Source organism: Chelonia mydas, chromosome 7 (assembly GCF_015237465.2).
Source record: "Chelonia mydas isolate rCheMyd1 chromosome 7, rCheMyd1.pri.v2, whole genome shotgun sequence".
Taxonomy (NCBI): Eukaryota; Metazoa; Chordata; order Testudines; family Cheloniidae; genus Chelonia; species Chelonia mydas.
The window spans coordinates 67,865,022-68,009,200 of NC_057853.1; the positions used below are offsets into that span (position 1 = coordinate 67,865,022).

Below are 144,179 nucleotides of genomic sequence, written 5' to 3' on the forward strand. Positions count from 1 at the left end.
TTCAAGCCCATTCTGGAATTTGCTGCTGTTTTGTTGTTGTTGTTGTTGTTGTTGTGGGGTTTTTTGTTTGTTTTTGTTTTTATCTCCTTGCAGTAAAGTTCATGCAAGTGGTCGCTCATTGTTCACCTTGCCTTTTCATTCCTCCCCTCCCCTTCTTCACTTGACACCTGTTGCTGTCTTCAGTGGGTGAGATGCCCAGGGAATTCTGTCATCGGTTAGAGAAGGGGAGCGGAGCATGTATGTGAAAGAGGGACAGAAGAAGACGACTACAAATCTCCCCCAGGCAGGCAGCCGTTGGGAGAGTTCTCTTGTTTTGGGTTGCTTTGTGGAGTGTTGCAGGTGTGATTTTGGGGGGCTGTTGTGAGTGCTGTGGGGGGTTTTGTGAGTCGCCATGCTGCAACAAATTTTGCGTGATATGTACATTGACCCTGAGCTCCTGGCAGAACTGAATGAAGAGCAGAAGCACATCCTGTTCTACAAAATGAGGGAAGAGCAGCTGAGGCGTTGGAGGGAAAGGGAGGACAAAGAACAAAGAGAGGAAGCTGCACTGAAAAGGACCATGAGACTCAAGCAAGGTAAGCTTTTGCGGACGTGGGCTGAGACGCTCCTATGTGATATAGAGGAACAAGATAGGCTGTAAGGCACTCTATAAATGGAAGAGACCGCTTGGGGTAGCGTTGCCAAGTGGCTAGAGCAGGGGAATGGCTGGAAACTTGGCTCCACCGCTCTGCCCTCCATTCACTGGCCAGAGAACCAGCACTACGCCAGGGTGGGTAGTCCTATTGCTGCGACAGACCAGCAGTAATTTATTAATTGAAAAAGGCGGAACCAAGGGAGGAAATTTCCATTCATTTATTGCCCTGAAGCACAATGCCTCCCAGCGCTATTGCTGTGGCAGAACAGTTTAAGCACTACCTGCTGCCCAGGGGAGTGCCTATGGTCATAACCTAGCCTTTAATCTGTCTGCCCAAAATTTTCAAAAGTGCATAATGATGATTGGGTGTCTGGTTTCCAGAAACGGATGGATGTTGAGAGAATTCATGTTTGTAACCTTAGATGGAAAATGCTGTAGGATTGCAGAATCCTGGACTTATCCCCAAAAGTTCTTGTGTGTCAAGACAAAGGATACAGTATTGTCATTTCTGTGCAAAGGTGTGATCGTGGGTTACATGTAACTTTTTCAATGTGCATGAACAGTGATCTTTGGCTGAACTCAATCTTTTTCTCCACAACCCATCACCCCTTGCCAGTATGGAAGGTTTATCCATCATTGCAGGGATTCAGAAAATATGTTAAGGCTCACAATTAACTGGACAAAGCCAAAGCTCAGAATAAGTCTTTTCTTCAGTCACTAATTAGCCAGCTCTGTGCTTAGCTATTGCAGAATTCCAAGATGAGCATATATGAGCTGCTTACATTAAGACACAACTGAGGTACAAGTCTTGGTTCTGGGTACTAGACATAAGTGTAGGTTTCAGGGCTTAACCGAGTGCTTACTTTGTGCTTTAAGTAGCTTATGGCTTGTTCTTGCATGGTGCTGAGTATATCCCTATGGATGCTTTATACCTTTCAGGCTGGGTCTTTACCCTGATTGTATCCTTTACTCGTAACTGATCCTGTAGACTCACTGGAACAATTGCAGGATCAGTCCCTCTAAAAAATGACAGGATGTTAACGTACAAAGGTATTATTAAAGCAAAATCCAGTGGGGAGTGCAGATACACTAATATCCTATGGATTAGCAGCAAATGGGCTAAAATTGTCCCTACACTGTTATTAACATGAGGGCTTGGAGGATCCTATTTTACTTAATTTGCTATTTGCCTCCTGAACAAGTTCTTAAAGACACTGTAAAGGGGCTTCTCCTACAAAAGATCACCTCCATACTGCTTCTTTCGTATAGCACACAAAGCTTGTTTACTTTGATTTGTAGCTGAGGAAAATATTATAAATGCGATTCAGACCCACAGACCAAAACAATATTATAGTGTCAAGATAATCTGCATTACACTCATTCTCTGAGGAAGACTGATGCAGGAAAATCTAACGGCAAAACTATTTATATGACAATTTGTCATGCTGACATCTAAATTTCCATATATAAATTATATATTAAACCTATTCAGCATTGTAGTGCAGGAGACTATTTTCTAGGTAACTAATTTTCTGATTTACAAAGAATAAGAAAAAAAGAGGGAGAAAAGCAAAAAAGGAACCTACAGATCATGTCTGTGCATGGATGTGCACATGCATATGCAGAGTAAAGCTACACAGTGACCCAGCTCCAGTTTACACTCCTTGTCCCAAATCACCAGCATAAGATATCTTGATGGTTTTCCAGAAAATGTTCTTTCACCTTTCATTCAAGACTTATTCCACTGGCCAACCAGTTTTGCTGGTTCCTTGAGTATTGTAATAAATGTTAGGCATGCAAGAGTGCTGGACTTTCAAAAGGAAGGAAGGGGAATGGGACTGAATGGGAGGTAGGAGCCTAACTCCCTTAAATTCCTCTGAAAATGTGGGGGGTGTTTCATTTTTGTATTTTTGCCTCAGTCAGCTGACATAGGTAAGGGTGTAGTCCTTTAATATGCTAGTCCCTTTGTTAACTGTTCAAACTCACATGAATTGGGTTTATTTGATTTAGTTGGGGATTGGTCCTGCTTTGAGCAGGGGGTTGGACTAGATGACCTCCTGAGGTCCCTTCCAGCCCTGATATTCTGTGATTCTATTAGGAGGCAGTGCAAACTAGAGTCTAGGGCTCTGGAGACCTGGGTTCTATTCCTGGCTCTGCTGCTGGTTGACCTTGGGCAGGTCATTTTCTCTGAGCCTCACTTTCCCCATCTGTAAAATGGGGATAATGATACAGACATGCTTGGCGATTTTTGGATTAAAAAGTGCTAAGTAGTATTATTATGCAGATCTGTAATATAATGTCAATGGTCTCCCCTAGAAGCTGGCTTCTTGCAGTTCAACCAGAAATGATGGGCCTGATGCAGGAATTACTGGGTGGAATTCTATAGTCTGTGTTTATGCAGGAGCTCAGACTAGATGATCTAGTGGTCCTTTCTGGCCTTAAAATCTATGAGTGTATGATTCTTTCCCAACACACATTCTGGAACATATTGAACTCTTTGGATCACATTGTGTAGCAATTTGAAGTCCTCTTCATGCTCCCAATGGAATGTAAAGGAGGATTCCTATGCTTGGGACCTGCTCCATATAGTAGTATGCGGGATTTCTCCCTCTTTGATCAGCTTCTAGGAAACTTGGAAGCGCCACAACCACCTCCTTCAGTTCCCTGTCAGACTGAACAATTTGGGTTGCTTCATCTGCTTCCTTTGCCAAAAGTCTGATTCTCTATCCCATGACACTGGTTTTATGCTAGTGTTAATCTCTTGAAGTCAGTGGAACTATACTGGTATAAAGCCAGTGTAACAGAGTTGAGAATCAGGCCCTAGCTTTTCTCGGATGCCATGTAGTTAGTTTGACACCTAGAAGAGCCATGAGAAATGGGTCTTGAATTCCCTGGCCTTTTGGCCTGACATGAGTCAGGATTACAAAGGTTTACACTGTACACACATTAAAAGCACGCAGGGAGAAAATTAGAAAGGCCAAGGCACAAAACAAGATTAAACTAGCTAGGGACCTAAAGGGTAACAAGAAAACATTTTAGATACAGTAGAAGCAAGAGGAAGACCAGTGACAAGGTTGGTCCATAGCTCAATAAGGAGGGAAAGACAATAACAGAAAATATAGAAATGGATGAAGTATTTTTGTTTCAGTTTTTAATTTGTTTTCACCAAAAAGTTTAGCAGTGATTGGAGGACTAACCCAGTGAACATCAGTGTAAATGGGTAGGATCTGAGGCAAAAATAGGGAAAGAACAAGTTAATAATTACTTAGGCAAGTTAGATATTTTCAAGTTGGCAGGGCCTGACCTAAATACAGCTTAGAATTCTTAAGGAGCTGGCTGAAGAGATCTGTGAGCCATTAGCGATTATCTTTGAGATCTCATACAGCACAGGAGAGATCACAGAGGACTGGAAAAAGGCAAATATAGTACCTGCCTATAAAAAGGGGAATAAAGACAACCCAGGGAATTATTGACTAGTCAGTTTAATTTTGGTACCCAAAAAGATAATGGAGCATATAATCAAACAATCAATTTGTAAGCAACTTTGAATTAGAATTCAAAATGATCTTGACCAACTGGAGAAATGGTCTGAAATAAATACCCTGGGAGGTTGAGGAATCTCCATTATTCAAAGTTTTTAAGAACAGTTAGTTAGACAAACTCCTGTCAGGGATGGTCTAGATAATACTTAGGTCTGCCTCAGTGTGGAGAACTGGACTAGATGATTTATCAAGATCCCTTCCAAGCCTACGTTTCTATGCTTTCTGTTAGAATTTTTAGCTGTATTACCAATACAGAAGCTAATCCGGGCAGTTTTCTACAGTTTGGATTGTAATTTAGGAACTCTGTTTCTTGATAACTGTCTAATGGTGGGGGAAGGGAGGGGAAGATGAAATATATAAATACAAGCTAGCCTTAGCTAGCAGCCTTACCTTTTTGGGATGGAATGTTGTAAGAGATTGTAGAACAAACAAGTTTGGGCCTATTAGTCGGTGCCTGTACAGAAAGCAGTGCTCCAGGAGGTGCTCTTAGTGACTGTGAGCTTGTACCTTCTAAACTAAGCCAACCAGACACTTGGGAAATAATTCACTGTAATAATTCAGAGCCCTCCCCATCTAGTGTCCCTTCTCTGGCCATTGGAGATATTTGCTAATAGCAGTTGCAGATGGGCCATATGCTATTGTAGGCAACCTCTTCATACCATCCCCTCCATAAACTTATCAAGCGCAGTCTTAAAATAAGATAAGGTGGTGTTTTGTTTTTTGTTTTTTTGCCCCTACTACTCCTCTGGAAACCTGTTCCAGAGCTTCGCTCCCCTGTGGCTAGAAATCTTTATGTAATTTCAAGTCTAAACTTATTGCAGACCAGTTTATAGCCATTTGTTCTTTTGCCAACATTGGCCCTTAACTTAAATAACTCCCTCCCTCTCTGATGTTTATCCCTCTGATCCTGTAGTGGGGTGGCTGCCCCACTCCTACAGGCAGGGATTAAAAGCGGCCAAGGTAGGCTGATTGGGGAAGCAGCCACAACTGGGGCAGGCGAGACACCGGCCAGGAGGAGGCGCTCTGTATGCTGGAGAGCTAATTCCCAAGACGACCAGCAGGAGGCACCACACCGGTGAGTCATCGCTTCGCTACACATGGGGGAGAATGTGGGCATAGACAGTCACCCCTGATACAAGGGGCAGGGCAAGGAGTGTGGACTATTGCCCAGATCTGAGAGTTGAGAAGGAGAAGGTGGAGAAAACGGAGGAGTACTACTGGAGGGCCTGTATGGCCCGGCTCCCCGAGCAGCAAAGGGGACTGCTTCAGCTGCTGCGGGGGAGGGCACATGGACCTCATCGGGGGCCAGGCACCTGGGTCTGGAGGCTGGTGCCAGGGCCTAAAAACTGTTTTGCCTGTGGGTGACCGGGACACTATAAGCAGGAGTGCCCCTACCAGAATGGAGAAAAGAGACTCCACTTGGGGAAATGGGGAGTGGCCAGAGTTCCCCCTGTGAAGTCAACATGGGGGCTCCAAACTTGTTGGTCCTGTGGGGAGCCTGGGAACAGGAAGAGGGAGTGCTCCTACAGGACTCACCAGGGCCCAGGCTAGTCCTGAGGTGGCCAAAGGAAGGCACTGGATGTGCTTCCTATGCCACATGGGAGGCCAGGTAAGATTGTCTTGCCCCCAGAGAAAGAGAGGGAGGCCGAAGGATCGGACTGGGTCTGAAACTGACCCAAAGGAGGGGGTCGTAAAGACCAAGGCCCCAGAAGGGAGAGGGTCTGGGACAGAGGGGCCCCAGATCAAGAAGGGAATCCACACGGGGGCGAGACAGGCCACAGTGGAGATCTAAACATCAAGGGAAACCCACATAGGAGCTGAGCAGGCTACAGTGGACACCTAAACCCTTCAGGAGGGAAGCAGGCTGCTCCAGAGAATAGAGAGCATGCAGCAAGAGAGAGACCTCCTGCAGGCCCAGCTAAGAGGGAAGCTGGGGAGATAGAGACACCCCCTGGTGAGCAGTCTTAAGGGGGAGGGTGTGTAATGGAGCAGCTGCCCCACTCTTGCAGGCAGGGGTTAAAAGCGGCCAAGCTAGGCTGATTGGGGAAGCAACCACAGCTGGGGCCATGCCCAGTCAGGCCACAGCTGGCCCTATAAAAGGGCTGTGAGCCAGAAGCTGGGGGAAAATCTCACTCTAGCCCTAGAGGGAGAAGGGCTAGCTACCTGAGAGAAGGTACCTGAAGTGGAACAGTGCTGGGGAAGGGCAAAGGGAGCTGGGGAGCTCCAGCCTGGTAAACCCCTAGGCTGCAGGCCTTGTTAAGAGCCCAGAAGGTACTGGGGCTGCAGAGGGACAGCCTGAGGATAGGCAAAGGCAGCAGGTCCTAATCCCTTGCCAGTGATGAGTGGCCATTGCAGTCTGCCCCAGTGAGTGGGGGCTAGATGATGACTGGCAGTAGCCACTGGGGCAAGGTGGGGGTTGAGGGTTCCCCTGGGAGGGGAGACCCAGATTGTGGGTTATTGCTGGGGGCAGAACCCTGAGGTAAAGGGGCACTGGGGTCTGGGAGGAACACGGGGACCAGTGGCAGGTGAGACAGCAGCCAGGAGGAGGTGCTCCATATGCTGGAGAGCTAATTCCTGAGATGACCAGCAGGAGGTGCCACACTGGTGAGTCATTGCTTTGCTACAAACCTATTTTTATAGAGAGCAATTGTATCTCCCTGCAGCCTTAGTTTGATTGGTTGAAACAAGCCAAGCTCTTTAAGTCTCTTCTTGTAAGGTAGGTTCTCTATTCCTCTGATCATCCTAGTAGCCCTTCTCTGCACCTGTTCCAGTCTGAATTCATCTTTCTTAACCATGGGAGATCAGAATTGCATGAAGTATTCCAAATAAGGTCTTACCAATGCCTTGAATAATGGTAATAATGCTTCACTACCTGTACTGGAAATACCTCACCTGATGCCTCCTAGGATTGCATTAGACTTTTTCATGGTTGCATCTCTTTGGCAACTCATCATCCTCCTGTGATTGACCAATACACTCAGGTCTTTCTCCTCTTCTGTTTCCAACTGATATGTCCCCAGCTTATAGTAAACATTCTTGTGGTTAGTCCTGAAGTTCATGACTTTTCACTGTTAGATTTCATCCCATTGCTGTTGCTGTACTTCTCAAGGTTGTCCAAATTTTCTTGTATGATATCAAATCACCAACTAAGAAACCCAGGTTTTGTGCAGTTCACTCAAAGCCTGAAAGAAACTGTATCCACTTCTAGGAACCATAATTACAAAAGAGAAATACATTCATATATCAAGGAATAAGAAATGATTTATCTCTAAAAACATCCACAGGTGTAAGGAAAATGGCTGAGTTACAGCTTTTAAACAACAAACTATGTTGAATTTGTTAGAGAATCAGTGTGGCTTTTTCTTAAAGTTTTTAGCATGGTGTTGAATGCAGTTTAGGCCATCTGATCTCCACTTTGTACAATGGACAAAGTCAACTGGATGTTCTGTTAAATTATGTTTTTAAAGGGGGTTACAATGCTCAGGCCGTCAAGCAAACTGACTGAGTGGTTTAATAGTCTTATGTGCTTTCTAATTAATGTTCTAGGATTTTCTGTAGGGCTGGAGGAGATTATATTCTATTAGTTATCTTTAGTAGCTGTAACAGGACTACTCTAATACTCTGGCTTCCCTATTAGCAGTCTTTGCTCAAGGAAGTCGCAAGACTGCAGTATCAGGGCACATATTACAGTGCAGGATTGCAATGTTCTAACTGTGTGACTGAAGCTTGCACTATGCTAGTCACAACTGTGCATGACACAGCTCAGCAGTATTAGTCCTTTCCTTTCATGGGCACTACATGAATGAACTAGTTCACATTTATTTTTATGTATAATTCTATATAATATGTATTTTATTAGGTGAGTGGATGGCATAGACTTCTAGTAAGATGTCTTCTAATAAGAATGTAGCCAATTTCTGAGAGGTTAATGTTCTGGATCCAGTTTATTTACAAACTCTTCCTAGGGTGGTTCTTGCAGGAGCATATTTCCTTCCATTGCAATACACAAAGCGTACAGTGCCAGGTTTCCTTTTTGTTGAGTGCTAATAGCACTAAAGGAAGTCACCTTGAAACTTCAAGATCCCTTTGGGCTTTGCTCAGGTTGACTGACAGCTGTGCCATTTGCACAGAAACATATTTATTTGATTAGGCAGCAGTCCTTTAACCATCTTGTCTGAATTGGGACTAAGTGAAGGACCCTGCCACTTTCGATGTAGACTTCTCTGCAGTATCCAGAGCCAAGGTGTCTTGGAGCTGTCTGAATACCAGCAATGAGATTTCAAAAACTCTTGAATTCAGCAGCTGAAGCTTTTGGGAGAGGAGAGAATATTGGTTTGCTGCTACTTTATTCTGACATTTATTTGTTGTGAGCTACAATTCATGAGGTTCAGTCAAGAATGGTTTGTACAGCTGCATTACTATTCTCCTATCCTTAACTAGCATAGCTGGGAATAGATTAGCTGGGCTTATTACAGTATGACTGGAAATAACTCCTTTATCTAAAGGCTATTAATGTTAGAAAGTCACTGGATGAAAGCACTTCATGGTAAACAAAAATCCCTAGTATTGCAAGCTGGTAGTTGGAGGATACAACATCATAACTGTGTGCGAGAAAGTGTCAGCTGTACTCCCTTCTACTTCCCCATGGTTGCTATAGAACAGGGGCGGGCAAACATTTTGGCCTGAGGGCCACATCGGGTTTTGGAAATTGTATGGAGGGCTGGTTAGGGGAGGGGGTTGTTGCCCAGTCCCCACCTCTTATCTGAACCCTCCCTCCCCACCAGGTCCCTGTCCCCCACTGCCCCATCCAACCCCTCCTCTCATTCCTGACTACCCCCCTGGGACCCCTACCTCCATTCAACCCCCTGTTCTTGCCCTGACCCTTATCCACACTCCTGCCCTCTAACCACCACCCTGAACTCCCCTGCCCTCTATCCAACCCCCCCCACCCCCTTACTGTACTGCCTGACGCACCGTTGGCGGCAGCCGCCGCCGCACAACACAGAGCGCCAGGCCAGGCTCTGCAGCGGCACTGCCCCAGGAGCTCGCAGCCTAGAGCGTTGCGCCAGTGGCGGAGCGAGCTGAGGCTGCGGGGGAGGGGAACAGCAGGGGAGGGGCTGGGGGCTAGCCTCCAGGGCCAGGAGCTGAGGGGCTGGGCAGGAGAGTCCCGTGGGCCAGATGTGGCCCACGGGCCATAGTTTGCCCACCTCTGCTATAGAAAATACCTTGGACACTATATTATGCACTGAACTCTCATTTGTCTGTATGCACCTAACTCCCATTGACTTCCCTGGGGGCCAGGCACCTAAACATCTTTGAGGATCCTAGCTGAAGAGCCTGTTTTGGGTTTTTTTGTGTGTTTTTTCAGCTTACTAAGGCTGCTTTATACACTTTGGCTGCCTTGGAAGTGTAAAGGGGCTTGAAAGTGTCATAAATGTAATGATCTAAGATCTGATCTACCCGTAAGGCAACTGCTTTGAATTCAAGATCAGACCAGAGCCCCTTTAAAATTTTTTAGCAGCATTCAGAACCAAAATCAGCCGAGAACTATTTCAATTTCCAGTTGAGATTTCTCAATAGGAACTTGATCCAACACGCATTGAAGTCAATGGCAAGATTTCCTTTGGCTTCAATGGAAGTTGGATCAGCCCTTAGATTTCCATAATAAGGGGTTGAAATCTCATGAGACTAGTTTGAGATTTTGATGCAGTCAGATTTTAACCTGCACACTTATTCATCCTTAGGTTCAGACCCTTGTCTGAACCTAACTCCTATCTTGAACTAAACCATAATGTCTTAGCATGTATTTAATACATGCATGCCATAGATACTAACTTCTTGCAAAATACACAAGAAATAAAATTCAGCTATCTTCAGCAATGCCAAAAACAAAACTTGTTGAGGTCATGCTTGCATTAGTAAGAAATAATCCCATTGGATTTCACAGTACTACTGAATTATTGGGTTGCTAATTGATGTTCAGTGATTGCTGGGTATTTGTCATGCATTTAACATAAGGCATTTCTAGAGCTGGAAGTTTAAATTTAGCCTTTAACCCCAAAAGGTTGGCTGCCATTCATGGGATAAATGTATCCTTGGATATTTACCAGCATGTGATATTATGGATTTTTGTACTTTGGAGACATTATCTCAGTGCAGCTGTGGGTCGGAGGAATTAAACAGAGGCTTTTAAACTATCTTTTTGCTTCTCGAATCCTGGGGTCACCAGGATCCATAACAGCCTCCACTAGAACCTAGATATGTGTCAGCTGGATCAGCCAAAATGCTGCGCTCCTTGGTCTCAACCCTTCCTTCCCAACATGTCTACAGCACAGAGTGGGATTGACCTAGTGCCAACTACATTACACTAATAAAAATGATACCAACAGGATCTTGTAAGAGGGACAAGGCAAATTGCCACATTTATTGTAAATACAACACAATATTCCAATATGCAATTTCTGTATAGATCCATTCTCTCACACACAGACATTCATGCACAGGTTCTACATAAAGGTTGTTATAGTTACCAGCCTAGATGTTGCTCGTGCCAAGTCACTGGCCAGGTTGCCAGGACACGAGAGTGGAGCCGAGTCGTCAGACGCGCATCCAATGCTCCTGGAGGGTGGTCGTAGAACCAGACTCAAAGAACAGTCCCTGGATCCAATTTTTATATATTTCTGGTTCAATACAAGTCTATGGAAGTTGCTTCATCATGCTGAATTTACAACTGAGATGACCATCAATCAGCAGGTGGTACATCCATGACGGCTCCATGATGGCTAGGTGTTATCATCTTGTTCTTCCTTGATCCATTTTTGGGTGGATTCCAGTTGCCCTCCGGGGGTCATCTGGTTATCTCCACTTTGCATATTCTTCGGCCCATCAATATCAAGGTTGAAATTCTTAGGATTAGGCTGGCATCATTTACTAACCAATTATTTCCCTGCTTCAGGCTCTCAATTCCATGCACTCATCATTCATTCTTTCACTTAACAACACAATCTCTGACTCTTGATTTATTTAACAAGTTTTATCCCACTATCTATTTTTCCCTCTTTGGATACCAAGATTTACATAGGCATGACAAGGGGCCGCCGTGGGGGAAGAGCATCAGGGCATTTTAAATAACAGCATTGTTTCCTCAAAGTTCTTATCACTTTCCAGCACAGACTTTGTCCTGTACCGGCCTGAAATAATTAGCACTTTGGCCTTGCATTTGTTAGAGTGAAATTCAACAGCATGGAACTGATGTTTATACCTTTTTACAATACCTATACACTCTTTTGTCTATCTTTATTTCTACTACATAATTATAATTCTATCATACTTTGAGGGTGACCCAACAACTATGCTGCTTTTATTCCACCAGAGGATTCTCCTACATCTGGGGAATCCTCAGTCGTCCCCTTCTCTGAAGCATCTGACACTGGCTGCTGTCAGAAACAGGATTTTGCACTAGATGAACCATGGTTATGTTTATGGAAATTGCTATGTACCTGTGTCTCTGTTTGCTGCAGTCTGTTGCTAGAACTAACTGGACATTGCAATGTGCAGGCAGGCTTTCTTATAAATGTGAACAGTCTGGCTATTAACCTTCTGGAAACAAGATGAGGCTGTAACTGTCTGTAAGCTCATGAATACTTGATGTGGAAAGAGAACAATACTGCAGCGAAGCACAGAATGGTATTTACCAAAGCAAATTCAATATTTCTCCCCAATCTTTCCTTTTCTTACATAAATGACAGACTATTTATGGCCTGAAAGGGACTGCATTTAGTTACACAGGGATTCTAGGGGTTGGGAGGTACAGAGAAGTTCTGTTTGTTAGTGTACATTATCCAGCATCAAATCGGATAGGTAAGATCTTTGATACCTTCTGATGGCTCCAAGTCACAAACTGCCTCCTTCTGTCATTCATTTTTCCATAGGGTAACATCTGCTCACCTTCAAAGAAGGGTGGAACTGGCACCAGAAACTGCATTGGTTTGTTTGTTTTCTGTTTTCTGTTTTAAGAAGATGAAAGTGAAGGATCAACTGGATAAGACTTGATATGGATGAATTCAAAACATTCCACTTCGTACTTTCAAATATTCTTAAACGATTTGTACAGACAGTTCCAAGTATAGTGGATGGGCTTTCTAAAGCACAGGTGTTACAGGTGGACAATATGCTGTGTAAATCCTGGATATAATCTCCCAGTAGAAAGTATGTGTATCTAATATGAAAGTGATATTACAATGAACCATAGCTAGAGGGTGAGTAAGATGTCTGAGTCATATTGGAGACCAAATTAAAAATACTATGCACTTTTTTGTTTCCTTAAGGGAGTATATTTGTAGTGTGGAAAACATGAAAATGTATCATGTGAACAACCTTCCCCACCCCTTTTTTTGCCTTTGAGTGCATTCTATACCTATTTGACAGTAAAGGAGCAAACACTCCACCTCATCTTATTTCATTCTGCAGGGATATACAACAGCATAATTATTTCCATGGTAACAGGCAGTAATTCCATAAATAAAGGATTGAGTTCACTGCATGATCAGGACACAGCAGAAAAATCTGAGCTATAAAGATCTGATGTTCAGAGGTGCTGAGACAAAATAATTCCCATTGATGTATTAATACAATGCATTTAAATTCCCTCCTTTTTCAAAAAGGAGGCAAAACTGCAAACACTGAATGGGAGTTAGAATTTTTTTCTCTCTCAAATTGGTTTTTAAAAAAGCATGTGTTTGAAGCTGCTCCAAGCTTTGGAATGTAATCTTGGCAGAGATGGATTAATGGTGAGTGCAGGTGTGGAAGACAAATGGAATTTATCCCAGTGGCTCCATAACTTGTTGCATGGCTGTTTTTTCACAAGAATATTGCAATCAGATAATTGAGCTGTATATTTTAACAGAAGCAACCACTGGAATTCATGTTGCAAAAGTGTTTCCATATCGCCCGCAGTCACTCAGAACTGTCTGTCTAAAAGTGAATGTTGCTGACAATATTTTCTAGGTGTATTCCCCTTTTAGAGTTTGCCTGCTCCTGAGATGCCAGACTGAGCCTACAAGAGCTGCAACAGTAATGGCTCGAGAGCCTCTGGAGAGCATTTCCCAGCCTGCCTAACGCCTGGGTCAGGTAGCTCCAGCTCTGCAGGCACCAGTAGTCAGAAAACCAACCTGGTGCCAGCTACCTAAAGCCAGCCAATACCTCCACAGGACTCTGGACCAGGGGGCCAGGAAAGGACTCTGTCCCACCCATTGGTGAAAACTCTCTAAGGGAGTCCCTTATGGGTTTTTTCAAGCCAGTGAATGTTTGCAGTGTTGCTATACCCATCTCCAGACTCCTCCTCAGCAATCCATCTTCCTGGGAAAGTACCAGGGAGCAAGCTGGGGAAAGGGGTTTACTTATGAATATTGGGAGGTGGGGAATTTGTTAGCTTTTTAGTTATGCTTCACCCTTTCCTTCTCTACTGGGGACAGGAAAAAGAAAAGGCTCTAAAGTCCCCCTTTGTATACTATTGTTTTTGGGTATGGCATTTCATTTGCTGGGGTTTGTATTATTGTATTCCATTTCTTGAATGCTGGGTTATACTCCTTGGGGGGGGGGGGGAAATAGCTAATACCACTAATTAAGAAGGGACAGCATCCCTTGTATCCCAGACACAAGGAAGAGTCACCTTAGGTGGAGGCACCAGGCATCACAACCCAGGACCCAACACATGTGAGGAGTGGGGAGAAGCCACTCTGATTAGTAGGAGGAGGCTTGAGCCATGCTTTGGGAGAGGGAGCTACATAGGCTTGGTACAAAGAAAGATGATTGTGTATTGGGAGTGTGGGTGGATGTATGTGTCTTCTCATTTTCTTTAGTAGTTTGGCCAATTTTAAAAACAAGAACAGTAGAAAAAATATAAACTCTTCCTATTATAACAAAACGGTAGGGCCAACAAGTTCAGAGTTGGTAGAGAGAAAATCTCCCTACCATATAAGAATGTGCTGGTGAATTATTTTTTAATTTGGCCAAATGATGACTTGTAAATTCCATTTATGCTGTATTTTGACCTAGCTTTTTTCACTAAGTTAGGAAAGTGTACAGCTAAGGATGTCTCTAAGCTTTTGACTGCTTAATGCTGGGAGTTGGACAACAGGGGATGGATCACTTGCTAGTTGCCCTGTTCTTTTCATTCCCTTTGGCGTGGTCTGGCATTGGCCACTGGGCTAGACTAACTGTTGGTCTGATGCCGTATGGCCGTTATTATGTTAAGACCATGTTGCATGTGTCTGAGGGGAAAACTTAGTTGTGTCCTTCAAAAAGTACTGAGATTTATTGGCTATAAAAATAAAACCCAGCTCTGGAGTCACTAAGGTACATGGAGCCTTCCAGTGGTAAATGGCCAAATTGGTTCACATTTAATTTAATTCAGTAGCATGTACAACTTCAATTCTGTCCCCTTGTGCACAAGTATTGTAATAAAGCCTTCAATTATAGATCACATTTTGTTGTCTGTCTTGAGATGCATGAGCTATTCCCCCCCCCACCCCATGTTAGAAACACACTTATAGATAGAGGTGGGTGAATAATATTCACTAAATTCCTTTTTTCATAACCAAAAAAACCAAAGTCTAATAACGTAGATCTGCTCAGGACTAGTTATAAGCCCTAGTATGGCACAGGACTAAGAGAATGAAAAACAACCTGGCTAGCAAAAATACTTTCACTCTTGGACAGATTTGTAAAAATATAGGAACCCCATATCTACTTGATTAAAATAAGCAAGGAAACGAAAAGTGAGAATTCTTTACTCCTTCTCTGTGTTCCACTTGCATCTTCCCAACCTTTGTGGACAAACCATGCCTATTCGGTTGTGTTTATAATGTTGTTGGAAGTTGTCAGATGATGCTATGGCAGATGGTGTTGCTAGCTCTGTTAATCTGAATGGATAAGCAGTTAAGAAAAATGCTTATCAGCTGTGTTGCAGTTCTTTGTGGAAGCTGAGTATCTCTTTTTCTGTCCATCTTTCTGTCTTTCTTTCTCCGACTGGAATAATTACTTTGAGTTGTGGTCTATAGATTAAACCCACGCTATTAAACAAAACATTACACGGTGCCAATAAATTAGGGCACTTTAGGCTACATCTATGCTACACACCACCAATGGAGGCAGGTAGAGTATGTGTAGCTACATGCCTAAGCAAAGAGCAGGCTGCAGCCATGTTGTGGCATGTAGCTATATGTGTCAGTGACAGGCTCTGGCAGTGGGGAAAGGATTCAGCAGCAGGGAGCTGGCAGAGGCTTTTCCTGTAGCAGGAGCCTTTCCATGCTGTGGGGGAAGGACTCCAGCAGCAGGACACTACACTGTTACTTTTAGCAGTGTAGGTGGGGAGGCATGCCTTGGGTAAGTAGAGAGCCATGTAGGTGTAACCCTCCCCCCCTTTCCTTCCTGGGTTACTTGGGAGCAGGCAACACTCACCTGTGTGCCTGGGCACCTGATGTTGTTGACATTAAAGGGGATCCTGGGGATCCCAGTGGTGGTGATGGATAGGTGGGAATCCTCTGTCTACCCCTCTGATGCAGTCCCTTTACTCCTAAAGGAATTTAAAATTGGTGGTGCCTCCACCTAGCTGGCCCCTGTACCCACTCAGTGGCATGTCCGGGGAACCTCCAGGAATAGACCTATTCTAATTATAATCTGTGGCATGGGGTCTAACTCAAAAATACCAGTTATAAATAATATACATCCAATATGCTTAAATTAAATTAGTAAACACCTTTTACTTAACAATTTAAAGAAACAGGGTAGAACAGACTAAGATTAAATGTCACTACTAATTTAATTCCACAGGGGCAGCTGAATAAAATCAATTAACAAATACAGTACACAGGAATAAATGAAACTTATCTAACTGGCATTTACACTGCCACCATTTACTCCAGCCCAGAGTGTATGCTTCTCTAGATTTCAGAGTCCTAGATACTTGCTTGTGTGGGCATGCTTGAAGATGTGACACTGGAGAGAGCAATCTGTTGGTTTTGTGTATCAGTCCAGCCAAGGCAATAAGTTGCACAACCCCTGACAATTGGAGTTGGCCCCACCAAATGTCAGCAGCTCTGGGCCCTGGTTCAATGGGAAGATCACCCTGCCTTGCCTCAGACAAGGCCTGGTCTAAACTATAGAGTTAGGTCGATGGAAGCTGCCTTAAGTTGACCTGTTAATGTATCTGTCTACACTACCAGGTCCTTTACATTGACTTAAGTCGCCTCTGATGTCAACTTCTGTAATCCACCTCTGCGAGAGGCATAGTCCTTAGTTTGATTTTCATGAGCCGACTGCGAGTTAGTGCAGACGCAGCATTGTGTAATTCAACTTAATTGGCCTCCAGGTGATGTCCCACAATGCTCATCTGTGACCGCTCCAGAGACCATTCTCAACTCTGCTGCACTGTACACAGGAAATAGCCCCTCCCTTGCTAAGCCCTGGGAAGTTTTGAATTCCCATTTCCTGTTTGATCAGCACTGGGAGCATGCCAGCTTGAGCACAGCTGATCATGGAGGCTACACACCCCTAACACATTCCAGCCTGGCCTGCGCAGGAAGTGGTGGATCTCATTCTTGTGTGGGGAGAAGAGTCTGTGCGGGCAGAGTTCCGATCCAGCAGAAGAAACACTGACCTCTATGCAAAGATTGCTCGTGCAATGGGGGAGAAGGGCTACGCAAGGGGGACACAGCAGTGCCATGTGAAAATAAAAACTTCGCCAAACATACCAGAAGGCAACAGCGGCAAACAGTCATTCTGGTGCTGAACCCCACACATGCTGGTTCTACAAGGAGCTACATGCAATTCTCAAGGGGTGACCCTACCAGCACCCCCACAAGCAACATGGACAGCTCACAGGGGTGTGTGTGTCTAGAGACAACAAGGAGGATTATATGGAGGAGGATAATGGGGAAACTGGCAAGCAGTGGATCCATTCTCCCCAAGAGCCAGGAAATATTTTTAACCCTGGAGCCCTGTGGGTCGCAGAACATCATGGTGGCCGCCTGTGATGCCAGGGAAGGCACCTCTGGTGAGAATACAATTAAAATGAAAGTCCAGTTAAACTTTAGCGGGCACACACATTTGGTAATATTGCATGTTTACTGGGAAGAAAAAGCGAGGTGCTGTGGCTCTCTGCTTACAAGAGGCCACTCCAGCTATGCAGAGGTGGCCCCCAGAAAAGTCTGTTTATGTGGACTGGGATAGCCTGGGAATCCTCCATGGATATCACTAGGAAACTTTCATGGAGGTACTCTGCAATCCTTTGCAGAAGGTTCTGGGCAGGGCAGTCTTATTTCTTCCACCATGGTAGGACACTTTCCCACACAACTCCTGAATTAATTCTGCTGGCATCATTGCAGTACACAGCATAGCAGCATAAGGACCAGGTCTATTCCCAGATGTTTGCAGCATCTCCTTTCTTTCCGCCTCTGTTACGCTCAGGAGACTGATATCACATAGGGCCGCCTAGGGGATATGGGGGAATTTCTCATTTAAAAGTGTTCTTACATTGGGGGGGAGGGCATGTAGACCCTCCCAGCTCCCCACATTCCGGATTGCCAAACCACGCGGCCACTAATGTGCCTTTACTATGCTTGGCATGGGTCAGCAACTAGTTTAAAGTGGCTGATAAGTAACTGGGGCCCCACATGAGAGATTCTGCAATTTGGGAGTGAAAACATTCCCTCCTCCGCCCCGTTCATAAACAGCTTCCCATGGTGCTATGGGGAAGGGCCATTATTCGACTAGTTACCTGTGCTCCCGACATGAGCCTGCCATAAACTTCATTAAAAGTGCAGTCACCCGTGACCTGGAGGGGCCTACTCACCATGGAGCAGCAAAACGGCACAGTGAACGGTTATGGATTCTGATTGTTGTTGCACCTTGCTTGCACCTAATGTAATAAGGGTATTTTATGAAAATGGCCTTGCTATGGAAGTGTTTTATTCACGTACAATGGCCCCTTTATTTTTTCCCCAACTGACAGCTGGAAATGTGTCCTTTGGCGGGTCATCAATACCTGAAAGCATCCTTTTGGTGATTAGGAGGAGAAGAGAGGACATGTTCACCGAGATAATGAACGCCTTCGGGACAACTGATGTAGAGCTGAGAGTGTGGAGGTTTTCACTGTCCGAGAAGTTTGATGTGGACATGGAGAGCAGGAAAGCTTCCAATGAGCAAGAACGTATGGTGCAGGATGAGATGCTTCAGATTACGAGGGACCAAGCAGACATGTTGGGGCAGCTGGTTGAACTGCAGGAACAGAAGCAGGAAGACAGACTCCCTCTGCAGACCTTGGTGGACAGATATCCGCGCAGAATCCTCCTCCCACAAATGTTCTATTAGGCATGGGCGAAAAGTCCCTTATCCCTTTCACTTAACGGCGGGGGGTGGGGGGAGGAGGGTACAAGCAACAGAAGGTGCCCATTCACAGACCTTTGATGGTCTGGAATGCAGTGTTATGTTACACAGTTGAAAATGTTTCTCCCGTTCCAACTTTACAACCCCTTTTCCCTAAGGTTACCTTTTCTTTCCATTCTCCCTCCCTTAGATTTTGTTTTTTTAAAAAAAGTAAATGGATTTGAGAAATAAATCTTCTTTACTGAGTAGAAGCAGTGGTCTTGGGGGTGGGGGTTGGCTCTACAGGGATAGCGTTACAAGCCAGGTGAAGGTTTGGGAAAGCACAATGCAGACAAGCAGTTCACATTACTGTGACTCATTACTGAAACAGATTTTCAGAGCCTTGGGGATATGCAGTGCCCCTTGCTGTGCACTTCTTATTGCCCTGGTGTCTGGCTGCTCGAAAATGGCTGCCACACTATCTGTTTCAACTGCCCACCCCTGCGGAAAATATTCTCCCTTTTTTCCCGCACAGATATTATGGAACAGGCAGTTATAACCATAGGGATGTTCTCCTCACTAAAGCCCAACCTTGTTATTCAACTTCTCCAGCACTCTTTCAAATGCCCAAAGGCACATTCAACCACCATTCTGCTCTTGCTGAGCCTTTAGTTGAACCGTTCCTTATTGCTGTCCAGTTGGCCGGTGTATGGCTTCATGAACCATAGGAGCAAGGGGTAGGCTGGGTCCCCCAGGATAACTATAGGCATCTCAACATTGTCAATATTAATTTTGTGGTCTTGAAAGAAAGTCCTGGATTGCACCTTTTTGAACAGACCCAAGTTCCTAAAGATGTGCGTGTCATGAACTTTTCCCAACCATCCTACGTTTACGTTGGTGAAATGACCCCTGTGATCCACCAGTGCTTGCAACACCATTGAAAAGTATCCCTTTTGGTTTATGTATGCTTTAGCAAGGTGGCCCGGTGCCAACATGGAGATATGCTTGCCATCTATCGCCCCACTACAATTAGGAAATCCCATCGCAGCAAAACCATCCACTATGTCCTGCACATTTCTCAGACTCACTACCCTTCATAGCAGAAGTCAATTAATGGCCCTGCACACTTGGAGCACAACCACTCCCACAGTTAATTTACCTACTCAAAATTGATTCCCCACTGACCGGTAATTGTCTGGTGTTGCATGCTTCCAAATACTGATCGCCACTCACTTCTCCATTGTCAGAGCAGCTCTCCTTTTTGTGTTGCTGAAGTGCCGGGGAGGGGAAAGCTCTGCACAAAATTCGTGGAAGGTGGCCTTCCACATTCTAAAGCCACTGCTCGTCATCCCATACCTGGAAAACGACGTGGTCCCACCAGTTCAGTGCTTATTTCACAGGACCAGAAGCAGTGCTCAACAGAGTGCAGCTGCTCTGTGACTGCCATCAGTAACTGTGAATTGTCTTTTTTTCAATGGCTTGCAGCAGGGCTGCTTGCAGGACATTGCTATGTTCTGTGTGGCAGACCCTACTTTGGCTCTGGAAATATTGCAGGAGAAGGCACGAGGTGTTTGAGATGCTCACAGCAAGAGTACACAGCTGAGCAGGCTCCATGCTTCTGGGGTTATGGCGTATGCACGGTGGTTTTAAGGCGTGAAAACCACGGGGGTTTGCCGTTGATGGGAGGGAGCACAGGGCATCATGGGATGCCAACAGAATGTTCCTATTCTCCCCTGTGACAATGTTTTGTTCCCACAAGGCACTGCACAAACTTCCCAAAATGCACTGCAGCAAGTTGCACTTTGGGATAGCTACCCACGATGCACTGCTTTTGCATCAATGCAGGCGCTGCTAGTAAGGATGCACTCAATCGAGACAATGAGCAGGGTGTGGCCACACACAATTGACTTCATTAATTTGGGGGCTCGAGGTCAAATTAAAGTCAACTTAATTTTGTAGTGTACATAAATCCTCAGACTCTCTGCTGTGCCCCTTTCCTTGCAAGTACTTTCCCTAACAACAGTATGTGTGTGTGTGTGTGTGTGTGTGTGTGGGGGCGGGGGTTACTCACAGTTCCTTCACTGCAGGCCCAGTCAGCTCTAGGCACAGCAATAATCTCTGCCCTGGTTCCAGTGAATCCCTCAACAGCCTCTGAGGCTCCCTGCATGATCAAAGCCCCTGGCTTCCTAGCAGCAGCTCCTGGTATGGGCAGAGCTCCACACCAGCCATCTCACTCCTTTTCCCAAAATGGAGCCCACTGCCTGGAAGAGCAGGTCTCTCACTCTTCCCCAAGGCCTCATGGGAGTTGTAGTCTCTAAGGCTAGATTGCAGCACACAGGATCTTCCCAACTGGAACACTCCCAATAAAGTTCGGAGGCCCCTTTAGTAAAGGGTGCCTACACAGGGTATGTATTCTGGTGTACATACCCACACCCTTCAGGGGTGACTTTACTCGCCTAAGCCATGGGCCACCATCTTCATTGATATCCATACTCATGCAAAGAGGGGCTATGCATGTATGTATGTAACCCTTCTGCCCGTCAGAGTTGGCAGCAACAAGGGCTGGGTTCAGTATCTAGGGGTTCCATTCCAATAACACAATGCAAAACTGGCTCAAGCCCCCACCCAGTGACCTGGGACAAATATATACCACCCCCGCTGGGCGCCTCTAAGAGGCAATACTTGCCCACTCACAAGCACAGAGTCTGAGTGTAGCAAAAGCCTTTTAATAACAGAGAGAAACAATGTGGCATTATGTTGGGGAACCACCACCAACAGGATTCATAACACAACCCATGAGCAAAAAACCCACCCCAAGCAAATTGGAGCATGTCCTTTCTCTTTGGTTCTTGAGTCCAGCAACACAAAAGTCACCCAAAGTCCCAAAAGTCCAACAACCCAAAAGTCTCTGTCCCTGGTCAGTGCAGCGCCAGAGTTCAAAAGTTTATCTGCAGAGTTTTACCTCCCAACCTGGGTGGAGATGGGGGGTTAAGGGGCACCTTACATGGTCCGAAGTCAATTACCCCACCTCTCCGTGGGTCTCTGCTCCACTCCACCAGCTGCTCTGCCCTGCCAGCCATCCCATGAGCCACTCCAGCCATCCCGCAAACTACTCTGCAATATATCTTCATGCCCCCCCCCTTAACACAACACTCAGTGATTTCAGCTCTTAATAATTTTAGCTCTTTTGTGATTTCAGCTTGTAGTAGAGGAGCCTCAGTGCTAGTACATCATAGACCCAAAGTGAATTCAGCTCAGAGGCCTGTAACTAGACTTCTAATAGAATCAAAATTAGCTCTGATATTTCACAGTGGAGAGAGAAGGAAGTGCAATTACTATGTAAGGCCCTCATCAGGGGGCCCTTACCACCAGGTATTAATACCTGTCCCCAGCCTCTCTTAATTCACTGAGTTTTGGAACCCATATCCCTTGTCTAGCGAGTGTTACTTTGTTGATGGCGAGTCCCTTCATCATAACAAAAGGCCAAATACAGTTCCACTGCCCTTGAGTCACATAATCAGGATAATAGTTTATTTTTCCTGCCCCAATAACAGAGAAACTGGGGATCCCACAGCAGCCAAAGTGACCATTTGGGCGGCTGTGGGCTCATGCTAGGTGGGGAGGGTGTGCCTATGCAAATGAGATCAGCCCCTGAAGTTCTTTTCCACAACTTGCTACAACTCACCCCCAGATGTCAGGGTGGAGCTCATCCTGACTCTGCTTACATCTACATACTGCTAAAAGAAGCATGTAGCCTGGGGTGTGAGTGGCAGCTCATGTAAATGTAACAGTGCTAGCAGTACTCCAGCTAGCTTGCTAAAAATAGAAGTAAGAATGGGTGTGACAGGGTGCTCAGCAGGAATGGCTGAGCCAGCCCTCTGTCACTCCAGCTTCAATTAAAGGAGGTAAATTGCGGCTGGTTGGGGGAACCCTGTGCCTGATTGGCAAAGGAGAAACAGCTGCCAGCTTGATTAGCCTGGAGCTATATACAGACCCAGAGGGACGACAGAAGGGATGGGAGTGTGGTAGTGTTGCTCTTCTGGGTCCTGAGGCTAAGGCATTCTCAAGGCTAGAACCCCCCAAGATGTACGTGGTGAGAAGGGGGTGGGATGGCACTATGCAAATAAACTGCACTGGTCACTGCTGAGCCAGAAGGTCTTGGAGTGGTTTTTGGAGCAGAGGCAGGACTAAAGAGGGGCTGCTATGCCCTATTACAATGGGCTTCAGTGCTGGCTGTTTAAGCCCACCTGACCTCCCTGGGTACATACATACTCATGCAGCCTATGCCACAGTGTACCTGTCATGGTTCTCAGGGCAACCTGGATTGTGAGTCAACTTGTTTTTCCCCTCCCCCTACCTCCTTGCTTGCAGCAAGAGGGATTCTTTTTTGTGGTAGCTGGGTATCAGCTCCCTGATACCACCAACCCTTCAGCTACTCAAGCACTCTTCTCACTTTACCTTGCTATTTAACCATAGGCACACCCTAGTCTCCAAGTCCCTGACACTGGTGCAGCGTACTCCAGTTTACCAGTTTTACCTTAAACCATTGGGCCTGTAAACTACACAGCCTGTGTGAGCGCTCAGTGTAACATAAGTAGGCTTATCTAAGGAAGAATAAAAATTTCACTAGAAATGAAAGTGGCAGAAATAAATGGCTATAATACTAAAATAAATGTGAACTTGGGACTACGCTTACCAATAGTTCTCTTCCCTAGCTAATAAAGTGGGTTTCCCTCCCCAAAGTTCAGTCTCTTGCAGAGCTGGTTGGTTTCACAAGAACCATTGGGGGCAGAGGGGCTTTCATGAACGTTTGTGTCCTGGGTTTCCACTAGTGAACGGATCCAGACTGCTTCTCCCTTCTCTGTGTTATGCTGAAAACAGCCTTTTGTTTCTATCTGTGGCCGGGGTGAAGCTCTGTCTGTTGTAATGTTCTTCTTTCAAATCCAAGAAGTATTGATTGTTTCATGGAGCATCTGATGGTTTTCCTTGGATAGTTTTGGGAGGGAGCAAGGACTAGTCAACTGAGCCTTGCATTACCTCACTGGCTGATTAGGAAGAGTGATCATGCTCTCTTTCTTGAATGGGTCATCAACAAGGGCAGACCCCTTCCTGGTGATTAAATTCTACTCCAAGTCCATAAGGCTTCCTTTCAATATATTTGATATTATTTCTTAAATAATACATGTACATACATCTAGCAATGATTGAGTCTTGACAGGTTATGAGCTTTCTGGAGATCCCTCATGTAATATCCATTATGGATAAATACCCTGCAAGATATGGGTTTGGTGTAGTGAGTTTATCAGATCTGAGGTGAGAGCTGTTTACAAAGAACAGGGAACCTTTTGCCAATGGGTCTCTGTGCCACATCCTCACTTTCATTTTTAGCAAGCTACAGTGCAGCTAGAGTGCGTACATCTACAGGAACTGTCTTTCACACCCCAGGCTTTGTTGCAGAGGTATCCTTGGAGAATCTTTATTGTCCTACCCCAGTACACTTCAGTTCATAGCTTGTGCAATGAATTTGGAGGGGTGGGTATATAAGGGATTGCGTCCAACCCACAACTCCCTGCATCTTTATTTCTATCCTAACACCCTATTCCATGTGTGTGCTGGGCAGGACTGCAACCAGTGAAACTCAGAATGGAATAGCATTTACCCTGCAGATTTTTGAAATCCAAGCAGAAACCTTTGAAGAAGATGTAAAAGTCATTAGTTTTGAACAGAGTGTGAAAGCTGGTGATTAAATCTTATGCAAAAAGCAGATTGTGCTTTAAAGTATATCAGGTATCTAAATTCAGAAGGAACAAAAACAATCCCCCAGAAGCTACAGTATGTCTTGAAACTACAAAGGGAAATCAGGCTGATCAGCCCTATGCCAGAGAGCTGAATGCTGATACATTTCAAATGCCGAATAGGTTTCAGGAGAATTTAGCTTCCTCACAGTAACTGTAGCCGAGAGAGGGGGAAAAAGAAAACAAATACTTTATGCAGAGATGAGGGCCAAAGAGTGGTTTTATGAACACAAGACTTCCCAATGGCAAAAGAGGGCGAGTTATTTTGCTGTTGTGGGACATCTGCAGCCATCCAGGGTAGGACTGGTGGGTGGAAGCCAAACCACAAAGAAATTAGACTTTATCAGTGGAAACAGAGGGCTTTGTTTTAAAAGGTTATTAGGCAGAGTTTAAATTTCATTTCATGTGTCTGGGATTCTAAATCAGTGGTGCCCTAAGAGTTTAAAACTATAATTTTAATTAGTCTGTTGTACTCCATGTAATATAATGGCAGCAGGATTACCCGCACACTCCTGCTTTCTTTGCTGGGCACAGCATGTGGCCTGTGGCTCCTGAGTAACAGCATAGCTGGGAGACTTGACACCAAAGCGGGCTGTAAATGGACTTTGGCTTAGGTCCCTCACAAAAACTGGAGATAGATAACAAATGGGAATTGTCAGGGATGCCCATAATTGTTAAAACAATGATAAAGGAGCCTGTATAAAGGAAGCTGATTCCAGCAATATTCCATCAACTCTGTTTTAAACTGCTTTTAATTAGCAGCACATATGTAAATGAATCCAGATTATAAACCAGAACTCCTATAAAAAGAAAACTATGCTTCTGCCCACCTGCCCTACTTACTAGAGACAGTGTAAGACTATTATTTTTCATATATTTCAGTGCATCCTAAATCTTATTTGCTGTGTGAATATTATAGCTGGCTTAAAATTTAAACCAGATATCTCTTTCATTGCAAATCAGGTTGCCCCCTCCCCAACCCTTTTCAAATGGTGCTTATGCTTTTCTTTTAAGGAGGCTGATAGGAAATATGGAAACTTCTATTACTACTCAGCCATAATATTATCCCTCATCTACCATAGGGATACCCAAAGAACAGTTTGAAGGCCAAGTGCAGCCTACAGTAATCTAAAAAGCACACAATGGCTGTCTGCTAGCTCTCACTGTGTGTGTGTGTGAAAAATAATTTTATTAGATTGGCAGCATTGTCATTAGAGATTGTTTTATGTTTCCCTTGCTGTGAACTCAAGCCAGAAACAAGTTCTGTTAATGTATCACACAAGCTACTGTATAAGCACAAGCAAATACTATCATCCAAAATGACATGATTCTGTATGTCTGTGATGATCAGCGTGTGTGTGGGTGTGTATATTTCCATGCATATTAAGTGTAGCCTTGTATCTCCTGGAAAGTTACCCTTTGGGGTTGTAAATTTTGAATGCTGGTGTGCTATGCCAAGAGCTGCTAAGAAAAAAATTCACCACCCTGTAAGCAGTTTAGATCTTGCAGTAGAGGGAGGGCTAAACTCCATGAATGATACTCCTTCACAGATCTGCTGCAAGTAGAGAACTGTACATCAGTGGACATAATTTTGCTTTACAGCTGTTTTTTGGGGTGCTATGATAAGAGCGGTTGCCTGGTAGAGGACTAATTTTGTTTAAATCATAGAGTTTAAATACCAGAGATGGAATATAGACCAATAAGTTATCCAGTCCTCTTCCCTTCTCATGTAGGTTTGTTTCTAATAGTACATTTGTTTCAAGTGTTCTGTCAAGTCTAATTTATATGCATTAAGCAATAGAGTTCCCCCACCTCCTCTTGTGGCAGATGAAGGGTGGGTTTACTTTGTGGTTAAGGTACTAGACTGGGACTCAGACTTTGAGTTGAATTCCTGATTCTGCCCCAGAATTCCTATATGAACAGTCATTCAATCTCTCTGTGCCTTAGATCCACAACTGTACTCCCCATTTCAATAATTCTCTATTGTGTCAATTTAGATTTTATCTCTTTTAGTTAGGGACTCTCTTTTTCTGGTTGAAAAATTTCAACTGAAAAATTCTCATTTGACAAAAAGGGGTTTTGTTGAAAACAATCCCCCCCAGGAAAAGTGTCCTAATTGATGGGAAATCTCAAAACAAAATTAAAAAAAAATAATTTAATTTTTTGAACTATAACCATACCTTACAGGCAACTATTTCTTGATTGCCAAAGCAGGCAAACTCAGCCTGTGCAGGTAAAGTAGTGAAGGAAATTTCACTTCTAGAATCCCTGTTCAGCTCTTAAGTAGTTACATGGCTCCTCTGTAGTATCTGACCACCTCCTCACTGTCTCTAATGTAGTTTACCTCACAAGAGTGTTGTGAAGTTAGAAAGAACTTAATCTCTGACTCTGTTCCCCATCTGTTAAATAGGGGTAAAGTGACTTGGCCAGGGTCACACAGGAGAGGCTGTCGTAGAACAAGGAATTGAACCCAGTCCTAAGTCAGTGCCTCACCATTGACTGAGCTTTCCTCTATTGGTCTTAGAATTGATCTTATTTTTGGGTCTAAACGACTAGAGCCTTCTCTTAACTTGACTTGCAGGCTGCAAATACTTTGAGGCAAGAATTCCATCTTCACAGTGTCAGACTTTCTGAGTTACTTATTTCTTTTGCTGCCCACTCATCACATTGTCTTTTTGGATGCTGCTCTGTGAGAAACTACAAAGCTTTCTGATCAGATTGCACATCGAAACCCATCTCCAGCTTTATGAGGAGTATTACTGATGTTGGTTTGGGGGCAGATTTGCAGGGGAGGCATTTCTGCCTATAGTCTAAATTTTACCTCTAGAAGTGAAAAAGCTGTTTTGCTTGTTCTAAAGAAAAAAATAAACTAAAGGCATATGGTGTTCAAGCTGAATTGGCTTAAAATTGGACATGCTGTGGAGGGGCTGTCCAGCTATTGCTGATGTATAAAATTGTCAAATTGGTAGATTATGCTATAGTCTTTCAGCCTGATAGATGGATGTGTGTATCATTATTAGTGCTGCACCAACTGATAAATTATACTGATCTGTTTGAGAGAGTTTAATATGTGGTGCCTATGGGGCTCGAAGAGACCTGCAGCTTTGAAAAAAGAGCGCAATTTCTGAAGACATCCTCTAGAGATGAAGATTTTGATTCATATGGCTGTGTATTAATGGGGAAAAGTTGTGCCTATGAGAAATATATCAATAGGCCAGAGACGAAGGAAACCTAAAGTAACAAAAAAAGAGTATGCACACTCCAAAGGGGTCTATTTTGTGCTCTGAACCTGCTAAATTCACAAACAAGCAGCAGGAGTCTCAGAACAGCAGTGAGATTTGACTTCTCCCAGCTACCATGCTAATTAGGTGCTAGGATACTAATCAGGATGATGCCTGTTTAACCCCATTAAAAATATTGTTGTACCTTTTATTTGCTCTCACAGATGTATGGGATTGATAGCACTGTTGAAAGCCAGGTATAATGCACGCAGCCCACTGCTATTTATCATCGCAGCTCTGTCAGGAAAGCTGCCATCATGCTCTGCAACATGCTACAACAAATCTCACAGTGATTTTTGTGATTATTTCTATTACATTAGCATCTAGAGGCACAAACTGAGCACTGTACAAAATGCTATCCCTGCCGCATAATAGTCTAAGTAGAGCATGCAAAATATGAGGGCTCAGTCTTACCTTTTAGCTCTCCTTTACTTTTTGGATTTAACTTTCTAGCACAGTTTCACCTATATTTGTTTCTGAACCTGAGCAAGTTGCTTAATAAGTGCTTTCCATGTTTGTTTTGGTGGCTGTTACAGGTAATGACAAACATGTGCAGTGGCTTCATGGGAGTGATGGTGAGATCTGGGTCTGGATTATGGGAGACTCCCCAGGTGACAAGCCATATGAACAGATTTCTGAGGAACTAATAGCAGAACGAGCCAGGCAGCAAGCACAGAAGGAAGCAGAAGAACTATGGTGAGGTTTTATGACTCTGAATTGATGGCCCATTTGACACACTGACACAACTATTGGAAAAACTGGAATAAAAAAATCCATATTTTAAAATTTATTTAGAATTCTTTAGTGAAAAATGCCCCTTTCAAACCAGTAGGAGTGATATTGAGATTAGGCTGGGTCTGATCATGATCTAAACTATTTACCTGCTCAGTTGGGTTGTTTTTTAGTTTGCAATCTGCTTTTGGATGACAAATCAGAAATAGCTGCTGTAGTCAGGGATAAAAATTTCTGACTGAAGTTTGGCACATAAAGCCTATTGCTGAGTGGCTTATTTGCATGTTAGTATAATTGACTCAGGAAAGTGTCATTAACTGTATTTCTAATGGAGCCTATGACAGCTTTGGAATTGGTCAGAGGGTGTGTTGATGCCCAATGGCATTGAGAGATGAGGCCCCATGTAGATCTCGCTCTGTGGTAATGCTCTGAACAGGGATTGGACAATGTGGTGTCATTTCATATTATTCTTTTTATTAGATGTTCTTAGTTAAAGTCAAAATATGCTGCTTCTGAATGTGGATGCTGTATATTTCACTTGGGATTCAGACATCAATCTGTGCTTGGCCTTTTACATTGTCACCAGTAATAAAGATTTTGCCACTGGAATTTAGCAGATAGCTTTGTTGATGTGTGAGGCAGAATGGATTTCAGATCACTGTCCCATTGCTGCTTTGGCTTTGCATTGCTGACAAGAAATATCTGGTTTTCATCAGAAAAGGAAATAGCTATGGTCTGAACCAAAGATATCCAATGAACAAATTTCTGATTTTTAGAAGGTGCTATTTTTAGTCACTTTCCAAGACTGAAAATGTCTGTCCCCTGGGTGTGTGCTTGGAATTAGGCTTATTGTACTTCACTTGTTAAATACATTTTAAATTCTTTTTTCCATGTATATTTTCCTAGACTCTTACATGAACCAGTTAGTATCACTGATAGTAATAAGAATCTAGGCTTGTTTACTCAATAATCATTTCTTCTCTCTTCCTAAAGAGCAGTCTCTAACTTTGTTTTGTTTTTTTCAAATTCTTTTCTGAAGGAAGCAAAAAGAGGCTGAAATTACAAAGAAATTCCGGGATGCTATGGCTAAGGAGAAAGCCAAAATAGTGGCAGAAAAATGGAAAACAGAAACAGAAGATCGAAAAGCCAAACTGATGGAGGAAAAAATTCAGGAGGAATTAAAGGTTTGCACGCAATCATCTTTCGCCTTTATATTCATTTTTCCCATTGTAAATTCACAACTCCTATCACCTGTAAGCATTACAATCTTTTCCCACTGGAATGTATAAATAGCACCATTGTATTCATTAGAACAGCTGGGTGAGTAACTTTAAACATGTTCCATTATCACATTCACAAATGTCACAACAGTGATTGCATAGGTTATTCAGCTAACAAATTTACGGAATGGTTACAGATGCTGGATGAATTTTAATAATAATAATAATAATAGGAGGGGGAAAACATACTTGCATAACTTTTTTGAAGATGTTAAAATTTGTTAAACATTCTGTTAATATTTGATAAGTAGTTGATGTATGTATGTAATCTCAAAATGCTTTCACTATTTTTTTTCTTTAATATATGAGGAGCTGATCCTGCTCCAATTAAATTAATGGGAAAATTGCAATTGATTCTGATGGGTGAAGGCCGTTTGACTATTTTGCAATTTTAGGTGTAATTTTCTATAACATCTTCCATGTGGTCAGTTCTTAATGGTTGTTTAATTCTTAGGGCACATCTGCATTGCAGCTATGCTACTACAATGCGATAGTGTAGACTCAGCAATGCAAGGGGGTTTTCTGTTCAAGTTAATACATCTCTCTGAGAGACTGTAGTTAGGTCAAGAGAAGAATTCTTCCATTGATGCAGCTGTGACTACACTGAGAATTAGCTTATCCTAACTACAGTGCTTTGGGCATGAAATTTTTCACAGCCCTGAGCAACAAAGCTAGGTTGATCTAATTTTTAAGCATACATGAGGTTTTAGTCTTTATCTCCTATTTTGTATTTATTTAATGTAGTTTTTTTTCTTTGATCCCATTTCTCATGAAAAAGAGTTACATCCTCACTCATTCATAAGTAAACATGGTAGAGAAGGACTTGGTTGAAAATATACCTGGCTTTTGCCTGCAGATAAATTCACCCCATTCATTCATTTTGGAGATAGGCAAAAGTGTGTATTGTGGTGGTACAGGACTGGCAGGTAATATGGTCTGCTTGAGGATCCACAAGGTAACCCTTTGGATTTCAGGAGATCTGCATACAGCAGCTGCCTGACACATGGCTCTCATCTCCCCTTAGCATTGACACCTTGCTTATGCTATTCCCCCTCCCTGGGACTGTCCACAAGTTCCATCTCCATTAGTGTGTAGAAACTATTGAGAGAGTTAATGCTCCTCACCATGCTACTCAATGCGGGTCCTAGGGCCGAAACATTCAGCTTTAACTCATGCAGCGATTTTTCTCATCAGTTATGGTCCTTTACATCACATGTTCCTCTATGGAAATTGGCGGTACCAAGACTCCTCTATCAGATCACTAATTTTAGCTGGTCAGCTTGTGTAGTGTTGGGTGAGGGAGCTGCTAGTGGGTATGTGGAGCATGGCAGGAACATATCCTGTATCCTGTCTTTTGCACAGGTCACTGATAATTTTGGTGTAATTAACTTGAATTTACACCTGCACTTACCTTGAAAGAGGAGAGAATTGGGCCCTTGGATCTTATGTCAATGTTTGATAATGAAACTATAACTTTCAGGTGGCTTTATTAAAGCATGTACTGTAAGCGGAATAACTCTTTGCAGCTCCACCTCTGCAACTCAGAAAGCAAAGCCCTATTGAACTAAGACCCATATGGCCTTGCCCACATCACAAGTTGCCACTCAAACTACACTGGCAGCTTCTAGAATAGCATTGCCCTTTGTTCAGATATAATGGAATGAAGCTCTTCAAACTTAGTGCTGCTCTTATATATCAGAGGGCCATTGCAAAGCAGGGTAACAAGTAGCCTCGTGACAGCTTCACTAGTCAGCCAACATAACTACATGTGTTTAGGGAAAATTAATTATTCTATCAGAAGCTTTTGGTACAATTTTAAAGTAATAGTGCCAGATTCTGCCCTCACTTAAATTGATGTAAATCTGAAGTCAGTGAAGCAATTGGCTCTTGCTCCCACAATTCTTCTGGGAGCTGGAGGGTATCCCACAGTCCGTAACACAAATTGTGCAGCATGCTGTGAGGCTGGAAGCACTGCAGGACTTACACTGGAGTAACTAGGGTCAGAACTTGCCCCTGATGCCTTTGACATACAGTGGGAAAAGCGTTCTTGGTTGTTTTGGTTTTTTTTTTTTTTTTACTGTCCCATAACTCAAAAACATCTGAAGGGATTTTGCTGAAAATTAAACAAAGCAAAATTACTTGAAACCAGAAGCCTACTTCAAAAGAAAATGTTCAGCCCCAAAGGTGAATACTTCAGTTTGTGAAGACATGAGGTTATGGATGAAAATGCTTTTGTAGTAGTTGCTTATTGTAGGTGCTACTAGCTACTTTCAGCATGTTGCTCTATTAACTTGAGGCCCCAATCTTGCAGTCAGGTGTGCACCTTGCTAACAGTGGCAGGTCAGTTAACTTCAGTGGGCTCTGCATTGGCACAGTGTACGGTCTGCATGGATCTGATTGCAGGATCGGCACCTTGTAATATAAAAAATCTTTGCTCCCTAGACGTTTATAAAGCATCTCATCAATCCCTAATCTGATTTTCTTTTAAGAGTAACATTTATGTCTAGTTTTGTAGGTTTGCTTAAAAACAATAAAGACACTTAAAAGACTCTACAGCCTCACCAGATGGCAATCCTGGTCAGTTGTTAAGCTTTATGTTCTCTGGCATGTCCAGATCTTAACTTCCACTCCATTTATTCCTTTTGCAACCACCAAATTCAATATTTACAATAATTCCATTCAACAATAATAAAACTGAAAAATAGGAAAGAGGCATTTAGCATTAAAAAAATATTGCTTTACTTACCTCTAACTACAAGAAACAAATTAGAAAAAACCCAGGCTGCAGTGAAAAAGGTGAATTGGTTAATAATCTATTCATGTTTGACTGTAATCAGTGAAATCCTGAAGAAATGTGCCTTTCATGAATGATTCAGGGGATGGAATGAGATGCAGATCGGTTAACAAGCCCACTTTAACAAGTTTAAAATATTTAACACCTCATTAATCATCCTTCTGTGATGATGACCAGACCATATTTAAAACAGTCTCTGAAAAGGGGAATAAAAACCCGAATGCCATTAAAGTTCCATCATTGTGAAGCATTTTGATTTGGGAAATTAAAGCTTGCGGTCCGTTTTGCTGATGTGTTTAATTTCAAACATCTTGCATCACAATTCCCCCTTTTCAGTTAGCTTTTATTCCTCTTGGCATATCATGGGACTCTAAAGTTGGCTGGACTAGATAAATCAGATTTTCACTTATCACAGTGAGTGATGATCCCTGTTTTCCTTTTGCCAATACTAATCTGGCCTTTCTTGGTGCTGCTTAAGCAGAGATGCATTTAATTTATGATGCCAGAGTCTAAGTGTTGACTTCTTTATTTTTGCAACTTAAGGACAGCTACTCTTTTATGCACCTTTTTGCAATGGACAAATAGGCAAGCCTATTACTGGCATTAATCTTATGCTAATTCACACAGCTATGAGAGCATGGGCACTTTTTTTTTTTTTAAACTGTGATCAGTTGCTGCTGCTGTTTTTGTTCTTGAAGAAAGTTGAATAACAAGCACAGTGGCCCAAATGAAAGATGTGATTTTCGGCCATCCAGGTGAGAGCAGAATTCTTCAGCTACCCTTTAGAAATAACAGTGGTATGATTCTTTTAATGGTGTCATCTGCTCCCCATTCCACAAGGAAATCTTAAATTGTCATGCAGATAGTTCATTACCATTGAGGTGCCTGCCAGGAAGAATATTCACACAGCTGACTGCAAAGCTAGACTGGTTTTTTTGTTATGAAATGTTTGCAAAATGAAGTGCATATTAACAAAAAATTTCAACGTTTTTTAAAAAGCATTTAAAAACAGGTGGGTGGTGGGACTTTAAAATTTATCGGATCAGTTTGATGCTGAAGAGCTAGGTATTCTGTGAGATCGTCATACTTGGATCGCTGCTGAACAACTCAGGGCTTGTCTGTATATAAGTCCATACAAGTCTGGGGCTGGGTGCTAAAAGTTCCCTAATGAGCTTTGATTTACTCCGCTTTGAAACAGGAGTAGATCAGAGCACACGAGGGACTTTCTAGTGTGTAGCAGCAGAGTCCGCATGGCCAGTTAGTCTGTGGCATGCGAGTACAAGGTAGACTTATACCTCAGGTCACTGCTCACTAGCTGTTTGTAAAGACAAGCCATAACTCGTGATTTGAACCAAAATTATTCAGGGAAGAAGAGAAAGTTAATTAAGGCTCCCATTCTGAGTAGAGATGCTTTCCTGGACAGCATTTAGGGCAAGGCATGTGCTTAAATCCCATTGAAGTCAATGGGATGTAAGCATGTGCCTAAGTTCTTTCCTGAATCAGGATCTGACACACTAAGGGCATGATTTTGCAGATACTGACTACCAGCTGCAGAGTTTAGCAATGAGTAGTCTCATTGAACTGTATGTCACTATTCATGGTAGTCACTATGGGTGCAATACTGTAAGGCGTTAAACGCTCTCTGACCTGATCCAGTGAAGCACTTAAACTCACACTTACCTTGAAGCATGTGAGGGGGTCCCACTGATGTAATGTGGACTACTCACTTTTTTAAAGTTAAGCACATACTTAGGGGCTTTGCTGGATCAGGCCAGAGTGCTCAGTGCCTGCAGCATTAAGCTCTATACCCACTCATTATCATATGTAGGTGTGATGCTGGCATACCAGGTGCTAGCTCATGCCAAGGCTCCAGGCCTCACTGAACACTTATAAAGGCACAGCTGGAAACCAGTCTTGTTTACCTGTGTGTTATCATCATCAAAATAGACATTAGATGTTAAGTTGATCAATGTGTGTTTAGACTTTATAAAATGTTTGTAGGATGCTGCATGTATTGATCTTGCTTATAACCTCTGTAGCCAATGGTATAAAGTTATAGTGAGTGTTTGCATATGACAAGTAACTTGTAGCTGGGGCATGCAATCAAGCTTATCCATGTTGTAACTCTGTTGAACTCAGTGGGTTCACCAGGGATGAGTTTGGTGTGCTATCTCTTAATCTCAGTAATTTAGTAATACCTACCTAATAGTTCTGATCAAAAACTCTGAGCACAAAGAGAGGAAAATCTTAGTGGCTTTTTTGTTCTTTAAGGAAGACCTTTTTCATCCAACTGCCTTTTTAGCTGTGACAAAAGTTAGCGAGCTGTCTAATCTCTACTGGGCAATTGCACTGAAGTTATCCCTATCCTATATCTGTGAAAGTTTTTGATATTTCATTGTTAGAAAAGTAATATTTTCCTCATTTAGCCCAATAGTGGTTGTGCTAACTGGTTATCTTTATTTAGGATATTTGCCAAGAAGTAGCATCTAGGTCTGATATTTTCCACAAGCAAGTAGATTTACAGGACACATCTGAGCCACTAATGAAAAGAATAACTTACGTTTCATATAGCTTCTTACATGCTGAAGGCATCCCAGTACAAGGATAACTATCACCAGTGATATGTAGCCACTTCTTGGGTGAAACACAGCAGGCTAGATTTTCAGCTGCTGTAAATCTGAGGATTTAAAGCTCATGATCTGGCCTTATAATATGGAACAGACTTCCTCAGAAGGTTGTGGAAGCCCCTTCACTGGAGTTTTTCAAAAGGAAGTTGGACAGCCGTCTATCCTGGATAGTTTATACACAACAAATCCTGCATTTTGGCCCTTGTGGTCCCTGCTAACCCTGTGATTCTAGCAACTGTAAACAGTTCATATGAACACTATCCCACCATTTAGAACATGAAGCAAACTACTGTCTCCAGTGAAACTCGCGGGGAATATAGGTAGGCAAAATATAATAACCCTGCTCTCTTAGCTAAATCCCAATGCAAGTAAATTCCTAAAAAAGGTGCCATAGGATCTTTCATAACCAAACATGGTCATGAGCTATAAAACTGAGATCATCTTTAGGGTAGGGCAGAACCTCAGTGCACCAGAACACCATGCTAGAGCACCAACTTTGTTGACACAGAGACTGTCTGTCTGCACTAGAGAATTTATACCACGTGTAATTAAAACAGTAGGCCATGTGTAACTGGCACATCTGCATAAGCAATCCTGCTTCATTTGCTTTTATCCCCACACACTGAAGAAGATGACATTTTGATTATGAGGCACGAGATAATCCCATAAGAGACCCCAAACAACAATTCAAAGTTGAATTCTTTAACCAGGTGCTAGATTGTGCAGTACAGTCAGTTGAAGAACGTTTCATGCAGCTCAAGGAACACAGCAGTATATTTGGGATGTTGTATGATATTCCAGAACTCCTCACTATACTTGAAGAAGACTTACACCAGCATTGCAGAGCACTAGAGACAGTGTTGATCCATGATGACATACGCGATATTGATGCGAGTGATTTAGGTGATGACCTGAAAGCCCTTTCAAGATACATTTCAGCAGGATCAACTCCGAAGACTGTTCTGGAATATATATATGCACAAATAAGATGACAACCCTCTTTCCAAATGCTTTTGTTGCTCTGCACATACTTCTAACACTTCCTGTAACAGTTGCCAGTGGAGAACGCAGCTTCTCCAAGCTGAAGTTAATAAAAACACATCTATGCTCCACAATGACACAGAAGAGGCTAGTCGGCCTTGCAACCATCTCAGTAGAGCATGGGCTGGCCCAGACTGTGGACTTTCAGCAGGAAGCAGTTCAAATCTTTTCAACCAAGAAGGCAGGAAAAGCTTCAAACAGCTTATTATTCAAACAGCTAAAAATGCCAGTGTTTACTATGCAGACAAGAAAAGTTACATTTGCTGTTCAGGCATTTGGAAGTTAAGTGTTACTTAAAATTTTTGAATGAGGTATTCAAGTTACTCCCTGTCCCAAAGGACCAGTCACTTACCCCAGGTCAGTTGCACCTCATATCCCACACGGAAGACAAGGTTTGTAGGCAATCCTGTAATAAACTAACTAAAGATTTATTAACTAAGAAAAAGAAACGAGTTCTTTACAAGGTTAAAACTGGTAAACATACCCACAAAAATGAGTTACAGTCTTAGGTTCCAAAATGTAATAAAAGCTGCTGTGCCTTTTAGAGCTAACCCAAACTAAGCAGATTGGGGATACCTTGCTTATGCTTAGAAATATTACCCTCTCCAAATTCCAAGCAGCATAGTGATAAGTGTCTTCTCAATGGGAATTGTTGTGGCTTTCATCCAGCATTCAAGCTGTGATGTGATGAGTTCTTGTGCATGTCCCCTCTTCGTGGGCATGAGGGAAGCAATCAACACTTAGGCTATGTCCAATCTGTATTATTAACGGAAAGATCCACGCTCCTGAGCGACGTAAATTATGTTTACCTAAGCGCTAGTGTCGGCACCAGCACAGCTACTGCCTCTCATAGAGTCAGAAGATATTAAGCAGATGGGAGAGCTCTCTCGTAGTCCCAGCCAGTTACATAACACTTTTTTTTTCCTTGGTGATTTTTAAAAAGCTAATTTTCCAAAGCTGGAAATAATTATGAGCATAATTCAGTGGGAGGAGACATAAGTTATACCAATGTAATTTGTAGTGTAGACAGAGCCTTAAATACTATCTTATAATATGGGATACAGATATTATAAGTAAGATTAATACCTATGTGGGCTGGTCCACAACATTTTGGCACCTGCGGCGGGAAGCTCAAATGACGCCCCCTTGCTTGGGCCAAAACTTTGAAAGGTCTCAATTCTGCCTTCTTCCTGTTCTACTCCTCTCATGGTACTGCTCTGCCACCTACCTCAATAAAGGAGAACTAACAATGTATCTCAGGAGAGCTCCTTCCTGCTTAGATAGAAAAGCTTCCTTTGTTTGCTTTCTTTTTCTGAATGCTTCCCCAGAGGGGTGTTTTCTTCTTTCACTCATGACTGCTGTTCTGGGCCAGCTAGAGTGGCTCTCAACACTCAATTGAAGGGGACAAATAAGTGGGCTGGTAGCAGGGCCTGAGTGAGGGAAGATATCAGCATCTTAAGGGCCTAACTGGCTCCTACTACTTCAGTTGACTGCCTGTTCTCCTCAAGTGGGTTCAGGGAAGCAGCAGGAAACAGGAAGCTCCCTGAGAAGGTGGTGTTATTCAGTCCAGGCTCCTGGGGGTGCTAGAAAGGTACATAAGAGGCTTCTCCTCCTCTCTCTCCCCACAGCTCCTGCTGCTTTCTGTTATTCCCTCTCACCTTTTCTTCTGCCTGCCTGTTATTTCTCTTGTGCCATCCTTCCTCCAGCACAGCACTCCACCATCTCTGTGCATCTAGAGCAGAGAGAATACATATGCAGCAGCAGCAGACACAAATTTCTATACTCTGGGTCCTAGTGGCACCCCTCCCCCCAGTCTGGCACCTGAGGCGGCCGCCTCAGTTCGCCTCATGGTAAGGCCAGCTGTGCCTATGGTAAGCTTAATAGTGTCACCTGTAGTATAGAACTTTCCTTTTTTAAGGGGTTCTAGGAGCAGTCTATTTCTTGTTCCTATATGTGGTGTGTTTGGTGCTGTTATGTGCTTCATAGGCACATCATTATTAACATCCATTATTTCAGGGGGGAGGACTTCAGTTTTGGTTCATTATGAACAACAAGCCTTTAAAAATAAAGGGATAGATCCTCAGTTGGTATGGCCCCATTGACAGTGTTGTCAGATGTTGCTAGATGTTTGTCTGTGTTCTTCCTGTGTGCTGCCCCAGCTCTGTGCAGATAGTTGTCACAGCAGACCTCGAGCAAACTGCCCGATGACCACAAGATCTGTTAAGGTATGAAGGCACCCAGCCAGGTTTATTGTCAATGAGGCATGGTCCTAGTATCCCAAAGACTCTACAGGACCACTAATACCTGTATGCCCATTACAATGGACACAGCTCAGTGAATGGGGGGACTTTCTATTCCCCTCTAGGTTAGCCAAGGACACTCCCTCTGAGACTCCTTTTTATACATCAATGGAAATAAGTTACGTACTGCTCCTCGACATAGTTATTTGACACCCTCTGACATAGCCAGTACCACCATCACCTTGTACATCTCTATCCATCACAATGTCATTCTGACCTTATTTTTAGGATGGGTCAGAGTGTTCCTGTTATCTTTAGGGAATGTGTTGGTATCAAGGTGTTCTGATGCCACCCTTCTGGAATGTGTTTGCGAGAGTGCTCTGTGCCTAGCACCTCATAGGAAGGTGTGTTTCTGCAATATCAACCCTGCTCTTGCCAGACTGTGTGAGCTTGCAAACAGGCAGAGCCTGACTTCTGCTCACTTTGCTTCTTCGCGTTATATCAGCAAAGCTTTATCACTACTTTAGTTCAGGCCTTACACCTCACAACAGGCTTCTGATACAAGGTCTTATATTTCAGGCTCTCTTTCTACTGCAGACAGCAATGGGGATGCCTTCACTTACACCACCTGAGAATCTGGCCCATTAAAAGTTTTCAGACCATCTGGAAAAGTACCTGAGTTGTTGCAGAAGGTAGAGACTTGTATCTGCTCCACTTTTCCGTCCCCTGAAGATAATTGCTTTCAATTAGTAAATTGCTTACTTTTTTTAAATCACTTTGAAATGTCAATGGACATAAACACTTAGTCAGCCAGCTGACAGAGCTCTACCACTACACAAACCATGCCTGAGAAACCCAAGACACCTGGCCATGTTTATTCACGCTTGACAAACTAATACTGTTGTTTCTCCATCCTTTCTAATAAAAGTCATTTTTCCTTAAGTATACCTTTTTAGTGTGCTCCATAGCTCAGAACAACCAAGCAGCCCTGCTCTCTACGACTTCTTCTGACCCTCACTGAGATCTTAAAGGTCACAAATGATACACTAATACTGCTTGCTTTGAAGAGTCTCCTTTAAAAAAAAAAATAAAAATCAGTTCCTCAGATCTTAGTGGCAAAAATACTCCCCTACTCACAAACAATTTATAAGGTGGCAAAGGAAGTGAGTAAGAAAAGTTGCTCTGGGGTAGGAAAACAATGTAAACCCTGGAAACAAGGTTGTTTTACATGTCCCAATGGAAGCCCCCTCCAGTCAGCTGCTACTCTTCTTATGGGTGGCAAGCCGTGCAATAGCCTGTCGCTGTGAGACCAACACTTATGCAATGGCTGCAACAGCTGTTTTCCTGACTCTCTCCTGCCTGAAAGGAGAAAATATAGGACAGGCAGGCTTCTTAGGAACCAGATTAGATGTGTGAATAGCTCTTCTTTTTTTCAGGATATTACCGTAACAAAAATTGTATTTGTGGAATGGTGGATGAATGAATAAATAACACCTGGTACTTGTATAGCACCTTTCAACCAAGGATCAGATGGTTAAATTATGACAGAGGTGACAAAACTATGACTAAGACAACTTCAGCCCAGATCTTGCAGACATTTCTCTTACCTTTTATCCATGTGAATAGTACCACTGAGCATTGACTAGGCCTGCTCTCAGGTATAAAATTAAGCATGTTCATGTTTGTAGGATTGGGCTCTTATCAAAACCCACACAGCAAATCAGTGCTAAACTCAGGAGCTGAAGCAGGAAGTCCAGTATCCCAATCCCACATTCCAACCAGGAATCACAGTTAAATTGATACACATTCAGAGTAAATCTATTTACTTAAATGGAGTTGCTATCAAATTTCACCAGTGTGACTAAGATCTGAATCTGGCTTTTCTGCCTTTCTACATATTCCCTACTCTCAACACAATAAACTTTTCATGGCAGGGACCACCTCTACCTGTATGGTAGTACAGTGTGTAGCCCAATGGAGCTCTAAACCTGACTGAGGCCTCCAGCTGATACCATAATAGGATAATCCGAAGGACATTTCACATGTCGTATTGTGAAGTTTCTATAGCTTTTAGTTTCTATAGCTAAGTCCATTTAAATAAATTATCTGATTTTTTTCTCCTTGTGGCAGTATAATATCATGCAATGCACTATATTTTACTGTTGGGTTGAAGTGGGGCCAAACATGCAGCACATAGTCACTAGGATTCCAGCACTATGTGGCTGAGCTGGGCTGGAGGGTGGCTTTGGTTTCTGACACTCCTGTGCAAAACAAATAACTTCACCTTTTTCCTTCATCTAATATAGTGTACTAAAAGTAGCAAAGGCTTAACATGTAATGAGCCCTGTGATCTAAAGCAATTTATTACTACACCATTTGTGACTCAGTGGACAGTATCTGAATTTCCATTGAAAAGAAACGTGGTTATTTTCAATAAAATGCTTTGAAGAAATTAATGGAGCAAATTAATACTAAAGCTCCATGGCACTAACAAAATACAAATAAATAATGAAAATGGTCCCCTTTTAGTGGTGCAAGCGGGCCTACTCAAGGTAGGTCTGAGACACAGAAGCGTAGCAGCTCTGTCTTCTCAAGATTGCTCAGCATGTGTTCTGACAATATGTATGGCTCATTCTCTTAGGCAACCTCTCCCTTCCACTCACCTGATGAAACAATTTGCATGTAGCCCCATGAAGGGAACCTTGCAGTATTTTCTGCCTTAGACATCTCCTTCAGGTTTTAGCACATGAAGGGACAATAGCAAACTGCAAACACTGAAATTTGCTGGCAGGAAAGGTATTTAAAAATAACTACTGAGAATAAGCCACAGGCATCAGAAGATGATCATGATGAGTAACAAATACCTAGCATGAGGGCAGTTAGTCCGACTTGATCTGGGATCCTGTTGGATTTCTCCCACAAGCTATGGTAAGCCAAGTTGGGTTGGATGAGAGACTTCCAAGTTGCTAAACTAGTATCTCAGCATGGGAACTCTGCATCTGCAGTGGGGATGGGCAGAGTATGGACATGGAAGCTCTGAGTTTTAGAGAACACCATCGCTCCGTTTATTATCCCAACTCTAACATCTTTCCATTCACTTGTATATATGTATAGTTTTTAATTAATAGGCTGTGGATTGTTCTGGTTATGTCATGTGTCCTGCTGTGATGAAAATTGTCTAGATATGCAATTAATTGTTTTTATTTTCAGATTTATAAGCGATATCTTTCTACAAAGTTCAGAGTGTACAAACATATCCTAAAAACACACAATCTCATCCAAAAATCACTTCCCTTCTCCACTCCAAACAGAACAAAAACAGATCAGTGGAAAAGTTAAAGACTATCCCCCAAGTATTTCTCCTCATGTGCCATGTCAGAACATGTTGATCAGATGTAACAGATTATGTTCCATCTATTTAAATGGCTTCAGTGAGTTTTAGTGAGTTTAGCACTTGGGACAGGTGGTCGTACATTCATTTTAGGCTGTGATTTTTCAAAAGGACTCCATGTTGGCCTAGTTCTGCTCCCGTTGAAATTAATTGTAAAAATCCCATCTAGAAGGAGCAGAGTTAGATCAACACAGAGCCCTTTTGAAAATTCCATCCGTAAGCCTTGGACAAGCACAGTCCATTCAAGGAAATTATGAAAAGCCTAATTTAAATGAAAAAATCCAATGTAAACACTTAGAAAGAAATCACTGGATTTTACTCACCCTGATATCCTATTACCCATGCACATTTGCTAGTATTAAAATTCTAGAATAACCCATATTTGGTATGGGTCCATTTTAGTGATGTAGGATGAACTGCTGAATGAATTGTGACAAAGTGCTTGTTGAAATGTTTGTATTGCCCCCAAAGGAAATATCACTTGTTTCATTACAACACAAATTGCTGGGATGTCCCTTGTCCGCTTTTCCTATTGGAATGGACTCCTGTTGTATGAATGAGCAATTGTATTGAAGTCTGTGGGATCAATTCTCTTCTGCATCAAAGCTTGCTCTGCACAATGGAGAGGGGAGTGCCATCAGGAAACCGGAGACTAGAAAATATGGTCTCTTTGACAGTCATGCCATACTGGTAATGTATTTTGTTCAGGATATGAAACCAAGAAAATAAGTGAAGGGATTATAGCAGGTTTAATGAATTCTGCTGATCCTACAATAGAACAAATAACTTATCTTTGGGATTAAAGCTGTGTCACCAGTGGGGATGCACATGGTATGGAAACAATAGCACAGCTTGCAGATATACAACTAGCGTGTCATTGGTAGAGGTGTCACATGACACAGCAAGTGTTCACTATAAACATCAGAAGATATAGCTATCGTAGCTGCTTCTGTGTTCCCCATTACTGTAGTATGAGGGCACTCACAATTTTTCATGTATTTATCCTCTCAATAACCCCTGGTAGGTAAGAAATATTGTTATCCCCATTATATAGATGGGGAAGTGAGTTACAAAGAGACTAAATGATTTGCCAAAGGTCACACAGGAAGTGTATGAAGGAAGAGGAAATTGAACTAATGACAGGACTATACTTACTCTCTAATGATTTTTTTTTCCTTTTCCTTTTTTTTTTAAGAAAAGAGAGGAAGAAGAGAGGCAAAGAGGTGAAGAACAGATACGACAGCAGGAGGAACTTAGAGCAAAAGAGTTGTACTTGAGCCTCAAGCAAGCTCAACAGCACAACCAACATAATGAACATGAGGAACAGGAGTGGAAAGAACAGTGTGAGTAAACTTAATCGATGAATGAATATGAAATATGCACAAATCTTAGCTAAGCATGTGCAAAGTACCACTTGGAACCATAGAACCCACAAGAAACAGTAATGTGAGAGGGGAAGCTGCTCTTTAAACAACCATGGAAAGAAGCATTTCTTTCTAGACAGACTTGTCTTTTAAGAGGTAGATTGTACATCTAGCTTTCCAAAATGCCTCAAGTAAAAAAATGCATTACTGATTTTTCTACCTTGCGCAGTACAAAATTGCACACAATTTTGCTGCAAGCAGCCAATTTGTCCTTACGTTGCAAATTTCAGTCACTTTGCCAATTTCATATTTCTTTCTGCAAAAGGTTGCATCATCATTCATTTTCTGCAGTGGAAGCTACCTCGTGCAGATAGCACCATAGAAAACAATTTGAATTTTTTTGTAAAGTCTGATTAAAAAAAAATTGTGGCCATCTGTATTTGAACATCTTATACTAGAGGATTCAGCTTTGAATAGACAAAAGTTGTTGTTGTCTGAGTATTTATTCTAATATGGCTATTTTAAGAATTCTGTACAAGCTGGTAGGGCAAAACCCTGATGTCCTTACTCTGGCAAATTTCCGTTGACTTCAAAGGATTGTTTTAAATACCAGTTCTGAGTATGATCTAGAATAGATCTTTATGACGTTGCTATCATATCAACATTTTTCAGCTTGGTTCCTAGCCACACTGAAATCTTTTATAAATATCATCAGTGTGACTGACAAAAATTTAGAAACACAAGAGTAGCTTGTGTTCAGCTATAGCCATGTAGAGGACACAACCTATATGTGACTGTACGTACTGTATATAAGGTTCCCAGTAGTTTTGTATAAGGGCGGTCTTAACAGGTTATAGAGAATAAAATATGGTTAGCTGTCTCTGTTATACAGTAATAACTCTGAGATATACTGTTCCCCTTTAAATGTGTGACCTTCCCGTTAATGAGAAGAATTACACATTTGTGTTGAGGGAAGAATGTACTTTATACCCGCTCACCTACATTGATTTGATTACTCAACACAAAAAGAGGAAGAAATATTTAGAAGGTTTTAACTCGAACAGCGACATTGAGCTAATTGTGTATAATAAAGATTAATAAAGTAAGCACTTAAAGTGACCTTTATCTGGGTCAAAGCTAAGTGTTGTCTGAGATAATTAAGTAACTCATGAAGTAGGGAAAGCAAAGCTACAGAGGTAGTATGCTGTAGTATTGCTAATTTATATATGTTAAGAGTAAAGGAAAACCAATAACAGTAAAAGAAATTCCTCAAAATATGTGGTGCATTTTTTTGTTTTTTTGTTTGTAGTTTTATTCATTCACGGCAGGAGTTCTTGAAGACTGATTATCAAAGTCCTGTTTCCTGCCATTGATGAGAGACTAAGTCGTTAGATAGAAAATTAATTTTATATTTAAGATACACTGCTGGCATTATCCAATATGGTAGTTGGCTGCCATCTATTTTGACAGAATAAATACTCTATAGATTACATTTTCAATGAAAAAAAATTCCCTGTTAAATTATTTAAATCCAGGATTCTGTTCATTTGAAAAGGTAAAAGATATCCTTTTGTACTCCAGGTCTCTAAGGGATTTGGTGAGGAGCAGGGGAGAGAGCATTTCACTTTTGAATGAACAGGACTATTTCAGTTTACACCAGCTGACAGTCTAGGGTTGCCAACTTTCTAACTGCAGAAAAGCAAACACCCTTGCCCCGCCCCTTCTCCAAGGCCCCGCCCCCACTCCATCTCCCCTCCCTTCCTTGCTTGCTGTCCCCCACCCTCGCTCACTTGCTCATTTTCACTGGGCTGGGGCAGGGGTTGGGGGTACAGGAGGGGGTGAGGGTTTCAGCTGGGGATGCAGGCTCTGGGGTGGGGCCAGGGATTAGGGGGTTTGGGTGCAGGAGGGGGCTCCAGGCTGGGACCCAGAGGTTCAGAGTGTGGGAGGGAGCTCAGGGCTGGGGCAGAGTGTTGGGTTGCGGGCTCCGGGAGGGAGTTTGGGTGCAGGAGGGGGTTCTGAGCTGGGGAAGGGGGTTGGGACACTGAAGGGGTCTTGGGGTGTGGGCTCCAGGCGACACTGACCTCAGGCAGCTCCCAGGAAGCGGCAAAATATCCCTCTGGCCCTATGTGGAAGGGCAGCCTGGGGACTCTGCATGCCCCACCCCCGTCTGCAGGCATCACCACCCCTGCAGCTCTGATTGACTGTGGTTTCTGGCCAATGGGAGCTGTGGAGCCAGGGCTTGGGGTGGTGCCTGGGGCAGCATGCAGAGCCACCCTGGCCACCCCTCCAGCCATCTCTCCCCCTAGTAGTCAGCTGGATATGCCCGCAACTTCCCGGGAGCTGCACGGAATCTGCCTGCCCTGCTGGTGCTGTGGCCAACCATACTTTTAGTGGCCTGGTCAGTGGGGCTGAGTGGAGTCACCAGGGTCCTTTTTCAGCTGGGGGTTCTGTTCGAAAACCAGATGCCTGGCAACCCTATGACAGTCTGGCCTAGAGGTTGGTATTTCAGCAGCCCACTCAGATGGTGGATACAGAAACAGGGGAAATTTCTCAGACTGGTGTCAAAAGAAAAATATTGCATATGGAAATTGGCAACAAAACAAAATACTACAAATTTTACTGTGTTGAATTTGTTCTGTTTTTGAAATAATAAAATGAATGAATGCTGCAGTATAGGGACTATGGTAGGAGAAGAGGGAAAATGAGGAACAGGGTAAAAAAGGAAGCAGGTTCCAGCCAGGGTTTCCAAAATGGTTCTGAACACAGGTTTTCCTAGTCTGCACTTAAATTGTGGCCAATCAACACTGCTTTGATTGCATCATTTTCTGATGCACATTGTCTGCAAGAGCTTATTTTTGTAGCACAGGCAAGTCTTTAGAGGGAGTCTAAATTAGTGTAACTTGCATTGTCTTCTCTTATCCTGAAACTGTATGCTCACAAACTTGGATGCCCTCTAGTCCTCCATAGACTCTCTTCAACTTACTTAGCATCACGGCCACATGCCAATGAGTATCTTACACCCATACCTCTCACTTCACTTCTAAGTTTGTCCCACTGGGCTTGATTTACCTCACACACCAGTTTCATGCTGGTGTAAGTCCGTTAAAGTCAATGAGGTTACTCCTTCTGTTGTTGACAGGAAAGTCAGGTCCACTGAGTCTAAACAGGTCTAAGTTAGTGTAACTCACATGGGGAGGGCTGGAAGAGGGGAGCGTAGCAAGAAAAGTAACTAACAGGAGCATTTAGAACGCATACGTGAAAGTAAGTCTAAGGAAATCTAAAGGAGTGTAATGCCACCATGCATTCAAATTCAAAATTTGTTCCTGAATGCCTCTCTCCACTTTTGAGATGGTTCTTTCTGTTCAGGCTTTAGGCTCCCCATTGCAACATTGTGGCAAAAGTTTACAGTATTGTTAGGCTTGCAATAACTGTGTTTGGCCTCTGTCCTAAATACTAAATAAATAAATAAGCACATGCCTACGCAAAGGAGGCACTGTCAGATGCAGCATTAGCATCTTTGCCATTCTGCACCTGCTGTTGAAGCCGCATTACGCATTAGGAGCTAGGCCAGGTTCCATCCTGTCTTATCTTCTTGAAGTCAGCCCCCTGCACTCAGCAGCAGCAGGGGTCACAGCTGAAGAGGAGCAGCAGCGCTAGTGCATCTGTTGTGGAGGGCAAATGTAGCAATGATATTGATGACACCACTAATTTATTTAGTAGATGGAATTTAGAAAGGAATGAGGATTCATCTCTCATCATCACATTATTTCTCAGCTGTTTATTGCCAAAGCAATAGGCATAGACTAAGGGTTGCTAATTTTAGTTTCTGTTCACTTCAGTTCACTTGATTGTGCCAAATAACAATAAAAGCCCTTAGAACTTCTGTAATGTCACTTTGCTATAGTTAATTGAAATACATATTTTTAGTGCTTTTTAATAACTAAATATCTAGTGTGGAATATCTTGAGTAATTGCCACTATAAAAAAAATGACATTGTAAATGTCATTATACATTTAGATTTCACATTATGGACATATGATAGGAATGTCTTGGAGAGCAGTTGTGAGTTGATACACTTATACCCTTCTATACTTGTATTAGCAGAATAGTGTATTAATGGAATAATGTGAATAAGATTAGTGGAAAAGAGTGAACCAAGAAGTCCATATTTCAGTGTGCTTGTAATGGCTAATAATAGCATGAGACTGAGAAGAAGTGGAGTTAGTCTGGGAGATGAGTATCTATCTATACATGGCCTAACTTTGTTTCTAACCACGTTAAAATCCATGTAATAGATTCTCAAAGCATTCATGAGTAGTAGTATGTTCCAGTCTCTATAGTGATCTGTGCTTGTTGCAAAGTTGCAAACAAAGGGCTTGTAAAATACCACTGGAAAAATTGTTTAATACCTATAAGTGGGATTGAATACTGCAAAAATATATTCGTGGAATAGATTATTTGATGGAAAACAGCAAAAGTTACTGAGTACTATGTTAATCAAACACTGTTTGACCAGTTCCATTTATCTCCAATGTGAACAGTATTACAGTATTATTAATGAGAGCGGAGTGACTACTGCAAAAAAGTCTGTACATTTTTGTTTGAATTTTTAAAGGAATTTGCTTAGATTGTGTGAACACACCTTCTTTGTGTTTGCTTTCCATAAAAATTCAAGTGAACGCTTTTATTGGCAGGAATTTTTGCTAAAAGAATGATTTTTAAGCAAATAGGCTCCTATTCAGCAACGCATTTAAGCACATGCTTAATTTGAAGTATGTGCTTGAGGCTCATTGATTTCAGTGGGCCTCAGAGTGTTTTGTTGAATAGCTTTACAGCTTTAACATAAGCAGATTGTTGACCAGGAGCCATACTGCAGAATATTTATGGGAAGTCAATTTCCAACAGGGGAACAGAAACATACCATGTGACTTATACGTGCACTCAAAATGTTGAATTTTGAATTTGAATATTAAATAGTCATTATGAACTACTCATAAACAAGCTACAGACTAAGAATTATTAACAAGGGCACAGCTGAAGCAAAAGCTTTTAAAATTGGGATGCATATTCATGGCACATTTTTTTGTAGAATTCACCCTGCTCCAGCTGTGAGTCATAGTGCTTCAAAAGCACAAAATAGACCATAAAAAATGGAGAGCTCCTAATCTTTCGCAAATGATGTGACTCACTCAGTCCCAGCACTACATGAATTAATCCACATCTGTATTAAAAGATCTAGAGTTAGAATCCTGTCAGAACTGCAAAGAGGGATTTTCCTGAGTCTACACGGAAATCTAAAAGGCAGTGCTCTACTTTCAGTAAAAAGATAACTTTGGCATGTTTAGAAAAGTGTAGGGACTGGTAAAGTGATCCGGAATAATTAAGGCCAAATCAAATCTCAGCCCAGATTCAGAAGCTCCGCTGTTCCAAGGTTCCAGGCTGGTTGGTCTCACTCTTACAAACTGTGTAGATTAGTTTCAGAGTAGCAGCCGTGTTAGTCTGTATCTGCAAAATGAAAAGGAGGACTTGTGGCACCTTAGAGACTGACAAATTTATTAGAGCATAAGCTTTCGTGAGCTACAGCTCACTGGGTTTTCCTGGACATGACCTTTTTTTTTTTTTTGATCCTCTGCCCTCCATTGGGTGGATTTTTCAAATAAGAGGAAATGTTGGGGATTTTTGCGGAGCAGATGGTGCACCTCAGAAAAAGCCGTCTCCACATCCCGATTGGTCCTTCCCCTGCATCCACAACTGCCGGCAAAGCCAACCCATCCGCTCTGGGGGGCACTGCGGGCAGGGAGGTAAGGTGGGAGGCGGGCGATGAGGCGAATGTGGAGGCGAGCAGCAGGCGGACGGGGGGGGGAGGGGGCTAAGAGGAACCCCCCTACCAGAACCTCCCCCTACCCCTAATCAGTGCGCCCCCCCCCTCAGTACCTGCCACAGATTAGATGTTTTGGGGTGTCAGGAGATGCTGGGGGGAGGGGAGAGGAGGGAGGGCGGGCGAAGTGTGCTTGGGGGAGGGGGCAGGAAAGAGGTGGAGCAGGGGTGGGAGGAGGTGGGGTGGGGCCTTGGAAGAAGGGGAGGAGTGGGGGAGGGTCCTGGGCAGAGCCAGGGGGAGTCCCCCACAGCAGATTAGAAACTCGGAGCCTATGTCCTGGTCACCACACCCCCCTAGGGGCGGCCCTGACTGCCGGATCTCACCCATCCTGGCCTGGCCCGCTGCAGGGCCTCAGAGCCCAGCTAGAAGGGGTGACAGGGCCAAGTCCCAGCTCCCCACCCTGCGGTGGGGGAGAGGCCTTCAGGGAGGACTGACTGATGGGCTGGTGCTGTGTCCCTGACCTGTGCTAGCTGTCCTGCCACTGTGACAGAAAACATGATACTGCTCCCCACCTTGAGGCTGCAGGTACCCCCTCCAACTCCCTCCAAATACCCCCTCCAGATTCTCCCAACTGTACCCCCTCCAAATACACCTTCCCAGAACACTCATTCCCTTCCAGCTCCCCAACTCCTTCCCCATCATCCCTCGGCAGTGTCCTCTATTTGGGAACTTGAAATATGGTAATCCTAGAGCAGATTCTTCTCACTTGTCCATCACACCTGAGTTGAAGGAGAATGTGCCCTCCCTTGCTTCTGGCAATACTATAACCTAATAGGAAGGATGAGGATAGGGTGTGAACTTGGACTCAGACTCCTGAGGTGGGGGTTCAATTCCTGGCTCAGCCACAGGTTCGTGTGTGACCTTAGCAAATCTACCCTGTTGCCTCAGTTCCCAATTTGTAAAATAGGGATAATATTTCCCTGCTTCACAGGGAAGATAGGATAACATCCATTAATAATGGAGAGGGGCTCAGATACTATGGTGATAAGGGTCTGTCACAGGCCCTGGAAGGCAAGCTATGCTCAGCCTTACCTGTAGCCAGACAGCTATCTTCCAGCTGTGTGTGATGGAGATGTAATTATAACGTCTGAACCCAGCTGCAGCAGATCAGACAGAGGATTATTTAAACAGAGCTCAGGCTAGGAGGAGACCCAGAAGAGACAAACAAGGGGAGTTGTCTCTCTGGGAAGGGCCTGGGGAAGGTAGGCTGGAAGAGTCGCAGAAGGAGCCAGCTGGCTATGGCATGGGGGCTGAGAGAGGGCCTGTAAGTAGCAGGAAGATCCCTAAGGGAAGCTGCCAGAGTCCCCAAGGAGGGGAGGAGTAGGGAAAACCTGCTGGGAGAAAGCTGCACCCGAGAAGCTCTGTAGGGCTCAGGAGTAGGGGCTAAAAAGCAGAGGACTTCATGCAGTCCAAGAGGGGTGGACTAATTTTTGGTTTAGATATTTATTTGGATGTACAGTTGGGCATTTTGTTACCTTGGAAGGGATTTGGGCTGCCTGTTTCTCAGCTGGAAGGCTGAATGGTTATGAAGACAGATGGCCTGCGGGGGTACTGGAGGAGAAAAGCCCTGCACAAATTGCACCGTAACACAATGGGGTGCACTGATGGTGTGTGTGCATCTTCACAGGGCCAGGTGAATACTTAGAGAGAGGCCAACCTATGCTGGTGATTCATAGATTTTAAGGCCAGAAGAGATCCTTTAGTCTGACCTTGGATGATTTTATGCCCAGTGGCAGTGAGGTGTTAAAAATACACAACCTGTAGCACAGAGTATCTTCGGGCAGTCAAACAGGAAAAATAATTCATTCATACAATGAATAATACCAGACGTCCAGGCTCCTTCTGTCTTCTTATTGACAGGGTAGGAGATGGAAGGCTACAATGTGTTCTGAAAAATAACAAGTAGTGCAGAGATTGTAGCTGCTGCCTGTATAGGCACTCAGCATGACAATATCTGCACTGGTCTTGACCCCAGCATCAGCATAAAGAGCTGGAGAAGAGACATAGTGAGGTAGGGCACTGAGAATAAGGATTTAGTTACCCAGCCTTATGGCAAGGACAAGGAAACAAGAAGTATTAGAGATACAGGGCCAAATGCACCCTTATGCTTCCATGAATTGCATTCTGAGTGCACAGAAAGGTACAGCAAGGTGAGGACCAATCGCATGACTTGCATGATCCTGCTGACTGCCTTGAGTGAGCTAGCTATGGAGAGGGGACCATGGATGGCCTCTCCCCACCCTTTCATTTCCCCTCACCGGCCCTGGGTATTCCAGGAATAAATTTAATGCCACTGACCTTGGATCGTTAACTCCTATGAGTTCCCACTCCCCCTCGGTGGATTCCCTAGAGGGAGGTCAGTGGAAGCTGGGGACAACATGACAGCACAGCTCCTGCAGCCATTATAAAAATATAGAGCCTCCGTCAGCTTTTTCAGGGATCTGTGGGTGTTGGGAGGCTTAAATCCTGTCTTACTCTGAGAAGTGAGACAGGGAAAACTGTGCTCATTTCTTACTGACAGAATGTTCAGTAAGAGGCCCTGCAAGTCCATATGTATTATTGTATGGCTTTTCTGTTACTTCTGTAAAGGAATCTGTAGTGAGGACAATTGTAAAACACAAAAAGACACAATTCAGCCCAGGTGTCACTATGTATATATGTGATAAAATATAAGAGGGAGGAAGGGTTGTTAGTCAGAGACCAAAGTTACTCTGGAAAAGACTTGTGAATGTTAATGTTACACCGTTCCTAAGAATGCCACTCTTCATACACAGGGCGACTCCCTACATGGTAAAAGTGTCACAATATCTTTATATTGAACAGGAAAATGTAGTTTAGGTTACTGGCCCCTACCAATACACAAGCATTAAACAAAGCATGGATTGTAGACACCTAGCCATGTCTCTGTTGAAGTACTTGTCGATGGCTGAGTGAAATGGAGCATGTAGATGCTTTTGCTTTTTTTCTTGCCATTCTCCCCCTTCTTAGATATAGGCAGGCTATCCAGGGAAGTCCAATATATCTATACCAGTGGATCCTAGAGAACTCAAGATTCTTTACTGTATTCAGAACTCTGGTTCTGGCTATGATACAGCTGTGACAAATGATGACTGTTCTCTGACATTATTTACTTACCATGCAGCATTGCACTTAAGACTTATCTTCATTGCTGCTGGTGGCATTGTTACAAAGACAATGACCATATTTAGAGCAACCAGGGTTTTGTGCCTCATATTCTTAAAGATAAAACAGAAAATCTTTCCAAGTAATACCATTGACCCACTCAAATTACATATAAGAATCACTTCACCTGTAAGGTGAACAGTGAAAACTGTTTCTCTGTTTTCCATAGTATGCAGTAGTTCAGTACTCCACCCAGCTGAAAATTCAGGGTGAATTTTTAGATAGACCCAACTTATTTACCCAAACTGTAATTCTACCAAGTGTATAGATGAAAACACCAAACTGAAACCAGATTCTTTTTCTTGGATCACTTATTAAATCCAATCTCTTTATTTGCTTCCACTCCAGCACACCCCTTAGCCTTTGATGTTACTAAACCTCCAAAGTTTGTGGACATTTGTTAGTCCCTTGTTCGCTTATAGATTTTCTTGTAAGGTCTGCTCTTTTTTTTATTATTTCCTGGCTCAACTGAGTGTTTCCATAATTCACATAAATCAATATATACTTATGCATATTTCACCTCAAGAGTGAAAACCAGAAGCATACAAGCAGCCTCATGAAATGTGGCTGTCTAGCAGAATACCTGCATGCATGCATTGCCAGTCACAGGTATCACTGCGGAGGGAGAGAGGCAGTGTATGTGGTGCATACACAACTATGTACTACACATGCAGAGCCTTCCTTGCTTTTCAAAAGTCTTGTATGCACTAAGAACTGCACAGTGAGTATTCATTTATCAACTCACTTTTTTTTTTAGTGCCTCGAGCCCCATTTTGATGTTTTTTGAAACATAAATATCTTTAGGCAGGCAAATTATTCCAGTACAAAACAAACCCTTAACATCCAGTGAAACAAATATTGAAGAATCAAGCTATTGCCTCCAGTAGCAATTATCAATCCTGCCATGAGTACCCTGGCTTAGAAGAGGGCTCTTGGAGTTAGAACAAATATATGTATACTGTGCATTGCAGTGGCAGAAAGGATATTGCTCCTCTATTCTTTGATGAGAGAACACTTTTTCTTAAGAGTAAATGAACGATATATTGCGGACAATAGGACTAGCACCCACTGAAAAGTACTATGAGAGAAAGGAAAGGAGTACTTGTGGCACCTTAGAGACTAACAAATTTATTTGAGCATAAGCTTTCGTGGGCTACTTATGCTCAGATAAATTTGTTTGTCTCTAAGGTGCCACAAGTACTCCTTTCCTTTTTGCGAATACAGACTAACACGGCTGCTACTCTGAAACCTATGAGAGAAAGGTGTGATAAGAATAAAAATATTTAGATTTATAGTGGATGCAGTTAATATCCTCTATTGTTAAGGTAACAAAAACATTTCCATTATACCCTTTTGTTTCTAGGCTCTCATAATTTTTGGAAACATTCTCATCTTGGGCAGGTAACTGATTTAACCTCACACTAGTGATGGTGGTAATAGCTTCTGCTTTATGGGACTATCCCAGTAGTTGAATGGTGATGAAACAGCTGTGAAATTCTTAACTCTGACCTTTTGAATACACAAATTCGAAATGAAGAGTGCCTAGGAGGCTCCACTCATGGATGTCTCACCTCTGGTGGCTCAGTCAAGGATAGCAGCCTCATCATTCCAGATTATGGATATGCCTATTTTATATGCTAGTGCGGCCCACCTTTTTTTTCAGTGAAAAATGCAGATTCAGCAACACTAAATCATTTTGTGAACTTGTCGGTTGTGCTGAGTTGTTCATTTTGAGGGAGACGATCAGAAAGAATCTAAACGTTTAGACATTTTCAAAATGAAACATTTCAGTTTTTTATCTGAGACAAACTTTTGTTTCAAAATGTCCGTATTGTTTTAAAATTCACAACCTATTAAAATGGTAGACATTGAAGCCAAAAGTTTAGATTATGCTGAAACGAAACACTTTGTTCAACCTGGAAATGAATTTTTTTTTACTTCAGAATTGCCACTGAATTAAAAAAATCTGTTGTTCATCCCGCCCTGGTTACATGTCCCCTATGTGACAATCCACAGAGAATAGGACTTTGTCAGGGTATGTCTACACTGCCTGCAAAGCCCAGGTCTGACTCCACTTTGAGCACAACCTCTCTGTCTGTCCTCATGCAAATCAGTCTGACCCAGATCAATAAGCACTCAGAACCCAGGTCCTAGGGCCCTGCTCACGGGTGGTGGGTCAGAACCTGAGTCCCACTGAAACTGTGGTCCAAACCCTGTCATTTTGCAGTGTGAGTGCAGATCAAGCTGCGAGACCCAGGTCAGAAGGTCTGCATAGTGCAATATGGATGCAATAGCATGGCTATGAGACCCGGGTCCAGCAATAGTAAATCAAGTTTTACAATGTCGGGTGGATGCTCAGGCGTAGGTTTGGAAATACCAAGGCCACAAGCCCAGGTGCCACAGATCTGGGTGTACAATGCAGTGTAGACATACCCTTACAACCCCTACTACAGAGCTTGGTTCTTGAGTTGTTGAGACTCACATTTTATACTGCTTTACCAAAGCACAAGGTGTCCAATGTCCATTCTGCCACTTTTAACCCATTTTCTGTTTTTAAAAAGTGGGGTGGGGAAGTGAGACAGAGGAAAAACAGCCAAACAAAAACCCCACAATTGGAAGCGTTCTTTATTCCAAATTTAGTTTTTATCACCAAGCGTGTTGAAAGTGACTGGCAACTGGGACTCACACAGATGGTGAAAGGGCAACGTAGCACTTGGGGCTGGAGAAGGGATCAAAGTAGCCCAGGGAACTTATTTTTAAAAAAGAAAAATATTAATATACTCAAAACGGTAGGGAAAGTGTGTTCATAAACTTTAGCCTAGTGTTCTTGGTGATCCTTCTCCTAAGAACTGTTTTCCATAGTGGAAAGATACCCTGCATATATCCAAGAAATTATTTTTATATTCTTCTAAGGAATATTTCAATTTAAGGAGCCGTAATCTAAGAGCATTAGGTCTCACAGTATGCCGTTGAGCTCTGATCCAACAAAGCACTTAATCGTGTGTTTAACCAGGTGAATAATCCCATTGAATCCAGCTGCTCATATGCTGAAATTAAGCATGTGCTTCAGTGTTTTGCTTGAACAGGGCACTGGTGGCTGAAGTCATGAAGCCAAAGACTGAGTGTCTCATAATGCAGCCCAAGCAGGCATCAAATGCATGCCTTGTAATGGTTTATTGCTATTAACCTGTATTCTACCCATTCTCAAAAGAAGTGAGATTGGACCAGTTGTGTCTCAGTGTCCAAGCCTGGCATGCTTTCCCCAACTGTGGGTCCATACCTGATGCCTCAGAGGCATGCATCCCTATGACATGCTGTGACGAAGTGAGGTTTTATTCATCTTTTTATGTTTGTTGCATGTGAGTCTTACTGTCCTATACTAATACTGTGTGTACCTCCATTTCCCGGTGTACTGCACCAATATTTTGGTGGTGGGAATTGGGTCTGTGATTTTTTGCTGAGGCACTTGGGGCAGGTGAGGTTGCCCAGCTGTCTGCACCTATGTAACCTGAGACCCAGGAGGGAGGTGCGACCAGGTGACACTTTTTGCCTGGGAAGCAGGACAAAGAAAAGGAGGAGGAGCAACGGGGTGGGTGGGTGTCGGAGGTCGGATCGCTGTTAGCTTGGCAGTCTGATTGTGGAGGGGACTGGAAGAGGGGGAGTCTAGGCTGTCTGGCCCAGGAGTCCCCAAGATGGACTTGGCTGAAAGTCACTGATTTCTGTGATAGCAAGCTCTGTTCTACGCTATGTTCCTGTCAACTAATAAACCCTTCTGTTTTACACGCTGGATGAGAGTCACTAGTGGCTGAGGAGTTGGGGTGCAGGGCCCTCTGGCTTCTCCAGGAGTCTCGCCTGGGCAGACTTGCTGCGGGAAGCACATGGTGTGGAAGGGGATGCTGAATGCTCCGAGGTCAGACCCAGGAAGGTCAAAGCTGTGTAAGGTTATTGCTCTGGAGACAGTATGCTCAGAGAGATGAGGCATGCTACCCCAGAGTCCTGACTGGCTTTGTATGGAGTAGTTCCAGAGAATTGGCCCGGTGATTCCGTGACACATGCCTAATATACTATGTAGTTTTGGAATTAAGAGCATTAATTCCTGCCCAGCCCTGGCGGTGGTGAATTGAAGACCTGAAATAAGAGTTTAGATTTCCTTTATCTTACACAACTGCAAAGGACATTAGCCAAACCATTATTCAATCCTTTGATGGCATTTTGTGTGTTGGAATCTGAATATTTTTAAAATCAGGTAATAGAGAGGAATGAATGTAGATAATTGTTCTATAAAGAAAAGGGTAAAGAGCCATATATATATGTCTAAAACACAAATGACTCTTTCTTCCCCACCCAGTGCGCCGCTCAAAGGCTGCAGATGAGGAAAGGAGCCACAAAGCACGCAGGGCCCGGGATGAATATCGACGGCAATCCTTACGAGCCATCCAGAAGGGAAAAGTGGCTGGCTTGAGTAACCTGTTCAAGGGGACCAGCCTGAATAATGAACCAGTGATAAAGCTGAATAGCAACAATCCTAGCCCACTAATGACACTCACTACACCAGCCAGGTTCGTTCTTATTGTAGGTGGCTCAAAAAAATTGATCCTCCATTCATGTGCTTTCCACCTCCATTTTAATAAGTGCTTCTTTTATTTTATTTTTTATTTTATTTTGTTTTATTTGAGATTCTCTACAGTGTTGCTCTTGACCCTGAATAGAAAGGGGATGTTTTAAAAAGATCAAAATGCACTGAGTGCACAATGTCAATTAAATGGTGTTTGTTTTTAAAAGGACCTTGTATCATCTACAAAAAGATGGGTCTTTAAAAAGTCAATGATTTGATACGAATGCAAGGCTGGGATAGAGAATCAAACAAATTCTCAAGCAAATCTTAGTCCTGCAGCCTAGAAATAACTTCTGCTCAAGAGCTCGTTGACACATTTTACAGAGGTGACAACCTCCTAATTTCAGTAGTTTTGAGTTTTCTTATGGCAAAATCAAGGGTCTTCTGAGTTTTTTACCTATTGATCCTTCATCTTTCTCTTTCGTAAACCACGTGGATTCCAGAAGTGAAAAACAATCCAACACTGCATCCCATCTGCTCTGAAATTTATCAGTTGCTCCTTGTGGGTTTATATGTTGCCATCTGACATTATTAATTAGGCTTGGTAAGATGAACAAGACAACGTGAACTGGGCAAGGTGGTAAAGTAAAAAAATGCACATTCAGGGAAGAAAGAGTAATTCAACTTTTATTTTCCCTTTTACTGCCAAGTCTTGCAATTACCAGTCAATGTGCTTGTGATGTCTGGCAGCCCAGCAGCACCAAAAGGACTTCAGTCCCTTCCTGCTTGGGGTTTATGTTCTGTTTTGACAAGCAATCTCTTTGTCTTGTTATGTGAGATATGGAAACTCACTGCAGATGGGTTGTTGAAATTCCCAGTTTGAGGAATCAAAATTGCTCTGTCTGAAATGTGGTGGGATTGCCACACTTGCTATCAAGCCACTTGTCAAAACAATCTTCTCATTATTTTTATTTTCTCAAACAACTTACATCAAAGCGTCTTCTCTGAAATAAAGTAATAAACACACTAATAAAGATAGTAAATTTTGAAAACTAGTGGATATAATTCAGCCTGAAGTTCTCAGCTTTCTAAATGGAATTATTTACTACAGAACTGGGTGTTTTTTGGTGTGAATTACTTACAAGTAGGGCTGAGAAGACCTGAAAAAAGTTTGGATCCTTATCCAGCCCTTGTCCAAAGCTGTTTATCCATTTCCAAGTCGCATCTATGTTTAAAAATCGGTATTGTTTGTTTTTCATATCTTTTAAGGTATCTTTTTGTCATTGTGTATGACTAGATTGTGACTCAGACTACATACCTGCTGAAGGGAATCAGGGGAGTAAGAACTCTCCTTAAACCCTTGTACAGGCTACCCAGATCTTGGATTTGCATGCTCAGGAATAACAGCTACTTTGTACGTGTGTACTCCCCATATGGGGGGCAGGTGGGTGAGCAGAGAGAGAGAAGGGGCAGAGTCAAAGTATTGCTCCTCCAGTGAGGTGGCCAGTGCAGCTAAGCAGGCATGTGGTGTGTTGTAATCTGCTGCTGGTGTGGGACATCAGTAGATTACTGCTTTTTTGTGCAAGAGAAAGGGGGTTAGCACAGTATCTCTAGAGGGGTGAGTGTGAGTCACAGTGTTTCCTGAGGTTAATCCTGGGCTGGTGCAAATTTGTGCACTGCCTCTTCAGTTCAGGGCTACCTAAAGTCACAGTAAAATGATGTTATTTCTCTCTGTGATCCCTATTTCTTTTGCCTTCTATGTTCTTTGGACAGCTTGTCTCGGTTTTTATTTCCTCCCCTCATCCTTCTTTCCTGTCTGTTTTTCCCTGCTGATTTTCAATGTGTGTTGAGGCGTTTTGTTCGTTTTACTAATCATCGTTTGTCTCTATCTGTGTGGTTGTTTTTTTTTCCTCCTGCCCCTACCATGCTTACTTTGTCTACTGTAGTTGTGTAGAAACCAACTGGGAGAAATTTCATGATTTGGCCCTAGGCAGAAAATTGCTATAAAACCAGCCCTTTTAATTCATGCACAAACAGTTCCCAAAAGGCTGTTTGGAGTCCTGTTTATCTTCTGCTCTTAAACAGAATCAGAGAGAAGTGAGCTCTGGACTTTTGGGTCCAGGAGTGGGTAAACTGTCTAGGCGACCCATACAAAATCTTTAAAAGCAGCAATATCTGGGGAATTAACGCTGCCTCCATGTGTAGTTGCTTTCTTCTCTGTATGGATAGCACTGTAATCTCTCTGTTATCATAATGTCAGAGCATCTTTTCCATGTACTTAATTTGAATACTCTGGTATTGGTTTGCATATATTTCTGTGTTTGCATTGTTTTTATTTTACTTTTTTTCTGCCTACAAAAATAGGTATTTGGGAATAATTTTTGGTTGCTTATTGTGTTCTTTCAGCAAAGATTTATCTAATTGTGCAAGTTGCATGCTCTTAAAACGCACAAGATGTTATAAAAGATAGTTCCTTTGATCTCTGCCTTCATGAGTTCAGAGGCCATTTTCAGAGGGTGGGAAAGAGGAATCCAGAAGGGGGAAGTTTTGGGGCCCTGAGAAGAAAGCATGCATAAATGGGCAGCAGTATATTTCATCTACTGGGGTTCCCTTCCCCTTCCTCACTGGGTTCCATCTTTTGGTTCAAGTGGGTCAGGCTCAGTTGAGTGTGGAAGACCTCTTTACCCTCTTTGGGCTCTGCAACATCCACATCCCCCTCCTAAACAAACTGACTTTCATGTTGCAGTTGTGTGGTCCCTTCCTCCAGATGTTGCCAGGTGTCCACTGTCATTTGTGGGGCGGTGATGGGGTCACCACTCAGTATGGCATCTAGCTCCACATAGTAGTGGCAGCCCTTGAGGATAGCACCAGATTTTTTGTCCCCTCCTTTGTCTTTTGGTAGGACTGATGCAGTTCTTCTCTCTTTGCCAGACAGTGCTAATTGTCCCTGTTGTACCTCTGGCCTTTGCAATATCCAAATAAACATCTTTATTTCTGCAGCAGTTCCACATCTGGGCTTGCACTGCCCCTCTACTCTCACAGGCTGATGAAGTCCAGGAATTCTTTCCTGGACAGGAAGCAGCATGAGGTTTACCTGAGCTTTTTTTAGCTATAGCTTTACCTGGAATAATACCTGAATTCTAGTATACCAAAGGTAGGCTAGTAGGATGAGAGGAATTTCCAAACATATTGGGGATTTTAAGAGGTGGGGAAGCTTCCCCTAGGCAGCAGAGTTCAAAAATTTGAGAAAAGCAGTCACTGCTGTGGGACCAGGGGCCTTGCGGTTCTTTTGCCGGAGGACAATTTGTACCGTTACAGGTAATGCAGCATCCACACAGGCATTGTACTGATGAAATGGTTCTGGTACAGGATTTATGCCATTTGGGGAGGTGGTTTAGCTTGAGTGGGTTTTGCTGGCAGGACTCAAAACTGAGAATGGATGTGTGCAAGGATGTGCCAACAGAAGGGAAAACTGTTAAAACCTTGTAGCGTAGACCAAGCCTTAGAGCATATCCGATTGATATTCTGACTTAGGTCTCTGTCTTGCCACTGGAACTGAGACTCCTTGGGGTCAACTTTAGGTGTTCTGCCATTTACACTAAAGGCCTAATTCTGCTTCTGTTGAAATCAGCAGCCAAACTGCCATTGACTTCAGTGGAAGCAGGACCCAGAACCCTGAGGAGGATATCCATCAGATGTCAAGAGCACTCAATAGTCTCTTGCATGGCCTCCAATCACTAGAGGGCAAGCTCATCATTATCGAATACTACAGGATCTAGAAAAGGAGTACTTTTGGCACCTTAGAGACTAACCAATTTATTTGAGCATAAGCTTTCGTGAGCTACAGCTCACTTCATCGGATGCATACATCATACATCGGATGAAGTGAGCTGTAGCTTACGAAAGCTTATGCTCAAATAAATTGGTTAGTCTCTAAGGTGCCACAAGTACTCCTTTTCTTTTTGCGAATACAGACTAACATGGCTGTTACTCTGATACAGGATCTAGTTTGTTTTGTTGGTTCTTGGTTGTCTGGTAGGTTATAGTGGTGCTTCTCTGTAATTGTCCAGTTGATATCCTGATTCTGAAGGAGTTGTAATTCAAAACAATACTAGTTGCATAACTTACTCAGGTTGCCTGCAAATATGGATCATTAAATGATAGCTCCATTGTAGGCAGAGCACAAGATGCGAGAGCTAGAAAAATGCAGTGAGCTAAACAGAAACGGAGGACTTACAAGATGCATAAGTAGGGACATAAGACCTGTGGAGCAGTAGTAGAAGTAGGGGGAAGGAAAGGCACCTCAGAGTGACATTCCAGAGAAATGTTTTCTCTCCATGTTTTCCTGTGGTCAAGGCATGCCAGTCACAATGGCTGAATCTGGCTTAACATGCAGGTGATTCACACAAAAGGTAAAAAGTAGGGTTTTTTGCCTGCAAATAATAATCTCTTGTCTATGAAAAATTAAAAGAAATCGGAGTGAATAATAGAGCAGGTTGAACATTTTCCATTAAATCTTATTCACAGAAAATGGGTATTGGACAAAACTGAAGTTTTAGTGATGGAATTTCTTTTGTCAAAAATGTTGGATTTTTATGAGAAAACAAATCCGCACCTTCCCTACCCAAAAGAAATCTGGTTATTCAATGAAATCCAAAAAAATTGATAAGTGGGGGAAAAACAGTTGTTTTTGTTAAATTTTTTTTTTTTTTGCTGTGCGAAGGAAAATATTCCCAGTGAACTCTAGTGATTAGCCCCTGTTTCCCCTACTCTATGATCATGGTGCAAGTTATTTTTTGTACTACAGCTGCATGACGTATATCTCCCATTGTTTGTATTTTAAATGTAGGAAAGCTTGGGAGCGTCCTTCTAGACCCATTTCCAGAGAAATCCTCATTCATTGGTTCAAGGAGGAGCAGCTTCCACGACGTGCTGGGTTTGAGATGAACACCTGTGCTGTTGCGCCCTGGTTTCATGGTAATTCAGTTATCTTTATTCTTTCATATAATTGAGCCTGAAGGACGTTCTGGGTTGAAGTGGTGGGTTACAAAATATCTTTTTTTTTTTTTTTAAAGGAACACAATAGGCACTCTCAATCACATCGCTAGTTGGGAATAATCTTGTTCACCTTCCTTACAGAGGTTGGTATAAAATGCTGACTGACAAGTAATGTCTATCCATTATCTTTATCATAGAGAGACTATTCTTCCCCATTTTCTTTTCCTCTGTTTTGTAGTCCAATTTGTGACACTTACCAGTTGTCCTCCTATTTCTCAGCATTATCAGAGCCCGAACTGCGCAAATGGAGATCTTGAATAACATTTGGGACAGGTGTATGTGTAACACTGACAGACCTCGGTCGTTGGCTGGCAGGATCGAACCTGAGACCTCTGGAGCTTAGTACATGAGCCTCTACAGCATGAGTGAAAAGCCAATTTGCTGTTAGCTAAGGCTGTAGAGCAAACTCATTAATCTCTCTCTCTCTCTCTAAGTCGTCTCAGTGCCACTAGATGGGACAGAACACCACACCCCAAAGGTGTATGGGTTACACGTGCGCACATGCAAATCTCATTTTCATCTTGCATTACAAACACAGTTTATACTTGCTGTAATTATATAGGTGGGAACCAAGCATTCTGGCCATTAGTATAAAGCATAGCTGACACAAAAACTTCTATTTATGAGCTTGAATGTATTTTAGATCCAAGTCACAATACTCTTTTCCTCTGAATGTTAGGAGTTAGAGCATTATAGTAGGTGTGGTGAGCCTGACCTTTGTTTGACCCCAATTGTTGTTTCTTATTATGGGGTTGTGTTTTTAGAGAATCCCTCACTTTCTTTGAGAGCTCTTTGACAGGTGAGCCTCCCTCACTCCTTGCTTATCAAGGCATAAATAAGTTAAATGTGCATATGGAGAATCATATCTCAACTAATCATCTGTTACAAGCAAGAAATGAAGAAATACAATTATTGTCAGCTCTTGTCTGTCTCCAGGTTGTGGTTCCAAATCTTTCTCACTATACATAAGTTCTTACTTAAATATTTTAGAACACATCAGCTAGCTGCTATTTTCAATGGCTTGGTGCTTCAAACAAAAAGAAAGAAGTGGCTAGCTCGTAAATATTATACATTTCCATTTTTTATGAGCAGTAATGCACATGAAAGATGGGCCTGTAGATACAGATATTTGACATGGGATCTCTCTAAGAGTTAGTTAATGCAATAATTGTATTTTTTGTAGTTTTCAGTATATGGGGAAGGGCCTCCTGGGTGACTAAGCATGCCTCTCGGGTTGTGCCAAGGTTTTAGATTGATGTGGTAAATTTGCTCCAGTTTCCAGCAGCCTGGCTGCCACACTTCATAATTCACCTCACCCACCACTTCGATCACTTCTTAGGAGTCTCTGCCGCTGGGCCAAAAGTGTACTCTCTGCTGTGGGCACCAGTGCCATCACCCAGTCTCCAGGTTGGAACCGTCAAACCTTTGCTTGGTGGTTGTAATGGGTCTCCTGTGCTTTCTCCAAGTGTTCCCATACAATGGGCGTAACTCTGGCTATACGATCTCTTATCTGCAGTACATACTCGACTGTGTTCCTTCCGGGATTTGGCTCCTCTTCCTGTCTTCTCTGGCTATATCCAATATGCCCTGGGGGTGGCGCCCGTATAGTAGTTCAAATGGAGAGAAGCCCGTGGAGGCTTGTGGGACCGCCCGGATGGCAAACATGAGGTAAGGCAGTAGGGTATCCCAATCTTTCTCATCCCAGATTACCACTTTCCTGATCATGGCCTTGAGGGTCCTATTGAACCTTTCCACAAGGCCATTGGTTTGAGGGTGGTACACAGAAGTCCGAAGGGCTTGTACGAGGAGCAAAGAACAGAGATCTTTCATCAGCTTGATCAGTCAATATCTCCTTGGGTAGCCCAACCTCGGCAAAGATCTGTACTAACTCCTTAGCTATTGTCTTGGAAGCCGTGTTGCATAGGGGGACTGCTTCCGGGTACCGGGTTGCATAGTCCAGGACAACTAGTACATGTTGGTGGCCCATGCTGTCTTCTCTAGGGGCCCTACCAGATCCATGGCTATTTGTTCAAAAATTATCGCTATTATTGGAAGAGGTATCAAAGGGGCCTTCAAGTGTGGGCAAGGGCTATGCAGCTGACACTCCAGACAGGAGGTGCAGTACCGCTGGACATCTTCGTGTACTCCTGGCCAGAAGAACCTCCGCAGGATCCATGCCTGGGTTTTCTCTACCCCTATGTGTCCTCCAAAAAGGTGATTGTGGGCAAGGCTCAATATGGATTTTTGATGCTTTCATGGCACCAGAAGTTGCTGTATCTCTTGCTCCTGCATTTGCACAACCCAGTACAGGAGATCTTTCTTTACTATAAAGTAAGGTCTCAGGCCGTAGACCTTCCCATCCACAGGTATCCTGTCTATCTCGGCCACCTTTCTCCTGGTGTTATTATATATGGGGTCCTCTGCTTGGTCCCATCCGAAAGTTTCTCCTCCAGGACTAACCTGCCTGAGCTTCCAGGGGCCGGCTTCTGCTTCTTCCAGCGGCTCACCGCTGTCACAGCTGGGGCTAGCCTCTGGCTCACCTTCCACGGTCGAAGTTTCTCTGTCTGCTGTCCATGTCTATCTGCCTACTAGGACGGTCCTCTGGCCCTGGGTCAGGATCTGGGTTCCCAAGGCCTTCCTCTCTTTTTTGGTCTTCTAGGTCTTTCTGGGAGCAGGGAACAGATCCTGAGAAATCTCAGAAAACATCGGAGGTTGACATTCCCACGGTGACAAGTCATTGCCCTCAGGGTCCCCTCCTGCCTCCAGCCTTTCCAGGAGAAGTAAATTATCAAACCCTGGATAGTCCCTCCCAATGACTATGGGATATGGGAGTTAGGAACTATGCCTACTGTCACCTCAATGGGGTTCCCCTGAATCTCTGTCTCCACTGAGATGGTGGGGTAATGGCTTATGGCCCCATATATGCATGTCACTGCTACTTGTTTGGCCTGTAGCAGCTGGCTACTTATCACCAGCTTACCCGATATGAGGGTGATAGCACTCCCAGAGTCCACAAGTGCTGTAGTCTCCACCCCGTTTATTCTCACCGGCCTGGTGTAGTTATGCGGGGCTACTGCGACCCCCGCGAGGTGGATAAGGGAGCATGGGACCTCCCAATCCCCCAAGTTACATTGCATAGGCTCCTCAGTGCTGGGACATTGTGCTGCTATGTGTCTCCACTCCCCACATGCATAACGTCTATAATTGCTTTCAGTCACTCCCCTATCACGTGGGTTAGGGGGTTTAGTCTCAGAGTTCCCCCCACTCAGGCCATTCCCTTCCTTCTGGGTTCCTAGCTGGTTTTCAGCCACCCTCTTCTTCCACTTAGGGCTCCCCGGGAGTTTGGCCACCCAATCTTCCAAGGTTGGGGTCAGGTGCTTGCTTCACAAGGGGCCTTCCGTGGGAAATCGGTCAGTTCTCTCGCAGTCATCCGTCTTTCTATCAGCGTGATCATTTCATGACAGGTGGATGGATCGTTCTGGCCTACCCATTTGCGGAGATCTGGCGGCAGTTCCTGCATGTGATGGTCCATGACCAAAGTCTCCAAAATCTCCTCCGGACTGCATACCTTGGGCCGTAACCACTTCTGCACGAGGTGTATGAGGTCGAATAGCTGGGACCTCGGAGGTTTGTTCTCCTGGTATTTCCACTCATGAAACCTCTGGCTCCATATTGCTGCCGTCATCCCTGATCGGGCTAGGATCTCTGTCTTCAGCTGGGGATAGTCAGCAGCATCCTCGGCAGGTAGATCAAAGTAGGCCTTCTGGGCCCCTCTGCACAAAAAGGATGCGAGAATGCTGGTCCACTGCTCCTGGGGCCACACCTCACGCTGAGCGGTCCTCTCTAATGAGAGGATATGTGCCTCTATGTCATCTTCTGTTGTCATCTTTGGCAGACAACCAGTGGCCCTCAAGGTTCATGTCCTGTTGGACCGCCAGGCCTGGGTGGGGAGGATCTTCAGCTGGTCCACTACCTCTCACAGGAGGGCTTGATCTTGGGTTGCCTGGCTCACCAAAAATTGGTTGGTTTCCTGCAGTAGCTGCATAGGCTTCTGTTGCGCCATTGCCTGAACCCGGGAGGCCTCCTGTTGGGGCACTGTGGCTTGCGCCAGAGCTCTCACCACCTCTTCCACTGTGGTACAAAACAAAAACCCCAAACCACAGTGCACTCTTTTTTTTTCTTTTTTTAAACCTCTTTTTCTTCTGCCACACTGTGAACAATGTTTCAGAGTGGTAGCCGTGTTAGTCTGTATCAGCAAAAAGAACGAGGAGTACTTGTGGCACCCTAGAGACTAAGAAATTTATTTGAGCATATGCTTTCGTGGGCTAAAACCCAGTTCATCAGATGCATGCAGTGGAAAATACAGTAGGAAGATATATATGGATATATATATACACAGAGAACATGAAAAAATGGGTGTTGCCATACACGCTATAACGAGAGTGATCAATTAAGGTAAGCTATTATCAGCAGGAGAAAAAAACCTTTTGTAGTGATAATCAGGATGGCCCATTTCCAGCAGTTGACAAGAAGGTGAGAGTAACAGTGGGGTGGGGGAGGGAAGGGGGGGCAGAATAAGCATGGGGAAATAGTTTTACTTTGTGTAATGACCCATTCACTCCCAGTCTTTATTCAAGCCTAATTTAATGGTGTCCAGTTTGCAAATTAATTCCAATTCAGCAGTCTCTCGTTGGAGTCTGTTTTTGAAGTTTTTTTGTTGTAATATTGTGACTTTTAGGTCTGTAATCAAGTGACCAGGGAGATTGAAGTGTTCTCTGACTGGTTTTTGAATGTTATAATTCTTGATGTCTGATTTGTGTCCATTTATTCTTTTGCGTAGAGACTGTCCGGTTTGGCCAATGTACATTGCAGAGGGGCATTGCTGGCACATGATGGCATATATCACATTGGTAGATGTGCAGGTGAACGAGCCTCTGATAGTGTGGCTGATGTGATTAGGTCCTATGGTGATGTCTCCTGAATAGATGTGTGGACAGAGTTGGCAATGGGCTTTGTTGCAAGGATAGGTTCCTGAGTTAGTGTTTTTGTTGTGTGGTGTGTGGTTGCTGGTGAGTATTTGCTTCAGGTTGGGGGGCTGTCTGTTAGCAAGGACGGGCCTGTCTCCCAAGATCTGTGAGTGTGAGGGATCGTCCTTCAGGATAGGTTGTAGATCGTTGATGATGCGCTGGAGAGGTTTTAGTTTGGGGCTGAAGGTGACGGCTAGTGGCTTTCTGTTACTTTCTTTGTTGGGCCTGTCCTGTAGTAGGTGACTTCTGGGTACTCTTCTGGCTCTGTCAATCCATTTCTTCACTTCAACAAGTGGGTACTTTAGTTGTAAGAACGCTTGATAGAGATCTTGTAGGTGTTTGTCTCTGTCTGAGGGGTTGGAGCAAATGCGGTTGTATCACAGAGCTTGGCTGTAGACAATGGATCATGTGGTGTGGTCTGGATGAAAGCTGGAGGCATGTAGGTAAGTATAGCTGTCAGTAGGGAGGTATAGGGTGGTGGTTATGTGACCATCACTTATTAGCACTGCAGTGTCCAGGAAGTAGATCTCTTGTGTGGACTGGTCCAGAATGAGGTTGATGGTGGGATGGAAATTGTTGAAATCATGGTGGAATTCCTCAAGGGCTTCTTTTCCATGGGTCAGATGATGAAGATGTCATCAATGTAGCACAAGTAGAGTACAGGCATTAGGGGACGAGAGCTGAGGAAGCGTTGTCCTAAGTCAGCCATAAAAATGTTGGCATACTGTGGGGCCATGCGGGTACCCATAGCAGCGCCACTGACTTGAAGGTATACATTGTCCCCAAATGTGAAATAGTTATGGGTGAGGACAAAGTCACAAAGTTCAGCCACCAGGTTTGCCGTGACATTATCGGGGATACTGTTCCTGACGGCTTGTACTGTGAACAATGGATCCCACCGCTAACACCAGTTGTGACAAAGCTCCGACCTTGTCTCAGTGGGTCCCACGCTTCCAGGTGGATTACACTAGCCTCAGAGTTTCACTGTAACCCTCCACATAGCCCTGATCTCTCTAGAGGCAAGGGTCACAGACTATTGAACCATTTTCATCATAAGCCAGCAAGGGAGGGAGGAAGAAGCAACCCTCCCTCGCACAGTCTCTGTTGTCTCACAGTCTCTGTGATTAATCAGGGAGAGTGGGGGAGAAAGGGGGAGCCTGGGCCCACCCTCTACTGTGGGCTCCAGCTCAGGGACCCTAATAGTAGCAGCTATTGGTAGCTGACTTTCTGAAACAGGCTGAGTACGATTCCCTGGGCCACTTTCCCACAGCAGCTCCCCACTTCCTCAACTTTGACATCACCCTTACCTCAGGGCCTCCTTCCTTGAGCCTGATAGGGTTTGTGCTACCCAGTTTCTCCAGCAGGACAGCTTCCTCCTACAGCTCCTGACCCATGACTAACTGGGAGACTTTTAACTAGTTCCAGCCAGCCCTTGATTGGCTTCATCAACCTAGCTGTCTCCACTGCTTTCTAGAAGGATCTTAATTTGCCCCAGGTGTGTTGATTAACCTGGAGCAACTGCCAGTAGATTACCATGGTAACAGGGTTTTGTTTAGCCTGGGGCTAACATGCCTGTTTCTCACTACTTTCCTGTAGCATCTGGCCTTGCTCCGTCACTATATACTAATACTTTGCCCTTTGTCTGCAGTGTTGTCTTGTTCTTTCCTTCCTTCTGTTTACACTCCCCTTAGGCATGCAGCTCTTTTCCTATGAAAATTGGCTTGTCACTTGTTATTTCTGGGAAAGTTCAGATGTGGCAAACTCTCAGACCCTACATTTTGGCTCATGCATAGTTTGACTCCTGAATATAGAAGATTTTCTCAAATCATTCAAGTGTCACGTAGGAAACAAGAACCAGACTCTAAAATGATCCCATCCTTAGTTAAGATCTGGAAGTCCTTGATGGGTAATTCAGATCTACCTACATTAGGCCAATGGACAAGCTCACAAGTGTAGAAAGGACATGTCCTAGTCATTACTATTATCAACACATTTTTGTCTTATATCTATTACATGCCATTAGTGAAGAAACTGAGTTTAAGAAGCTGTCCAGTCAATAGGTGTTTGAAAGGGAATCTTCTTTAGGTCCTGAGAGTCGGTGAAGAGACATCGTAGCCCAAAAGTATAGTGTTCCCTCTGATTTTAGATCAAGAATTCCTTCTCATGGCTTTCTTCTCCCATGTTGTTTGTGGGAAGAATTGCTGACAGATGTAAGTAGACAGGATGGTTCTGCAGACTGGACTACTTCAGTATGGGATGTCTAACATTTTTGAGCGTTCGTGTCTTGTTTTTAGAATAACTCTGCCACAGGAATAGGATGCAACAGCAAGATTTCTTGTAGCTTCTATTGAAATGAGCATTTTCTCAGGGTCACAAGTATTTTAGCTGTTTGATTTGATCAAGACCTTATGCAGCAATAAATACAGTATGCTTGTTTGTTCACAAAACACACACTTTCTGGTTCTCTAGCGGGGGTGAGGGGGGACTTAATAAGTAACTGAACATGTTAGGATGAGATGAAGTAAACCCTAGTGGAGATATGGCATTTTTTAACGTGAATTATCTATTTTCCTATCGTTACTTCATCTGCTTTTTTCCTGTTTGATTTGCTCTTTTGAGAATACAGAGGGATGGATCCTCAACTTGTTTACGTAGAAATGGAGTTAAGGAGCATGTGATGAAAAAAGGGAGATATAGGGCCTTATCCAAAGCCTATTGAAATCAATAGGCGTCTTTCCCAGGGACTTGTTGGATCAGGTCTCTGTGAATGGGACACACCCTACTGGGGGTATGGTTTGTTCAGTGTCATAATCTGGTTCCAAGTGGACCTATCTATGTCCCAAAAATCATTATTGCAATTAGTACTAAATGGCACCCTTGTTGGCAATCTTAGAGCATAGATCACGGATTGAATCAGTCTGGAGACTTAATCACTCTCTTGTCCCTCTGGGGGCTCCCTCTTGAACAGGTTGAGGTGTATTGTCATGGATTGATGGGGAAGAATGCACTGCTGTTGCCTTATATTGTCCCTTTTCCATAGATAAACAGGGCACTTCAGGACTGACAATCCAGCACTTTTCATCATTGCTGAATCCAGAACATAGGAATGAATATACATCTCGCCATGGTAGGGCATGGTGAATAACCCCCCCATGTATTATAAAGGGACTGCTGTACACAGAAATGGGACATGTCAGTCTGGGAAAATTCATAGAATCATAGAATCATAGAATATCAGAGTTGGAAGGGACCTCAGGAGGTCATCTAGTCCAACCCCCTGCTCAAAGCAGGACCAATCCCCAATTTTTGCCCCAGATCCCTAAATGGCCACCTCAAGCATTGAACTCCCAACCCTGGGTTTAGCAGGCCAATGCTCAAACCACTGAGCGATCCCTCCCCGAATTTATCTGACTAGTGTTTGGTGGAGGTATTGACAGGGCAATTCCTGGGGACCACTAAATTTTTCTATTGAACCCTTGAAGTGGTAATCCCCAAGCATGAGAATATTATATTGAGTATCTTTAAAAGAGACACTCTGCCCCTGCAAGGTTATGTATTTGTGGACTGTGAGTGGATTCACTATATAATGATAGTGATGTGATTCCAGCTCTGTATTCACTGGGAGATGGCCTACAGTTTTGGCATCACCATATCAATCCTAGTCATCTAACTAAAATATGAGGTACCAGCTCATACAGATGGTATTTTTCAAGGACAGCACAGTGTGCGGTGAATATGTGCTAAATCTTGAGTGCTACCAGTAGCTGATGATGGGTGTTTCAAGCTTGGTTAGTTTCCAGTAACATATGACAAGAAAACCTGACAACTTGATCAACTCTGATTCAGTTCTCAACTTCTCACTCTGGAAACCAGAGGTGTTTTTGATTGGGTCTCAGAAAAGAGAACTTCTGGCAGTATGTCACTCCACTTAGCTCTCAGTAATTGTTTTAGTCGATCAGTCCTTTGGAAGGCTTTGAGATAGTTTTTCTAGTGCCGTTACAGTTCAAAAGTGTCAGCATAGAGAAGTTCTTGGCAAACAGAAGAAATGTTTTAGACCCATGGTCCCTCTTATAGGAGAGCAGAGTTTCAAAGTGAGGTAACAGGAACTGTAGCATGCAGCAGGGAGAGAGGAAGCACAAAAGAGCAGCTGAGCTATTGCTCTGAAATGAGAGAGTGAGGTAACTGAATAATTAATGTGAATAGGCTAATTGCTAATGTGAAAATAGGCTTCCCTGTCCCTTCACAACAGGTAATTTTCCTTGTTTTCTGTTCCACTGAGACTCAAGTGCTAGCTGCCAAAGAAGTAGATGGTGGTTAGAGATTACTTTACTGGACAGATATTGGATGCTAAAAATAAGTGATTATACAAAGGTAACCACAGATTTAGAGAGATGTTTGCCTGGCGGGGTGTGTTCAAAGTTTAGGAGACAAACAGGTTAGGTGCACTAAGTATGAACTGCCTTAGTATAGGAAGGGTTTTTTTTGTTTTGTTTTAAACTAATCTGTGTCATTCCAAGGTTTAGGTGGCATCAGACTATTATTTTCCCTTGGTAATGGTATGCTCCTGCACTGGATCCCCCCCCCCCCTTTTTTTTTTTACATTAAGCAAAACTAAAAGAAAAAAGAACAAAAGTAATTTGAAACTGACTATATATGTTCTGCTGTCATGTTTGGAGATAATATGTGTGTAAACTAATCAGTACATTACAACAGGGTCATTTATTTAGAGTAAATCAAATATAAGGACTTCATTCATTCATTTTTGAGAAAGTAAAAAAGATAAAAAGCAAGGACAGAGCTCTAACACATACTCCAGGAGAAGAAAACTTTTCTTGGTAGAAGTTTCTTCCAACCATTGGACATGTAGTATTACAGGGGGTGCCATTTTTAGACTAAAACAAACCAAAACAAAAATAGTTGCTTCTAAACAACTAGAATACCTGCTCTTGATATGCACATACACATCTATTACATCCTTATCACTCTAATCTACTAATTCTTTATAAGCTATTTACAAAGGGACTCAATATAAAATGTAACTGAACAATCAGTATTTAACCCCAAAATAGTTATACTTCTTTGCATATTTCCCATTTAAAGCACAGCAAATATTGTAGTAAAATCAAAGCCCAGAGACTGTAGTCAGCTTTCTTGCAGGTGGTCTTCTGACTGGCCCCTTCCCCTTATTCTGCAAAGCATTGTGACGACAGCCCTATTGATCCAGCTGCCAAGCAAAAGCTGTGCAGCTATCAGTCTCACTGCTCCTGTGGAATGATGGCTTTCGAATCTTGCTAAGCCAAAATTACTCTCTCAAATAGGCACTCAGTAGGATCTGTGCCTACCAGCGCTCTTGCTTGACTTATGCTAGTGCTACAGTGTCCCATTGTCACTTTCACGAGTGCTTAAAGTCAAACCTCAGTCTAGGACTCGGTAAACAAAAATAAGTCCATCAGTATGTTTTAAGCAAGTAGACAAGCAATAACTTTAATTACAAACTTCATAGTCTAGCCAAGTGCTTTAGAAGAAAAATTAGTAGCTCAAATTCCTTAGATATGTTCTAAGGTAGTTACCAAAAACCACATCATCAAAGTGTTTTTAAAAATCTATTTGGAATTTCTATTAGTTTGAATAGAGGGGAAAAAATCCATGTACAATGTGACAAATTTATATATATTTTGTACTATGCATATAAAGTCTGATCCAAAGCCAGCGAAAACAATGGAAAGGGCTTTAGATCAGGCTAGTATTGTACACGGTAAATGTGTGCACCCATATTTTAAGTGTATAGTGCAGACAAAGTAATAATATAAACTAAATTTTGACGAAAGCAAACAAATATTTTCCACCTATGGAAATATATGGAAAACAAAAATCATAATATGTTTTCTTCCTAGTTAACTATTATGAGTCCCCTTATAAAATTAGGATTCTGGGGTCCATGTTAACTGTGGCATTTATCTGTCTCCTTACACTCAGCGGACTCTCCAGACAGTGATTTACAGTGACAATCATCACTGAAAGAAAAGGAGGACTTGTGGCACCTTAGAGACTAACAGATTTATTTGAGCATAAGCTTTCGTGCATCCGATGAAGTGAGCTTCAGCTCACGAAAGCTTATGCTCAAATAAATTTGTTAGTCTCTAAGGTGCCACAAGTCCTCCTGTTCTTTTTGCGGATACAGACTAACACGGCTACTACTCTGAGACCAGTCATCACTGAGTATGCAGAAAGGATGGTATCCTGACAGTTTGTTGATGATCTTTCAGACGTGATGTTCAATGTAAATTATTAGCCTAGGTGGTTTTTGAAGTCCACCATGGACACGTCTGTGTAATTGTAAAGTCTGTCATCTTTCAGGAAACATTCATTTCTTTATAAAGCGTATATTTTGGGGGGGAGGGTGTATTTTTTTCTTTGAAGATCCTTACTGTTAAATGGCTTACCCTTTAGATTGTTTAAAGCAATCTCTTGTATCATAACTCCCTACCGCAAAGCACAGTTAGGATATTTCATTTTTAACGTTTGGAAATATGTGCATCGGCCATTGCCAAGCCATCACTTTTTGACAAACTAGGATGTGGCTCGAATAAAATCTTTGCCTTTAATGGCTGACACATAGCGTTTTTTTCCCACTTAATCACAAGTAGTTGTGATGGTTGCAGTGCAAGTTGTGCTAGCCGTCCAGCTGTCACTGTGCTGTGTGTCTTATTCAACAGATTCCCTCTGGTTTCATGTGCCAGTTTAGCTATAAATTATGGGCTGGATCCTCTGCTGCAACCTAGCCACTCTGGCTGTGTCCGCGCTGTGATAAAAACCCCACAGCACCAAGTCTCAGTGCCTGGGTCAGCTCACTCAGGCTCATGGGGCTATAAAATTGTAATGTAGATGTTCAGGCTTGGCTGGAGCCCAAGGGTCCCAGAGCCCAGGCTCAAGCCTGAGCCCATATGTCTACACGGCAATTTTATAGCCCTGCACCCAAGCCCCATGAGCCCAAGCCAGCTGATTCTGGCTCTCAGACTCAATGTCACAGGTTTTTTATCGCATTATAGACATACTCTTTGGGCTGCCTGAAAGCAGCCAGTTCTCCCTGATAAGCATAGGATGTCTGCTATGACGTGGGGGCCTAGGAGAATGGCAGGGCCAGCGGGCAGGTATAACTTACTGTTGCCCCCCTGGTGATGGACCTCCCCTTATTATCCAATTGGTATAGATTAAAGTAAGCCCCCAAGCTGCTCTGATTTTAGCCAGCTCTGGTGTAGCAATGATTACAGAATCAGAAAGCTACCACTGGTTACTTGGGGCTTCCCCCTAGCTGCTGAGCCCAGCTCCGATTGGACGCAGCTGAGAATTTGGACCTATATTTCATTATTTTCAAGTAATTGTAACTTTCTTTTAAAACAACTTGGGTACAATTCAGTACAAATCAACATAAACTCAAAGCAATAAGGACACAAAATGGATAACATCAGCCTCTCTAGTCAATTAGTGACTTGTCAATGACTGTAATAAAATATTTTGCCTACTACCATGCTATCCAATTGACCTTTAGACATTTCAGTGTCCAACATTGGACCAACAATATTACTGTTTAGATCATTGCACTAGTGAATTTATCTCTCTCAAGCATTTCCTTTGTTTTGACTGGCAAATCAATACTGAGGTGAAGACAAAGCAATTCTAAATAATACACTGGGGGATGGGAAGAGAAGAGAAAACAAAAGACGCTGAACATACTGTATAGTTCAGTTAGTAAAACTGCAAAACCTTTCCTGCATGGCATTGCCTTTTGATAAATCCATCCCATATGATTTGTACAAAGTGGTACTTCACAGAAGTTTCTGACATATCTGTATGCTAGTCACTAATTACAGGTTATGTCTTAGAAGTTTATTTCTGATTTCATGTACAAGCAGACCTTGATTCATATCCCTTCTGGGCCCTCAAATAGAGCAAAACTGTACTTCTCTGTTTCCCAGTGGAGAAGTGAGGCTTAGTGTTTGTGAAGTGCTTTCGGATTCTCATATAGAACTTAAAATTATTATTATTGCCTTTATGGTAAGAACTTTTATTAGTTACAGGAATATATACAGTATTGTTTCTGCTACAGAGTTTATTATGAAGAATTTGGGGCCTGAAAGGTTTTTTAAATTCCGAACTTTATCAATGGCATCTCCTAATCTGCCCCAATGCTACATAATTTTGGCAGGACCAAAAGGTGTGTCTCACATTACCTTTTTCTCTTCTGCATCTCTAGCAAGGGTCAATTTAATTCCAATCAAATGTTCTTAGATATGCTGTTATCCCGTAAATTCCATCCTCATTTCCGCCTTATGGAGCCTGTCAGAGGTAGGGTGGGTCCCTGACCCCTTCAGAAGGCCAGCTACCCTCTGACAGGGCCTTTTTATGAATGAAGGTTGTATTGATATGCGATGAGGTGGTATCAATACCTTCCCAGTGATCTTGGGTCAGTAAATAAGGATGTGGCACCATCAAGCTTTAATGCAGTGTCACAGTGTCAAGAAATAGACATTACATCACAGAATCATAATGCTTTTCTGTCCCAAGGGATGGATATTGGAAGGTGCAATGCTACTGCTCCCACAGGCTTGACTGAGTGGGTTGTTTTTTTTCCCCTGATTTTATTGAATGGTTCCTGGAGATGCTCCGTGACAAAGGCAGGAGCTCCTTATAAAATGTATTGTATAAGTAGAACCAGTTTGTTTTTTCTTGTTTTTTTTTTTATAGTTAAGATCTGCATCAGTTAGCCCCATGTACAATTAACTGATGATTAAAATTTCTTTTTATTGTTCATTTTGCTGCTTGTCTTCTGGCTTGACAAAATCTGCCAGTGGCTTCCTATTATATAGATTAGTGTGATTATTTTTTCCTCATTTAATGAGTCTGGTGGGGAGGGGGTGTCTCATAAGTATTTAAAGCTATATTGGTGGGGGGGACTGTACTAAGGATTAATATTGGAACATCTTAGCTGTTCATTTCTATGTTAGATCCAGATCACATGACAAGTCTCTCAAAGTTATCCTTTCCATTTGAAGGCTGTTTAATATCCTGTGTGAGTTGGTGGTCTCTATCCAGTTTTATAAGCGAAGGGCCTGATTCTCCATTGTCCTGCACATGCCTTGTGCAAAGTGCATATAATACACAGTTAGAATGGCAGTGTGTTACATCCATTTTGCACTGGGATAAATGACTACACAAGGCACAGAGCAATAGAGAATCAGGCCCTGACCGTCAACATCACAACAGCTACCTCTACCAAAGTTCATACCACTGATTGCAATCTCAGCACAGAGATTGAGGATTTCCTTGGAAATTAAACCACATGTTCATTTCTAGAAGTGATTCCTTCATATCAGAGCTGAGGCATAATGGTGGTGGGATAAGGTTTAGCATGGGGTAAGCTTGCATTGTTGGTGGCTGTTGTGTACCTCCCAGTTTGACAGGGCACATTATTTATATAAGGGTCTGAGTTTGTATTGCCAGTGTTTGCAGCCATCCAGATAGATGAATTACTTACCTAACTACCTGTGTGCTCACACAAGTATCCAAAAATGTAGTGATTAATATTTTACAGGCCAATATTGAACCAATACATCATATGTTTCTGCATATTCCATTTTTATTACATCGAAATGATTTAAAGGCAGGCTTGGCCACTTTTACTCACGCTTGAATAGTGTCTTACTCCTCGAGTAGCCTCAATAAATTCAGTGTGACTGAGTGACAAAATCTGACACTTAAATTAAACAATTGTATCATGGACATTTTTAGACATCAGTATTTTATTTTTAAACCAGTGCACTTTAATAAGGATTACGTCATTTGTAAAGTATTTGTCAAGCCTTGTCAGCATTTTTAGAGCTCGTATAATATATTGCTTTATTTGAACGGTACAGTTTCTCTTCATAGCCAGAATTTTTGTTTGACTTATGTTTCTTGTCAAGCACCTGTTGTTTTGCAAGTATTTCTTTTGGGACTGACTTTCAAAGGCAGGCTTGATGTTTAGATGTATGTATGTAGATCACTAAAGGGAAAAATGGCAAGCTGATAAAAATAAGTTTGTGCCAAAACTGACAGAAATTTCTTCAGGAAGATTGAGGCATAAGAATATCTGGAAATAAAATGGCAGACATTCCACTGTACGGCTTAATTAATTTGAACAAGGCCGCAGACATCTGAACACAAAATGTAATGAGGCTGCATCACAAATGAGATATTATCTTTACTGGCATATATAATAACACAGGGTGCACAACAGGGCATGGATGTTTTAGATTAGTAGCTGTTTTCTCACTTAACAAAGAGCTGTGAAATGAAGCACAGCATTGGTGGCTTGTTTTACATATTGCTCTAAATATGTCAGCAAACGAATCTCTCTGTTGTGTAGCATTCACCTTCCTTAATTACTTTTGGTTAGGCTAGCCCCTAAATTTCATGCTCAGCTCTGTATGGTTTAACGTTTCCAACCTTTGCTTATCTCCTCCTCCACTGCCAACCTGGGTGCTTGACGTCACTTACTTGGAGCATGAATTGCAGTGAAACAACTCCCATGTATAATGAGTATAAGCATGTGTCTGCCCCAGCAGAATATACTGTAGAGGCTGCCAGGCTTCCTTCCAGAGATGTTCTTACTTTCGTGAAGTATTTCTGACTTGTACTTACTATACATACAAACTGTCCTCACACTTTAAATACCTGTTTGCTTCAACACTTCAGAAAGCTTTAAATATAAAGAGAGCCTTTCAAAAGTACTTACCTTCTGCCTCTGAGATCCTTAATTATATATATGGGTATGCAAACGTTTTTACAATAGATTTTTCTGTTTTGACATTATTATTTTTTACTTATTGTAAAAGATTAAGTGAGCCCAATTTTTCAGTCGGTTTTATACTTATGTAACACCATTGATTTAAGTGGAATCAAGTCACTGGGACTTGCATTAAGTGAAGGCAGAACACTGATGGATACTTCTTGATTGATTAGTTACATATGGCATCTAATCAGAGAACAGAATTGATATCAAGTGACTTATCTAACAAACTAAAAACAATCCAAGTTTAAAAGTGTGAATAGTTTCACAAATAGTTCACTGTGATATGTATGTAAAATATTGTGAAGAAATTCATGAATAATTTTGCATAATGAATGCATTCAAGAACTTCAGTCTGCTCACACATATTCCACAGACAGAAAAAAAAGTTAAATTCAATTAATTATGTTTTATGAATTATTTGCTCATCCCCCCTCTTTCTGAGGAAAACAGTGGCCTCCAGTGACTGTGGCACTGTGAGATGTGTCTTAAGTTATCCTGTGCTGGCAGTACTGTGATTTAGCACATCTTTGTGACAGTGGAATGTTAATAGCCATGGAAAGAGGCAAGATAGTTTCTTTTGTGGTGTTATTGCTTTAGGAAGCATAGGCATACTGGCTGTGATTCACGGCAAAGTGCTTTCAGAAGTGAGCTATTACAAACAATATTTTAGCAAAAGGTGTATACAGTTAATTCAGTGAAATTAGACAACCTTATGTGGAATTAGTTGTACAAAATTCCCCTTTCTATTGACTGTGGAAAAATATTTGAGAAGTCCACTAAAAATTATTATTACAACTACAGTAGCACCCATAATGCTCTAGTAGTTTTAAACACCCACACAGGCAGCCAGATTGCATTCTGTGGAGCAGCACTAACACCAAAACTTAAGGATATGTGGGTACATACTTCATAAGTGCCAAAGGAGCCAAAGTCCCACTTCCAATAGCTCAGAAGCATCATTGACAGTAAGTGGGACAGGAGTTCCTACGTCATTTTTTAAAAGAGACCTTAGGCTCTTAAATCACTTAGGCACTTTTGATTTTTTTCCCCCTTAAAATGACCAGTTCATTGCACAATGACTCAAGCCATAGAGGTGTGCAGTAAGGTGTTCTCACTCCCTGTGGCAGCAGGAATTGGCATGGGGAGTGGGATCCAGCCAGTAGCAGTATAGAGCAAGTGTCAGGACCCAGCAAGCAGACAGTCAGCAGCCTGGTAGTGATCACGGCTTGGCCCTGGGGAAAGAGGGGCAGGGCTGCGGGGAGGAGGAGGCTCAGGAGCTGGGCCAAGCTGGGGAGGGCATGGGGGCAGCAGAGGACTGGGAATGTGGGAACAGGGGCTGGAGGGCAGGAGATGGGAGGATGGTGCAGGGGCACTGAGCCGGTGGAATAGTGTTAATGGTGGGTCCCCCTGTGATACTTCCTGGGGGTACCAGGGCTGGGAGGCACCTAGTTACCATCTGCCCTTAGCGTGAGAAAACCTTGTCTGTGCCTACTGTGGGTCAGCTCCCCAACATCACTTGCCTCAGGAAACACATTCCCCTCTAGTTCTACACAGACTTGTCAGGTTAGCGATAGGCACACAGCAACCTGTGAGCTGTCTGAGTGTCTCCTTGGAGTGCCCAGCCCCTGGTCCACCGGACACTTGCAGTATTCACTGTTTCCCAAGAAATGGTAGGCCGCTGCTTACCAGTTACACCTCAGCTCATTGCTCTGCTTAACTCACAGAACTTAGATTTGTGTATAGTTACATCACCTATGTGTTTAGTTAGAGCATAGAGATTCATAAAAAGAAAAGGAGTACTTGTGGCACCTTAGAGACTAACCAGTTTATTTGAGCATGAGCTTTCGTGAGATTCAAACTGTAGCAAGAAGAAGAACTGGAAACAAAAGGTTACATATAAAATCAATGCACACATTCTAGATACTAGACTTAAATTAACAAGATACTCTCATGTCTAACCAAGTATTGCTCACCCAAAATCTTTGCAGCTTTTTACAGCCAGGTTGGCTGTGATCCCTTCTAAGAGGCAATGTGTGAGGGGAAGAGGCATGCAGGGTCACATGGCCCCCCAGATTTCTGCCCGGGTGGGAGTCAGGCTGAGTGTGGATGTGGGGGATGTGCATGGAAAGATGTGCATGAGCAGGGAAGAGAGACTGGGCTAGCAGCACAGCTCTGCCAGAGGGCAGAGCCGGGGGTTGACACCCCTGGGCACATTGGAAAGTTGGCGCCTGTGTCTGTACATACATTTTGCAATGATTATGATGACTGGTCGCTATTGGCTCTCAGTAGAGAGCTGACATACCACCCTTTGGTGAACTATTGTGCAGATATCTGACCCAGGGGATGTGAGTAATTCAAAATTACTGTTGGTTTCAAAATTTGCTGAGTAATCTAAACTAAAACTTCACAGGAGAAGGTCAGTTTTGACTAATCTCCCAATTCAAAAAGTGTTTGAGCAACACCAGATTTTAAAATGGTCAAAAACTCACATTTTGCCATTTTGAAATGTTTGAAAAGTTTCATTTAGTAATTTTAGTTAATTTATATTAAATGAGGATTAAAATATAAAAACATCAAAACGGAAACTATGAACATTATTAAAACTACTGAAATTACTGAAACAAAATGTTTCAATTGACCCAATCCAAAAAATTAATCTGTCATGTACAGACTGTTCACCATGCTCTGCTCTTACAGAACTTGAATTTGACTGAACAATAACTGTTTGTCTACTTTATCTAATGTAAATGTATGAAGAGCTGAAACAGTTTATCTGAACTCCCTCAGACTTTGAACATTGTGTTCTATGGCTCCAATCTTGCAAATCACTTAAGCAGATGCTTAATTTTAAATCAACAGGACTTCACATGCTTAAAGTTAAGCACGTGCTTACCTTTGCTGGGTCAAGGCCCTATGTGAATGATGTGCCCAGCAGGTGAAGGAGAAAATGTATCCCTCTGACTAAGGGACTGTGGTGAGGGGCTGTAGAGCAGTCTCTCTCCATAATCCTTCAGCATCTATCTCAGCCTAGGAATTGGTCTAGCAGTCATGGCTCCTTGTGCTATTTGTTGTCATGTCCACTGGAACCCCATTTCTGCAGATCCAGTGGTCTCAACACCAACTCTCAGAGCTCTGTACATTGTTGGCTTTGGGCTCAGAGGAGTTACCCTTTGCCAAGCATTAGGAGATGCAGCGCTAAGGGGGTTGTAGAGAGGGCCACATACAGATTAAGTCTAACCATTTCTGAACCCTACCGCACCTTTTTATACAAAACCAGAGAGGGGAAAAAAGATTTTTGAAATTTCAAATTTTTGAAAATTTTTGAAAATTCAGCCTGCCAAGAGATTTCTCACAGAACATGTCATGCCTAACATATGCAGGAGGACTGAAAAGGATTTATAGTGGCTGGAGTTATGAGAAAGTAAACAGTTCCCAGGAGGGATTTTGCTTTCTCATTCTTGCCTTTCACAGAGAGATCAGATTTCTCCTATTTCGCCTTGATTTAGACTTCATTTACATACTGACAGCTTTTCTCTCTAGTTTCCAAAATAGCAAAATTAGGAGGACTTAAATGCAAGATAATAAGTTGAGAAATTCAAAGGAGAGAGAGAATTTCTCTTCCCTTTTCCTCAGATGACTGCAAAACCCACAGTAAAGGAAACAAATGATTTAGTTTGGAGAATGGACTGAGGATACTGACCACTAAACTTAAAAGGAAATGGGCAAGGTTTGGCCACTAAACTCTTACTTGAAAGACCATTTTCAGACAGAAAGGAGTGTCCAAAAATCACTGTGCAAGAACGGGTATATTTCTTTCCGATTAGTGGACCAGGATCGATCCTTAGAAAAGCTTCCTGATTCTTCAAATATTTGTACTTGTCCTCTGGTGCATTCCTATCCATCTCAGGTTGCAAAATAGCAGACATACATGTGGGGTGTCATTTAGCATCTGGTTTGCAGATGTGCTGAACATCCCAAACTCCTGTTGAAGGCACTGGGAAGTATGGGTACTCAGCCCTTCTGAAGATTGGACCCTTATGTATTGACACATTTTCAACCTTTTATATATACAATTTTATGATGTAAACATCAGAAATGTCACAAAACTTGGAGACAAATTAATATTTTTGCACCCCATTGTCGTTCCTTACTCCCAGCAATGACTTAAAAGTGTTGGAGGCCCATGTTTTTTTCCTGTCAGAAGCAGCTCCTGTCCTGTTTCCATGTTAAGGAGGAGTTACTATGACTGCTTCTAAAGCTGCATTAGAGAGACACTGTAAGTTTCCCAAGGAGGAGAGCAGAAGAAACAAATTCAGTCATGTCCCAACAGATGTCTACTGAAAATAATACGAAGACATCAACACAGGAAGGTAGCTGTGGAAGGAGCAAATTGCTGGACTTTGCTGTTGAAGAGACGATGAAAGTTGACTTTACCCATGTTGGTTGGTGGTCAGGGGTCTGGGCTGGCATAAAGTGAACTCTCTGACTGAGTAGTGGAGCACAGTGATTACTAATTGTTGTTGTTATTCTGATACTCATTTTGCTTCTCCTTACCTCCTAACTACAATTCGGTATCATTTTTAGCAGCTACATTTTAATGAAGCCCATGGAGGAAAAAGATTAAGGACTAGATCCTCAGTTAGTGTAGCACAGTTGATTTCAGTTGGGTTATGCCTGTTCACACCACCTGAGGATCTGGATCTAATGCTTTATTCATAGTTGCATTCTTTATCCCTTATGCATATTTCAGTGCCACAAGAGAGACAGTAAGGATTTACTATCTAGTTTATGTACTGTTAGATATGCAGTTATTCCATATAGTTGAATATCTTGTCCACACATAATACAAACACAAATTCACTCTTTATCTAGACATTGAGAACTGGTCATATCCTGAAAAAAATAGTGTTTGCAGACTCTTTATTGGATTATGGAACAGCTGTTTTTTCAAAGCATATTTGTTCCTTTTTTTTAATGCTGTTTGTAGCCATAGCTGTGAATGTGTTTCTATCTGCATAAATTTTTGCAAATTGTGGTTATTCATACAGATGCCCATATTTGCATGGGATCAAGAATATTCATACATAAACAAGAGTATTCACTGTTCATTATTTGTTTTACTCCCATTTATAAAGTTTTAGTCATCCCAGAGGGCAGAAAAAACAAACTAAACATGTATCCTAGATGGCCAATCACACACCTCAAATAGCAAACATACAGTTTGCAAACATCTCATAAGCTGGAATCTGTGTTCATAAACTATTCAGTGAATATTTACTAATTTACTAAATTACTTATTTACTTATTTATTCATTTATTTACAAATTGGGATTGGTTCTTGAATGATCCACAGACCTAAAAAAGGCCAAAGTTCATTGGATACATTATTTTCTGTGAATCATTTGACCAGACCAATATTCAACCATGCATTCCTGTGTGTTAGCATTGGTAATGTCTCATATCTGATTGTAAATAAAAGGAATGGGCATGCAATAGTAAATCTGGGTGACTTCTGAAAGCTTTGAGAAACTACTGAAAATGGGAAGGCTAACATTTCCTTTAATAATTACTTTAAAGAACTAGTTTTGAGAAGCTGTTGAGATAAGAAGAGAAAAGACACAAAAATGAATGAGAAATAGCAAAGACATAATGAAGGAATTTCAGACCAAAGAGGTCTATCGCCAGTGGAAGACTTGAGAAATATGTATGTGGGATAAATTGAGAGACATAAAAAGCAAAAGATCTTGTCTGTGCCTCCTGTATTTCACTTTTAGGCAATGAGTAATAAAGTAGAAATCATTTGAGATCTTTCCTTCTATCCTGGTGTAATGCTGTCTGAAAGCCGAACTGAGGGGGGAGGTAGTGGGGCAATCTACAGTATACTTTGAGAAGACCGTAACAGACAAATGTATAGCTCCATTATACCAGCAGTGTGTTCACACAAGTAATGCAAGTGCCTTTATGAGCTGACTGCTTGTTAGTGAATATAGTCTAAATATTTTGACAGTGAATATAAAGAGGTTTACAGTATTTGGTAGTCGAGTTAAAGAATGAACTTTGAAGAGACAGTTAAGAGGTATGTTTCCAGTAGCATGCCTAGGGAATTAACTATGTGCCATGCTAGCAATGTGGGGCATAGCACACCTAATTCTCATTAAACCTGATAGAAAATATATTATTTAGTGCAGTAGTCATTTAGGATGGGATTTCAAAATATGTCTAAGGGAGTTAGGTGCCCAATGAATTTTAATGGGATTTGGACAATTTTTAAAGAATTTCAGTCTTTGGGAATTCAGAATAAAAAGTCTTTTCAGAGCCTGATTCTCTCTCCCAATAAGGTCCCTTCACACTGCCCGAATGGTCTAAAGGGACATTAGTGTAAATAAGAATCAGGCTTGTACTATTTGTATACCTTTTGCTTATCTTGGGTGAAATTTTCCCCTCTAGAAAGGCCCAGTACAGGGTCTATGCACCGTGTAAGCTCCCCAATGCTGTGCCACCTTGGTCTGGAGGGATACTCACCATTAGACATACACTGTTCCTCTTGGGCTTAGTGCTCCATACAGTGATGTACAGAGCCCAGCTGCGGTGCAGAGTGAGGACTGCCAGGGAGCTGATAATGAAACCCTGATTCTGTGCTGTCCAGCCAAGGTTTAAGTTAAAATTTCAGGTGAACAGTTTACAGGGTGGCAGCTTTATCTTCCTTCAGCCCGGAATGGGGCACAAATGAAGCTTTGCCCCACCACACCTGCTCCCCTTCTTCCCTTGATGCTGATCTCTAGCAGACAAGACAGCAGCAGTGGGTAATGGAGCTGGAGAAGGAGGGAGTTCTCAAGGGGGCTGTTTGGCCGGCATAAGTCGACTTTGCAGTACTAATGCTGCCCAAAATGAACTCTGTAAACTGAAGAATTGTTGTTAATGAGCATTGTGTATACAGACAAGAGTGGCAGAATATGAACGGGTCATTGTTCTATTCCCTTAGGTGTACACCAGTGATACCTATGTCCAAACTTGTTTCTCTTATTGCTATTAGTACAACTGGGAGTTTTGACTTTGTTGCCATTTCCATTTCAGTAACTCCCTTTGTCAGCCTGTTACCAACTATAAGTTCCTTCTTTGTTCCAGCAATGGGAGAGTCTCTGGCATTGCTACTTATTATTGACTCCGGGCCAGATTTTCAAAAGCACCCAGAACTAGGCTTTCAAGGGCTCAGCAGTCTCAACCTGAGGGGACCAGATTTTCAAAAAGAACAGGAGTACTTGTGGCACCTTAGAGACTAACAAACTTATTTGAGAATAAGCTTTCGTGAGCTACAACTCACTTCATCCGATGCATCCGATGAAGTGAGCTGTAGCTCACGAAAGCTTATGCTCAAATAAATGTGTTAGTCTCTAAGGTGCCACAAGTACTCCTGTTCTTTTTGCGGATACAGACGAACATGGCTCCTACCCTGAAACCAGATTTTCAAAGGAACTCAGCTGCCCATAGCTTCCATTTTTACACTTATGGCCAGATTTTGAAAAGAGCTCAGCATGCTGGGTACTAAGCATTTTTGAAAATCTTTCCACTTATTTTGGTGCCTGAATAGGCATGCAGAGATCGGTGAAAAATCTAGTCCTATGCGAGTTCAGCCTGCATTACCTACTGATGGTTAACTGCTGCAGCAGTTTTGTTTCCATTACCACCTGTATTTCATTTACTTTTGCTTTGCTTTTCATTCTGTATTGCTTCCACTTTGCAATGGCAGAGGCAGAGCTATTGTTATCTACCAGCCATGACTATTTATACACTGTGATACTGATCTCTTCTTTCACTATTTGTTCTTCCACCTATTCAAGAAAAGTAGTGCACCGTAAAAAAAAAAAAGTTTTAAAATAAAAATATTGCCGTTATAATAGAGTGGCAGACTTTAAGGCTGGGATCCTACAAATGCTTCCTAGACAGTTCTGCTCAGAAAGGACACACAGTTCCTATCAGCTAACCAAGGGCCTACTTAGTGACATAGTCTCCTGATATGTGAAATTGAGGAGCACTGCACCTTCTGGTGTGGCCTCAATGTCTCATATTGTGGAAGCTTTTCTTCATAGGAACACAGAATGGCAGTTGGTATGATTCTCACACTAGAAAGAGCAGTCATCCAGCAACCTTCACTTCCCTCTCCCTTCATATTTCTTACGTTTCTGGCTGGGGGAGCTGGCTACTAACCACCTTCCCTACAAATATTTGTTATGCAGGAGATTAATGCTCATGCCACCTCTTGGGCAATTTCAGTATTTGTTTCACCATTCCCTTCTGCCTTGCGGTGAGACCTACAAATTGTGAGCATTGCTTGCAAATGCTGGCTCAGCAGCTTCAGGTTTATCCTATACTGCTTTTTTGCTCCAAAATGTGCACTCTCCTTCATTCTGGGTTCAAAAATATCCATTGGGATTTCCCAACTCCTACTATTCATTGTACTAACCAGGTATTGATTTTTTTTTCTATTCCATTACATGGTTTTGAACTCCTCCAGCACATCTGTCTGCTCTTGCATTTTCTCTATGACATTGCATGCAGTATTGCACTTCAGTCATTCTAACTAGCGAGAAAGGGAACTTCATCCAGTCTGAACTCTCCTCTTGGGAGGTATGGAGCTCCTTGAACACCTAAGGCTCAAACCTGGGAGACATGGATCACATAATTCCAACATAGGTTGCAGGTAACCTAGGGAGAGAGAATATTTGTGCCATTTTTGTGAAGACCTTTTAGTTTAATCCAAAGAGGAAACAGTGTGTGGTGCTTACATGTTGACAGTGCCTCAGAACAGAAAGAAGGGAGTTTAAGCAGATAAAGGTTTTATTGGGTTATTTTTTAATCTTTACACTTTGTGGTGTGATGACTACATTCTTCCATTGCTGCATTTTAACCTGGTGGTAGAATTTAGTGCTTTAACTTTGATACAATCACAGTTTGCTTTACGATTTTGAATTCCCTTTTAACGCTCACTGCAGACTCAAGTACTGGATCGTATTTCCCTTTTACTGTTGCATATTAAAATACACTGGTGATTTTTATGATATTCCCAAGTATTAGGGTTATATTTTTTTGGCATTTGATTACTCTATCATTTTTAGCTTCATGAAAGGGAGAGGGCTGTTAGTCTGTTGCTCTGAATATTAATATAGGATGCTTTCCCCCTTTATCTTTGCTTTTTGTGTTGTGTTGCTTCCTGGAGGGGAAGCCTCTCCAACCTTCACATTAATTAAAGAAAAACTGCAGCAATTTTTTATAATGCTTTAGATAAAAACATCAATACTTGCTAAATAAAGTTCTTACAAATGCATCTGCACCAGTCCGCAGTGGCTTCAGTTGAATTATTTGCTTTGGGTAGGCCAAAATATGTGTAGCTTGGAAAATAGATTTTCAGAACTTTTAAAAAAAATATTTGTCAGAGTATCACTACCTCTTGAACATCAAATGGTTTCCCAGTGGAAGTTGCCGTCTTACTGATGCTTCCCACCAGTCAGATGGTGTAGTGTGGGCCTCAGAATGTGCAGCTACCATTTGAATACATGGGAAAGCTGGTACTTTCCCAATGAGAGTAAGGTAAGTTCTGTGTCTATCGCTGTGTGTTTGTACAGTGCCTAGCACAATGGACCCCTGCAGGCACTTTTGTGATAAACATGATTCATAACTAAGGTTGCCAACTTTCTGTTTGCAGAAAACTGAACACCCCCACCCCACCCCTTCCCTGAGGCCAAGCCACTGCTCTGCCCCTTCTCTGAGGTGCTGCCCCACTGACTTCATCACCCCTCCCTCCATCGCTCACTCTCCCCCCACCTTCGCTCCCTCTCATTTACACTGGGCTGGGACAGGGGATTGCAAGGTGGGTGGAGGGCTCCATCTGGGAGTGCGGGCTCTGGGGTTGGGCTATAGATGAACGGTTTGGGGTGCAGGAAGGGACTTCGGGCTGGGAGTTGGCGCCGAGGGGTTTGGAGTGTGGGAGGAGGCTTCAGGCTGGAGTTGGGGTGTGGGAGGAGTATGGGCTCTGGGCTGGGAGTGTGGGCTCCAGAATGGGGCCAGAAATGAGGGGTTCAGAGTGCAAGAGGGGGTTCCAGGCTGGGGAAGGGGGTTGGGGTGTGGGAGGGGCTATGGACTCTGGGATAGGGGTGCAGGCTCTGGGGTGGGGCCAGAAATGAAGAGTTCAGGGTGCGGGAGGGGGCTCCGGGCTGGGGCAAGGGGTTGGGGTGTGAGAGGGGGTGAGGGCTCTGGGAGGGAGTTTCGGATGCAGAAGGTGGCTCCGGGCTGGGATAGGGGATGAGACATGCGAGCTTACCTCAGGCAGCTCCCAGAAGTGGCAAAATCTCCCTCTGGCTCCTAGGTGGAGGCGCAGTCAGGTGCCTCTGCACATCGCCCCTGCCTGCATGCGCCACCCCGGCTGCTCCCATTGGCCAAGGTTCCTGGATAATGGGAACTGTGGCGCTGGCACTCAGGGCAGGGGCAGCGCACGGATCCCCCCTGGCCGTTCCTCAACCTAGGAGCCAGAGGGACATGCCGGCCGCTTCCTGGGAGCCGCGCGGAGCCAGGCAGGTACGCTGCCTGCCCTGCTGCAGGCAGCCAACTGGACTTTTAACGGCCCGGTCAGCAGTGCTGACCAGAGCTGGCAGGGTCCATTTTCGACCAGGTGTTCCCATTGAAAACCGGACGCCTGGCAACCCTGTTCAAAACAATAATTTAGTTTTTTTAACAACACTGAAAGTTCCAGTTTTCTCACAAATTCAAAGAAGAGCTGCACTTTTGAGTCCTTTTTGAATCAGTTTCTTGGTATGTGATTTATACTTTGAAATTAGGCCTTGATTCAGCAAAGCACTTGATCACATGTTCCATTTTAACTGCATGCAGATATCAGTGAGAACTAAACAATGTGCTTAGTTTAGCCTGGCTAAATTGGGGCCTAGATTCAGATAAAATACATTTTATATTGACTGTAATGAAAGAAAAGTCAAGGGGAGTTGGCGACCTAAAAAATTCCTAACTGTCAGAGTGGTTAAGCACTGGAATAAATTGCCTAGGGAGGTTGTAGAATCTCCATCACTGGGGATTTTAAAGATCAGGTTGGACAAACACCTGTCAGGGATGGTTCAGATAATACTTAGTCCTGCCTTGAGTGCAGGGGACTGGACTAGATGACCTCTCAAGGTCCCTTCCAGTTCTATGATTCTATGAAAAGTCTCTTTTCTATTCATTATCTGTGAGTTCAACAAATCAATTGTGCAAGTAATAGAAAACTTTTCATAATGGTCATGAAAGCACTTCCAGCATGAATATTCTAAATAATATTTATTCATGCTAGTATTCATGATACTTTTACTCTTACTCGCAGCAAATACAGCTTTGTGGATAAGCTAATGAAAAAGGAGCGGCAAACATCAGCAAAGTAAATAAGTTTTATTCTGAGGAATGCACCTGAATACTTTTTGGCTGTGTTCAGCCTGATCTCACACAAGTCTGTCTAATATTTCGTTGTAAATTACACCGTTGAAAAGCAAAATAATTCTGGTTAACTCCCTGCAATAATGTGCCTCTAATTCCAGTCAAATTCTTGCTATACATTTTTTAAAAAAATTACAATAACTCTAAGAGGTTTACAAATACACGACAGCCAATATGTTCATAAGTCTCACTCTGTCTTTCATGTGTTGCAATTGTGCCTCGATTGTGGTTCATGTGGTGTATTAGATGCACACTATTTGCACAGCAATGTAGTCAAGATACCAATTGATGATAAAGTCATAGAGTTAAAGATAGAACAGTTGTTTTAGACCATCCAGTCTTGCTTTACTGCTTTATCTTCTTGTTTTACTGCTTAAATTTTAAATTGGCTTTTCTAGTTTAAATTCATATCTTTTCTAATATTATATTAATATGTCTTTATGTAGTACATCTGCTCTATTTTAAACAATTATGCAAAAAAGGAAGGAAACCCTCCAGCATGCAATTGGAATCCTACTCCATAGTATTTCAAATAATTCCTCTCATTACTATAGAGTGGGAGCCATTAGAAACTCAGTGGCTGTGTCAAGATTTTGAGCCGTACCCACTAAATTTGTAATGGGCCCTTCTGTTGTTACAGGATTCCAGTGTACTCTAAATATTACAATTCTCTTCTTTTCAAATAACAGGCAACATTCAAAATGACAAAATTACAATGAAAATCTTTAAGATACTTCTATCTTCTGTAAATTACTGGAAGTATCACACCAACATAGACCACTGCATTTAAAAAGTCAGTCCTTAATCAGTAATGGATCAGATGATTATGTATCACTTGCTTTTCTACCATTAGAGATAACTAGAGTTTTCAAACCAAATTTTCAGCCTACATCTATAGACAGTTGCACAGAAATATTTAACGCTTCTGTGCACTCAGGTGCTAGAATGTTGAAAGTGTCCATGCAGATATTTGTACCTATATATTATGGGTGCCTGTATGTCTGTGTAAAATCAAGCCGTTTGTCCATATTGCACTTCATAGGGTTTTTACATATTCAAGAAGTATTAGATAAAATCATGCAGTCCTTTCTCTTTAGTAGGACTCCTGATGGAGTGAGGACTGAAGATCATGGCCAATAGTTCTGATGCAGCCTGAACCACATCAGACAGCAGCATATGTATTCACTGACACTTATTAATTGACATAGCAGGTGGCGATTAAGTGAGTTGGCTCTAGATTCAGTTTGGTAAGGAGCTGATATCCCTGTACACCATTATGTGCTGCATTGCCTGAAGAGTTAAAACGAATGAACTAGTCCTGAGTTTAATAGTAATGTTGTTATTTTAAATGATCTCATTGGAAAAAGCTGATCTTATTTGAAATTATTACTGATTTTGATACTAGAGGCTACATCCTCCCCTGGTATAAAATCAGCATAGCTTTGCAGTAGTTTGCTGTCAATGGAGCTGTGCTGTTGAGGATCTGGTCGTATTTTTTGTAAAGAGATTAACAGGAAATAGAGAGAAAGAGAGAAAGAAAATAACTTTCAAAGCATCAGAGGTTTCTTTTCCAGATAGTATTTCTAATTAATATTGTAATAAACACAAATAAAAGCATTGGTGAGTCTACACCTCTTACCAGAGCCTTGGGAAACCAAAGTTTCTTGACTTTAGTTGCAATCATTTTAATGTTCGTGTAGGGTTTTCACAGATGTTGTTTATTTCTCAACAGCCGTCTCAAGAGCAAGTGGTGCCACTCTTTTTCTTGTTGCCATGAGAATAGTATAACATTTTGAAAGGGTGGAGGGAAATTTTCATTGCTTTAATTACCACCCGCTGAAGAACTGAACTGTAGAAAAATAAAATAAAATGGGGGAGAGGGAAAAAAGGAGATGATGTTCCCAGGAGCCATTAACAGTATCAGGAGAGAGAAAGTGAAGAATGCAGCTGGCTGATCATTTATTACACCATCTTTAGGAAAAAAGAGAATTAAAACAAAAACAAAAACAACTTGGCCATAAGCAATGTAGCATTTCTAACCTACCAACCAGCTCTGATGCCTGAGAAGAAAAGCAAGCTCTGGCAAGGAAGACAGTGTTGTGTGAAAGCCTGCAGTGTTTTAACTGTGGGAGTTGGGAGCAGGTGAACAGATTATTTTGAATTAAATGAACTGAGATTAAACATGTTTGGTGGTGTATGCCTGATTGTGATGGTCATTCAGACCCTGAAATATCCTCAGCTCAGTGTTCTCCAAATTATGTATGTCCTTCTCTTCTTTTATTCCCCTGCTGTAAAGCTGTTGGATTGCACACTTCCTGTTACTCCCAAGAAGGGCCCCAGGACAGTTCTGTCACTGTAAGGAAGAAAGAGCGTAATCACAACCTCCCCTGCCACACACTTGTGTCATCAGCAGGATTTAAACCTGGGAATTGTAGCATCTCAGCACAGACCTTGACCACTTGAATTAATGGAGTAACTCCTTTAAGTGGTAGCAGAAGTAGGCTTTTGTCCATCAGTAGGCCAGCCCTTGGAAGGAGATGCAACATACACACTATGAGATTGTTGTAAGAGTACCTTACCTGTGTATTTTCTAGTAGAGGTAACTGTTGTTTATAAGAGAACCAGGCTCTAATCACTATTAAATCTTTTGTTTCTATATTCAAATTAGGGCAATATGACTGAGGATTGGATCTTTGCCTCAACAAGTAGTTTGATTTCAGAACTAGTTTCTGTGTCATGCTTGGCACATAGCATCTTATATTAGGATTTAATGATGTAGCTTCACATAATATATGTCACATGGATCCATAGTGGCACTATTCTTCCTTTGAACTGTTCAACGAGAGTAATTTTTAACAATTCAGATCTGAACACTTCTCTTTTCCTCCCTAACAACATTCTTTTGATTTTGTGAAATGGACTAATTGAGTTGTTAGGCTGATCATTTGCATGTCATTTCTAAACAGATGCATATGTCTGCCTGGTTTGCATGTTTCATGATAAGAGAATACAGTGCTTTCCAGAAAGGAGGCTACTGTTCCCATATTGTAGTCCTCATTTAGCCAAGCACTTAAACATGTGCTTACTATTATGACGTACTAGAGTAAAGTCTACCAGGCCCACTTAGAATGGGGCCCCATTGGGTTAAGCAAAGTACCAACACAAGAAGAGATTGTCCCTGCCCCCAAAGAGCATGCCATCTAAATAGGCAAAAGGTGAAGGAAAAAAGGTGAAATGACTTCTCTAAGGTCACACAGCAGGTTGGTGGGAGAGCTGAGAATAGATCCCAGGTTTTCTGAGTCTTAGTCATAAGAACATAAAAATGGCCATACTGGGTCAGACCAATGGTCTATCTAGCCCCATATCCTGTCTTCTAACAGTGGTCAATGCCAGATGCTTCAGAGGGAATGAACAGAACAGGGCAATTACCAAGTGATCCATCCCCTGCCATCTAGTCCCAGTATCTGGCAGTCAGAGCATTAGGGACATCCCTAATGCATCCCTGACCATCTTGGCCAATAGCCCTCGATAGACCTATGCTCCGTGAATTTATCTAATTCCTTTTTGAACCCAGTTATATTTTTGACCTTCACAACATCCCCTGGCAATGAGTTCCACAGGTTGACTGTGTGTTGTGTGAAGAAGTACTCCCTTTTATTTGTTTTAAACCTGCTGCATATTAATTTCATTGGGTGACCTCTGGTTCTTGTGTCATGCAAAGGCATAAATAACACTTCCTTATTCACTTTCTTCACACCATTCATGATTTTATAGACCTTTATCATGTCCCCCTGCTTAGTCGTCTCTTTGCCAAGCTGAACAATCTCAGTCTTTTTAATATTTTCTCATATAGCAACTGGTCCATACCCTTCTCTGTACATTTTCCAATTCTAATATATCTTTTTGAGATGGAGCAACCAGAACTGCACACAGTATTTAAGGTGTGGGCATACCATGGATTTATATAGTATCATTTTGATATTTTCTGTCTTATCTATGCCTTCCTAATGGTTCCTAACATTCTGTTAGCGTTTTTGACTGTCACAGCACTTTGAGTGGATGTTTTCAGAGAACTATCCACAATGACACCAAAATCTTTTGAGTGATAACAGCTAATTTAGACCTCATCATTTTGTATGTAGAGTTTGGATTGTGTTTTCCAATGTGCATTACTTTGCATTTATCAGTATTGAATTTCATCTACCATTTTGTTGCCCAGTCATGCAGTTTAGTGAGATCTCTTTGTAACTCTTCACAGGCTGCTTTGGACTTAACTGTCTTGTAGTTTTGTATCATCTGCAGACTTTGACACCTCACTATTTACCCCTTTTTTCCAGATCATTTTTGAATATGTTGAACAGCACTGGTGCCCATACAGATCCTTGGGGGATGCTGCTATTCACCTCTCTTCACTGTGAAAACTGACCATTTATTCCTATCCTTCGTTTCCTATCTTTTAACCAATTACTGATCCATGAGAGGAGGCCCTCTTATCACATGACAGCTTACTTTCCTTAAGAGCCTATGGTGATGGACCTTGTCAAAGGTTTTCTGAAAGTCCAAGTACACTATATCCATTGGATTACCCTTGTCTACATGTTTGTGGACCCCCCTCAAAGAATTTTAAATGATTGGTGAGGCATGATTTCCCTTTACACAAGCTATAGTGACTCTTCCCAAACAAATTGTATTCACCGATGTGCCTGATAATTCTATTCTTTACTATAGTTTCAACCAGTTTGCCTAGTACTGAAGTTAGGCTTACTGGCCTGTATTTACCAGGGTTGCCTCTGGAGCCTTTTTAAAAAATCACTGTTACATTAATTATCCTCCAGTCATTTGGTACAGAGGCTGATTTAAGAAATAGGTTACTTAGCACAGTTAGCAGTTCTGCAATTTCACATCTGAGTTCCTGCAGAACTCTTGGGTGAATACCATCTGGTCCCAGTGACTTATTACTGTTCAGTTTATCAATTTGTTTCAAAACCTTCTGTAATGACACCTCAGTCTGAGACAGTTCCTCATATTTGTCACCAAAAAAGAGTGGCTCAGGTTTGGGAATCTCCCTCACATCCTCTGCAGTGAAGCTGGATGCAAAGAATTTATTTAGCTTCTCTGCAACAGCCTTATCTTCCTTGAGCGCTCCTTTAGCACCTCAGTCATCCAGTAATTGTTTGGCAGACTTCCTGCTTTCTGACATACTTACATTTTTTTTTTGCTGTTAGTTTTTGTGTCTCTTGCTAGTTGTTCTTCACATTCTGTTTTGGCCTGCCTAATTATACCTTTACACTTAACTTGCCAGAGTTTATGCTCCTTTCTATTTTCCTCAGTAGGATTTGTCGTCCAATTTTTAAAGGATGCCTTTTTGCCTCTAACTGCTTCTTTTAGTTCAGGGTGCTATATGCACTGCCTCTCCTTAAATGCCGAATCTGGGCTTGTGTATATAGGGAATCTACCATGAGACACTTCTGCTTTGATTTCAGAAGGTATACTCTCACCTACCATAAATTGAAATTTGTTCCTCAGATCACAGTTATAAATACACTAAAGTATAACAAATTCACACAAGAAGTGTGGATTTGAACCATTGGATGCCATTGAGTGCTCAAAGTGTTTGTGGGATTCTGTAAAAGAAACGCAGAATCTTTTATCCCCATTAAACTGTAAGCTTGGGACTATACCCATTCGAATGCATTGTATGACATGGCTGCCTAATCATCACAGTGATTTCCAACTTGTGTAGACATATTTGAGCTAGCTCTCATCATACCAGCTGTGAGAGTTCGGTCTTGAACCTGGGCCCATGGCGCCCCAGGCAGTGCTCGGACTGTGGCCACCACCCAGTAGCTCCCTGTAACCCGTGGAGAAGAGAACTAGAAGAGCTCTAGCTCACCTAATGCTCCTCCTACGAAGCTCCTTATTGGGGGAGATGTCTGGCCCTACTGACTGCCTCGGATGTACTACTTAAGCCCAGAAAGAGTCAAAGGAAGTCATCTGAGCATGTAGGTGGATTCCTGCTTGGCTGTCACTTAGTCCCCTGAATCCTGTGCTTTGTCTTCCTGCCTTCCAGCTTGTTCCTACCCTCCTTATCCCAGATCCTCCTCCACTCCAGGTTCCTGCTTTCCTGCCCTGCTCCAGATCCCTGCTCCTCCACCTTATCCCTGACTCAAACTTGACCCCTGGCTTGACTCCTGACTTGGGATTCAACTCTTGGCTGGAATCCTGACTCAGGATTTGACCACTAGACTTAACTGCCTACACCTTGGTCATTACAATAGTGTGCCAAAAGAAGTGGTGTAGCCAATGTAGCTCAAGCAGAGGCAAGTTGCAGAATGGGTTAGCTCTGCCAAGTAAAAACTTGGCTGAATCCTGTGGGCATGTATTTGGCATGGCTGGCCTGTGCTGCTACTCTCTGTTCTACCCCAAGTACATTGTAGGTTGATGAAAACTAGCACAAGTATGTCTCCATGAGTTGGCATCATGCCCATAGCTCATAATGTAGCCATAGCTATAGACTATAATTTGATAGACTTATCATATGTTGATTAGAGCAAGTTTAGAATACTATATGCAAAGAAGTGAGTTGCACTATCCACGAACATTAATTTACTACTTTTGTCATGTGCTTATCCAGAATCGATTTAAAAAAAAAACAAGAGAAGTTAGTAGAGATGGGCTGGAGCTGTTGTTAAAATCTGATCCTGTTTTCTAGAAGACAAAACCAAACATATATACACAAAAGGGGGAAGAAAAGAACAGCAAAGATTAAAAAAATGCAGGTTCTGTCTCTGGTGTTGACTCTTACTTGCAACCTCACTGCTGGAAAATACACAGGCATGGCACTTGGTCTTATCAGCCACTCTGAGACCTGGCAAATTCATGCCACCATCGGGCAGTTTAGGGCATTTCATTTAGTTGCTCTCTCTGATCCCAGGATCAAGCAGTGTTGCAAAATATGCAGTCTTGACCTGCTAAGACAGACTTGTAAGACAGAAGGAAAAAGAAGAGAGATAGGAAAGAGAAGAAATAAGTCAGGGAAGGAAAAGGATGCCTGGGGTGAAGTATGGGGATGAAGTCTCACATCCCAGGTGGCATTTGGGATCTAGCCAAAGCTGGTGGAAGTGGCAATGTCATTTGGCTGCCTCTCTCTGGTCAGAAAATCTTTCAAGATTAGAATGAGGAAGGTCTAGAGTCCCAGGAGATGGTAGGGCTGGAAGTCATGAAGGTGAAGCTCGCTTTTTCCCCTCCTCTCACTTTTCAGTCAGCCAGCATCACACTCCATTAGATTTTCCCAAAAGAGTCTCTCTTTGAGGTACCTCAAAGGGAGTGATGGGTGGAATAGCCCATCCTCTTATTATTTTGTGCACCAATTAGGCCTGATTACCAACACATCAATTTTGGTTCACTAATTTCTGATCCCACACGTCTCTTGTTTACCAGGCATATTCTTAACACAGTCCTTGAGTTTTGGTTGGACTAACTCAGTCTTTCTGTCTCCTTTTTGCACCTTTTCTCATCAACATTTATTATAGGTTATTATGACACTTTATGAGCCTTCATTCAACTTTTCATAGTTGAGCTCACAATTAGAGTAAATTTGTAGGCCCAGTTATTACGACAGGACATAGCCCAGTTATGTGGACGTTTCTGACTGTACCTTTCATTGGGTATTTTAGGGTTCTATATTACTCTCTGTCTACATTCAGAACTCTCAACAATGTCAATTTTGGGTTCCTGATTGAGATAACATATGACTCTTGTCCTCTAAAGAAAGTTAAGGTCTTTCTAAACTAAAAGAAACAAAATATTTCCAGAACTTCCCTGTTTGGGGTGAGATTTTCAAAGCTACCAGGGAGATTTGGACACTTTTATTTTCCATTAACTTTAATCTGATCCCCAAATGGTTTTGAAAATCCAGGCTTTGATCTTTCTTGAATCTGCTAAATAAGTTAGTGGTCATTAGCTAGCAAAGAAACTTCTCCTAGCTGTGAGCCAGTTGCTCAATAAGGGAGGGGGAGAAGACAAAGATATAACCTCATTCCTCTCCATATTGGCCTTTGGAATGAGCCACCACATAAAGTTGAGCAGTCTGCATAATGCTATTGAATGGTGCAGCGTGTAACTCTCATGCATACCAAGCAGCCCCAGGGAGATTGCATCTCCGGGGACACAATCTTTCTCCCTGTCTCCTGAAGGGCAATGCAACCCTTCAGGAGTCTGGAAGTGGTGTTTTGTACAGTCAGAGATTCCAAGACAAGAAGGGGCCATTGTGATAATACAGTCTGACCTCCTATATAACACAGGCCATAGAACTTCCCCCAAATAATTTCTAAAGCAGATTTTTTAGAAGAACCTCCCATCTTGATTTAAAAATGGTCAGTGGTGGACAATCCACCATGACCCTGGGTAAATTGTTCCAATGGTTAATTACTCTCATTGTTAAAAATTTACACCTTATTTTCAGTCTGAATTTGTCTAGCTTCAACTTCCAGCCACGGGATCACATTATACCTTTCTCTGCTAGATTGAAGATTGCCTTAATTATTAACTGCAAAACATTTTGAGATGATCAGATCAGAGGTACTATATTACCTGACGAAAAGTATAATTATAATGGCCAATAGCCCCTGAGTACCCATGATACAGAAACTGCAACCCCTGGACATTCCGGTGCTCTATCTATTCTGATATCGCCTTTCTTTCAGTGGCTTAGAATGTAGATACTGAATCCGGAGACTAAATGACCTTTTCTATTTAATTCATTTCTCTAGGGGTTGTATTTGTGCACATCTTTAGGAGAACTGTGAGGACAGTGGGGATGTGGTAAAACAGGTGGAAATAATGATTAATAATCACATAAGTAACAAATTAAGCATGCAGAATTCCATCAAAGACAGGTAATAATTATTGAGTCCCCTGAGCTGTAACCTCCTAGCACAATCACATTCCACTGTAAGTGCTTGAACACTTGAGAGGCCTTGCCCGTTTCAGCTTCATCTCCCCCTTTAATGCACGTCTATTTCATTTTAATTACTATGTTCTTCAGGGCCCATTATGTGATGACTGTGGCCTCTTTCTTCTTGGCAGGTATTATTAGCCGCCAGGAGGCAGAAGAGCTGCTAATGAACAAGTCTGAAGGAGCATTCCTGGTGCGGGTCAGTGAGAAAATCTGGGGCTATGCCTTGTCTTATCGCCAACAGAGTGGGTTCAAACACTTTTTGGTGGATGCTTCGGGGGATTTCTACAGTTTCTTGGGTGTGGATCCCAACCGGCATGCGACACTCACGGATCTTATTGATTTTCACAAGGTATCACTTCTTGTGGAAAGATCAATCACTGAACTCAGCAGATTAATAAATTAAAGAGGAACCATGTAATTTGAAACCAACCTAGAAAGTGGAAATAACCATAGTGAAAAGCTAAACGAGTGTACATTGGCTCTAGTCAGAATGTACAAATTAAACTTCATACACCTGGAGTTTTGTTTCTCTGCTGAAGTGAACCAGTGGATTTTTTTTTCCAGTTTCAAAATCTTCAGTATCCATTTGTGTCCCATTCTAACCAGCTTTGTATGCACTGCCTGCTTTGAAGGACCAAAAGATGCACTAATAGGGACTGGCAGAGCTAACACTTTCTGAACTTCTTTGGTCTGCAAAATTTGGTTGGAAATATTACAAGAAAATGGCTTTTAATTTAGTTAAGTTTACCATGAGCCTCTGACAACTCTACATGGCCAGGAACTGGCTCTTCTGGAAGTTGTGCCTCCTATGGGCCAGTCTGTGACTAAAAAGCAGCACAATTTCTGATGGGAAAGGTTATTTTTACCTTCTCATGTGTCTCTCTCCATCAATTTTTCTTCTGTTTTTCTCTTTATCCTCACCCGTATTGTTCCCTTCTTCTATAGAATTTCCTTCACTTTTCCTTCTCTCCTGTTTTGTCTCATCTTTGATTCACTCTCATTCCAGTGGACTTTTTCTCCTCTGACTATTTCCATATTCCATTTCTCCCCAGACAACATGTAAGGAGCTTTCCTTTTCTTCCCCTAATTTCCCCTCTTCTCTGCTCCCAATTTCCCTTCCCACTTCTCTCTTTCTTGAGGTGCCATGAACTTCAGTTTGTAGCACCTCTGCAGGCTTGCTCCACACATACACACTCTCTATTCCTTCCCCCAGTGAACCTCTTGTTATTACTTATTATACTGAGCAACAGAGGGGAAATTCTGCTCTGTGACACTGGGGTAAATCTGCAATAATTTACTAGATTTACATCAGTTTAATGGAGATGAGAAGTTGGGCCTACAAGTGAGGGCACCACAGAACATGACAGTTCCTGCCTGAAGGAATTTACACTGCAAGTAAGAAACAGACCAGGAGTCAGAGCAGAGTGCAATATTCTACATAAATAGCTTGGGACAGATTCCTGGCCTCTCTCAAGAAATGGCACAAGAAGAGGTCTTAAAACTGCCTTAATGCAGCAGCTGAGAATTTAAGTAGCATAGGAGAAATGTGAGCCTGCCTCACACCTTCTATTTGTCCACTCCAAAGAGGGGTGGGGCCAGAGTGCAATGTGCTCCAGTGATCCTGGCTAGAGGAACAACTCCTCAAGACCATTATCCCCTGGCACAAGGTAGAGCAGCCATAGATGGTTCTAACTTCAGTTCGGGGGAGGGGACGGGGCGGTAGAAAGGTGGCATAGTGCTGCCTATGCTGTGGATCTAGCCCGTTATACATACAACACAAACCCCACATGATAAGCAGAAGGAAAGCTGAACCTAGACACCTCTATTTTATTTTATATATTTGAAGAAGCCTTCATGCTGGCTGTCTTTTTCAAAGTCAGTGCATCTCTTTGTACTGCCTCCTACAGAAACAAGCAGCACCTAGATCGGTATATTGGAGAGGGACTCTCAGGATACTCCTGGCCAGGGATAGGAGAGTGCATCTACAGTTGCACAGCTGGCACTTAAACAAGGAACTCAGTCCCTCAGGCAGGAGTTCTGGCAGCCGTGATGTCTCCTCCTCTTTTTTGAGGCAATCAAGTCTGACAAAAGTTCCTGTATTTCCCTTGTTTTCTCCTTGCCCATCATAGGCAATAACCACACAAGACAGCCCATCCATCAGCAAAGAGAACAAGGGCACCTGTCAGAAGCAAAATGTCTATTAAGCCCAGACATTAAGGAAAAAATATTCCTGGGGGGCGTCCCCGATGATAAAATTGGCAGGTGTGGCTATGACAGGTTGATTAGAGAAGCTGCTCTTCCTCTAAAGTGACCACCCAGTTCTCTTTTAATTGCCTGGCTTAGTGGACATATGTAAAACTGGTCAGTTTGCTCCTGAGTGTCAGTTCCTGTCTTCCATATCATCGTCTCTGAAACTTTTCTGTCTGCCCTTACCTCTGAAGTGCACTCTCAAGCCCTCCACAGCCTTTTAATGGCCAGCTACACAATGCCAGAGGATGTGAAAGCAGCACAATGAAAATTACCATAATCTCGTCCAGATCCTGCCCCAGTTCTGTTTTAGATGAAACTCCTTCAGGAAGGTTCCTGGTCTTTTGTCATGGTTAAGATGAACTGTAGGTGGATTCATTTATCGTCAGAGCCCAAAGTTTACTGTGATCCCAAAGACCACAGCAAAAGCTGTAAGAATTCAGAGCCAGCCACCAGCACTAAAGGGGCTAGGAAATGACAGTAGTACAGAGCTTGACCCTCTTTCCTCTTCTTTGCCTCATTCTGGTCTTTATTTGGAGACACTGGTTCATGTGGATGTTGGGAGATTGTCAGGTCAGGTAACTACTACCCAACTTTACAGCCACAAAAGATCATGTGGCACCAGCCAGTCTAATGTTTATATGAGTTTTTACAACCAGTAGGGTTTATTTTTGCATAGAAATATAGTGTTGAAAGCAGCAAACATTATAATTAAGTTGAGAGTGGCTTTCCCTACTAAACCCCTGTCTCTGCTTGCCCATAACTTTCCCACAATGTTTCCATTTGGATAGGAAATTTCCATATTTATTTTCAACCCAACATAGTGATTGGGCATGGACCAAGACTGGTATTTTCAATGGAGCCTAAAGGAGTTAGGCACTCAAATTCCCATTGAGTTTAATTGAGAACTGGGCACCTTTGAAAATCCCAGCCCAATAACTTGGATCTAAATTTGGATTCAGCTGCATTCCTAACTTTGGGATGTTCTGATCTATGGTTTTGCCCCATATCTAATCCCTAAATCATTTTTAATAGACTAATTAAAATTGTTTCAGTCATTTTTAATGAATAACAAAACAGAATTCCCTTGATTTATGCAACTCTTATTTTCCCACTCAATTTTTACTGTATTCTAAAGTGCCAGTTTAAATAATGAATAACAGTCTCTACGCTAACAGTGGAAAATGGTTTAGTTTTTTATTCCATTCTTTTTATATTGGCATACAGTTATCAGAGGGTGGCACAGATTATGCAGAGCACTAAGAAGGATGTGGAACTAGCATGATCCTTTCCCCTGACTGTGTGGAATAGGGAATATCAGTCCCTGTATAAAGGAGAGGTAAAGAAATAGCTGGTTTTGTATGGGCAGCTCCACACCTTGGAGAGAGAAGAGGAGCTGCTGGTATCCCAGTGTACGTTTTATCAGGTGCACATTTGTGTGTCGACTTCGAATTGCAGATAATCATTTTTTAAGATGTGTAGTTGGACAACAGCAGCCAGTTTCTCATCTCACCAAAGGGTTGGTCCTTACTTGAATTGGGTGGGGATCTTCTTTTTTGCTGTGGTTTTGTTTCTCGAGGGGACAGGAGAAGGCTGAAGTACTTTTGAATGATACTGTAAATGTCCTTTTATCTTTTCAGGAAGAAATTATCACATCCTCGGGTGGGGAGTTACTACTGGAACCATGTGGACAGAGGAAGAACCCACCTGACTACAGTTCTTTATTTGAATGACTGTTTTCAGTCTTTAGGACTAGAATGAAAATCCTATGGATAGTTAAAATAGTATGTTAGTTATCAAATCTTCAGTCACTAGCTGTTTGAACAGCAAACTACCACCACTAAAAGATCCTAGAAGCAACCGTTTGATACCTGATTTGTGGTAATTATTTATGTCACCAAGAGTTTAAAGATGGGAGAATACTGACTGACTACAGGTGAAGACAATCCCCAGTGGTCCTTCTAAGAGATGTGGTCAACTGGCATTGACACTCAAGGTCATTTTAATTTTTCAACTAATGTCCAGGGTTGAAAATGCTAACTGACATGACTTTAAGAAGGAAGGTGAACAACTCTATGCATTCATAAGGCATTGTATAAAATACTAATATGTTGAATTAGGTTCTTTCCTCTGACATCGAGTTTGCTAGTTTCCAATGACAATCTCATCAGTCAGTCTTGCAGTTTTGCAAATGGACTTTAAAAACTTGTGTAATTTGTGATATCTTATTGTTTACTTTCAAATTCAGGCCTATAAAGTGAAGTTTCCCTCAGAGCAGACAGTCCCCACAAGACCCTGTGCACTATTAAAGACTTTATGGGTCCAGTGGCATTGGAAAGACTTTCACCTATTCTATAGAAGATGGTCAATTATTCGGCACCATGTAGCTAATCACTGTTTCCAACAGGGAAAAAAAAACACCTACAAGATTTAAAACTTTCACAAATCATTTTATGTTGGGAATGTAATTTTGAAACTTGAAGTAATGAATGAATTAAGGATGGGGAAATCACTCTGGATAAAATATGAAGTGACCTGAATCTTCACCCAAAACTTTAGCCAATCCCTGACATTTCTCTACTTTCAATGATGCCCAAGCCACATCTTGCAGTTTCCCGGCTTCACTTTTTTATAGTTCCAGACACTCCCTTACCAGTTCTGCTAGCCGAGGAGTTAGATAGCTCCATATATAAGGCATGAAGTATTTATTAGATATCATGCCTGTTCACTTTTACATATGAGGCAGAGAGCTCTTAAAGCATTTGTTACAGCAACATACTAAATATCAGAACACATATAAAGGAACAGGTATACCGAAGTGAGTAACTTAGGGTAGCTGCTTAGACTTAGTAGATTGATAAGTTGGAGATCATTCCATTAGACAAGTTATGAAGTATAAAGAAGAAGAATTTTAAAGAACTCTCACTGGCCTCCTGGTTTGCTTCCAGGTCCCTTTGCAAGGAGCTGGCAGTTGGACTCAGCTGGGGTATACAGATGTTTTCCCTTTCAGTTCCTCAGATCCTATTCCTCCCTTCCCCGGGAGGGCATCATTTCAGAATTGTCTGGCCATGCTGACGGTTTGTTTACAATATATAGCATAATGTATTTTATATGAGTCATTCTCAGTGGAGGGACGTAATTTAAATGGCCTTGTGACTCCTTAAGTGAGTAGTTTCTCCACCCTTTTCAGATACTTAGGGCCCATTTTGAATAATGAGGGACTTTGCCCTCAGCTACATCTCACATCTCATTTCCTTTGCCTGTTCCTTGAAATTCTTCCCTCTTAACTCCAACCTTTGTGCCTCTCTCTCACTTTCAGCTTTGTGCCTAAATGCATGATATTCTCATGCTTGGAACAGCCTCACAATTCATATGTGCCACTCTCCCACATCCCCTTAAAACCTTTCTCTTATTGTTGAATCCCTTCCTCCTGAGAGGGTGACTCCATTTGTTTGTGCCCTTGAATGGGTATCCTGTGTATTGTATCTGTCAGAATTAGACTGTAAGCTGATCTTCAGGGGAAGGGACCTTGTCTTTACATGTTTGTTAAGCACCACCAACACTTATGGTGTTACACAAATAATAAATGCTCTTCATAATGACAGCAGCTTTCCTCATTATTGCCTCTTCCCATCCTTGTTGAAATCAGAAAATTAAGACATCTCTTGCAATATCATATAGGATATTTTCCATTTGTTAACATTAGCTTTTTGTGAGATTAAATCTATCTGTGTTTGTGACTTGTGAGGGAGAATTTCAATTAGCTTTCCACAGAGGGAAATTTAGTTGGACAGTTTCTATGTGAGTTGCATTGGTCACATTGACTCAGGTTTCTGTATTATCTCAAAAGGTTGTCTAAGAAGTTAGGGTTCAGTCTAAATTATAATCAGGGCTCACTGAGTGTATTGTTCACTTTCTGGATCAGCCATTCTCATCATAGGGTACTCTGATGTGAATGCAACTAAGATTTCTTCACCAAATATGTTTGGAAAATTAGGATAGTCTTTTAAGCGGCTGATATCTTGGGAAGCAGTGTGACCTAGCAGTTTGAATGGGTGACTGGGAGTTGAGAGGTCTGGGTTGTCTTCAGAACTTGGCCATTGGCTCAACAGTGGAACTCTTGCAAGTCACTGAGTCTTTGTGCTTCGATTTACCATCCTGGAAAAAGGGGATAATAATACAGACTCCTCCACTTTTGTAAACTGTTTTCAGATCCTCAGATAAAATGTTATTATGTATGCTGAAAGTAGGACACATTGTTTTCCAATTCTTTTCAGGTTTACCTCCCTGTAGTATTCAGCATCTACAATTATGAGAATATTTGTGTACATAAAGTTGAAGCTGCCTTGTTCTGTATAAAGAATTCATATTCATAAGATGTTGGCAATAACATAATTATTCTTTTCTAAATTATACATTTCCCAGGAACTGTCTACATTTTTGGATATAGGACAAGAAAACTTGAAAGTTTGGATCTTTAGCCTACCTGTCCTGTCCTAATTAACATGTATGAGACAACCAAACAGTTTTCAATTCATGATACATTTTCTACTTTTTTGGGTCTGCATTCCATGCATGTCTCATATTTTAGGTTTTACCTGGCTTTAAAATAAATTCCTTGTAAGTTCTCCTGCAAATGAAATTACTGGCTGGAAAACCGCAATTTCATCTTGAGAGTTTTATTATGTTAATAAATGTCAGGATTCTCAAATAAAGGAATTGCTTTTTTTCCACAGCCCCACAGAAGTAATGAAAAACATCCAGCCAACTCATAGAGAACTGCAGAGTAAAACTTGACAATATATAACGAAAAAATATTGGAAATAAAATACAGTGCAACTTAACTGAAGATAAATTTCAAAGAAAACAAAAGGACATCATAGTAGACAGAAATTAAAAAGAACATAAGCTTTCCTAGGTAAAGATGTGCAGCTGCTGCTAATACACTGGAGGGTAGTGGGGGAAATACAAGAGTAGAGACATTTTCTGAGCTAACAAATGCTTGTTGCTGCCTTCCAGAAAACAAATGGAGTATGAAAAGGTAACTAGTGAGTGGGAGGTACAGAATGGAGGAAAGTAATTTAGAAAATGAAGGGAGAATTAAAACAATGAGACAATGTGTTTATCCCATTGTTTTTTTTTTAAATTACTATATTTTTGAAGTCCTTGGAGGAAACTCAGAAGATTGCTGTCTTCCTCAAATCACAATGCTTAAAATGCAAGTGGAGCCTGAGCCACAACATTCAGAACTGCATTTCAAACTCCCGAAGTCCAGGGACGTTGGCTTAGCCCAACAGAGATTCCAAGCTCCACAAAGTCCAATGCCAACTCTATCCACATATTTATTCAAGTAACACCATCATAGGACCTAATCACATTAGCCATGCCATCAGGGGCTCGTTCACCTGCACATCTACAAATGTGATATATGCCATCATGTGCCAGCAATGCCCCTCTGCCATGTATATTGGCCAAACGGGACAGTCTCTACGCAAAAGAATAAATGGACACAAATCTAACATCAAGAATCATAACATTCAAAAACCGGTAGGAGAACACTTCAACCTCTCTGGCCACTCAGTAAAAGATTTAAGGGTGGCAATTTTGCAACAGAAAAGCTTCAAAAACAGACTCCAGTGAGAAACTGCTCAGCTTGAATTAATATGCACACTAGATACCATTAACTTGGGTTTGAATAGAGAGTGGGAGTGGCTGGGTCATTACACATATTGAATCTATTTCCCTAAGTTAAGTGTCCTCACACCTTCTTGTCAACTGTCTAAATGGGCCATCTTGATTATCACTACAAAAGTTTTTTTTTTCTCCTGCTGATAATAGCTCATCTTAACTAATTAGCCTCTCACAGTTTGTATGGTAACTTCCAATTTATCTGCATGTGTGTATATATATAAATATATATATACATATCTTACTATATGTTCCATTCTATGCATCCGATGAAGTGGGCTGTAGCCCACGAAAGCTTATGCTCTAATAAATTTGTTAGTCTCTAAGGTGCCACAAGTACTCCTGTTCTTTTTGCGGATACAGACTAACACGGCTGCTACTCTGAAACCAGATTCTTGCCAGGATCTGCATTCAGATTCCAAGCCCCGCCTTGCTTCCTCTACATTCAGTGTTGTTTGGTTCTGTCCATTTCTCTACAGTCTTTTGAGGTGGTGGTGGTTTCAATTTCCTGTTTGTCCAGGTTTATGATATTATAGCAGTGACCTGCAAATCTTAGTTGTGATTTATTTTTTCTGGGGTAGCTAGTGTTGAGTCAAGGGAGCTGCATGTTGCGGAATTCCATTATAAGGCTTCCTGTTAATATGGCCTCTGGAATTGAATGCAAGACATATTATGGTAAGTCCACTTTGAGAGGGACACAAAGTTCAGTAATAAGGAAAACATTTTCATTCTTCAATGAATCTGACTTTCCTTTATATCCCTATCACAGCAATAAAAATGCACTATATAGGTTCACAAGTATTTATGCATATTCTTTAGAAAGAATCTCCAATGCATTCATTACCTTTGCTTTCTGGAATGCCTGTTACATCTGGAATTTTTGATTTTTGTCTCAATACTAAGGCTGTGTACAGATTTTACCAGTTTAATGGAATTGGCTTTTGTATGGGAAAGCAAAAACACCCCAAACAAATCCTACTACAGGGATAAGATTTTGAAATCCACCTAAGGTATTTGGATGCTCACTTCCAGTGTATCATCTCTGCTTTAGGTATTACAACGGAATTAATATACAGTTTAAGAGTATTTAAAAATTATTGAATCTTTGCATCAAAGAAGCACCTCAAAACCCCATTTAGTATCAGGGCTGCATCATACTGAACAAACACTGAGTAAAATACTACCCCTGCCTCAGAGAGATGTCTACTTAAAGATTTTTGGTAAAACAGATGGACTATATATGGTGTTCATATTTACTGAATCTGGGCTGGACCCAGAGTCCATTGAGACCATGTGAGACTCTGCATTAATTTCAACAGACTTTGTTGAGCTCCATGAACCAGAACCTCCACAGGTGTGAATCATGATAGCTCCATTGACTATAGTGAAGCTATCCAGATTTATACTAGCTGAGGATCCACCCCCTTGAGTATGCACAATCCCCCTTGTCTTTCAGGAGACACGGAAACACAATTTGCTTTAAACACACACAAGGCTATTTATATTGTTATCTTATAGTGGTGCCTGTGTGCACCACAGTGGTTTGAAGTCTAACTCATAAATTCTTGTCTTCCAGTGTTTATAAAGCCACAGCACAGATTTGCTCTAGGGTGAAAAGTGTTATCTCTCATCCTGGGAGCAATTTTCTTTCTCTTTTATATAAGATATAGATATATATAAAATTAATCTGCATCATTTACAAGCTGTAGCCTATTTTTTCACAGGTTTCTGAAGATTTACGTTTTGTTTTTGTTATGTCTCTTCTTTAAGATTCCCAGAGGCTCATGTTAGTGAACTGAAATACTAACGTGCCCCTGGCTGTGCTGTCAATTGCAGGAGGTATTTCCATTTGAGCAGTGGTTTGTATTTCCTGGACTGATCCTTGTTACTTGGGTATATTTTAGATTTCTTGATGATAATGATGCATAATTGATTTCTGTAGCTAATTTATTGCAGTGCAAGTACTCTGAAACCGCCTCTACCAATATTTGTTTAATGCTAGTGATTACCTCTGCAGTGTGTGTGTTTACCTTTTGGTGTGTGCCAATGCAAATTTTCTACTAGGCTGGAACTAGTTGCTGGTGGTGTTTTGCTCTCTTGCAATTTCTTCCAGTAGTTTTAAGTTAAGGTTACATCCTTGAATTATAGGTTTAGTTATTATATATTAAACATGGATTACAAGCAATTTTTGTATGGCGGAAAAACAGCTTCATAAGAGATGGCTCTGTTTTGACTCAGATTGTGTTCCCTTGATCTGTGCAAATGGTGGAAGCTCTCCATTTGCAGATCTCTTGTCCTTACTGAATGCAAGGGTCTTAGGTGCCACTGTGGCAGCATTTACCCCCACTGTTCCCAGACTCCACAGATCTGCATGTGAGAAAGGAACATTCAGTGGCATTGAGGGCAGAGTGGGAGGGTGAACGGACACATCTGGTCCTGTGGAGTTGCCCATCCAGGGAGCAAAGTGTTTGGGGCTGAGCACTAACATACTCGCTGCATTGCTCATTATACCAGTAGCAGGCAGTGGGTGCATTGGCAGGGCTGGCCTTACCATGAGCTGAACTGAGGCGGCCGCCTCAGGTGCCAGACTGTGGGGGGGCGCCACTAGGACCCAGAGAGTAGAAAATTGTGTCTGCTGCTGTTGCATATGTATTCTCTCTGCTCTAGACGCACAGAGATGGTGGAGTGCTGTGCTGGAGGAAGGATGGCACAAGAGACATAACAGGCAGGCAGGAGAAAAGCTGAGAGGGAATAACAGAAAGCAGCAGGAGATGCAGGAAGAGAGACGAGGAGGAGCCTCTTATTTACCTCTCTAATGCCCCCAGGAACCTGGACGATTAACACCAGCTTTTCAGGGAGCTTCCTGTTTCCTGCTGCTTCCCTGAACCCACCTGAGGAGAACAGGCAGTCAACTGAAGTAGTAGGAACAAATTAGGCCCTTAAGATGCTGATATCTTCCCTCACTCAGGCCCTGCTATCAGCCTGCTTATTTGTCCCCTTCAATTGAGTGTTGAGAGCCACTCTAGCTGGCCCAGAACAGCAGTCATGAGTGAAAGAAGAAAACACCCTTCTGGGGCAGCATTAAGAAAAAGAAAGCAAGCAAAGGAAGCTTTTCTATCTAAGCAGGAAGGAGCTCTCCTGAGATACAGACACAAATGTTCACAGTGAGTCTTCCGGCCCCAGTGTGGATGTGAGTGGTGAGGAGATGCCTGATCTTCCAGTTAGTCAGAGTGCAGGTGACTGGGCAGCTACTGCAGCATCCATATCTCCATCTCAAATGGATGTAACCATGCACATTCCTGAAGAAAAGTGTAGATCAGAGAAGAGTGTGGTGGAGGCACAAGAAACAGCTGCTGCTGAGTTTAGTTTCTTAAGTCTAGATGATCCAGGACTGTGGACCCGCTTGAGCAGGAGCCTGAGGGACTTCCTTGTACTGCATAGGACACAGCAAGTGAAAAGCTTCATGTTCCCCAAAGACAATGAAAATAGACGATTTCATCCAACACATTACTGGTGTGAAATCCCCAATGGTGACAAAGTGGCGAGGCCATGGCTTATGTACTCAAAACCCCAGAATGCTGCATACTGTTTTTGTTGCAAACTCTTCCAGTTTAATGTTCCAGCCACATTGGGTTCTACAGGAACAAAGGACTGGAAAAATCTGTCTAGAAACCTGGCATGCCATGAGAAGGCAGCAAATCACCAGAGAGCATTCCATAGGTGGAAAGAGCTCGAGATGAGACTAAGGTTAAAGGCCACCATAAATGATCAGCATCAAGAGAAGATTGCATCAGAGTCTCTTTATTGGCAAAATGTTCTGACAAGGCTCATTGCCATTGTGAGAATGCTTGCTACCCAAAACCTAGCACTGCGTGGCACTTCAGATCAGCTGTATGTGCCAAACAATGGAAACATCCTTAAAATTGTGGAGCTGATGGCTGAGTTTGATGCTGTACTCCAGGAGCATCTAAGAAGAGTCACCACCCAAGAAATGTACACACACCACTACCTTTACAGTCTGGGCCTTGAATTTTCACTCAGTTCTCCTGAACTCTACATACAGTTCTAAAGTTTCTCCTGAACTTTAAATACAGTTCTAAAGTGTTACCCATTTGGTCTCTGAAGTTGTTCAAAATCCAGTGGACTAAAAACATTCTCTCTGCCAAGGAGACAGTCAAGGTGAGCTGGAAAGGCTTGGTTGCACTTTCTTTGGGCCACAGTCTGCAGATAAATGGAGATATCTATCTCTCCTCCCCTTGCCCCCAGACCCATTCACAATAATCAAGGAGAAACCTGACTGCTAGCTAATATTGTGTTTGTAAATGTAATACTGTCAACTGCCAACGGTTCTAAAACTCCTTTCATGTTACACCTTAATCCTTTTGCTGTAATTGATGATCAGTTGTATATCCCTTTGTAAAGCTTTTTTTTTATCAATGTCTTTGGTTGTTCATTTTATATCAGAAGCAAATCAGTGCCATTTTAATGGAGCAGAGTGCTTAACTTCAAACTGAATTAATGTTGATTTATCTATTTCAATATCAAGTGAAGTTTTCAAAGTCTAGAGTAATAGTCTTCAGATTTTTTGCCTTTAGAACCATCCCATTTGTCTCCACACAATGGTAGCATCGTTGTGATCAGCTGTAGTAAAATTACCTGTGTTAATGAAATTGGTTTAAACAGTGGCATTGTCTTTTCCAGTACAATAGAAAGAAATGGGAGTTGAGGCTGATAGCTGGATGAATGGTTCAATAGAATGCAAATATCCACATAGAAAGTCTCTCTCTCTTTCTCTCTCTCTCCCCCGCTCCCCTCTTCTCAGTGGGAAGTCTATGGATGGAATAAGAGCTGCCAGAAAAGCCCTCGTTAACAGGGGCAGCAAGTTATATGGGCCTGTGGTGCCCATGCTCCAGCAATATTCAGGGCCGGGTCTTTCACCCATCCCTGCCTGCCACCCGCGCATGCCAGCCCCGAGCATCCCTACCTGTGCCCTGGGCAGCGGGCGGCTGTCCCCTGCACCTCCGTGCTGCATTCCGCTCTGCCAGCTCCCAGCATCAACTGCCACCACAAGGTCCTAGCGCCCCCCAACCACTAGTGCCAGGGCAGGCTGAGCCAGGCTGACCCTGACCATGCCCTTCTGCCTCAGACGGACAGACCCTTCCTTTTCCATCAGGAACCTCCACCGCCCGCTGTCACCGCTCCTGCCTGATGCTGGGAAAGGGGCAGCCCCATCCACTACCTCCAGTGAGGGGCAGCAGCAAGGGAGGAGGCACACATGTGATGGTACCCCCTGCCCCACACCCACCACAGGGGAGGCGAGGGAGCTTCGTGGACTTCAGAGGCGCCGTAGGATCATGTGCAGTGACAGTGGTGCGAGGTGAGTGTGCTGCTGTGGAGGAGAGGGGTCCCCTCCCCCAGAGCTTGTTGCTGCCGGTGGGGAGAGGGCTGGGGGGGAGTCCGCTTTTCTGGCCCCACCTTGTCTGCACCCCAAACTCCTCATCCCCATCCCTGTCCCACCACAGAGCCCTCACCCCCACACCCCAACCCTCTGCTCTAGCCCTGAGCCCCTCCCACCCCCAAAATGTCTCATAATTGAAATCCTAAAATGATTAATACTGCAGGTCACATTGTAGGAAATAGCTATACATGACTAAATACCATTCAATAGTCATTAGATCTAGTCTATAATGAAAGACCGGGGTGGGGGGTGGGGGCGGGGCAGCGGGACTTGGACCCGTTCTGGGCACCACCAAAAATTATACAAACTTACTGCCCCTGCTCGTTAAGAACACTTAACCATATATCTTAACCGTGTTTTGTGGGGAAAAACATAACTCGAATATATTTTATCTGCTTGTACTCTTTCTTGAGCATTAAATGAAGATACAGCGCCTGAGGGCCCTGAAGTACTGCAGCCTGATTGAAGGAAACCCTCCCATTAATTTGAATGGTAGTTTTGTCTGCAATAAGGCCAACGTTTTATCCGACAGCCCTAACTGAATCAGGGCCCTACTACCTGCAAACCCCTCATGAGCTTCCATTGACTTCCATGGGATTTAAGCATGTGCTTAATTTTAGACACAGGCTTAGACACTTAGCTGAATAAGGATAGACTTGAGCACATGCTAAAATTTAAAAATACACTGTACATAGTAGTTAATAAAAATATTAACAAATCGCAGTACCTCATCTAGCATACAGAAACTTACATGCATGGCATTGCTGGCATGAGAAAGACCCAGAGAACTCTCCACACACTAATATTCTATCTGGGAGTATAACTAATGTGGTCTACAGTGAGATTTAAAGTGAAAACACTCCCATTAAAGACAGTGGCAAATCTTCCATTGATTTCAACATGAGCAAAATGTGGGTCTCATGTATTTCTTTCGGATAGCACCAGACAGAATTATATTTTATCAAATTGTGTCTACCAGCTAGAGTCTGTTTGAACTGCATGAGTCATTTAATCAGCCTGAGTGAGAGGCTGGGATAAGCTGCTTTGCCCCCATTTCTGGCTATTGAGGACCATTTCAGGACCTCGCTGACCCAAGACATACAGCCTTCGAAATTTGCATACTATATTCCAATCACTTTCTAATTTATGACAGCAGAACAGAATGGGAGAGAGGTTGACATGCTGCTGCTGACCTCTCCAGCATTTGCTTTGATTCATTAGCCCAGCCTTGAAGAAACATTCAGGGGTCTAATAAAACCTGTTCATAATCTTGTTCTGAAAGAAAGGTAAGAAAAGAGACCTACACATATCTCTAATATTTTACTATAACGTTTCCCATTTCTCTTGAGAAAGAAACTGATGTTTAATTCTCCTTCCCCATCTTTCATTATAGACGAGATTTAATGGCTATTGAACGGTATTTAGTCATGTATAGATATTTCCTACAATGTGACCTGCAGTATTAATCATTTTAGGATTTCAATAGGCAAGATAGTCTTGTAATGACTTTCTTAGGTAGATAACAATGGGCCCAATTTTCGTGTAGGCAGTGGCTCAGGAGTAGGAAATCTCCATAAGGTTTTCCTAGTGTTGTTTTATATCTGATCTTTGCATGGGAGGAGGGCAGAGGTTGTTGGCTTCCTCCATGGAAGAGGCTGTAAGGCCAGTCCTCCGGCACTGTGCATTCCCTAGGAATTATGAGAGACCAGGTTCTGCACTGGCTTTATGTCCTCAGTAGCCCCCAGAGCCTCTGACCTCTTCAAATGGTGGGATTGCCAATGTGGAATGGGAAGCAAATACAACCATTAAGCATATCTTAACATTTGTAAGGAGTCCATCTGGCTGCAGAGGATCAGCTGCCATTTTGAGAGGCAGATGTGATGCAACATTTTACAGAGGAGGCTCACACTGTGATCTCTTATGGAGATTTTACTTCTTTCTTCTTTTTGTTTTCCCTTAATCAGAAATAAAACTTTCAAACTATGGGGGAAAATCTACAGAAGAAACCATTGAGGACAGAACATGACACATGTCTGTTCCCCCTTCACGGGTTTACCTGTCCCATACGAATTTTCAAGATATCAAAATTTTTCTCATCCTGAGTCAGGACTGCGGGAATGAGTGCCTAAATCCTGATTTTGACTTTTATTTTTACTTTTAATCTAAATAACTATAAATTATTTTAAGCTGAAAAGTGAAACTTTGTATTGAAAAAGTCATTCTTTCTATTTTTTTTTTAATTGTTAGATTTGTTGAAACCAATCCTTTCCTGCAAATAGTTTTGGGTTTGATGAATAAGTATTTTCCAAACGAGTGGGGGGGAATTCACAGAAAAATTCCTGACCAGATTAAATAATTGGGACCTGTAAGGCTGCCAGCAACAGTAATTACTGGGATTCCTGGTTATTTCTGCAACAGATCTACTGATAATGATAATTTTACTGGTTTCTGAGTAGCCGCCGTGTTAGTCTGTATTCGCAAAAAGAAAAGGAGTACTTGTGGCACCTTAGCTACTAACCAATGTATTTGAGTATACAGCTCACTTCATCGGATGCATTACTGTTAAACATAGCAGTCAAGCTTGACATTCAGTTATTTTAATAGGCTGTTAATGGTGAATAACAGCACAGCCAGTGGGAAGGAAGGTCATGATATCCCACAGCTACCACCAGTTGTCACGGAGTGTGGGGGAGTCCGGGCCCTGCACCCCTCTTCCTGGGATTCACCGTGACTCTCAGCCAGCCAGTAAAATGGAAGGTTTATTGGACAATAGGAACACAGTTTAAAACAGAGCTTGTGGGTACAACCAGGACCCCTCAGTCAAGTCCTTCTGGGGGGCAGGGAACTTAGACCCCAGCCCTGGGGTTCCCTGCGTTCCACCACCCAGCACAAAACTGAAACCAAAAACCCTCCAGCAGGCTCTCTCCTGCAGCCTTTGTCCAGTTTCCTGGGAAGAGGTGTTACCTCCCCCCTTCCCTTCCTGGCTCAGTTTACAGGCTCTCAGGTATCTCATCCCCAATAAACTCCCCTGCCACATTCCCAGGTCAACACTCCCCCCTCCCTGCTGCATCACATCTCTTCCCCCTTCGAGACTGAACTGAGCGGGGTCACTCTGACCAGTGACCTGGGGAAGTTCAGGGCCCCCTCTCCAGGACAACGCATCCACTATCATGTTGGCACTTCCCTTCACATGGACCACGTCCACGTCATAATCCTGCAGGAGGCGGCTCCACCTCAGGAGTTTGGCGTTGGCTCCTTTCATCTGGTGTAGCCAGGTCAGGGGAGAGTGGTCGGTGTACACGGTGAAGTGTCACCCAAAGAGATATGGCTCTAGTTTCTTAAGGGCCCACACTATGGCCAGGCATTCCTTCTCAATGGCCGCGTAGTTCTGCTCCTGGTGTAGCAACTTCCTGCTCAGGTACACGATGGGGTGTCTCTCCCCCTTTTCATCCTCCTGCATTAACACCGCCCCCAATCCCATGCTGAGGCACTGGTGAACACCATAAAGGGCTTGTCAAAGTCTGGGTTTGCCAAAACTGGGCCACTGACCAGAGCCTCCTTCAGCGCCTGGGAAGCCTCCTGGCACTGCTCGGTCCAGACCACCTTGTCTGGCTTCCCCTTCTTGCATAGCTCAGTGATGGGGGCGGCTATGGTGCTAAAGCGGGGCACAAACCTTCAATAGTATCCTGCCAACCCAATAAAGGCTTGGACCTGCTTTTTGGTGTGGGGAGCGGGCCAGTCTCTGATCACCTCCACCTTAGCTGGTTCCGGCTTTAGGCGGCCGCTCCCCACCCGATGGCCCAGGTAAGATACTTCAGCCATCCCCACCTTGCACTTCTCAGCTTTTATGGTCAGCCCAGCCTCCTGGAGTCGGTCCAGCACTTGTCTAACCTGGGACACATGGTCCTCCCAGGTCTGGCTAAAGACACAGATGTCATCAATATACGCCACGGCAAAACTCTCCATCCCCCTCAGTAGCTGATCCACCAAGCGCTGGAAGGTGGCTGGTGCTCCCTTGAGGCCGAAAGGCAGGATCAGAAACTCATAGAGCCCCAGAGGGGTGATAAAGGCCGATTTCAGCTGGGCATCTGCATCCAGCGGCACTTGCCACTATCCCTTTGTAAGATCCATGGTGGTAAGGTATCGAGCTCCTCTCAATTTGTGTAGGAGCTCATCAGGTCTGGGCATAGGGTAGGCATCAGATACGGTGATGGCATTGAGCTTCCAATAGTCCACACAGAACCAGATTGACCTGTCCTTTTTGGTGACCAGCACCACCGGCGAGGCCCAAGGGCTGGCAGATGGCTGGATCACCCCCAAAGCCAGCATGTCCCTGACCTCTCTTTCCAGGTCCTGAGCAGTTTTCCCTGTGACTCGGAACGGGGAGCATCTTATCGGCGGGTGCGATCCTGTCTGCACCCGGTGGACAGTCAGATTAGTGCGTCCAGGCTGGTTGGAAAATAGCTGTCGATATGGATGCAGCACCCCTCTGATCTCAGCTTGCTGGGCAGGGGTTAGCTGATCCAAGAGGGGAACCAGCTCTGGTCCCAGGGAATAGATCTACTAAAGGGTCATTTCCCTGCTCCTCCCAATGTCCACACACGGCCAACACCATATTCCCCCGGCATAATATGGCTTCATCATATTCACATGGTACACCCAGTGGTGGTGCGCCCGGTTCGACAGCTTCACCACATAGTTTATCTCATTTAGCTGCTTGACAACCTTGAAAGGGCCTTCCCAGGCGGCCTGTAGTTTGTTCTTTCTCACGGGGATGAGAACGATCACCTGATCCCCAGTGGCATAGGCACGGGCCCGCGCCGTGCGCTCATACCAGACCTTCTGCTTCTTCTGGGCTCTGGTCAGATTCTCCCTGGCCAGGCCCATGAGTTCAGCAAGTCTCTCTCGGAAGATCAGGACATACTCCACCACTGACTCTCCATCGGGAGTTGCCTTTCCCTCCCGTTCGTCTCTCATCAGGTCCAGGGGGCCCCTTACCCTCCTTCCATATAACAGTTCGAAAGGCGAAAATCCGGTAGACTCCTGGGGTAACTCCCTGTACGCGAACAGCAGGTGAGGTAAGTACTTGTCCCAATCCTGTGGGTGCTGGTTCATAAAGGTTTTCAGCATCATCTTTAGCGTCCCATTGAACCTCTCCACCAGCCCATTGGATTGGGGGTGATAAGCTGAGGCCCAGTTGTGCCAGAACCCACATTTCTCCCACAAGCACCGGAGCAGGGCCGACATGAAGTTGGATCCTTGGTCTGTCAAGACTTCCTTGGGGAACCCCACTCAGCTGAAAATGGTCAGGAGCACATCTGCCACGGTGTCTGCTTCAATGGAAGCTAAGGGCACTGCCTTGGGGTAGCGGGTGGCGAAATCCACCACCACCAGAATGTATTTCTTCCCCGACCGGGTCGTCTTGCTGAGAGGTCCCACTATGTCCATGGCCACCTTCTGGAAAGGTTCCTCTTTGATGGGCAAAGGTTTCAAAGCCACTTTCCCCTTGTCCCGGGCCTTCCCCACCCTCTGACAGGGGTCGCAGGATCAGCAATACTGCAGGACAGTGGTAAAGACCTCAGGCCAGTAAAAGTTCTGTAGCAACCTCTGCCTGGTGCACCGGATTCCCTGGTGCCCTGAGAGGGGGATGTCATGGGCCAGGTACAGTAGCTTGTGGCGATACTTCTGGGGGACCGCCATCTGCCTCCTGATCCCCCAAGACACTACTTCCCCTGGGGGAGCCCATTCTCGGTACAGGAACCCCTGTCCAGCAAGCTGCGATCAGGGCTGCATCCGTACTGACAGCTGTTTTCCAACCAGCCTGGACTCACTAATCTGACTGTCCACCGGGTGCAGACAGGATCGCACCCACCGATAAGATGCTCCCCGTTCCGAGTCACAGGGAAAACTGCTCAGGACCTGGAAAGAGAGGTCAAACCAACTAGCAGGCCTGCCCTTCCCACCTCCCCCCGCTACATAAAAGTTGGTATGGCTACTTCCACCTTTTCATGTTCTCTGTATGTGTGTATCTCTCTCTCTCTCTCTCTCTCTCTCTCTTCTTGCTATATGTTCCATTCTATGCATCTGATGAAGTGGTCTGTAGCCCATGAAAGCTTATACTCTAATAAATTTGTTAGTCTCTAAGGTGCCACATGTACTCCTGTTCTTTTTGCGGCTACAGACTAACACGGCTGCTACTCTGAAACCTGTCATAAAAGTTTCTGCTTCTCCCAGGGGCTGTGGGACTGTTCATCTGTCAATAAAGTTTTTGTTGTGCTCAAAACACTTTACTGAGACTCTAGCATCATTGCATAGGCAACAGAGAATGCTGGAACTTGAAATGTATGAGTATAGGTAAAGGTTCTGCTTAAAGTGGCCCCAAAGTGCAATTTCAGAAAGGCCAATGGGGGAAACTTGTCTGTCTTCTCCTTTCTACAGTATTAAACTACTTAATATGTATATATTAAAGCTATGGAGCCTTTCCTTTGAACTATTTCATGGTGCCAGATGATTTGTTAGATGTTTAATTTTGGTCCAGGAGAGTCCCTTGGATATGAATCCTATTGCTGGCTTTAAAAAAAAAAAAGAAAAAGAAAAGCCTCATATGACTGCTGCTGCTTATAATGTCTTATAGAAGCATTAGTACTATGAATTCTGTAACAGCTCTGCTGGTATAACTGAAAAACTATGCCTGAACTTCTGGGAAGTATATAAGAAAAAATGATGCAGTCCAATTCTAGTTACAGCATGCAAAGGAAATGATCAGTCATTATTGACAGGAAGAAAATGAATAAATATTGTTACAGATAACACATCTATATCCTTCAACTCAATGAATTTATATTAGCATCTGAGTGATGACTTTTCTCAGGAAGACCAGCAGAGCAGTTCTATTAGTTTTCTTGATGGATATCATTCTTTTCAGAGTCAATGAACTTCTGATGTAAAACGACTGTTCTTACTTATTCCTTAGGGGTATACACTTTCTCTCACATTGGGTTATGTTAAAAATTCAAACTGGTGTGCCTAAAGTTAGGCTCCTAAATCCATATTTAGGCACCTAATGAAAGTGGCCTGATTTCTACATATCCCATAGAAATTAACTCGAACTGAAGGTGCTTGGAACTTTTAAAAAAAAAACAACCCCTTTCATTTAGGTGCCTAAATGCAGCTGTTGGAGCCTAACTGAAGGCACACAGGTTTGAAAATTCAGTCAATGACATTAAAAGATGTTTTTTGTTTGGTACAAAATGGTTTAAATGTGTTTGTCATGTTAAACCTAGGGGAAATGTGACCAGATAAAGAAGTTAGTTATAAAAAGGAGGTAAGAAGAAACCTGGCCAGATGACCAGTAAATGGAGGTTCAGTTCAGTTTGTCAACCCAGAACCCTTCTGACGTGTGAAGATTATTGGTTAGCCACTCGCCCAGCTTCCCATTTTATGTCATTTCAGTTCCTGGTTCTCACTAAATCCTGAACCGGAAGTACGGAAATACTGTAATAAAAGGCCTGGATCCAAAGATAATTGAAGTCAATGGAAAGACCCCTGTTAATTTCACTGGGTTTTGGATTGTGCCCTAACGACTTTTCTCATGCTATTTCTAATACAACAGGAAATGTGAAGTACTAGAAGTCTCAGAAGAAACCGTTTTTTATAAGATCTCCAGAGTAATTTTGTAGACCCAAGAGCATTTAGTTTTTGAGTAAGCTTAAGATAAATATTTGAACTGTTGTGTTCATATCTGAACTCTGCAACTTTCTGAGAGTGACCAGTCACTATTACAAATGTCATCCATATTTTTTAATATGCCCTGGCAGAAGTGCTGCTTTTGATGCTAAATCCTTTACTAACTCTTAAGAATATATCAAAATGTCATCTTGTGCAGTACACCTACTTTTTTATCCCGGGATTGTAGCTTAACAAAATGAATGCTCTACAGAGGTAGATCATTTCACATCACATAACTGCTTTCCCAAATACCAGTGGTAAATAGCAAATCCCGCATTATCAATAAAATGGCACTGATGTATAGTCAAAAGTTACTTCTGATGCTTTCAAATCCATATCATCACTGGCCTTTTTATTCTGGTGCATCCCCTCGGAACCAACCAAAACACAATCTAATACAAAAGGGATCTTTGGATTGAATGGCTGGCAAACTTATGTAAAGATTTTGGGAACCCTGACTGTACAATGGGGTTTGATTTTAATTGTGTTTAAATGAAACATTTTGAAGCTGTTTTCCTCCCTTATCTTCGAAGGAAACGTTATAAAACCTTTTGGAATAAGCTGAAACACCATCCGTTTTATGAAAAAGAGGTCCATTAATGTTTATGGCACTGTTCTCTTCCTTTGAATACTAAAGGACAGTCAAGAGTTATCGCTTGAATGTCACTGAATTAATCTTGCTGAGGGTTTGGATCATATCACTGACTTGTGTTAAGTTACCTCATTCATTCAAGCCTGTTCCTTTAAAGATATTCATCTTGTGTGAATTAAAAGCAACAGAACTCTACTGTTACAATTTCCAAGACAGTAACTCTATACTCCCATAGCCCGATAGTGTTTCCCTTGAAGCCAATGGTGAAATTCCCATTGACTTCATGGGTAGTGGAATTAGATCACAGATGAGTGGCACAGCAGAGAGGTAAGCAAGTGGAGCAAATATAACGAACGTGCTGTGCCTCCAGAAAGAACACAGTCATGAGGGTCAAGACAAGCGTGAATTTATGATGGTGCCGAACAGACAGTGAGAGAAGCTGACATCCCTCATTTATTCCCAGGAAGGTAAAGCAACTGCAGCACCACTGAAAGATGTTCCATACGTTGCCACCCACACACATCTTCCCTGATCAGTAGGGCTCACTTTAAGGGCAGAGAAGACAGTTAAGGCGCTATGCTCTGGGCCTCTTTGTTGAGGCTGCCAGTAAAAGACGGGTATTAGGATTAACTATGAAGTGGATAGCTGTGTGCTACGAATCACATTAAGACTGCCAGCACATTTTACATTAGCTCCTGAGAGCCCTCAGACTGAGTGGAGCTGCATTTGAACCAGTGACCTAGAAGGACAAGTCTGAGTCACCAGATGCCAGTTGCAAGCCAGTCATTCGTGTGTGAAGTGTCAGGAGAGCCTTTTAAAAAAATACCACTCATAAGAAATAATATAATAATCTGGCGCTGTCGTGAATTTCTCCAGTCCCTCTTGCCCACAAAACATAGTCGTATGAAATCACTTGCTCCACCTTTAGATACTTCTGGGAGACAAACATGCCTTTTATTTCAGTAACATACAATACCTAGGTCTAAATGAGAAATATTTTGAAATCAAATACTTCTGAATAAAAGCCTGGCTGAATTTGGCTTCCAAATCAGAAATTGTGCTGTGATGGGGTATTTCTCCCACACAGGCTCTGAAAGGGTTAATGTGTGCCTGAAAGTCCAATCAATCCAGCTGGTTACACTTGGCCCAATTAAAGATGAGTCCCTGTATGTGGTTAGTATAAAGAAAGAAAGTCTGAAGCAGAAAGAGTCTGGGATTACAGAGTAGGGAGACTAGACAGGTGAAGTAGGAAGCCTAGGAGGAGCATAAACCTTGGGATTCTTGTTAGAGAAGGTTGGTAAGTAGTCAGGAGAGACATAGAGCTGCTGCTGGGCTGGAATAGGATCTGGTAATATACCCTGAAAGAAAGGCAGGGATTGGACTTCTTGGGAGAAAGCCCTGGGAGGCATTCAACCATGGAATAGAACAGGGAAAATTTAAGAGGAATGAAAAGTCCAGCCTGAGGAGAGTGGAAGTTGAGTTTATGTTTGTACTTTTTAGTGTGTTGTTTTGTGACAGATTCCAGTGGCGGGCCTGTGAGTCCTGGACCTGAGAGAAGGGTGAACCTGGAGAGGTGATGGGGCAAAGGCCACAAAAAGAAGCCATGATAGGAAGAAGTCCAGGGAGGGAGCAGCAAGGAGTCTGACAGAGCAGGCTTTGGCTGTCAGTTATAGGGTTCTTGGGCTGGAACCCAGAGTAGTGGGAGGGCCTGGGTTCCCTACAAGCCACTGGCATGGTGACATGAAGCCCCTGAGAAGGGAATAGGGATGACAGAGCCCCAAGAGAAGGATGTAAAGACAATGAATCCCAAAATTAGGACTGAAGACCTTTTGTGAGGACACTTGGCCTTCTATGTGTTGGGCTTTGTTACCCCAAAAGGGGTGGCCAGAGGGCCAAGTAAGTTACAGGAAGAGTGACCACGTTAGAACTGGAGTGGCTGTCAGATGGGGAAAGCCTCCTATGCCACATCTAACCATAACGTGGCACACCAGCTGTGAGTCCACTCTTTCTCACAGGGGGAGACAAAGACAATAAGTCGTTTAAATAAAATAAACTGTCCTGACAATTTTCCAATCCTTTGAACTAATCCCCAAACACATTTTGTTTTCCCCTGAGGTTCATTAACATTTGGTTAACTTTTAAAAATGTATTCTTGTTCATTGTTGATCCTCTGCAATTTTCTGGTTTCAGCTGAAATATCCCACAAAAGACTAAATGTTGCTGTCATTATTATGCCCTAAATGCCAATAGAGTGCTGTGTGAGATGCAAAGACAAGGTTCCTCTCCTGAAAGCTGTGCATTCTTAGGGTCAGATATTACCCTTAGTTGGGTTGTGTCGTACTCCAAAAATAGTCCCACTGCAATCAGTGGATTAGCATGAGAGTAAGGGTGGCAGAATCTGGCCCTAAACTTGTAATAGCAAAGAACTGACAACCTCTCACATCTTGAGGTGGTTCTGTCATTTCCCAGTTTGGGCTTGCTATCAGGGCTGTGCTGGTGTTCAAATAAGTCCAAGTAAAATAAATGTACTTTTGCTCCCAATATATACTTCGTTCATGGGTGTTACCTGAAAGGCCATGGGCTCTGATATTTCATGCAGGATCCATGCAGGGACCAGTGGCTGCACTAGCCCAGATGCGTAGCCTACATTCCATCAAAGGTCTTTAAAACAGGAGGCAGTGCCTCTAGTCCATTTAACACCCTGAAGCCACAGCAGAGGACAAAGGGACCCCTGAAAAGTACTCGTGACTTGCTCTTTTCAAGAAAGTTTTTAAACATGTGCTTCAGTCCACCCCTATTTCAGACCACATATCCCTAAAGTTAAGCATATGCTTAAGTGCTGTCCTGAACAGGAATGTTTTCCTGAATTGGACCCTGAATGAATGTATAGTCAGAGAAGAGGTTATAGAGTGCCCATCTCAAATTTTGACCATGAGCCACCACATCTCCTACCACCAGTTATGATTATGCAGTAAGTTAACCTGTGTGAGCCTGAATGAAAAGGAATCCTCAACAATTTCACTTATTAGTTGAAAAAATGGAAAATATATATATTTGCAGTCATTGTGTGTGGCCAACTTGTCTTGTGGCATCAGGATCTTCCCAAACTCTGGGGAGTATTTTTCGGGATTTTTTTTGTTTTTTTTTGCATAGGGGCTGGGTTCTATATGTTTCTGAATGGAGCTCAAAGGCTGTTTGGGTGCTGGATACCATGATAATTGGGGTGACCTTTACATTTTCTAAGACAGATGACAGAGAAACCCCTAAATTGCCTCTGCTTTCCAACATACTGTCCCAGCTACCATCCTTCCAGCTGGGAAGCATTTGATGAGATTCCCTTTGGACCCTCCTTAATCATCTTGCATGGCACTGTCACTAGTTACCGAATTGTGTTTACATCCTACCAAGACCTTATTGCTACAAGGCCTTGGAGACACTTGAACTGATCATCACATCCTCGAGAGGTAGAGCTAATGGTTCTAGTCCCAGTCTGGCCCATGGGAGACCTGGGTCCAGTTCCCGCTCTGCCTCATATTTCCTGTGCGACTCTGGCCAAGTCACTTAATCTCTCTGTGCCTCCATTCCCCATTTGTAAAATAGGATAATAGCACTTCCCTACCTCAGAGGTGTTGTGAGGATCTTAGATACTCTGGTGATCTGGGCCTCTAAGTTCCTTAATTTGATAGAACCCAAGCACCCTAGCTCCCTCAAACTTTTGAGGTTTAATGACCCCAGTGAAAGCTTACAATTTTTGTTCACATTCAGAAATTGTGACTGCCTTTTGTGTCATGCCACAGTGCCTCATAATGGACTTAGTTTGTAATTTCAGCAAGGTGGCTGTCATTCTAAAACATGCACAAGGATTTTCAAATGTTTTCAGATTCAAAACTCTCTTCATTCCAAAAAACAAGAAGCCAATATTTGTTGGAAAGTAGCTCATTTCCCATGGGAAATGGCTTTTCCCCTCAAATAGCAATTGAAGATTAGCTACATTTAAGTGAGAATGGGTCCATTTTCAAGTTCATGAAAAAAAGAAAAAATGGAGTCCTTTTTGCATTTGGATACAAATCTCATGCTGCTTTAATGTTCATGATCCAACTTGAAGAATGAATTTCTGGCCCTATTAAAGTCAATGGCAAAATTCCCAGTGACTTCAATGAGGCCTGGATTTCACCTGCAGTCTCTGTTCAAAGTCAAACTTGCGGCTCCAAAAACTGTTTTCTAATACTACTTCCATCTTTCTACCCTGTATTCCCGCTCCCCCCCCGCACCAGGCTGCCACTCACAGTCCAGTACTGAGCAGAGTGCTAAGCAGGTGGACAGTTTATGGATTTGCTTGGCTTCACTGCTTCTATAACTGTCATCACATCAATAGGGCTAGGCGGAGATTAGTCAAAACCTGAAGCCTTTGATAGCAGTATTAGGCCTTCTTTGGCACTTAGATTTTTACCATTGTCGGCCGAAGCAGCTAAGACTGACTTGAGTGAATAATGCCCACCCAACTCCAAAGAGCAAGCTGTAGGTGGCTTCCTACTGCAGGGTATAGAAGGAATAACATGTTGTGGAGCTTCTGTCCATATCCTTGGCCTTCCCTCCTCCCCAACACACAGATATTATGCTTTGGGCGGGGGGAGGAATTCATCCCTGTTCAGAAGGCCAGGAGCAGGCGTATGCACCATTTAAGCCCTATTTTGAAACCCTTAGGGAGTGGACTGTGTCAAAACTTGGTTCTGGGGAACATGGGAGACTTGAATTCCCCTTCATACTCTTTCCAGGCCATGCACCTCCTCTGCAGCACAAGCCCGGGAGAAGGATAGACGTTCATCCCAGCTAATCATTTGGTTTTGTGCTAGAATCAAAGACTTACAGCTGAGACATATACAGAGTGAAGAACCTATTCCACCACCATTGAACGCATTCCAGCAAAGCAACGATGCATTAACACTATAACAATTTAAGATTATACAGTTAGGGTATGTCTATACTGCAGTTAAACACCTAGGGATGGCCTGTATCAACTGACTCTGGCTTGGGCTCCAGGGCTGTTAAATTGCAGTTCAGACATTCAGGCTTGAGCTGGAATCTGGGTTCCAGCCTGAACCTGAATGTCTACACCACAGATTTACAGCCCTGAAGCCTGAGTCAGCTGCCACAGGTCAGCCACAGCTATTCAAGTGCAGTGTAGCCATAACATTTGGTGTTTAAGCATAAGCCCTGATTTTTTTGCCTGACTGAGGAGAGATGCCTTTTAGTGTTTTGGGATGATTTAGTTGAGGGATTAAAAAGATATACACTATAAAGCTTGTGATAGGATGTACATATAAACCCTTCTCTGTGGGGGAGTGATAAATTAAAGTGGGGGGATAGCTCCCTTTTATGGACACCCAGCCAGCCAGTAGCTATAAAATCCGTCTTAGTAGCTGTTCTCTAATTGCTCTACCTGTAAAGGGTTAAAAAGTCTCACTGCTATGCATAGGTAAAAGGAAGTGAGTAGGCACCTGGCCAAAAGAGCCAATGGGAAGGCTCGAACTTTTTAAAATTAAAACAAGATCCCTTTTTGTCTGACTGTTGTTCTCCTGGGGAGAGGCGGACAGGGCAGAGCTATGCGGTAAGAAGCTTGGGCCAGGTATGAAAAAATCATCAGTATCATACCTAGAAACTTCTCATTTAAAACCCCAGATATGTAAATAGATCAGGAAATGTCTAGGAAGATGCGATTAGATTTATCCCTTTTATTTTGTTATGGCTTGTGGCTTCCTCTATACTAACCCCAGGTTCTTTTGTTTTGCTTGTAACCTTCAAGCTGGACCTCAAGAAAGCTATTCTTGGTGCTTAATTCTTGTAGTTGCTCTTTTAAAATCTAGCAATAGCCTGAGTTCCCAGATGTATTTTCTTTCTTACATTTTATTAATAAAATTTACCTTTTTTAAAGAACAGAATTTGTGTCTTAAGAGGTTTGTGCACATGTTGTTTAATTAGCTGGTGGCAACAGCTGATTTCCTTTTTCTTTTTTTCTCAGCTCTTCCCTGGAGCGGGGTGTGAAAGGGCTTGAGGGTACCCCACAGGAAGGCATTCTCAAGTGTGCCTTTCTGGGCTCTCAAAGGGGTTCTGCGCTTGGGTAGTGGCAGCATCTACCCATCCAAGGTCAGAGAAAAGCCGTAACCGTGGGAGTTTAAGACAAGCCTGGAGTGGCAAGTATTATTTTTTAGAATCCTTGTGGGCCCGCACCTTCTGCACTCAGAGTGCCAGAGTGGAGAATTAACCTTGACAGGGGGTAAGTAGAGGCTCATGAGAACTGAAATATAAAGAGGAGGCAATGGAAGGCAAAAGGGAGAGTCCCTGAAGAGGAAGAGCAGGGCTTTACCATCTTCCTTTCAAGCCTACTCCATTCCAGTTTGAGGAGCATTGTTACCAGCCCTTGAGATTTTATCCTAACTCAATAGATGGTGTTTCTCTGAAAGCTGCAGCTCCTACAGCCAGGTGATTAGGAATACAAACTCAGCTTTCATTTAAGAAAATTCTATCCTTCATGGTTGTAGAGAAAAGTTAGAAGGTGTGATCTAAGTGCACCCATAAAACTTAAAAGGCAGAAGGCAAATAAAAAGAACCCATTTTTTAAAACTCACTCTTTAGCCAATTGCATGCTTTTTGGGAGCCTCACTTGCTGAACACATGGGGTTGGCAGGACTACAGTCAGGAAGCTCCAAATCCAGACGAGTAAAAAACGAGGGATTGGTACTGATGATCAGAATCATCTCATTGTTAAAGTATCCACCCCTTGTCCAAAACACATTACCACTTCTTTATGTATATGGTACCTAAATTTAGGGCAAGACTGATAATAAACTGCAATTCTCTCTTATTCAGTTTCTTAAAGGCTCCAATTCAACAAAGCATTTAAGCACATGTTTAAGTCCATTCCTATTCAGCAAAGCACATGCATAAAATTAAGCAGAGTTTAAGCGTGTGTTTTAAGATCTTCCAGAACAGGGTCTGCTGCATCAGGGCATTCTGCTCACACTTGTCCTGCACATTAGCTAGCTGCCACAGACCATAAAACAGTTTGTACAAACCAGATTGAAAGTTCACATTTTCCCAATTATCCTTGGTGTAATAAGACATTGTTCAGTGATCTTAGAACGCAGAATTCCTTGCAGCTGGTTCAACTTTATAAACTGTAATTTCAGCACCCATCTTTTCTTCCTATAGAAGGAGAAGGAACACCACACCAAAATGCTGCACCATCTTGCCAAGATATACTATGTATAACTCTCCATAAATAGTTAATGAATACTTTTTGACATACAGAGTAAAGCAGGTTGCATTTTCAGTTCATCTGGACACTCATTATTTGACCTTCCTCAGGGCTTGGCAAATACATATTAAGTAAAATGTATTTCCTTTCAGCATATGCTGAAACTTGAGCAGGCAAAGAATCCTTCTTAACGAATTGTGTCACCGTTGAAGTCTTGGTGACCTGGTTCTAAGGAATAATGAACAGATCTTCCTAGTTCTCAGATTAGCATCTGAGTGCTTCTTTGGAATTCCTCACTTTAGAAAGGAAATTATTTTTATTGAATGAAAATTACACTCTCTAACCCATGCAGTAGTTTCTTCCAGTCTGTTTTAAAAACCTCTTGACAGAAGCCTGAGTATTGAAATGCCAATAATTTTGCTCTATCATCTAGTTTCTAATAAGTAGACAAGTAGGCAGTTAGTCAGCTTGAAACATGACATTTTAATAATTTCCAGCTGTCTTGGTTTGGACGTGGTATGCCTCTTAGAATTGAAGCCAGGCAGCAGAACAGAATGGAATTGTTTGAGAGCCATTCATGGATTAGGATAACCACATACATTTTAAGGAAACAAAGGACAGCTAAATAAAAACAAAAGAAGCCATCTTCTTCTTAAGAGATCTCACCCTCCAATGCTTATTTGTGGTCATATACTTGTACCTCACTGTATGATCTTATGTACAAGCCACTGCTTATAAACATATTCTGACCCTACACAGAACTGAGTGGAGTTAAGGTGGCTGGGTTAGCCAGTTAACTCCACAGGCTGCACCTGGAGCAGGAGCCGGGGTGTAGGAGATTGATTAGGAACAGACTCACCTGTGCAGAAACAGGCAGGGCCTATAAAGCTAAGTAGCAGGTTAGAGAGTGGTTAGTTGCTGGGAAAGGCCAGGTATTTCCTCGGGGAGTGGCAGGAATGCCTGGGGGCTGCTGGGAAAGGCTATAGGAAGATAGGTGGTAATCATCCTCTGAGAAGAGGGAGAAGGGTTCTTGGAGCTGATTCACTTGAGAGAGACAGTCTAGGGAAGGAGCAGAGAGAAGAAGCCCAGAACTGCTGAGTGGAGGTCTCTGGACTGGAACCCAGAATAGAGGGCAGGCCTGAGTTCCCCTACCAGCTTCGTGGCATAGAAATGAGGCAATCACTGGGCAGACTGCTGATGGACTGTACCCTGGAAGGGGGAAGGCTGAGTGACCTAGCTGGAAGGTTAAGTCATGAAGGCGCTGCTGTGGGTCCTGGAGACAGGGGAGTTGCAGACCTGTGAGAGACCGAACAATGGCATGCAAACTGTGGTCAGGAGTCTGCCTTGAGAACTACTCCCTAGGGTGAGCAGCAGGAGGAGGTGCCAGACCAGTGGTGAGTGGAACATCCCATGACAGGCTGAATTCCTGTTTGAGATGCCTCTTGCCGTCCTTTTATTATTAAGGGAAGCTGTATTTTAGAGGTTTGGTAGATAGTTTTTTTTCTCTTCTCTCCTAAAATTACTTTAACTGACTCATCCTCGGTCTAAAGAGACTATTGTAATTATTTTAACTGAGCAAACAATTGCTCCTTTGGAAACTATGTAGGAACATTCTGTAGTGCCATGTAGAATTCAAGTATGGCTCTTGGAAACCTACTGACACTTGAAATACTGAGTCACAAATATAATTTACTGATCTAGAGATCTGCCTATTCCCACCATCTGCCCACTTGAAGCTATGCCAGCAACATAGGAAATTTACCCTGAGAATTTGCTAAAAACAGGGCTTCTTGTTTTTTTTTTTTTTTTTTTTTTTTAAACTTGTAGCCCTTGCTGAGCCAGAGGTCTCTAACTGAGAAAGATTGTGCTCATTAAGTCTCAATCAAGGGAATAATTGGAGGGTTGATTAACCATGCAGCACAGAGGAGGAAGAAAGCTCCTCTGACCTGCATTATGATGGAGAAGACTCCTCAGATGCTCAAGGGAGGGTAAGAGTGTGTGTGTGGATGCATGTCTGTTGGTCTTAGTCATTTACTTCAGGAAGCAGCGTGATTGCTAAGCAAAGCAAAATCCCCAGAGTATTTTTTTCATGAAACATTGCAATGTTGCTAAGGCTAATTTATAGAGATAATGGCTTGAGGAGCACTGCTTTATTAATCACATTTACTAATTAAGAAAATTGTGCTGTTTTTTTTTTTTCAAAATATCATTGGAGACAAATTATACAGCATGGGCATTTCTATGGAAATTCAACAATAAAAACTGTTTTTGACATATAATGCAGGTAATTAAATGGGAAGGAATCAAGAATCAGTCTTGGATTCCATCGGCTTCAAAAGCCTAACAGCAACTTGCATTGTAGCCTAGTTTTTTTATGTAAATTTGAGCTGCAATGATCATAATGTCTTTTAGAAGATCCATCTGGAAACATTGCACTGCTTCTTTCACATAGCAAATTAGAAGAGCTGTTGAGGAACAGCCCAGCTCTTAACTTCAAGAGTGGTATCTGTGGAAAATTGATCAACTATTCTTATCATTCATACTGCATAGCACCATGAATGGACACCGTGCTAGGCAGTTGATGCTGACAGTGTAACAGCTCCCTGTCTCGGAGCACTCTCAGTGTAAAGGCCCAAGTGATAACAATCCAGTACAAGACAAAATAAAAGGGCACAGAATAGGTCATGACCGCTGTAACTTGAATGCTTCATGGAATAGGAGTCTAAATGGAATTTTAGAAAACTTTTTATAAGGTGCAAGAAGTTGGCTTTTCTGGATCAGAAGGCAGCAAACTGTGATCACTAATACAATTTGTAGAGGTATTTTTCATTGCACAATCATGTTTCTTGAAACATAAGTGTCACTGGGCCACGTATGTGTATAAACACCTATACAGATCTAGCCAAAAGAGTTTATCTTTTGGCCTCTGTGAAAGGGGATCTAGACCACAGAACAACACTACTACTCTTGGAGAATAACTCTTTTCATTTTTAATATAGGAAAGGGAATATTATTACAGATTGTGAAACTTACCTGACAGTTGACTGTTGAAATCATATCTGCCTGCATCTAATTAAATTTACATGACTTTATTGGATTTCTTTTCTTCATAATCTTTCCTTCACTCATGTCAGAAAATGAAGAGGGTGCTGCTTGGAAAGGTAACTAATCTCAAGAAGGAAATATGCTCTTGTGCTTAAAGGGCAGTACAGCTAGTGTATACAATGCTGTTCATTATTCTAGTAGCGCACTCTCAACCCTGGTACGTGTCCACTCAGCTATTAATCACCTTTATCTTTTGTTCTACCTAAGTGCAAAGCAATTCATTTTGGTTATGCTTTGAATTAAAATACAGAGGCCTGATTCTCCACTGCCTTGTGCAGTCATGTACCCCTGTGTAAAGAGGGGATAAAAATGTTACTAGGCTCATTGGACAATCAGTTCCTTCATCTGCCCCAGTACACATGCATGGCACCTCCCCACCCCCAAACAAATATATGCACAGTGGGTAAAATCCTGCCCCCACCAACTTGGTCACAGAGGAATCCAGATGTAGCAGGATTATGGTGTTTAAGCTGCACAGGGAAATAGGATTTCTGGGACCCATCTAGTTATTCAGCAGAGAATCATTACGTGGTGGCTCCTTCAAGTCTTCACTCAGTGAGGTTAAGGAGACAGCATAGCAAGGGTGGACTGGATGAAAAGCAGGGAGAGGCCAGTGGATCTTCTGCTATGTGAGTCCTCCAGCCATTACCCTGCATGGAATGGGGGCACAGCTGCAGCTCAGTGTGGTGCAGTAGCAGCTATGGAGTGGTTCCTGAGCCACTGAGCTGAAGAGGAGAAAGGAAACCACCTCTCTGCTCCCTGTTTCAGTAAATCCCCCTAGCAGCTACACAGAACCACTTGGGCTTCAGGCAAGAGTGAAAATGTATCCCACTGTGAAGGGAACCAAGGTGTCTACAGGGTAAGGACTGACCCTTTTAATAAAAGTATTAGTCTTTTAACTTTGTAGAAGTCCTTGGCTACAGGGGTGAGAGTAGCAGAGTGGAGACCTGGAAGGACCTGTAAAGTTAGTAAGTAATCTATAAGTACTCTAGCTAGAAAATGCATTCGATTTTCTTTTGTTTAATGGCTGGTAAAATAAGCTGTGCTGGATGAAATGTATATTTTTGTAACTTAAGGTTTTGCCTAGAGGGATTATCTGTTTTGAATCCGATTACCCTGTAAGGTATTTACCATCCTGATTTTACAGAGGTGATTCTTCTACCTTTTCTTTAATTAAAATTCTTCTTTTAAGAACCTGATTGATTTTTCATTGTTCTTAAGATCCAAGGGTTTGGGTCTGTGTTCACCTGTACAAACTGGTGAGGATTCTTACCAAGCCTTCCCCAGGAAAGGGGGTGTATAGGGCTTGGGGGGGGGGGGATATTTTGGGGGAAGACGTCTCCAAGTGGTCTCTTTCCCTGTTCTTTGTTTAAAATGCTTGGTGGTGGCAGCATATGGTTCAAGGACAAGGCAAAATTTGTACCTTGGGGAAGTTTTTAACCTAAGCTGGTAAGAATAAGCTTGGGGGTCTTTCATGCACGTCCCCACATCTGTACCCTAGAGTTCAGAGTGGGGAAGGAACCTTGACAATGCTGTTTTCAGTTGCTTATAACTTTGCCAAGTTTTAACTGTTTGGGCTGAAATTTTCTATGCTGAATATCTGCTTGAGGCGAAATTATTTTTGGAGAGAAATCATGTGAGATTGTAGATAAAAAGGACCGACTATTCTTCTAATAACCATCAATTAGCTCTTCTAAGAGATTATTCTCAGTAACGAGCCATTCCTGAGGACCATTTGTTGTAGAATGTGATGTCCTGTTAAGTAGTACCGATAGCACAAGGCATATCATACCTGATCTGCATCGGCTTCCAAATAGTGTAGTTTAAGTAGCTGGCTTTGACTTCTAAAATCATTTAGGGCTTTAGTGGTGAAAACTTTAGACCTTATGATCCTCATATATTGCTGTGGCTGTTTTGGTGAAGGGAGCTTCCTACTCTCATAAACTTGTGCCTGGAATAGGAGGATACTTGAAGGCCTGTGTGTGTTTAGTGAGAAGGCCTGACAGATCACAGATTTGTTGACAGCAGAGTAATGCTGAAAGTACTGTCTTTTTCCTGTTCTTCCCTGGTGAAGAATAAGGGGGATTAATTGGCTAGGGTAGGTTACAAATTGAAGGGTAGCATTTTATTTTGATGTGGTTTTTGGGTGATTATCTATCATGATCGTAATAGCTCCTAGAATTTCTCACAGGCAATTTTTATTAATCTAGGTAAGTAGGAGGATCATTCTCAGAGTTGTAGCTAAGCTGACTAACAATTTGTTCTTCAGATGGACACTGTTAGAAAGTACTTACTATTCAATCACAAAATATTATTAACTTGAGACCTTTGCTGATTGCCTTCTATAGTGCATAATACATGCATCTAGCTTCATTTTTAGTTCATACGAATGCCAGCTTCGTTAGGAATACAGGCCTGATTTTCCTCTGTTACACCAGTGGAAGGATGGTCAGGATGCTAGCCTGTGACTCAGGAGGCAGAGCAGAAAATTCATACTTCCTTTGTGACCTAGTGAGAGACTATGGGAGTTGCACTGTGCCTCAGTTCCCAATCTGTAAGACAGCATAATGTCACTTTTCCTACCTCACAGGGTAAGGGTAAATATATTACAGTGTGAGGTGCTTAAATCTATGACCTTTAATTGTTGTTTCTGATTTACAATACTTATTCCAGTAATAGTCAATTGAATTACACCAGTATACAGCCTGTATAAATGAGAAGAGCATCCCAATACCCATACAACAATTGCCCTATATCTAGGAAAGGTCCATATGTTGATTTAAAAGAAGAGAAAACTAAAAGCTTCAATTGGTTTCTTAGGTTTGCTACGTAGACTCTTTTTTTATGGATGTCTTAATTAGATATTTGTTCTAAATATTGCATGAGGCTGTTTCCTTGTCCCTTAGGAATTTGATAGACTGATCTTTTAGTGGCTGGGTGTAATGGCAGGGTTAATTCAATTGCTCAGAGAGACTTTCTGAGTGACTTGAAGCTGAGCACAGAACTGTGGCAATTTGATTAGTCATCCTTGTTTCCACTACGAACTTGTACTGTGTGTAACCCATATGGCCAGAGTGTGGTACAGTCACCCCCTCTCATGGCTGGACTAGGTAAAGAGTTTTATGAGTCTGCTACTGCCTTCAAGTTAGGTAGATTGATCAAACAGTAGAGGCATGTGCTTTCACATGTGGCAGTCCTGGACTCAATCCTTGCAGACAACCCCTGTATGTGTGTACATCTCTCCACCAGTCATCTGACTTCTCCATTGCCCCAAACATGTGGAGAGAGAGAGCTGCTGCTGTGCACCGAGCTATGGTTAGGGACTTTCCCTTTGCATGTTCTCCTCATTTGCCACTGTAGAGTTATATCTTCCTGGATTTTGCACAGGAATCTCTACAGATGTACAGTCAGTTTTACCAGTATGATCTTAGTGCAAAGCAGCCAGAAGCTGGAGCATTTAAGTAAATCTGGCCTGAAATATTTATGGTGTAATCAATAAACATCTATAATTAGATGACCTTAAAAGACATCATAGATAACAATGAGATCCTAGCTGGAGCTATAGTATTGGTGGAGGAATGCACCTCCCTGTGCATAGCTGTTTTCAAGGAAAACAATCTTCAGTGAAACTGCTGGTGTCAATTTGTTTCAGTAGTTCGAAATGACCATCATATTTCCAGTCCATGTTTGGGGAAAGCTGACAGTCAAAATAATCTTCCTCCAGGACCTGCCAGATTTCTTGGCAGCCCTGACAGTGAGCTAGTAACGCACTGATCAAGGGCCTGTTATCACTGAGCAGAGTACTAAGGAAAGAAATGACAGTGCTTTGAAATTCTATACTGGCACTTTCATGTCCCCCCACCCCATTCAAATACATAGTCCTGATCAATGGATTAATTTCATTCTGGACTGAAAAGTTGGACAATAATCAGGAGCGGTTTAATACTTCTGACTTTGATTCATTTTTATAATGGAGAATATACTTCCTAATGGGGGAACCCCATGAAAGAGCCAGGCCCTCCAGAATAACACTCAGACACATGGTTTATAATGAAAATAAGACCCTTCAGCCCATTAAGTAGTGCCGACTAGTATACATCTTAGGTGTGCAGCATTCACTTGACTCTGTTACCTAGCCAGGGGCTGCATTAACCATTTGTGTTGCCAAATGCCCCTGAATATGAGGGGAAAGGACCTGCCAGATGCTGCCCATGTAGAGTACCAGGCTTGGAACTTGGAAGTGTAGACCGTAAAGGAATCTTAGTACTTCCAAGGCACAAACCACCCTGGGTGCACTATGTGGGAAAGCAGCATATATGCACCTTGCTATTTGACACTGGGTGCCCTCAACTCCCATTAATTTCAAGGTTCTGCTTGTAATGCAGCTGTGAAGGGGTTAGTCAATGCTCACTGCTGCACTGTCCGTCAGGTCTTTTTTCCTTAATTCAGATCCATCAAGCTGTTAATCACAAGCCTGAAGGGGAAGGAAGGTATCACACCAAATTCACTGTCATGTTTAATTGCAATTAGATAACTTCAGACAAATAGTAATTTTTGGTAAAGTGTGTGTATTTGTGTATTCTAATAGTTGAGGCTCATCAATTCCAAAAAATGAAGTAATGTCACTGCTGGGAAGTCTAGCTAACTCGCCAGACCATTTCTATTTCATTTTCTTAAACAAAGAGCAATTTACTATCAAACATGAATAGAATGTGATTGTAGAAGCCAATTCCAACTAGAAGAGTCTGAGTATAAAGTGGAAAGTGTTGTTTCTACTATGGGCTGTAACCAGATAGCTGTACTCTTATTGAAGCTGGTGCTCCAAAAATGAATGAATAAAGAAAATCATGGGCCACAGGTCCAGATCCACAATGGTATTTAGGTGCCTAACTCTCATTGAAATCAATAGAATTTAGGCACCAAGTACCCTTTGAGGATCTGGGCCACAGTGTATTGACTTTTTTTAAAGCAGAGTTCTCCATTGGCTTCAGCTGGGAATTCTGCTTAAACATTTCTGGTATCCATGTCTGGAAAACTACTCTAGGATTTAATGTTGAAACTAAAAGGGCTCAATAGAAACTTTTTAAAAAGTGCTATAGAATTTACACTCAAATATTGTATAATCTTCCTATAGCTGTTTTGATCTATTCTACAGAACTCCATAGCAGGCACATAACTTTCCATTAAATTCTAAATGTTCCAAAAAAGCCTCTAGAATAGCTGCATGAAAAATTCCTATAGAATTTAATATAAGGGTAATTCAACTCCATTTTTGTAGTGTTTGGAACAAAAATAAACAAGCCTCCAAAAGTAGTAGCTTTAATGGAAATGGCATTACAACAGGGAACAAAGATGGAATATTGCCGCGACAAATGGCTTACTGCTCCAGGGACAGTGTTCTTAAGAATGAGACCAAAGCGTCCAACTCCCAGCAATTTGATGACAAGCTAGGTTTAAGGTTGGATGCCAGTGTTGCCAGTACTACGATATGCATGTCCACTCAACCTTCCATATTGTGCGTATGAGCAAGCACAATAGACACGTGCAAATTGCAAACACACATGCATAGCCAGTCATGCGTCTCTCTCAATTTTCCTGTTATGAGAATGAGCATGTTTCCTGAGAATCAAACTGAAACTGGGATCTTGTTCATAAAATTAACTGGGTAGGAGTGGGGGAAATGTAATACTGTCCTCCAGGTTACAGTGTTCAATACAGAAATGGGGGTGTGTGTGTGTGATGTCCCCACTACTGGATTAATATACAAAGTGGCAGCTCTGTTCTTTAGCATACCGTAGTTTCACAGACTGTTTCTTACACCTTGCTGAGCATTGTTTCAGTTTGAACCAAATGAGTAATCATTTGGAATGATGCCTATAGACTAATAACACTCAACAGCCCTTTTGGTTAATTTTGTGGTTAGTGAATTGGGAAATTGTGGAGATATATCATGAAAAATATTTAAAATGAGTATATTATGCTGTGCTCAGCTGATGCAAAAGAACTGGGAAGAAAGCATCTATTACTCAAAGGAGACCTTAAGGAGTTTAACCTATTTTTCTTGTATAAAGTGTAATTTTTGAAAGTTAAACACTGACCTAGCCTTGGTGCTTCCTTCCTAGTACTGTGCAGGTGTCTGGAGTAGGGCCAGCTGGATACATGTACCACATGTGGAGGTACACAGAACCACAGACTTCTGGGGTCCCATGTTCTTGGAGCACATGCTCAGTAGCAGCTGTTGTGAAGACTTCTCCATTCCAGGGATACCATCCCTAAAAGTGTGAAAGCTTCTTCCCTATTTGCTTTAAAGTTTCAGCTCCATTGCAAGCTGCCCTTCCATCTGGTCCGGTCACTGATGCTTGGAAGGTCAGGATCCTTAGCTAGCTTTCTGGGGTCCCTGCACATCTGATTTCCCACACACAAGTCCTTTTTCTATATTTATAGTATTTCCTGCAAACTCTCCACCACTTGCTCTTGCCAACAGGAATCTCTTTTGGCACCTGACAAAATGAGGTCACCAGTGTTGAAAGCAGATTAGGAAACACCTTGCTCATTGATTAAGTTAATAATTTGTGTTATATACTTTGCAGGCATGCTAAAGAAGCAATCTGGAGGGTTAGTTGGGCATTGCAGTTTTTTTTCCAGTGCAACAAAACCAGTGTCCTCTTAGCAATGCAGAAATGAACTGGCAAGCAGTTAGCAAGTCTCAGTTACTGATTAAGAGAAAATCTGCACAATATTTTGACTGCTCAACACTTACTAAAAACCAAACAAGCACATTGAGATACACATGCTCAGAGTGGGACAAACAAAATAAAATTAGAATAGCTTTAGAACATGAATCTGTATATACCCTCTCCTCCCTGACAAACCCTAAGCACAATGGCTTGAAGGGAGAAATCCATCTTGAGCAACCTTGAGACTTGGTAGCTTTTTGTCAGCTATATATGTGCAAAGAATAATTTGGCTCATAACATGTTCCCTTTTACTTTGCATTGATTAACTTTATATGCAGTGGAAGCTTATAGATTTAATTTACAATCCCTCCTCATTGAAAATTCTGGGACGCTGACAGCCATCTTCTGAATAAATGGTATTGGCAATTAATACAATAAGATGTAGTGCACCCTTGCTATGTAAAGCCAAAGCAATTGAACTACAGAGGGGATGGGTGGTGATATTTCCAGCTCCTGGGCAGGCTGCAGGACAACTAGTACATCTTGCAAGCTGGCAAAGTGGCTGCTACTGTTCTCTCTTCCGCCCCCTCTCCACCACTGTGTTTAGGTGGTGCTGACACCCCTTGCTTTGTCTTCCACACTACAAGTTAATTTTACCTATCCAGCACAATGTTGAAATCTTAATTTTAATCCATTTTTTATTAAAATCACTTGTAATAGCACTCATGGGGCAGGCCTATATACTTTATTAGGGATGGAATCAATAGGGTTCTACAGAAATTTTCTTAAAATGTATAGAGTGACATTCTAACCCCACTGAAGTCAATGGAGTTTTGCCATTCAGAAAACTTACTAATTTTTTTGACCATCCTCTGAAATTCTCTCCAATTCCCAGGATGATTCAAACTGCCTATTGAAAGGAAGCCATTCTCCAGTAAATTCAATAGGACTCTTCTATAAGGGAGTCCTATTTAAACAGATTTCTTATTACCAGAAGAAAATGAAGGTTCTTGCTATCTCCAAACTCTATTTGCTCCTCTCTCTACTTGGACTGAGCTTTGCTGATTAATGCAGATTTAGTGTGTACATGCTCCTCAGCCTGAGAGAATAACCCCTTAAATCTGATAAAGAATTTTCCTCTTATAAAGAGTGTCAGAATGTATCCGAACAGCATATACTGTAGGTCTGGCTTGGGACACAAAGTAGAAGGAAAGACTTGACTTGCTGTTTTCAGGGCCTCTGCTAGTTTTGGTTTGACCTTTTTCTTCAAATTCCTTCCTTCCTGCAATCATTAGTATGAGTGTCAAAGGAATGCTCCTTGACTACTAAATTGCTGTCTAATCAGGAGCAGCGCTCAATGACGCTCCGAAGGTAACATGATGCAGTCCCAATGGTAAAAAAAGTAGTGGTAGGTACATATTTAGCGGGTTTGGAGGTTTGATTCAGAATTGGATTAGCACCCAAAAATTTGAATTGTATGGAGGTGAGAGCAGGGACGATGGGCCAGATTTATCTCTGGTGCAATTCCATTGAATTCGGCTCCATTTAAACTCCTGTTTGTATAGTGCCAAGAACAATGAATATAATTGTTGGCCAAGATTTCTAAAGATTCTTGCTAAAGAGTTTAGGTGCCAACCTTGAGACATTTTTGAGTCTAATTTTCAGGAATGCATAGCAATCTTATGATTTCTAATCCCAGTTCTAATATTGATTCCTCTGCCATATCAGTTATGCTTTATGCCTTGATTCCCTACCTGAAAAGTGGGAAAAGTACTAATACTTACTGAGCACCCAATAGAGTGGTGTAAGGATTAATTACTTGATATTTTTCAAGTGTTTTGGACACAACCTGCATCCCCTATGTATAGTCACGCTTTGATCTTTCTGGATGATTGCTGTAGAAATGGATGATAGAGCATTTGTCTGGATTCATATTGTCAAGGCAATGATACTGTATGTGTTTGCTTTCTCCCTCTCCGTTTCCTTGAAACCTAATGTTAAAGGAGTTAAATGCAGAAATGTCCATGACTTTGCTCATCAAATAACTCGCATTTCACAAAAATGCACAGCTAAAATTCCTTGGAGAGGAACACTTTATTCATTGTGCCAGCATCCTGAGGCAAAAAGGTGATCTTGGAAAACTGCATGAGGCTCTCCCCACAATGTCATTTGACCTATCAGTAGTGAAGCCTTTCCAATAGACAAGACTTAGAGCATTGACTCTGCCATTATTTTGCCAATTAACAAGGCCTTAAATTTAAACAAAGTTTAACTCTAATCACATTCACATCATACACTGTACAATTACAGGCAGTCCTTAACTTTACGATGAGCGGCACTTACGTTTCTGAATTGACACCCTGATTCAACTTACGACAATTAGTTTCAACTTTACAATGCTCAGTCCTGCAAGGAAGTGGATTACAGTTCCAAGTTATGATATTTTGACTTATGACGCAATTTTCGGGAACCAATTGTGTCTTAAGTCTGAGGACTGCCTGTATAATAAAGATATTAAAAAAAACTGGTGGTGGGAGAATTCCTTTCCTTCACAATCTGCTCATGATCACTCTGTTTTTATAATATTTTGGATGATTGATCTTTTTCTTTCTGCTTCTGAGTACCCTGGCTGTAATCTCTGTGATACTTACAAGCTGGAAACCAACCAACTAGGGAATCCCAATTAGGTTATAAAAGCCACTCTTTCTTGGAATGCATCCCAGCCCACAACTCTACTTTTATAAGGAAAGTCGAACTAGTTTTGGCAAAATTGACACACAGCTTTAGCTTATTTTTATTTTTTAAATTTGAAAATGTTCAGATGACCTGTACATGGACAACCCCCCCTTAAATTCTGCATTTGAACCTCTGAGCACACTGGGAGGGAACCCAGCTCCCTTCAGTAAGCAATTGGCAGGAGGCACAAGTCGAATTCACCAATCTGGCTGCAGCCATCTCTAGTGTGGAATATGATAGTTATTCTGGCTTAATAGTTAAGAAAACTGCTTATTATTCTGCATCGAGATTAGTGGTGACATGTTTAACTGGTTTCATCTGTGTGCAATTCACATATTCAGTTGTGCACACATTTGCACATGCAAGGTTAAATTTGAGCATCACATGAAGAATTACAAACCACCATCCTCTGCACTGGAAATTAATAGGGGAATTAGGGGTAGGCAGAGGGTAAATACTACTCAGTGAAATTTTGTATAGAGAAGAACATTTTTAGTGTCTGGTATTTCAGCTGATCTGTCAGAAAAGATACTTGTTTTCAATATAGCATCACAGTTCTGTGTATGCATGAGAGATGGAAAAGACTGAGACAGGATACAAGTCCCTGCATGTTTGTTCTTCATTAGAAGAATGTGCTTGCAACAGCAGGGACCAACTGCATTTTTAAAAAGTCTTCTGTAAATATCCCCACAATAAAATTCAGAATATCTGCAAAAGCACACTCTGACACATGTAATTCCCATATACGTCCTGTCTTCTGTCACTCTGAATTTATGATCAGAGATGTACTACTGCAGAAATCTGGCAAGTAGAAGATTGGGATGTTCCAATACAATCTACTAGTCACTGAATACCAATGTATACCTTCAAATCAGCGGCACTGCTATGGGTACCCGCATGGCCCCACAGTATGCCAACATTTTTATGGCTGACTTAGAACAACACTTCCTCAGCTCTCGTCCCCTAATGCCCCTGCTCTACTTGTGCTACACTGATGACATCATCATCTGGACCCATGAAAAAGAAGCCCTTGAGGAATTCCATCATGATTTCAACAATTTCCATCCCACCATCAACCTCAGCCTGGACCAGTCCACACAAGAGATCCACTTCCTGGACACTGGTGCTAATAAGCGATGGTCACATAAACACCACCCTATACCGGAAACCTACTGACCGCTATTCCTACCTACATGCCTCCAGCTTTCATCCAGACCACACCACACGATCCATTGTCTACAGACAAGCTCTACGATACAACCGCATTTGCTCCAACCCCTCAGACAAAGACAAACACCAACATCTCTATCAAGCATTCTTACAACTACAATACCCACCTGCTGAAGTGACGAAACAGATTGACGGAGCCAGAAGAGTACCCAGAAGTCAACTACTACAGGACAGGCCCAACAAAGAAAATAACAGAACCCCACTAGCCATCACCTACAGCCCCCAGCTAAAACCTCACCAACGCATCATCAAGGATCTACAACCTATCCTGAAGGATGACCCATCACTCTCACAGAACTTGGGAGACAGGCCAGTCCTTGCTGACAGACAGCCCCCCAACCTGAAGCAAATACTCACCAGCAACCACACAACAGAACCACTAACCCAGGAACCTATCCTTGCAATAAAGCCCGTTGCCAACTGTGCCCACATCTATTCAGGGGTCACCATCATAGGGCCTAATCACATCAGCCACAATATCAGAGGCTCGTTCACCTGCACATCTACCAATGTGATATATGCCATCATGTGCCAGCAATGCCCCTCTGCCATGTACATTGGTCAAACTGGACAGTCTCTACGTAAAAGAATAAATGGACACAAATTAGACGTCAGGAATTATAACATTCAAAAACCAGTTGGAGAACTGTCTAGTCTCTCTGGTCACTCGATTACAGACCTAAAAGTGGCAATACTTCAAAAAAAAAAAAACCTTCAAAACCAGACTCCAGCGAGAGACTGCTGAATTGGAATTTAATTTCCAAACTGGATACAATTAACTTAGGCTTGAATAGAGACTGGGAGTAATGGGTCATTACACAAAGCAAAACTATTTCCCCATGTTTGTCCCCCTTCCCCCCCCCCCCACTGTTCCTCAGACATTCTTGTCAACTGCTGGAAATGGCCCACCTTGATTGATTATCACTACAAAAGGTTCCCCCCCCCCCCCCCCCCCCCCCCGGTTCTCCTGCTAGTAATAGCTCACCTTAAGTGATCACTCTAGTTACAGTGTTTATGGTAACACCCATTGTTTCATGTTCTCTGTGTATATAAATCTCCCCACTGTATTTTCCACTGAATGCATCTGATGAAGTGAGCTGTAGTTCACAAAAGCTTATGCTCAAATAAATTTGTTAGCCTCTAAGGTGCCACAAGTCCTCCTTTTCTCTTTGTGAATACCATCAGTTAGCACACTAGATTCCACAGGACCTGCTAGCACTATGATTCATCCTTCATTATGCAAAGATTGATTACTAGCTTTGTTTCAGAAAAAAATTATGGTTATTAATCAACCTGCTCTAAATCCACCCTACTGTCTATGAATGTGTCACATAGAAGGAATGTTGCCACCACAATGGCTGTTTCCATGTATCACAATGTTTTTTTGTGGGTGCAGATGTGTGGGGGAGAGCTGACTTTTTTCATGTGGTGTTGAGACACACCTAGAAGAATAGTGGGCAGATATTAAAAATGTAAATTTAAAATACCATGAGGGAAAATTTCCTTTCTGGTGATCTGATTTCAGGATGTAGCATCATACGACTTGACAAAAGATCAAGACATCAGAGGTATCAATAGCAGATTTCATTTTCCCAGTGAGAATGTGGATTGTACTGGGAAATCTAACTAATACAGAGTAGAATGGATCAGAGCAATTACTATAGTGACTGATCTTGTCATTGGGCAGTTTTAAACCTTGGTGGACATCTTGTCCTGGACTAAACTAATCTCTGGTGTAACGGAATTAGACAAGGATTGAATTTAGCCCTGGTAGCCTGGGCTTCAGTTGGATCAGGAATTCACTCCTTCTCTTTACTCATCTGAAAATAAAAGACTACATGGAGGCAATTTGGGTTTGAGTTATGAGCTCAGTAGAGGGGTAACTGGATGACATTCTATGGTTTGTGGTGTACAGGAGGTGAGCCTGGATGATATAATGGTCCCTTCTGAACTTGTAATCTCTAAATCTATTGATCTCCACCAGCTGCACCTCCAATAAGAATGAGTCTGGATGTTGCAGAATGCTGTGGGCTGCATTTGCCCTTGGGCGTCTCTTCAGGTTATCCTGAATTAGATTATTTAATAGAGAGGCTTATTCAGAAGGGTATTTATTTGTTCCTCTCTGGCACACATGGTGAAAACGGATAATCCGAGGTTGTATAAAGCCCTGCCCTTCCTTTCTGGGGTTAGGATTTTCAAAGCAGCACAGAACATTTTGGCCACAGACCTTTTTCTTATTTTAAATGAAGATGTTTGGCTAATTCCCTGTACTGATTTGAAAGTCTCTGCCACAGGGAGAAGGGTCTGTGGGGAGAAAAGCAATGACCATATAGTGGATCCCTGAACTAGCTTGCTGTCCCAGGGGAGCACACGTTAAGGAGCAGGATGCAATCCTGCTAATATACCGCAAAGGGTGTGGGGCTGGTCATACCCTATAAGCAACACATGATGCCTCCTGGTGATGTGCAAGGATTGATAGCTGGGCCCTTGCTGGTTCTCAGAGTGCTGGGATGGGAAGGCATTCTTCCCTGGTCCTGTGTAGCTATGAAGGTGGATAAAGCTCCTGTAGTCTTTCCTCTACATTGCCCCAGTGCACCCACCCAACTCAAGGCAGGATTTAGCTCGGCATTCCCCCCCACTTACCATCTGACCTTGCACTTAAAAATTGTCCTGAAGATTAGAAAGGAGGTTTGTTACCCAGTTTGGAAGCTGAATGGAGTTTTGAGGGATGAGCTTTTCTGATATGAAAACAGAAACATTGGCCTAGTGAGAGAGAGCTTTTATTCAGCACAGACTGCAGTCTTTTCAATTTTCTGAGCTTGACAGGGGAAACTCTGGCCTTTGTGTCTGCTTCCCTTCCCCTATCTGCCTTTGTGCATAATGCAGTCTCCCTCAGCTTGGAACTTGGATGCATTAGCTGTGGTGAGGGAAAAGAGACTATTCCTGGAGCCACTGGCATGTACTAATAGAAGATGACAGAAGCCTGAATAAACTAAGAGGAGCCCATATTAACAATAAATAAATAATGGTGTATAGATCACTTGAATCCTCCATTGTAATCTGAGGAAGAAGCAGATGGACAACGCACAGCCTTCTAAATCCAAAAGAACCTTGTTCCCCCTCGGTCCCCAATAATAACTTCTAGACAACTCAGTCACATTCATTTCTAGTCTGTGTTCTTCCTCTTGCATTTATGCAAAGGTAAAAACTGACCAAAGGAAGACAGTATTCTTACTGCAGTATATTATGCAAAGCAGGACTAGGAGCAGAGCTACAACAGCGAACAGTGCAGACTCTGTAAAATGAGACACACTGTATGGATGAACGGCTGTCTGACTTTGTTGCACTCAGTGGCTTGTCTTTTAGCTCAGCAGGTGGCACCATTGAGCTAATCATCCAGGCAGAGCTGTTTTA

At 42.5% G+C, this 144,179-nt stretch overlaps 1 protein-coding gene across 3 annotated transcripts; it reads left to right on the plus strand.

Annotated features, from left to right (window-relative positions):
• Window positions 1-391: 391 nt before the first annotated feature.
• SH2D4B (SH2 domain containing 4B) lies at window positions 392-103,900 on the plus strand. 3 transcript variants are annotated; one of them, XM_007067244.3, is made up of 8 exons: window positions 392-575; window positions 28,153-28,312; window positions 29,388-29,532; window positions 42,917-43,064; window positions 56,496-56,706; window positions 61,552-61,679; window positions 98,178-98,398; window positions 101,937-103,900. In XM_007067244.3, exons 1-8 carry the CDS (start codon window positions 392-394, stop codon window positions 102,027-102,029), a joined length of 1,290 nt encoding a protein of 429 aa, XP_007067306.2. In that variant the 3' UTR covers window positions 102,030-103,900. The 3 variants fall into 3 exon arrangements, with proteins under 3 accessions (XP_007067306.2, XP_043407842.1, XP_043407843.1); XM_043551907.1 differs by lacking the exon at window positions 392-575 and adding an exon at window positions 13,085-13,427 and having other exon boundaries at window positions 28,151-28,312; XM_043551908.1 differs by lacking the exon at window positions 392-575 and adding an exon at window positions 22,559-22,626.
• The last annotated feature ends 40,279 nt before the right edge of the window (window positions 103,901-144,179 follow it).

What these genes read in the sequence shown, in the direction of transcription:
- SH2D4B (XM_007067244.3), top strand. Translation starts at nt 392, where the DNA reads ATGCTGCAACAAATTTTGCGTGATATGTACATTGACCCTGAGCTCCTG. An exon ending in GACCATGAGACTCAAGCAAG is followed by an intron (nt 576 to 28,152) that starts GTAAGCTTTTGC and finishes TGGCTGTTACAG; the next exon opens with GTAATGACAAACATGTGCAG. An exon ending in TGTTGCGCCCTGGTTTCATG is followed by an intron (nt 61,680 to 98,177) that starts GTAATTCAGTTA and finishes TCTTCTTGGCAG; the next exon opens with GTATTATTAGCCGCCAGGAG.